Genomic DNA, 127,129 nt, shown 5'->3' with positions numbered 1-127,129 from the left:
CAAAGAGTAGCCCCAGCTCACCGCAACTAGGGAAAGCCTGCATATAGCAACAAAGACCCACCATGGCCAAAAAATAATAAAGATAAATAAATCTTATAAAAAATTAAGTTCATGTGGGAAAAGGGCAGTAGTTATACAGAAGAGTATTGAAGAAAGGACTAGCCCTTATCAGACATTAAATATACCATAAAGTGTCTATATTAAACAGTATGATATCAGCACATCAATAGACCGACACGAATTTCCAGAAATAAACCACTGCACCTGGGAACTGAGTGTTTGATACAGGTAGCATCTCAAGTCACTTAGGAAAAGATTAACTTTAAAAATATATACTGGGACAATTGGATAGTCATTCAGAAAAATACAAACTTGAGTCCATACCTCACCCTATACATAAGAATAAACTCCTAATGATAGTTTGGGATTAACATTTAAGGATGTCTGTATATAAAGCAGATGAGCAACAGGGACCTACTGTATAGCACAGGAAACTACATTTAATATCTTATAATGATCTATAATGGAAAAGAATCTGAAAAAGAATTATATATACTATATAATTTAATCACTTTGTTGTATACCCAAAACTAACAGAACATTGTAAAATAAACAGACTTCCACTTAAAAAATGGTTTTGATAAAAGAGAGCAAGAGAAAGACCATTTTTACTAGAAGAAAACACGTACTAAAAGAAAACATAGATGGAGTTCCTTTCCAGTCTGGGGATGGGGGTAAGGTGAGGGGTGCTTTCTGTTCCTCAAGATACAGATTCAATAAAAGATAGACTGATAAGTTTTACCCCAGAAATATTAAAGCAAAGACTTTTGTATTGTTAAAACTCATAGAAAATATAATATATAGAGCCCCTTGAACAACATGGGTTTGAACTGCGAGGGGCCGCTTATACTCGGATTGTTTCAACGGTAAATACACAGTACTACAATGTTCCTATCCCAGGAATGTGGATAAGGAGAAATCATGGATACACAGAGTCAACTATAAGTTATACCATTTTCCACTGTACAGAGGGTCAGTGCCCCTAACCACTGCCTTGTTCAATTAACTGTATATCAGAAGTAAAGGACTAATATCTCTAATTTATAAAGAATTCACAATCAAGGGATCATCAAGACCACCAAATCATTAGAAAATGAGTGTATTTCATATATTTACAGAGCTTCCCAGGTGGCACTAGTGGTAAAGAACCTGTCTGCCAATGCAGGAGACAAAAGAGACTTCCTGGGTGGGGAAATCCCCTGGATTTCTCTGAAGGGAAATCCCCTGGAGGAGAGCATAGCAACCCACTCCAGTATTCTTGCCTGGAGAATCCCATGGACAGAGGAGCCTGGCAGGCTACAGTCCATAGGGTAGCAAAGAGTCAGACAGGACTAAAGCAACCTAGCAGCAGCAGCATGTATATACATAAACACACAGTTCAAGTGCCCTGCAGAAGAAACTACCCAAATAACCTTGCACATGTAGAGCACACCTGAATGTGAAAAATAATGAGGAAGAGTTCTATAGGAACTTCCCTGGGAGTCCAGTAGTTAGGACTCCATGCTTTTCACTGCTAAGGGCCCGGGTTCAGTCTCTGGTCTGAGAACTAACATCCCACAAGCCGTACAGCATGGCCAAAATAGTTAAAGAATAAATTTATAAATAAACCACTTTCTTTTAAAAAATAAAAATAGAGATGCTTTTCAAAAAAGAGTTCTACAAACCAAAGTGCAGTTATTTTCAGTATGCCTCACAAAAGCACAGAAGAGTATATATAGTAAGCTGCCTCCTGTATAAGAAAGAAGTGCAAAGCATACACGCACACGCACACTTTTTTGGTAAAAAAAAAAGAAACACAGGAGGAGAAATCAGTCACAAATGAAATTGTTACTTGCAGGGATGAGTGAGAATGGGAGGGAAGGAATAGAAAAGAAGACAACTTTGTAAGTTCTGACTTTTAAATCATGTTATATTTCCCTTGTGGCTCAGCTGGTAAAGAATCTGCCTGCAATGCAGGAGACCTGGGCTCAATCCCTGGGTTGGGAAGATCCCCTGGAAAAGGGAAAGGCTATTCACTCCAGTATTCAGGCCTGGAGAATTCCATGGACTGTATAGTCCATGTGGTCGCAAAGAGTCAGACACAACTGAGTGACTTTTACTTTCACATTTTACATATTCAAAAGACAAAATTAGATCAAACACTGAAAAAAAATCTGAAATTGAAAACAAATAAAAACAAATGAACCTAACTATCTCACATTAATAACATAACCACAAAGAAAAAAAATTAATACAAGTGACTTTTGAACATTTTATTTATCTTGAGTGGGATGTGACCAAAGGACAAAAAGAACTGCAAAAATCTTGACCACTTCTTGGTAAGTTTGTTGATGACAGTGGTACGAGGGTAGCAGTTCCAAAACTGGTATTCACTGCAGGGCTGAACAGATGCATAAATATACTGGTGATGTTGGAGCAGAGTACATGTATATATATGTGTCTTTAAAAACATATGTCTTTATATATTTCCTTTTGTTTCTACTGAAAGGGCTTGGAGGCAAAACAAGCCAGGAGCAGTGAGCATACCAAGTACCTAGCTCTCTAAATACCAATTTCTACTAACAATCAGGGTTCCTTGGAAAATGATTGATTCCATGGCTGGAATCAGGGAAAGTATAAGGTGAACTTGGGCCAAGATTTTTGTGCCCCTACATCTTGTGCTTCTACATGTGGAGAGGAGCTTTCCTGGTGGCTCACTGATAAAGAATCTGCCTGCTAATGCAGGAGATATGGGTTTGACCCCTGGGTCGGGAAGATCCCCTGGAGAAGGAAATGGCAACCCACTCCAGTATTCTTGCTTGGCAAATCCTATGGACAGAGGAGTCTGGCAGGCTACAATCCATAGGATCACAAAAGAGTCGGACACGACTGAGTGACTAACAACAACATGTAGATAGGGAGAAACCATGGATACAGAGAGTCAACTGTAAGTTATACTATTCTCCCCTGGGTACATAAACACACACACACACACACACACAAATGTAAATAATGAAGAAGAGATTTAGAAATTGGAGAGATTTTCAGTATATCTTGTTAAGCAAAAATGCAAGGCATAAAAGTATGTATGTTGCATAAGGGAACAGGAAAAAAATTTTTTTGCAAAAAGCAGCACAGTAGAGTGTTTAAATGCTAATGTGGATAGATATGTCACAAGAACACAAGGGCCAGCTTGAATGAGCTCACATTTTGAGCATTAAAATGAGTAATAAGAGGAATCGATTAAAACACACTGAGCAACAAAAATTCATGAGTTTACATCAATACTAAACAAACGTAGATAAGATGGGGAGAGGAGAGAGATTTTTCTTCACAGAAGAATGCCAACCAATAAATGTAGACAGAATCACCATTTGAAAACTGTCATAGTAATAATTGATTCAATGAAGAATCATCAGTGGATGCTAAAATCATGGGTGAAAGATGCTGAGGAATAACATAAAAAGAAGCCTAACAGATACCACCTTGACCAAATGATCAAACATAGCACCACCAAACAAAGGGACAAACTGGTATCAGGAACCTCCCTATGTGATACACTGATAAAGGAGCAGCCACATCTATGCAGGATTCCTGCCCCCAAATTTAAAGTGAATATAATGAAAAAACAATCAGGCAAATCCAAAGTGAGGCACATACTGGGAAACAATTGGTCTAGACTTCTAAAACATCACTGTTTTGATGAAAAACATAAAAAACGACTGAGGGACTCAGCCAGATTAAAGGAAACTAAAGAAACATAATGAAATGCAATGCAACACATTGTTCTTGATCAGATCCTGGATCCGGAAGATAAAAACAATACAAGAATAATTGGGGGAATCTGAATATAGTCTGTATTGAGATAATCATGTTGTATTAATTGTCATTTTCTCGAGCAATAATTATGTGGTAATTATGGAGACAAATGCCCTTTGTTCTTAGGGAACACAGTAATTTGTGTCAAGTATCATATCTCCAATTACATTTCAAATGATTCAGGGGAAAAAAGAGATGAAGCAGATGTGGCAAAATGTTAATGACTGGTAATCTAGCGAAAAGCATATGGGGGTTCATTGTACTATTCTTGCAATTTTTCTGCAGATTTGAACGTTTTCAAAATAAAAGTGTGGGCAGATTTTACATCAAAAATATTTCTACAACTAAAGATTTATAAGCTTTAAAAGAAGCCTCTTTATTTTAAAAAATGTCGGTACATGTAAAAGATAAAAAACCAGAATCAAGCAAAAGACAAAAACCACACAAACACACACACAAAAAACTGATAGATCTGACTATGTAAAAAAGTGTAAATAAAATGTCTCTACATCAGAAACATAGAAATTAAAAATGATAAACCAGGGGAAAATATAGAATGGGAAAAAAGGGCTACCATCCTTGCTATAAATACTCCCTCTTATAAATTAGTAAGAAAAAATACCCTAAAAAAGAATGGGTGAATATGCCCAAAAGATATGAAGAAGCAATACAAAAAGATAAAAATATTCAGGAAGCAATAAAAATTTCTTCTAATGCAGGGGGGTGTGGGTTCAATCCTGGGTATGGGAACTAAAATCCCACATGCTGCAGAGTGCAGTAAAAAAAAAAAAAAAATATATATATATATATATATATATATTCAAAGGCAACCAGATATCTTTAAGCAGCCAATCTCCAAAGTAATGAAATATAAATTCACATTTCAATACCTTTTGTTTTTTCCTTTGCTGATTACTGAAGATTATAAAGAACAATGCTACCCAGTATTTTAAGGGTATGGGGGAAAAACCAATTTTACCCTCTATTTACAAACCTTTTTGGAGATACCAGTATGCATCAAAAAGCCTTAAAATTTTAGACATACTTTAACCCAGTGATTCCACTTTTGGAGGTTTATACTAATGAGAGTGTCAAATGTGTATATAAGGATATTCTATGCAGCATTTTAAGAAAAGCCATAATGTTGAAACTATAACATCTGATGACTAGGGTTAGAATAAAAAAATGATGGTCCATCCATTCCAAGGAATACTATACTGACATTAAAAATGATGAAGCAGAGAGCTTCCCTGGTGGCTCAGTGGTAAAGAATCCACCTGCAAATGCAGGAGACATGGGTATGATCCCTGGTCCAGGAAGAGTCCATGTCCCTCAGAGCAACTAAGCCCGTGGGCCATAACTACTGAGCCTGTGCTCTAGAGCCCAGAGCCGAAACTACTACGCCCACATGCCACAACTGAAGCCTGAGTGCCCTAGAGCTGGTGCTCTGCAACGAGAGAAGCCACCTCAGTGAGAAGCCTGCACACAGCAAAGAAGACCCAGCACAGCCATAAATAACTAAATAAGTAAATAAATAAAAGTTTAAATGATGAGGTAGGGACTTCCCTGGTGGTGCAGTAGATAAGAATTCACCTGCCAATGCAGGGGACACAGGTTCAACCCCTGGTCCAGGAAGATTCAACATGCCGTGGATGCAACTGGGCCCGTGGGCCACAACTACTGAGCCTGTGCTCTATAATCTGTGTTCTGCAAAAGGAGAGGCCACTAGAGTGAGAAGTTCATGCACCACAACAAAGAGTGGCCCCCACTCGCCACAACTAGAGAAAACCCATGCAAAGGAACCAAGACCCAGCACAGTCATAAATAAATAAATAAATAAAATTATGAGGTAAATAACATTAGTACAGAAAGGTGTTTGTAATTTTAAATAAAGAGAAGCAAGTTAAAAACACATGCCGAGTATGATACTGTTTTTATATAACTATTTTACAAATGCACTAAAAAATAGAGGGATATTCTCTAAAATTTGTCTGAGGGGTTTTCCTGGAAGAAGATGGATTATGGATGGTTTTTTTTCTCTTTGATTTCTGTATTTCTGAAAGTTTTGACAATAAAAAAATAAATTGCTATCATAGTTACAATATTCTTTAAAAATACAGTTCTTTAAAATATCACAGATTGTCATTCCCTATATCCCCTACCCCTGGGATAGTACCTGACGTGTGACAGGTACTCTAAAACTATTTGCTGAATGAATAAATAAAAGAATCTCCCACAACTCATGAACATGGTTGAAATTTATACCATATGGTGAAATAAACCACGGATTTAGAGTCACAAAACCTGGATTCAAACTGGGTTCAAATCCTGACTCTTGGACTTCCCTGATGGTGCAGTGGATAAGAATCCACCTGCCAATGTAGGGGACATGGGTTCGATCCCTGGTCCAGGAAGATTCCACATGCTGTGGAGCTTCTAAGCCCTCGCACCACGACGACTGAGCCTGCACTCTAGAGCCCACACGCTGCAACTACCAAGGCCTACAAGCCCAGATCCTGTGCTACACAACAAGAGAAGCCACAGCAATGAGAAAGCTGTATATCACAATGAAGAGTAGGCCCCACTCGCCACAACTAGAGAAAACCCACCTGCAGCAATGAAGACCCAGTGCAGCAAAAAATAGTAATAATTAATTTTTAAAAAGCCTGATTCCTGTCTTAGTTGTGTAGTCATGATTACAACCCCTTAATGTCTTCATTTCAGCTTTCTCATTTGGGAAATGGGGACATAAAACACACAATCCTTAGGAGATTGTTAAGAGAACTGAGATAACATACACGAAATATTTTGTAAAGTGCAAAGGCCTCTGTGTATGAGGTATTATGACTATGCAATGACTATGCAATGCAAAGTATATAACGTAAAAGGAAGGGGTCTAGACAAGGTGGGTGTAATTGGAAAAGACTTCTGAGAGATGTGAGAGCTCAAAGCAATAGTGAATGTGGAAAGCATGCCAAGAGAAATAGGGATATGATGAATGAACACCATTTAGAAGGAAAGACAAAGATACACTTTGAAAGGGGTGTGGATTCCCTGCTCAGAGAGGGACCTCCTTTGAGTTCTGAGGGCAGGTAAGGAGCACGCCAGTTGTCTGGTCAAGTTGGGAAGCTTCCTGGAGGAAGTGATTTGAATAATGGATGAGACCACATCTCTCCAGCACCACCCTTCAGGGGCCTGGTTCTGCCCCTTGGAGGATAAGGGATGTTGTGTGTGAAAACTGAGGACCAGAGATGTGTAAAACTGCTTTTTCTTTTGGGCCACAAAGCAGAGCTGAAGTGGCATCCAGACATCCTGGTGCTCACTCCAAACCCTAAACTGCAAAGTGCACCCAAAGTGATTACTATTTCTACAGTTATTACCAGTGCTTGTACTGATCATAATTTCATTAGTGAGCAGGAACTGTATCAGTGTATTGTTATCTGCAGTGAACTCATAAGACAACTTGCAAAAAAAATATGCCTCAAAGGCTTCTGCATAGTGTAGATGACTGTGGTATTGATAATTAACCTGTGAAAAAGGATAAAATAGTATCTGTCAGCTGATAGGTGGCCCATCCTGTATTTTTGCATTTTTCTCAAGAGAACTGAATGCAGCAGCCCATTGACTTGAAAACTCTGATTAGTGACCTGGTAACACAAGAACTTGCCCAGCTGGCTTCGTGGAAGTCAAACAACCCTTTCTACCCTCCAGCTCTGGGTTTTCCTTGTTTTTCTGGGTTTTGGGGGGTTTTTTGGCCATTCTACACAACATAAGTAATAAGTGTTAATGGCTCAGTCATGTCTGACTCTTTGCAACCCCATGAACCCACCAGGCTCTCCTGTCCATGGGATTCTCCAGGCAAGCATACTGGAGTGGATTTCCATGTCCCTCCCCAGAGGATCTGCCTAACCCAGAGGTCAAACCCACATATCTTACGTCTCCTATATTGGCAGGCGGGTTCTTTACCACTAGCACCACCTATACGGCATGTGGGATCTTAATTCCTCAACCAGGGATCGAACTTGTGCTCTTCAGTAGAAGAGCAGAGTCTTAGCCACTAGACCGCCAGGGAAGTCCTAGCACTGGGTTTTCTAATTCCTGGGATCCTTCCTTTTCTGTGTCCCTCACTGTAGACGTTACCTCTTCATCCCTCATACCTGGATGAAGTTCCCTTGATATTCGAAGAAAAGCAGTGGCCATGTGATGCTGATGATGGAGGGGAAGAGCTTCTTCAGAGGGATCTGGAGAGAGAGAGAGGAGCAGGAGCAGCGTCTCCAGGAAGACCTGGCTGTCACTGCTCCCCGGGGTCCCCTCCTCAAGGCTGGCCCCTCACTGACAGGGACTGCCCCACAGCGCTGTGTGCTAAGGCCTGGACGTTGGATGTTGGAGATCTTCTCTTTCACCTGCTCCACCAGTGTCTGCACCTCTGTGAGGTTGTCTAAGGAGAGGGAGAGGCCATCAGAGTGGAAGGGCTGGCTCTTTGGCAGTTCTTCCTCCTCCCCTGGGGCCCAGTCAGGATACATACTGCTGCCCCCACCTCTGAGCAGGCACCCTAAGACCTGGACAAATGATAGTTCCTCTGAGTCACTCTGCTGCCTCCAGCCCCTCACCCCACCATTCTCACCTTCCCTCTCACCATCCAGGGTGAAACTGAAGAGCACAGTGTCAGTTTCTGTGAGGGACGGCAGGATGGGAGTCAGGAAGTCTTCCAGGGAGAAGGAGAAATGGGGACCCTGGAGCAGAAAAAGAGGAGAGAATGCCTCCCATGAAAAATTCTGACACACAGACTTGGAGACCAAAGAGGCCCTTAGAGGACATTGAGTCCAGAGCTTTTATCTACAGATGTACAATAAAAAACCAAGACTCAAAGAAATAAAAAGTGTTTTGTCCAAGATGACGCAGCTGATGGAAGAGCTCTGGACTAGAGCCAAGTTGCTGCTACTGCTGCTAAGTCACTTCAGTCGTGTCTGACTCTGTGCGACCCCATAGATGGCAGCCCACCAAGTTGCCCCGTCCCTGGGATTCTCCAGGCAAGAACACTGGAGTGGGTTGCCATTTCCTTCTCCAGTGCATGAAAGTGAAAAATGAAAGTGAAGTTGCTCAGTGGTGTCCAACTCTTAGCGACCTCATGGACTGCAGCCTACCAGGCTCCTCTGTCCATGGGATTTTCCAGGCAAGAGTACTGAAGTGGGGTGCCATTGCCTTCTCCGTTAGAGCCAGGTTAGAGGGGTGAATTCAGAGCTTCCCACACTGTCCCTATGCTGCCCCAAGCCTCACGACCTTTAACCCATTTCCCCTTCTCTAGAAAGGAATCCCATAGTATTCCCCTATCTGTTTCTACCTTCCTCTTTTCTCCCACCCTCTGCACACTAGTTATCTTCCCAACTTCCCCACATCCCATCATCTTTCCACCTGGTTGATAAGCTCAACCTCCTGGTTAAACATGCTGCTGCGATCAGCAATGAGAAATCCATGGACAGCCCAGAAATGTAGGAAATCAGGGAGAGAGGAGTGAGAGGCTTCATAGGACAGGAAAGCTCTAGGCTTGGGAAGGTGTCAGTGGGACTGGAAGGAAAGTGGCAAGTAGGGTGCAGGGTGTGGAGTAACACACATGGGAGGCCATAGCTAAGCAAGGGATCAAGGACTGAGTAAAGGTTTAAAAGAAGGAGCATTGGACTGAATGCCTACCTAGATAGAGCAGGATGAAAACTGGATAAGGAGCTCCACCATGGGTTGGAGTAGGAAAGAATTTGGATAGCAGACCAATTGGTTTGGATCAGGAAGAATCAGGAGGAAAGTCTGGACAAGAGTCCCATCGGCACCAAAGGCATGCATGCACTCTACTCCATCCGTGATGGCAATGATGCCCAGGGTTTGCCAACCAACCAGGTACACTAGGCCTTTCTCGCCAGGCTGAGGGTGGGTCATAGGTCAGGACGTGAGAGGAGAGATCACAGTGAAAAAAGTCCAGAGATCAGAGAAAAATACACACGGAAGAGCACAGGAATAAATGAACCAAAAGCCTATCCTGACCCTCCAACACACAGGCCCCCATCCCCAGACCTTCCCATTTTAACATATCCCATAGATTCTCCCCTGCTCTCAGAACATTCTCTGCCCAGGCCACTTCCTCCCTCCAAATATACATCTACACACCTGGTGCTGGCCTGTTTCATCAGGGTGGTGATCTTGGGGCTTTGACCATAGGTCACCTGATAAGCCTGCTCAAATGTCTGCAGGATTTCCAAAAGGCACCTGGGAGAAAGGTGACCATCTCCCAGGGCAGTCCCAGTGCACCCTTCAGAAAACCAAGGTCCCTCCCACCCAATTCAAGGGATGTCACAATTCCCTTGAAATTAAGTTTTGCTGATCCCTGGTGGAGGTGCAGGAAGAAGGGCCAGATTGCATTCAAGAAGGGCAGAAAGGGCTTTGGTGGGAAGAAGACTAAAGAGCAGAGAGCGGGAGAGAGCATCCAGAGCGCTGAGAGGAGGATGGGATCAGAGAGTTGACAAGGAGGTAAGTGAACCATGTGGAAGCCAGGCAAGAGACCCTGGGGAGGGGAGCAGGCACACAGCAATATCACCTCTACCCCACATGGCCTGGACCATCCCCACAGCAAAGACTCTCAGAAGCCATGTTAGCTTTGGATGTCCCAGGTGGGCACAGGGATCAGGTCCACTGGGAACAAGCCAGGTGCCGTGACTGTGTCATGGGACCACCAGTGTCCCCAGCCAGCTCCCTTCTCCGGGAAGGACCAGCAGGGCCTCAGTCTTGCTGCTAAGCCCAGTCTCCAGGTCTGGATCTGCCATTGCTCTACCTGCACTGTCCCCCCAACTGCCCAACTCTGATCTCTCTCTGGTCCAAATCCTCCCTACCTTGGAGATGCTGCAATGCCCCATCTACAATGGTCCAATGGTCCTGACGCTACAATGGTCCACAGTCTTGTGGGCTGCTGGCAACAGGGCTTCCAGAAGGATGTTGGTGGTGCTTCGACCTTTCATCCAGAAGGAGTCACTGAAGTCCTCAGGTTGGGGAGTGATGATGACACCCAAGAGAATCTGGGAGTGGAAAGAGGGTCCTAGAGTTTATTAGTTAGTGACCACTGTGCATACAGTCTGGTTACAGTGGCTCTTGGACATGTGCTCTGGTTAGTGGCCACTGCACAGGTACTCATAGGACTAATGGCCCCCAGTGTGCTGTGAGGAGGAATGCTGGGTTGAGAGTTTAACTGAGAGAAGAGAAGAGAGAGAGAAAGAGCCCCCCTTTGGTCATTTCTATGGTACATTCAGGACTTTGGAGACAAAGACAGAATAATGGGTCTTCCGTTACTTGGGGATAAGGGTTTTAAGAGAGAGTTTTTCTTTTTCCCAAGAACTTTCTCCCTCCTACATCCTCCCCTTTTTAAATAGCAGTTTACTAATCCACATTTACTAACACACATTTACTAACCATTAGCATTTACTAACCACATTTCCTGTTCTTTGGACAGACCAATGAAGCAGCCATAACATGACATGTAACATGACACACCAAACAGATAAAGAGATGACAGCAAAGACAATGATAAAAAGCAGTGTTTGAGAACAGGAGATTAAAAGTAAATGATTGCAGAGAGGAGGAGAGATGAGTCCCTGGGAGATAAAAGATACAGAACTTGTGGGTGATATGGAATTCCTGCCTTCCAATCTCGCAGAAGGAAGGTCAAGGAAATGTCACAGATGTGCCCATCCCTGGCAGAGAGGATCAGGGATTTGGTTAAGATACTTTGTAAGGTGAAAAGAAGAGAAGATGATGCTAGTGAGATGCAGTCACAATCCAGAGACAAAAGGAACAGGAGCACAGAAGGCTTAGAAAGCCCAAGTCAACTTTGGAGACTTTTAGAAAGGCAGAAGAATGAAACTGCATCTCATTGTTTTTAAAATCCCATATTTGAAATTTAAACAGATAAAAGAGACATAAAGCAGTTCACCACTCTACTTGATACTTTCTATACGGTAAGATCCCCTGGAGAAGGAAATGGCCATTCAGTCCAGTATTTCTGTCTGGAGAATACCCACAGACAGAGGAACCTGGCAGGCTACAACCACAGGGTTGCAAAGAGTTGGACATGACTGAAGGAACTTAGCAAAACACACACAGACATACACACACACACACACACACACACACACACACAGATGCAAAAGAATGTCTTTAAATAGAAACTTCCCCTAGACCATTTAGGTATTTAACAATTACTGATTTAAGCAACAGGGCCACAATGGAAATAACACATCTTAAGATGAAAAACAAAATGAGAAAATAGGATGTGATTTACAACATTTCAGTAGACACACAATGCCAGGAATTCAGACAAGATGTAACGGAAACTAAAATCAGAGGCCCTCAATGGGAAACCAATGGGCAGTGGCAGATCTCACCCCAATTGCAGGATTGAGCACAAAAGCTTCCTGTTTCTCTTGCAGTTTCTGCATCTGCTCCACTATTTGTCAGAATGTTGAACTCTAGTCTTCAATAGGATCATTTCTAGGGCCCAAAGAGAGACAGAGGGGGGATTGTCTGTAAGAATCTAAAGGAAGGACCTTAGATGGGAGTTGAGATCAAAGACCACATTGGGATTGGGGTCAGAGGTCTACAATTTCCTAGAGAGATGTGCTTTGATGCCCACAGGAGCACTGTGTCCCTGAACCTCAAGGATGAGGGTTAATAAAACATTCAGCAATTGAAGCCCAGAGCAAAACCGACACTCAAATGTAAAGTTCCAGCCTGAGACCAGAACTTCCTCATGACCTGGTCCTTGAACAGGTCTTGTTGCCATGACCATACTAGCTACACCCTCTGCAGGTACCTAAGGGAATGCCTATCAACCAAATGTCAAAATCACCACCTATTCAGTTTTAGGGTCCGTCAGAAGCTTTTCGCATTCCTGGAAATATATTCTGGAAATTCTCCAAATAGTGAACACCTCACTAGCTGAAGTTCCTACTGAGAGAACCAAGCTATAAGGTCTGAAGTGTAGCACCTAACAGTTGGGAACCTCCCTTGAATAAGTTAATCAGGAACATGACAAAGTGTGGATGAGGAGAGCAACAGGTTTGTTATCTGCTTAGGTGCAACCACGGAATCTCAAAGAATGGGGATCTTCTGTAGTTGGCTCTCCAGGCTTTGAAAGGGGATAATTTGGGAATTACTCACCATGGCAAGAGCTCAAAAAGTTATTTCTGTCTATGGCTTCCCTAACTTCCTCTTATCATGGCATTCCTACAAAAGTTCCATCCCTTCTTGAACTATTTTAATGTTTTTCATCTGCATTACTTCTGGGTCAAACAAGTTTTATACTTTACATACCTACTGGGTAAAGTGTTTTCTATAACTTGTCCTCAAACTACTTCTGAAACTTTCTAGAGACCTCAGACAGAGGAGACCTAAGCAGAGAGAGGAGACAGTGTTTACTGTGTGGTTGAAAACTGAGATTCCCAGACTTGGCTGGTCATCAAAATCACCTGGGGAGCTTTGTTGTTTGTTTGTTTGTTTTAATAATTACCCATTTCTGGGTTCCATGCCCACTCTGAGAATCTGCTTCAGAAGTTCTGGAGTGGAGCCCCCAAATCTGTATTTTTAAAAAACTTCCCAGACGATGCTGAAGATCAGCCAAGTTTGGGAGCCACTGATTTAAGGAACAACTGGAAGATCTCCACGCCTACATTGTTTGAAATCCTTCATTTCACTTAGTCACAGTGCCTGAAATTAGCATCCACTGCAGCAGAAACATTTTTGGTAAAGGAAGGTCCTCCATTAAAAGAGATCATTTATACCTTCATATTAATTACACCACATGCCTGGAATCTGAGAGTTGAAAAAGTCTCTGAAAGAACTCAGCTGTCCCTCTCCCCAAGACCACCACTAGATACACAAAGCAGCTGTTGAGTAATCAACAAGCCTTTGCTGAAATACCTCCAGTGACAGGAAACCCTCCGCTTCTTCAAGAGGCCCACTCCAATGGTTTATTTAGCAGAGTTTCCCCAGCCTGGCTGTACATCAGAATCTCCAAGGATGCTTCCAAAATTTGGATATTTCAGGACCTTACCTCAAGCCTACATCAGACCTCTCCTACAAAAATCTTTCTTACTTTTTTTTAATACTCTCAAGGCAGTGCATCTACAGAATTACAATTAGCATTATTGGTTTAATATGCTGACCTTCTTGAGATCAAAGTGGCCATTTAGACAGAGAATAAGAGGGAGGTCATCTGGAGGCACAGCGATCTCAGGAAAGGGAAACAGGACGGGAATGTGAGTAGCCAGAGAGAGACCAAAGGGGCTTGTGGAATGAAGGAAAAAAGGGCTCTAAAATAAGAAAAACAGGCAAAGGAGAGAGAGTAGGAGGCCAGTCAGCACTCACTACTTCTTTGAAAAGAGGCTTGGGGCCCACAGCAGATGAAAGTACTGGTCTTTGTGGGATCATTTTCCTGAACTCATTCTGTCCTCTGACCTGTGTTTTTCTTGCCTCTTTCCTCTGCTTTCAATGTATGCTTTTGTATATTTTATCTATCCTTTGTAAGCTGCCTTCAATCCTTTCTGAAATAAGAGAACAAACCAACCAACCAACCAACAGCTTTCTAAGCTAGAAACACCCTTTATTTACTTTTTTATTCTGAGATTTGGTGAACAAGGCTATATTCGCCCTGCCTCTCTTTTGTGATCATCCTGTAATTTTCATAGGTTCCCTCCCAACCTCCCCCGGGGCTCTGGACATGACTTTTCACGACAGAAGGCTCACCTGGCCATGCTCAATGGGTTGAAACCAACCAGGACTGGCAAAAAAGACGTCTGGGTTATCCACGCAGTAGTCCATCTGGCCTGCCACAAAGGGAGCCTAGAGAGGCAGAAGGGCACAATAAGGGGGTTACTCTACTGCTGCCCAGGGCCCATGTGCATCAGAATACCCCCAAATGCTTATTTAAATGCAATTTCCTGGGCCCATTTAAAATCTACTGGATCTGAATTTGAAGGGGAGAACCCCATGAACCTACATTTTTTTGTCTTATTATTTTTATTTTTGGCTGCACTATGTAGCTTGCAGAATCTTAGTTCCCTAACCAAGGATTGAACTGTGGCCCCCAGCAGTGGAAGCACTGAGTCCTAACCACTGGACCACCAGGGAATGCCTTGGACCTACGTTTTTTAAATTTTCTTTTTCTTTTAAATTTTACTTATTTATTTTTGGCTGTGCTGGGTCTTTGTTGTGAGGGCTTTTCTCGAGCTGCAGCAAGCAGGGGCTACTCTCTAGTGGTGTGCAGGCCCCTTACCATGGTGGCTCCTCCCATTGGGGAGCACGGGCTCCAGGGCTCGCAGGCCTCAGTAATTGCAGCACATGAGTTCAGTAGCTGCGGCTCCCGGGCTCCAGAACACAGGTTCAATAGTTGTGGTGCACAAGCCCAGCCTCTCCGCTACACGTAGGATCCTCCCTGATCAGGGATCATACCCACGTCTCCTGCATTGGTAAGCGGATTCTTCACCACTGAGCCACCAGGGAAGCCCTGGACTTAACATTTTTAACAAATTCCCCTGAGAAATCTGGAGGAAAGTCTGAAAATACTGAACTGAAAGCTCCATGAGGTCAGTGTCCTGCTCTCCTCACATGCCTCATTTCACATCCAGCCCTTGCTGGGGCCCAGGCTCTGCTGAGTGAATGCTGAGTCAGAGTCAAAGCTGTGGAGCTGAGTGGAAACTTGGGGTCCTCTAGCCCACTGCTTCTCAAACTACCTGGGAATCTTGTTAAAATGCTGATTCAGGCTCAGGAAATCCCAGGTGGGGAGGACTGATATTCTGCATTTCTAACAAACCCCAGGTAATACTGATGCTGCTGGTGTAAGGACCACACTTTAAGTAGCAAGGGACTAATACTGGGTCAGTTTTTTCTGTAAAGAGCCAGAAGGCACATTTTTTAGGCTTTCTGGGCCCTATGACCTCTGTTGCACAACTCAGTCTTTAAAACATGAGAGTGGCCATGGACAATATGTAAACATAAATGGCTGTTTCAATAAAACTTTATTTACAAAAACAGGCAGCAGTTGGACTGACCTACCAACATAGTTGGCTGACCCCTGGACTTCTCTGTTTTGGTTGTGAAATGGATTGGTACACAGTTATTCTAAGATAGGATCCCTTTCCCTTGATCCACATTCATACAACTGGATCCTAATTAATCATAAAATCAAACTTCCTTACGCAAATCCTTTCTGTTTTTGAGCTAAATCTACATAAATCTTGTCAGCATCTCTTCCATGCTATTCCACTCCTATGCCTGCATTCCTGTAAAACTGATCCATATAACCCATTTTCATATTCACAGAGTCCCACCAAAACACCAATGACAATCACCCTCTTTTTCCCAGCAGCCACCTAGGAGGGGAGGCCACCAAGAGGATTCCAGATACAAACCTACTGTGAGGATGTCAGGGCAGGGGTTTGGGTGGGGGAGGGGTGGCAGAGGCGGGGGATGGGCTTTGGCTGGATGCTGGGGCTTTGATGTCCCCATGAGAAGAAAGGGACAGAGGTCTCTGGCTGAGTGTCAGTGGAAAACACAGACCTTCTTCAGTTCCTCAATCCTGTCCAGGGCACTATCTTCTGTCCCTAGAGGCCATCACAGACCTAAAAGGACACATGCAAGGTCAGTGGCACTGTTTGGGAAGCAGAAGCCTATGGTTTATTAAGGCTGCTCCTGAGAGGAGGAAATGAAGGGAAAACTATCACTGAGGAGCACCTACTATTTGTTGGGCACCATGATAAACACTCGGTAGGGCTGAAAAACTTGAAATACCTATGAGGGTTAGTCAGGCAACATAAGAATGCAAAGTGGAAAGCAAACTGACACAATCTCCGCCTAAAAGCATTCAAATTCAATTTCTAAAAGAAGTTATTCAGGTCAAGCACAGTAGTCATAGGCCAACTTAGCTTACCTGTCACCACCAGCAACGAGGTAGGTTTCTGTCCTAGACCTTTCATCAGTTGGTTAAAGGAGACCTGCCAAGGGGGAGAGAACATGAAGTAGTAAAGACAGGGAAGGAACAATTACCTTGGATTTTCAATACCTGGAAAGGAGAGGTTGTATAATGATTCTCTTAGGTTAGCCAGTTTAGCCAGTACTGCTTGGAATCTGACACTTAAAGACACTGCTTGGAGATGACTGACTGGGGGTGTGTGGGCCATAGAGACACTGGCAATAGACTGGTGGGGCTCAGATGGGCTTGGAAGAAATGGGGCTCCATAGTAAGATCTAGCTTTCAGAGAAGAGAGAGAGTCAGAGCTGGAGGGGGTCTGCCTGGGAGCTGAGCCATGATGAGTTTTATGGTCCTGAGGGTCACCCCAAGAAGGCAGAGAGAGCAAAACCAGGGACTGAAATACTCACAGACATGAGGAATGCCATCCTGCCAGAGGTGCCCCCTCCACTCAGCACCACTCAGCCTCCCACCCCACCCCAGGCTCCTGAGAAAAGAAAAATGCCTAGGTCTCCAGGCCCCAGCCCATTGGGGAAAGTATGCTTTCTTCTTTGTTGATAAGAGAACTCTCCTGAAAAAAAAAAAAATAAATAAATAAATAAAAATTAAAAAAAAAAGAGAACTCTCCTGTTATCACAAAAGTGAACAGAACACAGAGAGTGCAGTGCAGTAGAAAGAACCTCGGATTTGAGAAAATTAATTTTGACCCAAAACTCTCGCTTAGCTACTTATTCAAACCCTTACTTAATCCAAAAAAGGACTGAAAGCAGCTTTGTCCTGGATAGGTAGATAGATAGAAGTGCATTATCCAGCAATTATTAGTTGGGTGTATTTGGGCAAGCTACTATGGGCTTCCCTGGTAGCTCAGTTGGTAAAGAATCTGCCTGCAGTGCAGGAAACCTGGGTTCAATCCCTGGGTTGGGAAGATTCCCCTGGAGAAGGAAATGACGACCCACTCCAACATTCTTGCTTGGAAAACCCTATGGACAGAATCCTACGGACAGAGGAGCCTGGTGAGCTACAGTCCAAGGCGTCGATAGAGTTGGACATGACTTAGAGACTAAACCACCACCACTATGATTATCTTAAGTCTTCGTTTTCCCATCTGAAAAAAAAAATGGAGACAATAGCACCCATCTCACAGGTTTTTGTGAAGGTAATGGATGTGAAAGTGAAGTGCATGGTCAATCATAAAGTAGTATGCAATAATATTTATTATAATTACTATTGATTGATAAGATGACAATAAGGATCCAAGAGGGAGGACTGGAAGAAAGGAGGACTAAAGTCTATAAAAGTGAAACATAGAGACCAAGAAAAGAGAAATGTAGAGGGAAACACAGATTTAAGCAGGGAGGAGATGGAGAGCTGGTACTTTTAGCACTTTCTGAACTTTTTCAGCCACTTGTTCCATGGTGGTTAGAGTTGACTCATTATAGAGTTACTGGAGGCAACAGGTGGGCATCAGCAGCCAAGGAAAGGACAGTGGATTGGAGGTGGGGGTGGAGAGGCTCTCAGGGTTTCAAAAATAAGGAACCATGGCCTGAGAGGGCAGAGGCTGAGGTGGGATTGGGGTTGGCATCTGTATTTGCAGTGTCCAGGGGATGGGTCTGGGTCACCTGGTATGTGGGCATGACTTGCCCCTCCTCCTGGAAGATCTCAGCATCACATTGCCCCAGCAATCGAACAATTTGCTCAGCATCAGCTTTGTTCATATCTTGGTTCAATGATTTGACTTCGCTGTGATTGGCAGGGCTGCCTCATACCCAGACAAGGAGAGGGAAGCAGGGACAAGGATAAGGGCAGGGAGCCAAAGCTTCATTCACGCCTGCCGAACTGGAGGTGGGAGTGGCTGCAGGCACAGTGTTGAGACAAACATACACACATGCACACACACACACACACTCACACACACACACACACACACACACACACACACACACACACACACACAGCATTTAGCTTGCAGTTGGTACTCTGGGCCTATCCACGAAAGAAAATCAGGAAGGAAGATAGGAAGGAGGGCAGGAACAGCAGAAACTCAAGGGGAAGGGAAGCCTAGAACAGACAGGATTCTAGGAATCAGCACAGAAGGCCAACATGGAGAAAGTGTCTCACCTCCCACTTGCCAGGGTCCTGGGTCTCAATCACAAATTGAAACCGTTTTGTGCCTGGCATGGTCTGATGCTGTGGACACACGGTCTTGCATGCCTTTTCAGCCACACAACCCCTTGTGTCACACTGACTGTGCTTCCAGTTGGCAGGGCCTTACCTGAGGCACAGTCAGTTCAGTCGCTCAGTGGACTCCAGCTCTTTGCTATCGTATGGACTGCAGCATGCTAGGCTTCCCTGTCCATCACCAACTCCCAGAGCTTGCTCAAACTCAGGTCCATTGAGTCGGTGATGCCATCTGACCATCTCATCAGGCACAGTGTTAATGAGGCACAGTGATGATTAACCCAAGTACCCTGGCCTCTCTGAGCACCACCCCCTCTGAACACCTCTGCCCGCATCCTTTCCTGATCACTAGGCCCCCAGCCCTCTAGTCACCCCCAGGGACCTCCCCAGGTCCTTCTCTAGAGGCATCCAGAGTCCCCAGCCTCTGCTTTGCTCCTGAAGAGGAAGACCCAAGGTTCGTTACTCTTGCCCTTCAGACAATGGCCTCTTCTCTAGGAGGGCCTGGAGCCTGGAAGGACAATACTCAGGCCCAGGGCAGAGATAATCCCTGGGCACGAGTGCTCTGGAACTAGGATGCATCAGGAAGCCAGAGATCAGGGTCCTCAGGGTCAGCAAAGATCAAAAGACCAGGTCACACAGTCTTCCCTGATCACACAGTCCTCCCTGCCCCACATACACCATTTCACTCTCCTCTCAGAAAGAAGGCAACAGAAGCTTCAGAGCCCCAGGGGTGCACACACTGAACTGGATATTACAGGGGAAAGGGCCACAGAAATAGAAATGCTGCAGTGAGACTTAGAAACCAAAGTATCTGCCCTAAATACAAGTTTAGCCAACATTTATTTACACTGAACAATGTACTTTTCACATACAGCATCTCCTTTGATACATTAGAAGATGATATTAAAAAGAATGAAATAAAAAAAAAAGAATGAAATAATGTCATTTGCATCTAGAGATTATCTTACTAAGTGAAGTAAGTGAAGTAAGTCAGACAAAGACAGATATCATTAGATATCACTTATATGTGGAATCTAAAAAGAAAATGATACAAATGAACTTACAAAATGGAGAAAGACTCACAGATATAGAAAACAAACTTATGGTTACCAAACAGTAAAGGAGGGGAGGGACAAATTAGGAGTTTGGGATTAACAGACACACACTACTGTGTATAAAATAGATAAACAATAAAGACCTACTATATAGCACAGGGAACTATATTCAGTATCTTGTGATAACTTAGAAAGGAATATATATTAGTGTGACACACACAGTAAAGTAATGTGATACACACAGTGAAGTTGCTCAGTCCTGTCCGACTCTTTGTGACCCCATGGACTGTAGCCTGTCAGGCTCCTCTTTCCGTGGAATTTTCCAGGCAAGAGTACTGGAGTGGGTTGCCGTTTCCTTCTCCTGGCAACCCACTCTAATATTCTTGCTTGGGACAATTCCATGGAGAGAGGAGCCTGACAGGCTACAGTCCACAGGATCACAAAGAGTCGGATATGACTGGACTGAGTGACTGAGAACACTGGCACATATACATATGAATCACTTTGTTGTACACCTGAAACTAACACATTGTAAGTCAACTATAATTCAATTTTTAAAAAATGATGATTTTATTATATGTCAAGGCTGTATATTGTCACCCTGCTTATTTAAATTATATGCAGAGTTCATCATGTGAAATGCTGGGCTGGATGAAGCACAAGCTGGAATCAAGATTGCTGGGAGAAATATCAATAACCTCAGATGAGCAGACAACACCACCCTCATGGCAGAAAGCAAAGAACTAATGAGCCTCTTGACAAAGGTGAAAGAGAAGAGTGAAAAAGTTGGCTTAAAACTCAACATTCAGAAAACTAAGATCATGGCATCTGTTCCCATCACTTCACGGCAGATAGATGGGGAAACAATGGAAACAGTGACAGACTTTATTTTTACGGGCTCCAAAATCACTGTAGATGGTGACTGCAGCTATGAAATCAAGAAACACTTGCTCGTTGAAAGAAAAGTTATGACCAACCTAGACAGCATATTTAAAAGCAGAGACATTACTTTGCCAACAAAGGTCCATCCAGTCAAAGCCATGGATTTTCCAGTAGTCATGTATGGATGTGAGAGTCAGACTATAAAGAAAGCTGAGCACCAAAGAATTGATGCTTTTGAACTGTGGTATTGGAGAAGACTCTTGAGAGTTCCTTGGACTTTGAGGAGATCCAACCAGTCCATCCTAAAGGAAATCAGTCCTGAATATTCATTGAAAAACTGTTGAAGCTGAAACTTCAATACTTTGGCCACCAGATACAAAGAACTGACTCATTGGAAAAGACCCTGCTACTGGGAAAGATTGAAGGCAGTGGAGAAGGGGATGACAGAGGACGAGATGGGTGGATGGCATCACCTGCTAGATGGACATGAGTTTCAGCAAGCTCCGGGAGTTGGTGATGGACAGGGAAGCCTGGCGTGCTGCAGTCCATGGGGTTGAAAAGAGTAGGATACACTCAGCAATTGAACTGAACTGATAATTCAATTTAAAAAAAGGTGATATTGACACGCTCATTTTTCAGATGATGAAACTGAAGCTCAGAGAGGTTAAATTAGTTGCTAAAGATTACACAGCTGAGAGAACTGGGACTCACACCCAGGTTCTCACTCCAGGCCTCATGCTCAACCAAAGCATGAAATAACTTAAGAATTTACATGTTTATTGAATAAATGAAGTAACTAACAAACTTGTGCAAATTAAGAACAATCTCTCTTCACACAGTGTTATGAAATTTTTAAAGATCGTTCCCCAATATTGTGTCATTTGATCCTCACAGCAGCCCCATGAGGTTTTGTGTGCTCTGATTTACAGGTGGGAAACCTGAAACTTAGATTAACCTATTTGCCTAAGGCCACACAGTAAGTCACAGAGCTGAGACAGCTCGTCGCTCTTTAAATTTCCCCTATAAACCCAGAACCGTTCATAATCGTTGCATCTCCAGCTATTAACATGCCAGACACATAGAGAAAGCTCTATAAATATTTGCCTAATAAGTGGAAGAATGAATGAGAGAAGGAAGGGAATGAATATCAGATCATGAATGGGGAAGAGAGTTAAAAGCTGACGCAGTCTACAAGTAGGAGACTGTCAAAATAATTATTATCTCCATGACTCTGTCCCCTCGCGCACCGGAGGTGGAATTCCTCTTCCCAACTTGGCTAATTCCATGTGGGGAGGAGGGGCCTCCCAGATCCCGAGACCCTCGCACCTGCGCCTCTCCGGACGTCCCCTCCCCCCACCCCCCTGCGGGGGCTCAGCAGAAGGGAGCCGGGATCAGGAGGGATGGGGGGCCCTGGAGGCCGCCAATGAGAGGGTCGTGGGAGGAGCCCCGAAAGAACCGGGTTGGGGGGGCGGTGATGACGGCGGCGAGAACCCCAGCGGGGCGGGGCGGGCCCGCACGTCCCGGCCGGGCTGCGGCTGAGCGACCGAGGCCAGCTCTGCAGAAGGCGGCGGCTGGCGCGCCGGGACGGTCACATCGCGCTGCAGGGGCCGGCGGGGGCAGCCGCACTGCCTCGCGCCCCGGGGACCCAGGCCAGCCTCCAGGCCGCGCGGGCACCGCCCCCTGCTCCTGGACTGACTGCGCGGCGGGTCCGAGCTCTGGGGGCTCCGGGGCCCCGCGGCCCGCACCCGCTACGCCTCCACTCTCTGCCCGCAGCTCGGTCCCGCGCTGCCCGCCTGGCCGGGCCCGCGCCGGGATGGGGTAGGGACAGCGCCACGGAGTCGGCGATGGGCCGCCCTCTGGGCACCGAGCAGCCCCCCGAGGCCTGACCCACCGCGAGGACCGGCGGAGGTGGGTGTGGGCAGAGCAGAGGCGCGAACTGAGGGCTGCGGGGGTGGGCAAGGCAAGGGGAAAGGGGGGTTCTGGGGCTGCTGTGGGCTGTGGGGAGCAGGGAGAGCGGCTGCTGTGCTTTCTGGCAAGTCCTTGACCACCCCCCCCAACTCCTGCCACCTCCAGGAGCCCCGCCTGGATGTCAAACGGATGCCCCGGTGCCTCCCAGCGGACTCGGTGGGGACCATGGCTTCGCTAATGCCTCTCTCCCCATATCTAAGCCCCACGGTCCTTCTGCTGGTCAGTTGTGACCTGGGCTTTGTGCGAGCAGGTGAGTAAAAGGGGAGCGGGTGAGGAGTCACCAGAGCTAGTCTGGGGGTGGACCCTGGTAACCTGTTCACACACTGGCCCCCGCAGACCGGCCTCCATCTCCTGTGAATGTGACAGTCACTCACCTCAGAGCCAACTCGGCCACTGTGTCCTGGGACGTCCCAGAAGGCAACATCGTCATTGGCTACTCCATTTCCCAGCAAGTATGAATCACCCTTCTGCTGCCCCAACCTGTGTCCTTGGATCTCTGAACATTCCCTCTGGTAGCCGCCCCCCACCCCCACCAGCTCCCCTCCCTGCCCTGGGAGACAGGGAGCTGGGGTTCCCTGGCTCAAGCTACCCTTTCCACCCCAGTCCTCTGGAGTGCTTGGGTGTTCAAGAATCCTGGGCTAAGCCTTGTGGCTGGGACCAGGGTGAGGCTGTCTTCCTCTCTCATCATCTCCCTGCAGCGACAGAATGGCCCTGGGCAACGTGTGATCCGAGAGGTGAACACCACGACTCGGGCCTGTGCTCTCTGGGGCCTGGCTGAAGACAGTGACTACACAGTGCAGGTCAGGAGCATCGGCCTCCGGGGAGAAAGCCCCCCAGGGCCGCGGGTGCACTTCCGAACTCTCAAGGGGTCTGACCGGCTACCCTCCAACAGCTCAAGCCCAGGTGAGTGTCTCGATTATTTCTCAACCCCTAAAGCTTTGGATTCTCTGACTGTTTACCTGGTCTTTGGCCTCCTGTTTACTTCCTGAAAGCAAGCAGCAGCCTAGCTTAGATGAGTAGAAGGATGATATAATTCATTGTACTGCCAGGAAAGGAAGGAAAGCAGGTTGGCAGGAGACTGAGTATAGACAGGCTGGTAAGGAATTGTTTGGGGGGAAGGGCTTTAAAGCTTCCTTTTACCCAGCCTCAGTTCATAGCAGCTGCAGCCTGCTTGAGTGGGCACCTGCCCTGCAGCCCTCCTGCTGTTTGGTCTCTAACCACCTGTCCACCAATAGCTTCCCAGAGAGGGGCTACCAGCAACAGTGCTGCGACAGGTCTACATTGGCTTTAGTCCCCAGCATCTCCATCCTGAACTGTCTGCACAGGCATAGCTCTCTAGTTGCTCCCCAGAACCTGGGGTCTGTCTTCTTTTCCTTCTCAGGTGACATCACAGTGGAGGGTCTGGATGGAGAGCGACCACTGCAGACGGGGGAGGTGGTCATCATTGTGGTGGTGTTGCTCATGTGGGCTGGTGAGTAAGCAGCTGGACGGGGGACCGTGGATTGAGTGGGGCCGAGTGAAGGCAGGAGTTGGTGAAGGTTGTCGGGAGAAAACAGGGTGAGAACAATGGTGTGGGGAGATGTTCAGTTGTAGGAGATAAGCAGGAAAAGTTTGAAGAAAGGAAAAGGAGGCTGTTGGGAGCCCAGAGAGGATGATGAAGAATGTGACGTGCATGGGAAACAGGAATTCAAAGAGTTTCTTCTTTGATTTTCTAGAAACAGCAGGTATCTCACTGCCCTTCAGGGCTATGAGTGGGGAGGTCAAGATCAAGGCTCAGATTGTATGATTGTGTTTCAGCTGTAATTGGGCTATTCTGCCGTCAGTATGACATCATCAAGGACAATGACTCCAACAACAACCCCAAGGAGAAGGGGAAGGGACCGGAACAGAGTCCTCAGGGAAGGCCAGTGGGGACAAGACAGGTAATGTGGGGCCAGTGAGGGCAGGAAGGTGGGGGGTGGGGCTTGTGTCTAGAAGCATCAAGGGAAAGGGAGAAGGGTCACAGAGGGGCAGGAGAAGAGGGAGAATGGAAATTTGGAATGGAGGAAACTATCACTTTTCTGAAATTAGAGACTCAGGCCATCTTCTTTCACAGAAAAAGTCACCATCCATCAATACTATTGACGTATGAGTGAAGAAGCAGAACCAGAAGACGGATGCCCTAATAATCTGGGGCTGGGGCTGGGGTCAGGGAGAGCCCAAGATGGTGATCTGCCCAAGACTGAAGGATCCCACAGTCTCCCAGAGGGTAATGGCACTCCCACAATCTCAGGCCTGGTATCCATCCTCTTTCCACTGTGAGCAGGGCCAGAAGGTAGGTCTGTTAGGCTCTGAGCCCCTGGACCTGGGGAGTCAGATGGGATATATCCTTCCACCCCCCAGGTCCAGAGGAGGGTCAGTTGTTCAACCCTATCCCATTAGGTCCCAAATGGGGCCCCCATTTCACCTGCATCAGGACCCTTGGCATCCCCTGCTGCCCCCACATCTTGCCTCCGGGTCTCAGAGAGCAGTATTTCTGTGGGTACTCCCTCTCCCCCAGAAAATAAAAGGAACTGTCTGGGTCTGGAGGCAGACGCTGCACTGCACTACTCCAACGTCTTCCATGGAGCCTCAGGTGCTCCCCCTCTCACGGGCAGCCCCTCCAGCTGCTGGTGGTCTCACCCCTTGGACATTTTTCCAATAAAGGTTCTTGGACAAACTGCAGCTGACTGTATGCAATACTGTCTAGTATGCTGAAGACACTTCTCTACTGCCTCTCCCCTGACCACAAGGGCCTCTCACACCACCACTACCAACTTGACAGGAGCAGACTCTTATTGAAGGTGTTTGCTTTGATTCTTCATCTAGAATGGGTGGAGAGGGGCCAGAAAGGAGCATAGAAAACTAGGGCCCTCGATTCTTTTGTTCGGTAAAAAGGAGGAGCGGGGGAAAAAATGGAGGATATAAATTCTTTGTGCACCAGTGGAAAATAAAGTTATGTTACATGAGAGGGCCAGGAGCCTTTTTATCTTCACTGTCCACATTGGCAGCCCAGCTTTTCATCATTTATTCCACTGACTTCATCAACCCTGAGCTAGTAATCAGTAAAGGACTGAACAGGGTTTTGGAACAAATGAAATATTAATGGATGCCCGGGGGGCCAAGTGTTTCTCTCCTGTGTGTTTCTGTGCCTATTCTTCCCTGTCCTTGCTTTCCCTTTTGTCTGTCTGTATCTCTGTTCACTCAGTCATAGCCAATAATAATTATAAAGAATAAATGAGTTTATATTTACTTTCTGCCATTATATCCAGAGGACCATTCTGGAAATAAAACTGGGGTTGGGACTCTCCTGTCAAAAGAATTATAATTTGGCCTCTGGGGCCTACTTGTTTCCTGTGAAAATAGGGACTGTCCTCCACTTTTCCCCAAGTTCCAAGGGGAGGTTGGTGCCAGTGAAAGAAATACCTGTTGACATCTGTAACCACTAAGGGGGAAAGACTTCAGAACCCAGAATCTTTCTGGACAACACAAGCTACAACTGTCTGGAAGTAACAGTTTTAGTGTGATCAGTCAATGTATGACCCTCCCAGCGGAGGCTTATGAATAACTTCCCTTTTCTGCATCTTGATCACTCTACTTTATTATAAGAAATTACATAAATAACTCTGAAAGGGACCCCAATCCAAACAAAGTCAAGAAGTATCTTTGATACTTATCCAAGCTCCAACCCCGGTTATCACAAGACTAAATTTGTTAGGTGAGCCAAGCGTTGGTCTGCCCTCTGCCCTAAACCATAAAAGCATCCTGATCTAAGCAGCAGTCTTAAACCCACCGTTTTTCAGTTCAAAAGTAGGGTGCTTTACCTCCCTCTGACCACTGGTTCCAAAGCACATATCTCTCAGACTCTGGATACATCATTTCTGGGGATGAGAGTGTCACATGATATACAGTAGCATGGCACGGAGATAAGGAGCTAGACACTGAGAAAGAATCCAAGGATGTATAAACGTACCAGCTCTGGCTTGAATCCCAGTTCGTCCTTAACCCGCTATATTAGGTTAGACAAGTGAGCCCTCTAATCTTGAGTCTCCTGTTATGTAAAGTGGAACTAATAATGCTATCCCCGTCAAAACGTGGCTTTGAGATTAAGTGAGATATGTACAACACTACGCACGGTACCTGGCAGAAACATGCTGAGTATTCATTATCAGCCTTGTGATCCTGTGCAAGTTATATAACCTATTTGGGTTCAATTCTGTCAACTGTAAAAGGCCTATAAGAGCAACTGCCCTGCTTTCCTCCAGGGTTGTGAGGATTAAAAGAAAGCGCTCAACCGCGTTTACGTACATCAAACACCGAGAGAGACTACGATTGCGTAGGACCCCGGAGTTTGCGGAAGGCTTGTGGGCGTGGCTGGAGTTTGGGTTTGCATGCCGCGACGGGATTGGTCGAGAAGAGAATTCAGCAAACCCTCTTAGGGTCCCGCCCTAGATCTCAAGGCGCCTGCGCACGCTCTGTTTGTTAAGCTGCGAAACTGCGTGGTGACCTTGCGACGCGTGTCGCGCTCAGGTCGCTAGTGCGTCAGCGGCCGTCGCTGCGGCTGCGTGGCGGGTTGTCCAGGTAACCACGGGAGTTGTCGCTGTCTGTAGGCATCTGAGAGACAGGTGTTCGTCATGCAGTTGAAGCACCTGAGGACGCTGCTGAGCCCTCAGGTGAGGAGTCGCGTGCCTCTTCCCTCCCTCTCCAGCCTTAGTGTTCCACGGAAAGTGGGGGGTTGAAGTTTAAAAACGGTCAGCGCCTACTGTGTGCAGAAGACCGAAGGCTTTAGCGGTGATACGGACTCTGCTCCGTCGATAGAGTGTGAAGTAGGCGAGATGGGCTGTTGAGCACCATAGCTTTCGTTTCATTTCATTTAACGGATCAGTTGTGTACCAGGTCCCATGCTGGGGCTCCAGGGGGTCCAGAACTTCCTCAGTTGTTGCCTTTGCCTTCGAGAGGCTCGTACTAGAGAAAGAGGCGCGTGTGTAAACAACTAACAATAATCTACATCGCTTAAATGAGCGCTCAAGTTGCATGTCCCACCGAAGGGAGTGCAAGCGACCACACCGTTCGTTCTGATGGTGAAAAGCTCAGATTCAGAAGAGGCTGGGCACTAGGGATGTAACCCTAGAACATGTTGAAGAAAGGCTGGGTTTTGGGGTTGGGAGTCCAGAATTCAAGTCCTAGCGTCACCGCTACTTTAAACCAATGACCAGATACCCCTGACTTTAGCCTTTATCTCACAGGCTCTTTGAGCACTCACCCAAACTTTTACATTTGGAAAATGGGAATTAATAGTAATCGCAGCTTTAGGGGATTAGGGGAAAGAGTTAAAGGCAGTAGTATACACAAGAGAACCTTGTAAACTAAAAAGCAGCGTGAAAACTGTTAGACAAGAGAGAATGATATTCAAAATTCAAAGGACAAAAAAAAAATTTCAAAGGGCAAAATAATACAAAGCAAGAATATCTGTCATAACTGAATGTTTAATGTGTACCAGGGTGGCATAAATAAAGGGGTTGTGGATTATAGAATCAGATACACATGGAATTAAATCTTGATACTGCCACTTAAACTCTGTTTGTAAACTTGAGCAAATTACTTAGCCTTTCTCTGCCTCCATCTGGAAAAGATGCATAAGAGTAGCATCTACCTCAGTAATGAGATATAGTGAGATAGTGCATATCATACACTTAGCAAAGTGCCTAATCTGTAGTGCTCATTAAAATTTAGCTATTATCCTCTTCTCTACCCATTTAATCCTCACAACAGTCCTGTGAGGTACATATTGTAGAGAAAGGAGAATTGATTGATTATGGGAATCAGGAAGGCTTCACAGAGCATGTGGCTTTAGGAAACTAGAACGAAAGAGAGGTGTACTCATTGCTTTGAATCTGTATTTTGAAAACTTCTTTACACTAATGGAATAATTGGAAATGAAATCCCCCTTCAATCTTTCAAAATAAGATGATGTCAGATGCAGGAAAGGACTGAGTGCCCAGGATGGGGCAAAATGATGAAGGAAGATGATCAGCAACAATTGATGAGGAACCCTCAACACTCCTAACCTAATTTAGTCAAGAGTTGGAGAACGCTAAAGGTGGTTGGGGTGACTATTTTCTGATTCTGGTTTGAGGATTTTGATGGGAAAAAAGGCCCTTTTTACCTCTGATGTTGAAAGTGGGTAGGTTAGGAGTAAAAATTAACAATGTTTTAAACCAGGGGTCTACAGTCCAAGTAGTTAATCAAACGGAGCAGAAACTAGATTTTTTTATTTCTAGGAGGGAAATCCTTAGTGCAGAACCTGCTGCATAGACCACCAGGGCTGGTGGTGGAAGGGACAGACATGGCAAGAATAATTCACCAGGAGTTGATCGCTTCTAATTTGGACCTCTGTGAAGTGGATTGTTAAGGGAAAAAACAACAATGACAGAAATAAAAATAAAAAACAAAGGCATTTTTTGAATCCTAAGTCTCAACTGTGATGATTTTACTTCCCATTCCAGAACTTTTACTGTCTCTCCCTTTCCTCCCAAATAAGCCCAAACTCAGCCTGGCTTCAAAGAGCCTTCCTGAACTGGCCTCCATCTGTTTTTCCTGCCTTACCCCTGTTGTTCTGCTATTTACAATATAGTGTCAGCTAAATTAAATGACTGTTTATTCACCAGAACTTGTTATCATGCCATTTCTTTTACCTCAGAGAATTTCCCTACTTAACTATCCATTCTTCAAAGCTTAGTGTTGATCATTTAAATGGAGAATTATCTCAGGCTTTTCAAAACTATTATAGTGCTTTGTATGTGCCTCCCTTATGGGTCTTTTCCCATTTTTAGATCTTTGGGCAGGGACCACATTTTGCTCTTTGTCTCTACGTCTCAGCCCTTGGTCAAGAGCCTTTTTCAGTACGGTACTCAAAAACATTAATTGAATTAATGGCTAAAGACCAAAACTTATCAGCCCAGTTTCATTTATTTCAGTAGCAGAATGAAGGAATAAGAAGGCCACTGCAGGGACACACTGGTACTTACTTACTGTGTCACCTCCTAGTGCATTTGCATTATGGTTTCTAGAAGCAGTTTGTTCCCACTATCCAGGGCTCTGAGGCTTCAGAGACCTGGATAGATCATGGGCATCTCTTTGTTTAAAGGACTGTGCTAGAAGGAAAATTGAGCAAAGTCACAGTAGAAGTAATGGAACTAGAAATGCTAATGGCATTCTCCACCAGCATCTGGATTATTTTTGCCCCCTCTACCTCTGCAGGATGGAGCTGCAAAGGTCACCTGCATGGCATGGTCCCAGAACAATGCCAAATTTGCTGTCTGCACAGTGGACCGCGTGGTCTTACTGTATGATGAACATGGGGAGCGAAGAGATAAGTTCTCCACCAAACCAGCTGACATGAAGGTGAAGGGAATACTCACGGGTACCTTAATCTGTTGATGGGACCTTATAAACCTAGAAGGCTTCCTTACCTGCTTCCTAGCCACAGGCATAGGAAATGGCCTGCCCTTCCTTTTCTTAGTACAAAGCCCTCAAGCCCACTACCATCACATGCACCTTTTCTTCTTTTTTCAGTATACTCATTACTTCTTTTTTCTGTCCTTTTCTTTCTTTCTTATTTTTTTTTCTTCTTTTTTGACTCTTAGTATGGCAGGAAGAGCTATATGGTGAAGGGCATGGCTTTTTCTCCTGATTCCACTAAGATTGCCATAGGACAGACTGACAACATCATCTACGTCTACAAGATTGGAGAAGACTGGTGAGGATAGAGATTGGGAGATGGGGTGTCCCAGAGAAGAAGGGAAAGGCGAGAAGAAATGCCTCACTGGGAAGGGGGAATGGAGCAGATAAGGAGCCAAGCTGGGGCTTGGAAGGCAGGGGCCTTCTGGAGTCTGTTGCTGTTGCTGCCCTCCCTTTGTCTGCACTGTGTGTCTTGTGATCCCATCCCTAGAGGAATCAGTCTTAGATCAACAAGGAGGCCCTCTGAGATCCTGGGGAGCCAGGAGTGACATTCTGTTTTTATTATTCTTCCAAAGCTACTCTGGCTCCTTCTTACGCCTCCTCTGAGGGCTTCTATGGAGTGACAGGCAACACTGGTGGGCCAAGGATGGTGTCTGCAGCTCTTTCCCCTCCCCCAGTATCATTTGTGGCAACTATTCGTGGATGTGGTTTTTAGTATGCTTCTCTCCTTTATTTGGCAGGGGTGACAAGAAAGTCATTTGTAACAAGTTCATCCAGACGGTAATGTTCTAACCAGTCCCTGAGAGATTAGGAGGAACAAACATATCAGTATATCTGCTTATAAATACAGCCAGAAGTTGGCATTTGTTAATATTTGGCTCTGACTTTTCCTGCTGCATGAATGGTGCTGCCTGGCTGCTTACCCCCTATGCCTTCCTCCTTAGAGCCCAGTCTTGTCCTCTCCTCTCTTTCCCTATGGACAGTTGGGGTGATGGCATGTGATAGGCTGTTCAGATTTAGATTGTCTATCCGTGTGCTCATATACATAGACAGGCTTATCCTTTTCATTCTTGCTTTCTTCCAGAGTGCTGTTACTTGCCTGCAGTGGCCAGCAGAATACATCATTGTCTTTGGACTGGCTGAAGGAAAGGTAAAGGAGGGAGAGAAACCACGAGAGGTTGTGAATGGGGGTAATGGTTCTGGAAAGAGGTATATGGTTAATCTTCTCCCTGAGGGTCAAGTTATGTATTAGGGGGAGACCACACAGGGAACAGTTTTTGTGTTTTTATTTCTCGTTCCTTAGGTCCTGGGTCAAGTTGAAAGTAGCCTAACCTGACTTGTGTCCACTCTCCCATTTTCAGGTTCGTTTAGCAAATACCAAAACTAACAAATCATCTACCATCTATGGGACAGATTCTTATGTGGTGTCCTTGACAACAAAGTGAGTAAGGAAGAATGGTATCCCAGAAGCTTGGAAATGGTAGGAAAAGCTCTAGGGGAGTCTTGGCTTGGGGGACCATAGTGTGAACGATGGAGAGGGCTGGGAGCGGGAACCACAGGTAGGGTAGTGTCTGACGAGGAAGGGGACTTTCTTGGGGAGGCAGGATGTTCTAACTGCTTCCTTTATGTCTCTCCTTTCTTCCTTTTCCCCCCTTTTTAGTTGCTCTGGGAAAGGAATTCTCTCTGGTCATGCAGATGGCACCATTGTTAGGTATTTCTTTGATGACGAAGGCTCAGGAGAGTCACAGGTATGAATAAAGGGTGCTCTGGGAGAGGGGAGAAGGAAATCCCAAGCACTGTCCTAGGGGAGGTTGGACATCTCAGGAATTTAGATTATGGTGCTCAGGGAGGAGGCTGGAAGGGTGAGGCCTCAGGCAGAGAGACACCTGGATGTGGCCGCAGAAGAGGATTTGTTTTTAGGAGGCCAGAGCTTAATAGTTACAGGAAAGGATGAATCAAGTGGAAGGGACCTCGAGGCAAAGGGAAATAAAGACTCTGAGAGAAATGAAAATTATTCTCATTTATGTAAAATGTTTTACATAGGTATATAAATTCAAAGGAAAAAAGTTGTTTATGCTTGAAAGGGAAAATACAGAGGAATAAAGGAAGGTTCATATTTTAATCCTCTATTGTTTGAATAATTTACAATAAGAATTATTGGTGTAATAATTAAATGTGCCCTTCCTAAAATAAAGGAGTCGTATACTCCCTGTATATAGGCCTATATATACTTATATATAGCATACTATATACTATATACTCCCTGTATATAGGCCTATATATACTTATATATACTATATATAGCATACTATATATAAAATAATAAACAAAACAATAATAATTGAATAATTAATTAATAATAATAAATAATTATTAATAAGTAATTTATGTAATAAATAATTTAATAAAATAAATAATTTATATAATAAACTAAATAATTACTAATTAAATAATTTTTAAAAATAAATAATAAATAAATAAAAATAGAATAAATAATAATAATAAATAATAAATAAAATAAAGGAGTCATATACTCCCTGTATATAGGCCTATATATACTTATATATACTATATATAGCATACTATATACTATATACTCCCTGTATATAGGCCTACACAGTGTTGGTTGATGTATAGGTCAGCTTCCTTTGGGGCCCTTTTTAGGTGAATATTGAAGATCTCCAAACAAGTATTTTGAGGTTTCCTTTTAAACATAAGGGCTTCCCTTGTGGCTCCTCTGGTAAAGAATCCACCTGCAATGTGGGAGGCCTAGGTTTGACCCCTGGGTTCGGAAGATCCCCTGGAGATGGGAAAGGCTACCCACTCCAGTATTCTGGCCTGGAGAATTCCATGGTCTGCATAGTTCATGGGGTTGCAAAGAGTCAGACATGACTGAGCAACTTTCACTTTGAACATAAAATTGATAAGTGCATATATATTAAAATGTCATAGAAGATGTGTGTGTGAGTATAAGACAGATAATTTGTGAAGTCTTCAGATTAGGATGTGTTATGGCAGGAAAATGTTGGGGAAAAGATTTCCTCGAGTAGAATGGTCCAAGGGAGAGTGTCAGATGCTAGGAATGAGAAATTTCTGAGGTGGTGTCCTCAGAGTGACGGAAACCCTCTTCTACTCGCAGGGAAAGTTGGTGAACCATCCGTGCCCACCCTATGCCTTGGCTTGGGCAACCAACAGCATTGTGGCTGCAGGTTGTGACCGGAGGATTGTGGCCTATGGAAAGGAAGGCCATGTGCTACAAACTTTTGACTACAGCCGTGACCCTCTGGAGCGGGAGTTCACCACAGCTGCAGCAAGTCCTGGGGGCCAGTCGGTTGTGCTGGGAAGCTATGACAGGTAGGTCCCTGTCCAGCTGTGCCTTCTGCCTACTTTCCCTGTGTACACTCTTCTTTAGCTTAGTTTTGCTTCCCAACCAGAGTGGAAGACTGGTTGAGCATCAGAATCAAGTGATTCTCAAGTTTTATTTCATGCACATTTTCCTCTTCCTGCTCCCACCATCCATAGCATGCCAGCAGTTCCAAGATGCACCGTGCTCTGGTTGTGTGTCTCTGTCTCTCCCCAGGACTCCACAGCAGACTTCATCTCTACTTTCTTTGTATTCCCGTTGCGCCTTTTCAGACTACTGGCTTTGTGTTTATCACACTGTATTACCTTTGGTGTTTGTGTCTAACTGGGTAATTTGAAGAGCCCTTAAGAAGAGAGCCTCTATTACTTATTTTTTTAAGTCCCCAGAGCCTAGATTAGCATCTAGTATGTCATAGACGCTCAGATGTTTGTGCATGAATGCATGAATGCTGGGATGGTGCATAAACAGCTGGATTCTAGGTCCCGTCTCTTCCTGGAGTGCTTTTAACCTCAGCTTTGTCAGTGCTGTCTTTGACCCTTTCAGTCTCATGTATGTCTCTTCCTTTCTTTCTTCTCTGACTCCTAGCAATTCTCTTTTCTTTTTCTGTATTTCTCTATACTAACAGCTCGTTTTTCTAAATATTCACAATCTCTTTTTATTTTTTCACACCTATCTCTCTTACTCCATTTTACTTTTGACTTGATTTTCCAAGTTTACGTCCCTCGAACATTTTTGTCCTCTCTTACTAGACACCCACCCCCCGACCTTGTCTGTTCTTTTTTATTTCCTCTGTTCTCTGATGTAGCAAAACTCATTTCCTTCCATTACAAGCCCATTTTCTCTTTTTCTCAGCCTCCATCTCTTCTAAAAGCCACATACTTAATTTCAGACTTCGGGTGCTCAACTGGAGTCCTCGGAGAAACATCTGGGAAGAGGCAAAGCCCAAGGAGATTGCCAACTTATACACCATCACTGCCTTGGCCTGGAAGCGGGATGGCTCACGACTCTGTGCGGTATGTAACTAGTAACCCCTTTCTGCTTTGGTGACTTTCTTCAAATTAAGAAAAATCCCACCTATCCTAAAGCACTCTCTCCTGGCACTGGAGAATCTCCTCTTCCCTTTTGATCACAGTCCAAAACTCTGATGTTCCAGGCAGGAAAGAGAAATCCATACTTTATTGGAGGTCACATGGGTCAAGAGTTTTATAGGCAGGACTAGTTTCTCCCTCATATCCCATCACTAACTATGTGATGCTCTTGAGTCCTGCAAGTGCCACCTCTTTCCTGCTGGTACTTCTAAAAACTACCAGCCCTTTCACTGCCAACTCTTCTGTAGATTCTAGAACCTAGGGTTTGAGAGTATCTCTAAATACCCTCTTCACGCCTCTGTACTGTGTGTGTTACCCTTTATGCTGCCACTTTCCCTTCCAGGGCACACTTTGTGGTGGAGTGGAACAGTTTGACTGCTGCCTCCGAAGGAGCATTTACAAGAATAAGTTTGAATTGACGTATGTGGGACCTAGCCAGGTAAGCAGCTGATAGCCTACCACACTGAGGTCATGCCATGGCTCATTCATCCTTGTAGTACTACCCTGCGGTCTGGCCACAACATAGACTCAAATTTAACCTCTGGCAGAGCTGTTCCGAGGAACAGAATGTGTCTGACAACTTTCCCACTGTAGTTCTTCCAGCTTATTGTAAGAGAAGGATTAAATACCAGGTTTAAGGAATACAGAGATTGCCATTTACATCTTCCTGGTTTAAAACTTGACTGCCTATAGGATGTCAAGTGGGGAAGTTGATAAACAGGATTATAATTCTCAATTCATTTGTTTTAGGGCCTCTGAACTCACTGTATACGATGTTACAAGCTCATGCCTTAGTTCCTGAGCCCAGTTTTATCTTTTCTCTACCTCTACCCTCCTTTCCTTCATTTATTATTCATTGATTCCTTCAGTCTTTCTGTTTCTCCAGAAATATTTGTTTTTTCTTTATCTGTCAGCACTGTTAGGTGTTGAGAATTCAAAGATGGTTATCTGTAATACATTGTCCCTTAATCGAGAAGATCATTCAAGTGAAGGAGACACATGTATCAAAAAATAATATAACACACATGGTAAAATTATAAAAGTTTGTACAGAGAGCTACAGGAACATAGGGTGAGTGATTAGTTTAACCCAGTGGAACTTTCAGAATCATTTGTATTATAAGCATCAGAAGAGATAATAGATGAAAGCGTTTTATAAATAGTAAAAGCATTATAAATGTGAGATGTCCTTTTTACCAAGAATATCCCAGGCCAGGCAAGGAAACAAGATGAGCTTATGCTTAGCACTGTGGCAGAGGGCAAAGGGCACAGCCCATTCCCCCCACTTTCGGACTGGGGGAGCTGAGACTCATCTCCTACCAAGGTGATTGTGAAGAACCTCTCATCGGGGACCCGAGTGGTACTCAAGTCACACTACGGCTACGAGGTGGAAGAAGTGAAAATCCTGGGTAAGGAACGCTACCTGGTGGCCCACACGTCAGACACACTGCTGCTGGGGGACCTGAACACGAATCGCCTTAGTGAGGTAGGAACCAAACATAGAGAGGTGGGGAATGGGGCGTCCTGAGGTGCTGCCCAGGTGAGCCAGGGTCCCTGGGGAAGGTCTCCGTGGGATGCTCTAACATTCCTGTGTTGGGGACCTGGTTTCAGGGAATGAGACCCAGGAGGTTTAGGATCCTGGAATATGAATCACCGCTGTTGGACTTTTTTTTAACACCTTCTCCCAGAAGCAGAGGGACCAAGGCAAAATCTGACATAGCATCCCTCTTGTGCAATGTCAAACCTCCCCAGATCGATCTCTTTGCATCCCACCCTGTTGTTCTTGCAGCATTGCCTCAGGTGGTTATCCACGGGTTCCTTATGTCTTCTTCCCCCTTAACAGGTAGCTTGGCAGGGATCTGGTGGCAATGAGAAGTATTTCTTTGAAAATGAAAATGTGAGTAGAGCTTGATTCACCATAAACCTCCTTCTAGCTTCTGTGTCATAGGATGGCAAGCGGCAAGGGGTTGAAGAAACAGCAGATAAAATGGGAAGGTGAAATAGAGGAACAGAATAAAGAGAAAAGTGGACTTTGCTGTGAACTCACAATATATCTCCCTTGACTGTTTGTCTCTTTCTTTGTGCAATCTTTCCACCATATAACAATCCCATTCATCCCCAGGTGTGCATGATCTTCAATGCTGGAGAGCTCACCCTGGTGGAATATGGGAGTAATGATACCCTGGGTTCTGTACGTACTGAATTCATGAACCCCCATCTCATCAGGTAACCCCACTTAGTTCTCTAAATTTTTGAAACCCAAAAGAATTCCTTTTTGACTTCTAACTCCTGTATCCTTGAGTTAATCTAAAGTCTTCATCCCATGTCTTGTTTCAGAGCTCTTGTTAAACATCCTAGCTACCTAAGCCCATTTTGCCTTACCTGACCTTTCATATTTCAGTGTCCGTATTAATGAGAGGCGGCAGCGAGGAATGGAGGATAATAAGAAATTGGCTTATCTTGTTGATATCAAGACTATTGCTATAGGTGAGTAAGACTCCCTCATAATTGTAATAACAAAATTGATATTTATAAAGCACTTCCATATCACAGGATTGTGTGCAGTGGAGAATCCAAGAATCTGAGAGACAGCAGGTAAATGTGTGTCTTCATTCTTACAGTGGATATGTGAAATGTTTAAATTCACATGTGTGTCTGTGTCTAGAAGTCTAGATATAGATACCTTGATATGTATAGGCCTGCCCATATAATTATTCATGTTCTCTAGGCTTTTATCCTAGGGCTGGAAAATTGTGAATTGTAGAGAAGAACCATTAGCAAATTTAAGAATTTTCCTGTTTAGACTTCATAGGATCACAGATTCTTAGAACTGGTAAATCCCCTTAGGAAGGGGACTTACTTTCTGTATAGTTTGTCATTAATAAGTAGTGATGACAAATTTTCTGTACATTTCACAAGTGTTCACATTTATAATTCATACTTTATATATTAATAGTTAATTTTGTATCATGAAATGTTTCAAGAATAGGAAAAAAGTATAAAAAATAGCATGATATTCTCTAAAAAGCTTATTAGAGTATAACGTATCCAGGTAGTGTAGTTGTTAACAGCAGAGCTCTGGAGTCAAACCTCCCCACTTCTCTACTTACTACCTGTGTGATCTTCAGGTAAATTACTTACCCTTTCTGTATCTCAATTTCCTCATCTACAAAGTGGGGATAAAAATAGCACCTACTTCATATGAAAAGTACTTAAACTAGTGCCTGGTATATGATGAGTGCTTAATAAATGATAGCTATTCATAATAATAATATTATTATTACTTGTATACCTGTAATAATATTATGAGTAGCTAACATTTGTTACATGTTTATTAAATACCAAGCAGTAGTCTAAGTGCTTTTCTTATTATTATTACTTGTATACCCATGGGCTTCCCTGATGGCTGAGTGGGTAAAGAATTTGCCTGCAATGCAGGAGACATAGGAGACAGGGGTTCAATCCTGGGAAGATGCTGGGAAGATTCCCTGGAGAAGGAAATGGCAACCCACTCCAGTATTCTTGCCTGGAAAATCCAATGGACAGAGGATCCTGACAGGCTACAGTCCATAGGGTAGCAGAAGGGTCAGACATGACTTAGTGACAGGGAAGAGCTCTATACCTATACCAAATTCTGTCGAATCTTTAATGTTCTATTATATTTTCCTTGGATCTTTTCTCTCTTCTTTTATTGGTGGACATTTAAGTTGTTGGTTTTTCCTTGTTACAGTATTTCACTTCTCTAAGGTTCACACCCAACATGGAATTGCTGAATCATAAAAGAGATACATCCTCAATTTCACTAAATATTTCAAAATTGCTCTCTGAAGAGGTTGTACCAATTTACAGTCCCACCAGCAGTTACAGTTCCACATCCTCTCCAATGCTTGAAATTGCCTGACTTCAAAATTGGCTCAATCTGATGTATTCAATATATGAAAATATATTTAATTGTATTAAGTTTTTGTTCATTTGTTTATTGGCATTTTGGATTTCTTCTTCTGTGAATTGCCAGTTTATATCCATTGCCTCTTTTTAAAATTAGATTGTCTTTTCCTTGTTTGGGCTTCCCTTGTGGCTCAGCTGGAAAAGAATCCACCAGAAATACGGGAGACCTTAATTCGATCACTGGGTTGGGAAGATCATCTGGAGAAGGGAAAGGCTACCCACTCCAGTATTCTGGCCTGGATAATTCCATGGACTGTATAGTTTGTGGGGTTGCAAAGAGTCGGACATGACTGAGTGACTTTCACTCACTTCCTTGTTTACTTGAAGGAGTTCTGTGTGTGTGCAGGTATAGACTTTGATGGTTATTTGCATTGCAGTTATTTTGTCTCAGCCTGTGGCTTGTCTTTTCTCTCCTTTTCAGCATCTTTTAGTGTTTAGACATTTTTAAGTTTAATATAATTCATTTCATCACTTTTTTAAAATTGAAGTATAGTTGATTTACAGTGTTGTGTATCACTTTTAAATAAATAGTTTGTGGGTTTTGAGGTCTTTTTTAGGAAATCCCTTTCTACTCCCTCCTATATTTTGGCACTTAAAATTTTTGCCTTTTACCTGGAATTTATTTTTGTGCATAATATGAGTAGGAATCTAATTTTATTTTTCCATATGTGTAACCATTTAATGAAAATCCATTCTTCACCCAGTAATACACCTATGTCATCTCTCATAAATCGTTTCCATATACATATGGGTCTATCCTTAAGATATTTTTACATTTCAAGAATTTTATATTACATGTGAGGTTTCTGAGCTCAGAAATATAAGTATAATGCAAATGATAACACAGTCCACCGGCCTAAGTTCTAATAACAGTAGTGAGCCATATGACTTTGGACAAGTCACCTCACTCTGTAGGTCTCATCTTCAGTGTACATTGACAGAGTTTATCTCTTAACTTTTTTGGGTCACCAACCCCGTATTATGCACAAAAATAAATTCCAGGTAAAAGGCAAAAATTTTAAGTGCAAAATTATGTGTGTAGTTATTTTTGTTCCCAGAAAAATAACTACACACATAATTTTGCATGTAATTTCAGGGTGCTAATAGAAATAGGGTCCCCACAGCTTTAGCATTTTCTAATTGTACTTATAATTGAGGCATTAAAACGTGGATTTACTATTTTGCTTTCGAATTAAAGAAAAATTCATTTTTAAGTTGGTCTTCCCAGTTGTGGATATCAGCTGGCATTTGGTCTTTAGCTTAAGCATATATAACAAAAGCAGGCACATTGCTCATTGATAATGTATAAGATAACTGACAATGTATGCTACTGCTGTTGCTGAGTCACTTCAGTCGTGTCCAGCTGTGTGTGACCCTATAGATGGCAGCCCACCAGGCTCCCCCGTACCTGGGATTCTCCAGGCAAGAACCCAGGAGTGGGTGGCCGTTGCCTTCTCTGGAATTGACAGTGTATCAGTTCAGTTCAGTTCAGTTCAGTCGCTCAGTCCTGTTCTACTCTTTGCGACCCCATGAACCGCAGCACACAAGGCCTCCCTGTCCATCACCAACTCCCAGAGTCCACCCAAACCCACGTCTGTTGAGTCGGTGATGCCATCCAACCATCTCGTCCTCTTCTCCTCCTGCCCTCAATCTTTCCCAGCATCAGGGTCTTTTCAAATGAGTCAGATCTTCTCATCAGGTGGCCAAAGTATTGGAGTTTCACGTTCAACATCAGTCCTTCCAATGAACACCCAGGATTGATCTCCTTTAGGATGGACTGGTTGGATCTTCTTGCAGTCCAAGGGACTCTCAAGAGTCTTCTCCAACACCACAGTTCAAAAGCATCAGTTCTTTGGCGCTCAGCTTTCTTTATAGTCCAACTCTCAAATCCATACATGACCACTGGAAAAACCATAGCCTTGACTAGACGGACCTTTGTTGGCAAAGTAATGTCTCTGCTTTTTAATATGCTATCTAGGTTGGTCATAACTTTCCTTCCAAGGAGTAAGCGTCTTTTAATTTCATGGCTGCAGTCACCATCTGCAGTGATTTTGGAGCCTTCAAAAATAAAGTCAGCCACTGTTTCCACTGTTTCCCCATCTATTTCCCAAGAAGTGATGGGACCAGATGCCATGATCTTAGTTTTCTGAATGTTGAATGGCTTTAAGCCAGCTTTTTCACTCTTCTCTTTCACTTTCATCAAGAGGCTTTTTAGTTCCTCTTCGCTTTCTGCCATAAGGGTGGTGTCATCTGCATATCTGAGGTTATTGATATTTCTCCCGGCATCTTGATTCCAGCTTGTGCTTCCTCCAGCCCAGCATTTCTCATGATGTACTCTGCATATAAGTTAAATAAACAGGGTGATAATATACAGCCTTGACGTACTCCTTTTCCTATTCGAAACCAGTCTGTTGTTCCATGTCCAATTCTTAACTGTTGCTTCCTGACCTGCATACAGGTTTCTCAAGAGGCAGGTCAGGTGATCTGGTATTCCCATCTGTTTCAGAATTTTCCAGTTTATTATGATCCACCCAGTCAAAGGCTTTGGCATAGTCAATAAAGCAGAAATGATGCTGTGAAAGTGCTGCACTCAATATGTCAGCAAATTTGGAAAACTCAGCAGTGGCCACAGGACTGGAAAAAGTCAGTTTTCATTCCAGTCCCAAAGAAAGGCAATGCCAAAGAATGCTCAAACTACCACACGATTGCACTCATTTCACGCGCTAGTAAAGTGATGCTTAAAATTCTCCAAGCCAGGCTTCAGCAATACGTGAACCTCGAACTTCAGATGTTCAATCTGGTTTTAGAAAAGGCAGAGGAGCTGAAGATCAAATTGCCAACATCCGCTGGATCATCAAAAAAGCAAGAGAGTTCCAGAAAAACATCTATTTCTGCTTTATTGACTATGCCAAAGCCTTTGACTATGTGGATCACAATGTATAAGATAATATATAAGAACTGTGAATGAGCTTTTTTCAGGAGACTCCCTGAAAGCATCCTAGCCAACCCTGAGTGGTCTGTTCTAAACATGATTGTTTCTTAATGTCGTTCACAAAATTCAGACCCAGCTAATATTTATCCTCTGCACTGACCCGCCTAACTTTAGTCAGAAGTTCCTCCTATTGTGTCTGTGCTCCTTCTACACTGATGGACCCTCTATGTTTTCATGTCACCTGTACACTCAGGTGTACAGGTAACTCCTTGGAGCACCTGTGATCACTGAGGTCATTTTGTTCATCAGCTTTCTCTCATTGGTATGCTTGCTGTAACTGGGGTTTATCATGAGTAACAGAAGCCATAGTTCTGACCTGCTATGAGAGAAGTCCCAGAGTCCCAGAGAGGAATCAAATTTCTTGGTGGGTCTGGATCTTCTAACTTAACTGCGGAGTTAAATGAAATCTCTAAATTTAGAAGAAACACAGCATCTGAAGCAACTTGGCAAAATTATATTATACTGATATTATATATACTGATATTATAATATACTAATATTATATTATACCATTTGTGCTCCTGAGTGACATGCTGTAGACTAATGCAACATTCTTTTTTTTTTTTTTGCAACATTCTTAAAACTAAACTTTCATAAGCTACCTCATGCTTTGTATGTGATTATGTGGAATCTCTCTTTTTCACCCTGTTTCCTTTACTCTCTAGTGGACCTGATTGGCGGCTACAACATTGGCACCATCAGCCATGAGAGTCGTGTGGATTGGCTGGAACTTAATGAGACTGGGCATAAGCTTCTCTTCAGGGACCGGAAACTTCGTGTGAGAAGGGTTACTAAGGCGTTAACCACTGACTGGTCCATAAAGGATGTGGTACTAGCTGCCACTAGGGACAGTGGGAGGCAGAATGGGACATGATTTCTTGGGGCTGTGCCATAAGCATAGCGAACAGCACAGAAGGATCAACATTTTTTACGTCTAATATCACCACGCATCCCATTTTACCCTGAGAGATTGTATCATACAGGCACCAAAGTCACAAGGGGAATTTGGGAGTTGATGTGTCTCTCACTATTCACAAATCTGTGACTTCATGAACCATCCTCACCCCTGCGTTCCCCTTGCTCAGCACCCAGCTGACCTTTCCCACACCTACTGCTCCGGGGCTCTTGCCACACTTGCCTGACCTCACTGATGCTGGCCTGAGGACAATCTCCCCCAGCCCTGTATTCATTCTGATCTCTGTGGTATCGCCAGTGAGTTTGACCTCAGGGACTACCTGGTGATTTTTCATTTCATTTTCACTGTGATGTAAAAGCCACATTACATATTTCCAGGCCATTTAATTTGTCTCATGACCTTATTTTTGTAATCCAGACCGATAACTCTGGCCCAGAGTTCTTCTAGGAATGAAAGTCTGACCTGCACCTAACTTAAATTCCTAGGGTGTAGCCCTTTGTTCTTTTGGTCGTCTCTTATTTGGCCAGTGTCAGAATATACCAACTGAGCATGAACTTGAAGGGTTTATGGTTGAAGTTCAGTAAGCTTTGAAATTCAGCATGTACCTGACCAGTGGACTGACTCACCACATTTCCCCATTAGGAAATGGTCCAGATGGGAAGACACCCACATCTTTTCTTAATTGTGTATCTACTTCTTCCTCCAGTTGCATCTATATGATATTGAAAGCTGCTCTAAGACGATGATCCTCAACTTCTGCTCCTACGTACAGTGGGTCCCAGGAAGTGATGTGCTGGTAGCTCAGAACCGAAACAACTTGTGTGTGTGGTACAACATTGAGGCACCTGAGAGGGTCACCACGTCCTCTATCAGGGTATGTCAACATCAGGGCATCTCACACGTAGTGTCGAGCTGATTAATTAGAACCCAAGGAAACTCTGAAGGCTGCTTGGTTTCTCTGCCTGCCACCCATAACCTCTCTGATGGAGTTGGCAGGTGACACTTAGACTGCTTCCCACAGTGGTCTGCGCCCCAGAGCCATCCTCGTTCAGATTCCTGACATTATATTAGACCCTCAGAGTACTGGTCCCTATTATAGTGGGAATTCACCAAGTCGAATTGTGGAGTTCCCTTAGGCTGGAAGATCCCCAATTGAGGAGGAATTCCATATCACACCTCCTTATGTGCTGATTCTCTGTTATAAGCCATTCAGAGTTCTGTTTTTTTCAGACTGCTGATCACACCCTCTGTCCTACCCCATGACAACATCTCACATACAGTAATATCCCAAATCTGGGAGGAGCCTATGGAAACAGAAAAGAGGCCCCTGTGCTATGCTAGGATGACTGCTGCGGGTGTATGTAGAGCACTTGATGCTTTCTTTTTATTCTTTTCTCAATCTCTTTTTTTCCCTCCTGTTTTGCTTGATTTTAGACTGATTAAGGTTGGATTGGTGGGGTGGGGAGCTTGTCCTTTTCTAAATACCTTTTTTGGTTTGAAGATTATATATCCTGTTTCTATAGTAATTACCCTTAAAAGTTCACTATGTACTTAAATTAACAAAGTCTAAAGTTAAGCAGCATCCACCCACCCTCCACTGCACTGCAGACAAGGACCATGAAAGGCTTTAACTTTGATTCCCTCCCCTTTGCCATTGTTGTTTAGTGTTGTTTTTATTTTTAATATTTATTTTACTTACTTATTTGGCTACGCCAGGTCTTAGTTGCAGCATCTTTTAGTTGCAGCATGTGAACTATTAGTAATGGCATGTGGAATCTAGTTCCCTGACCAGGGATCAAACCCAGGCACTCTGCATTGGGAGTGTGGAGTCCTAGCCACTGGACTACCAGGGAAGACCCTGTTGTCTAGTATTCTGTTCCTTTCTGTCATCCCCAAAGCTAGACATTGTTATTTTATACAGACAGAATTTATTTAGCTTTACCATCATAGTGCCAGTTTCCCCATTCACCTTTTCCTTTAGCATTGCTGATCTTCCCTCGGAAGTTATTTTTCTTCCTCTTCTTGAAGAGTAACATTTAGAAGATTCTTTAAAGTCTTTTGATGATAAAATGCTCAGGTTTTGATTATCTGAAACTATTTACTTAGAGCTTTGCTATTGAAAGATACTTGGACTCACTACCCAATTCTAGATTGACAGTTAATTTTTCTTAGCCTTTTGCAAATGTTGTCCCATTGATTGACTTCTTTTGTTCTGGCAGGTTTACTAATAGCCCTTTCTTTATAGGTGGTCTGTCTTTTCTCTTTGGTTGCTTTTAAAATCTTTCTTTTTTAATCTTTTTTTTTTTTTTGATGTGTTGAAATTTCACTATAATATGTATAGATATAAGTTTCTTTTTATTTATCTTGCTTGGTATATATTGTGCTTCCTGTATTTGTAAGTATAGATATTTCCATTAGTCTTGGAAATTTGTCAACCATAATCTCTTTAAACATTGCTTCTTCTCTCATATTCTCTAGTCTCTCCATCAAAACTCTAATTAGGCATATGTTAGATTTCTTGTCCTGTCTTCTGTGCCTTTCTAACCTCTCTTTCATGCTAAGTTTTTTTTAGCTCCATGCTAAATTCTGGATAATTTCTTTTTAAAAAAAAATTTTACTTTATATTGGATTATAGCTGATGAACAATGTTGTGATTGTTTCAGGTGTAGCAAAGCCGTACATACATAAGTATACATTCTCCCCCAAACTCCCCTCCCATTTTGGATAATTTCTTAAGATACATCTTTCAGTTCATCAATTCACTTTCATCATTGTCTAATCTACTATTTAAACCATCTATTGTATTGTTATCCCACTTCAAAAATTAAAGGCTTTACTTGGTTCTTTCTCCAACCTGCGTGACTATTTTTTGATAGTCTCTTGTTCCTGGCTTAATATTTCATCTTTTGAGTCTCTAATGTTTCACACATAGTTATTTTATATTCCATAACTGTCTTTTTTCCTATTATTTTTTACATCCTAGATCCATGGAAGTCTGAAACTGTTGTCTGTAGTTATTGTTTACTCCCTGCTAGTGGTTTGTTAAGTGGTATTTTGGTAGTTTTTAATTATGAGCTCATGTTATGTTGAATGTCATCTTTTGGAATCCTGAGGGCCTTAGTTGGATGTGATTTCCTCCAGGGATGATCTGTATTTGCTTATGCAGGAATCAGGCATGTTAATGATCTGTATACTTCTTTGGTTTCCTTTATTGAATAGAGGATCCACGTTTAATGAGAAATCTTCAGATTTGGCCTCCCCATTCTGCTGAAGGACCCAAAGTTTACTCTGCTAATACTATGTTTACCTTAGGGAAACTATAGTTTTCCCGTTTGCTCACCTTCCATTTTTTCCTGCTCTTTTTTTTTTTTGGTTTTAACTTACTGACTTTTCTTTCTTTCTTTTTGTGGAGGGGAAGGGTGGGAGAGGGAGCAGGAAGCTTGCCTAGTGATTTCTTCAGTTGAACTCAGCAATACATTAAAAAGGATGTTCCAGGTTCAAATTGAACTTTAGCTGGAGAACCTTTACAAATACCGAGTCATGGTACTGCTGGCAGCAGAAGTGGATACCACACTTTGTCAACTTATCCCTAGCCACTAGTACTATCATAGCTATGGTGTACTTTCACCCAAGGATATTACCATAGATGGGGAATTTTTATCTGCCTGAGAGAAGTGTCAGAAAAACAGAGAGTACAGTCATTCCCTCAGGGTGTGAGCAGTAGGGTTGAATGAGGGTGGGTCTTTTCTGCAGTTGAGCCTGTGGCAACACTCACCTGGAATTCTGGTGGGGTGGGGGGATTGAATTTTTATAGGGTGATGTTGTAGGTCTCGAGCGAGGTGAGGGAAAGACAGAGGTGATGGTGACCGAAGGTGTGACTACAGTTGCCTACACCCTGGATGAGGGCCTTATTGAGTTTGGAACAGCCATTGATGATGGCAACTACACCCGGTGAGACATGAGGCTGATACCCAGCACGGTGGTGGGAAAGTCTGGGTCTGAGGACCTGCCTGAGGTGGGTAGTAAAACCAGTCATGTCTGAAAAGGACCTGGTGGTCCTGGGAGGAGATTAGACAAAAAGGGCAAATAATTGCCTCCCCCATCCTCTTCCTGCCCCATCACCAATATTCCTTAGTGTCTTCCTCATCTTGGACTCATTCCTTGTACTTTGCTTCCTTCCCTCTCCAGGGCCACAGCCTTCTTAGAAACTCTGGAAATGACCCCAGAAACAGAAGCAATGTGGAAAACGTTGAGTAAGCTGTCACTGGAAGCAAAGCAGCTTCACATTGCTGAGAGGTGAGCCGGGCTTTGGAACCTAGGTGCCAGGCAGCTTGGAGGGAGAGATGGCCACACAGTGTCTTCCCTATGGGCTGCTCCTCCCCAGGGTTAGGGCACCTCTTGCCTTCCCATGCCAACAGAGAACCCTTCCACAGTGCAGTTATTCCAAACATCCTCCCATCCTAGAATATTAGAGTATGGCTTTTATTTATTTAAAAAAAATTTTTTTTTTAATTTTTATTGGACTATAGTTGCTTTACAGTGTTGTGTTAGTTTCTTGCTGTACAGCAAAGTGAATCAGGTATTCATGTACATATACATAAATCCCCTCTTTTTTAGATTTCCTTCCCATTTAGGTCACCACGGAACACTGAGTAGAGTTCGCTGAACTACAGTGGGCTCTCATTAGTTATCTGTTAGATTAGATCCATTACTAGTGTATATATGTCAATCCCAATCTCCCAATTCATCCCATCCCCTCTTCTTCCTTTGGTAACCATAAATTTGTTCTCTACAACTGAGACTCTATTTCTGCTTTGCAAATAAGTTCATCTCTACCATTTTCTAGATTCTACATATAAGCGATATTATATGATATTTGTTTTTCTCTGACTTACTATAAGAGTATGTCTTTTATTGTTTTCACTCCCCCATCTTGTAACTAGGTGCCGCTTCCAAGTGTTTAACGCTCCTACCCTACAATCTATGTGTTGATGTGTATATTCCAGTAGTGGTATAGGAGTGTAATTAACAGGAAAAACATGGGACTCCAGACTCTCCTATTTCAAATCTTGATTCCATTTACCAACTGTGTAACTTTAGAGAGATTAACTTAACCTTCTCAAGCCTTGGCTTCTCCATCTTCTCTATGAAATGAGGATAATAACAGTATTCACCTTACAGGATGGTAAAGAAGAGTGGCAGAGTGGCGGTGATAGGGGAGACTTAGTGAAAGGATCTGTGCAAAGAGCACAGACTGGAAGTGCTCATTAAACTTCAGCTGCTGTGGCTTTGGCAAGGATTCATCCTTGGTCCCTTTTATCCCGTCCCCCAAGAGCTAGACTCACTGCAAGTCATAGGGACAGTGATCCAGGGTTTTTATAACATACCCCAAATCTCTTATTTGTTCAACCTTACTGTCTCCACCCTAGAACAGACCACCACCATCTCCTGCATACAGTGGTGCAAAAACCTCTTAATTCTTAATTAGAAACTGCTGCTTAGACTCCTACAATCCTTACAACCATAACAGCTGTGGTAGTTTTTTAAAAACATAAATTAGATTAATCATTTTCTTGCTTTTGTACTTTGTATAAAACACAAACTCCTAAGGCCCCACAAGATTTGACCCCGCTTCCTTCTCATATCAGGTGCTTGTCCATTAGTCTCCAGCCACAAAGGCATCCTTTGTCCCTTTGAGCACACCAGGCTCACTCCTGCCTTGGGCCCTTTATACTAACTTCTCCCTCTGTCTGGAGTAATTTTTCTCCATCTTGCCATGCTCTTGGATTCAGGTCTCAGCTCAGATGACAGCTCCTGGAACAAGCCTTCTCTGACAACCAACTTGAATAGTCCCCTTAGTTTCATTTTCCATTATTTCAATTAATCTTTGTTTATTTGTTTACTAATTATCTGTTTCCACTAGAAAGTAAGTTCCCTAAGAGCCAGGCCCTCATCTTTGTTTTTGTGTCCCCAGTGGACCCCTTTGTGTCCCCAGTGGCAAGAACAAGTGCCTGGCATATAATGATGCTCATCATATATCTGCTAAACCAATGAATTAATGATGATTCTATAATATTATTATTGTTATTGCTTCCATACTTTAGGTGCTTTTCTGCTTTGGGACATGTTGCAAAAGCTCGGTTCCTCCATGAAACCAATGAGATTGCAGATCAAGTGTCTCGGGAATATGCAAGTATTGTCCTCCTGATTCGTTCACTTTTTTGAGCTGAGATTTCTCTTGGCACTCAGACCCACGACTCTTAGCTTTCCAGCCATGGCTAATTTCCTCTACTCTGCCCTCCCCATCGCCACCTTCAAGTCAGGCCATTTTGGAGTTGTTTGCCAAACCTCAAGCCTCTAAGCCCCAAGTTTTCAGCTTCTTAAGCCTTTAGCCTCCACATCTCTCTGACCTTCCTGTCTCCTCTTACACAGACAGAATTGTTCCTGGGCACCAACAGAATAACCAGAACCTTGTTTTTTCCACAGGGTGGAGAAGGAACAGACTCTTATCAGGTCCGAGCACGACTAGCCATGCTGGAGAAGAACTACAAGCTGGCGGAAATGATCTTCTTAGAACAGGTAATAGGAGCAGAGTAGCTGGATGGAAGAGGGGATCAGAGGGGAGAAAAGTGAGGCAAACTCAGAGGAAGAATGAGCACTGATCAGCTGGGCTATCAGAGGCCTGGAGAGAAACTTTAAAAAGGTTTATACAGTGAATTTCACTGCTCCGTAATTTCCTCCTCTGGGTTCGTTCTGACAGTCACTTCTTTACTTCATAGAAAGTCTACCATCTCCCTCTGTTCTCCACAATTCTTGTGCATGGAGGTAGATCCCAATTTTGTGAGGCCCAAAGCTTATTCAGTTTGAGGAACCCTCTTGAAGAAAAGTTGCTTTGGAAGGAGCCTGTGCAAATAAGGTGCCCTGAAGTTTAAGCTTCTTTTAGTTTCATACTAAGGAGATGAAGCTTTCAACCCACACAGGCTGGCATCTCAGCCAGGCTGAGGAGAGCTTGCTCATTTCTGATCTTCATGTCTTCCTGGTGTCCCTTCTCCCTCTGCCTAGAATGCCGTTGAGGAGGCCATGGACATGTACCAGGAGCTACACCGCTGGGATGAATGTATCGCTGTGGCTGAGGCCAAGGTACCAGTTCTGTCTTCCCCACAGTTGTTCAGAACTAGGGCCCACCAGTATCAGAAACCCTTCTTGTCAAGGGGCTGCAGGAGCTGGAACAGTGTTGGGGTGGGACCTCTTAGTGCGGGGAGTTGGGCTGCTGGTGACTGGGAGGATTTCGGCTGTTACAGTTATGATGGGAAGCAGCAGGACAGGAAGGAGGGGCGTGACTCCTGGTTCTCTTCTGCTGCATGTCAGGGGCACCCGGCCCTAGAGAAGCTGCGCCGGGGTTACTACCAGTGGCTGATGGACACACAGCAAGAGGAGCGGGCAGGCGAACTTCAAGAGAGCCAAGGGGATGGGCTAGCAGCCATCAGCCTCTACCTCAAAGCTGGGCTCCCCGCCAAGGCTGCTCGGCTGGTGCTGAACCGAGAGGAACTGCTGGCTAACACGGAGCTGGTGGAGCACATCACCTCTGCCCTGATCAAGGGCGAGCTGTATGAACGGGTACCCTGGCTCCCAGTTCCCATCCCTTAGCCCCCAGAGCTCAGAGTCCTCTCCTACCCAGCGGCGTCTTGGAGTGCACAGCCCTCCCTGACCACTGGCTGAATCCCCCACCTTGGGGGGCTGACAGTTGATTTTTGTGTAGTAGGGGTATCTTTGAAGTAACATGGGATGTGTTAACAGGCAGGTGATCTCTTTGAGAAGATACGAAATCCACAGCGGGCCCTGGAGTGCTACTGTAAAGGCAGCGCATTCATGAAAGGTACTGGCCACTCCACAGTGTTGTGGACTCAGGCCCCAGCAGTACCCCGACACCTGGCTTCAGGGATCCCCCATCCTTCCACTCTTCCCTTTTACTCCACGCCTCACTTCTCTGCCTCTCTGTGCCTGGAGCCTGTGCTGAGTGCCCTCTCTGTCTCCGGCAGCGGTGGAGCTGGCTCGGGTGGCCTTCCCAGCAGAAGTGGTGAGACTAGAAGAGGCGTGGGGGGACCACTTGGTGCAGCAGAAGCAGCTCGATGCGGCCATTAATCACTACATCGAAGCCAGGTGTGGTGCTCCAGGGGTGCAGAGGGCATTTGGACATGAGGTGAGAGGTGATGGGACAGGCAAGGGCACCAAGGCCTTACTAAAACAAGGGAAATCTCCGAATGTGGGTTGGAGTATGCTTGAGGTGTCTCTACTTCCATCCATTTTCCTCTTTCCCCATATACATTTACCCCTTTTCCAACTACGCCAGGTGCTCCATTAAGGCAATTGAGGCTGCCCTGGGTGCCCGCCAGTGGAAGAAGGCAATTTATATATTAGATCTGCAGGACCGGAACACTGCGTCCAAATACTATCCTCGCGTGGCCCAACACTATGCATCTCTGCAGGAGTATGAGGTGAGGGACAGCCCCTTTCTGCAGCATGAAGCAGTACAGTACAGGAGGATGAGGAGAGAGCCCAGAAGAGGGAGTGGGGGCCACCTCACCAGATCCTTCTTACTGGGGCCCAACAGTGTTACCACCCTAAATGAAACACACCACCATTTCATTCTGACATGACACAGAACCCTCTCCCAGACATATAAAGCAGGTCTCTAGCATGAGAGATGCTTCAAGAGTAACTTCCAACATTAGCAGATGCAAACTATTATATATAGGATGGATAAATAAGGTCGTATTGTATAGTACAGGGAACTATATTCAATATCCTGTAATAAACCATAATGGAAAAGAATATATATATATAATATAAATATAATAACATAATATATTATAATAAAAAAATATATATATATAAAACTGAAGCAGAAATTAACATTGTAGATTAACTATACCTCAATAAAATTATTTAAAATTAAAAAAAAAAAGCGTATCGCCAACATATTTACAGTATAGAATCATCATGGACTGCAAAAACATGAAGCCATCTTAAGTTCAGTTCATCTGCACAGTCGTGTCCAACTCTTTGCAGCCCCATGGACTGCAGCACGCCAGGCCTCCCTGTCCATCACCAACTCCTGGAGTTTACTCAAACTCCTGTCCATTAAGTTGATGATGCCATTCAATCATCTCATCCCCTTCTCCTCCTGCCTTCAATCTTTCTCAGCATCAGGGTCTTTTTCAGTGAGTCAGTTCCTTGCATCAGGTGGCTAAAGTATTTGAGTTTCAGCTTCAGCATCAGTCCTTCCAATGAATATTCACCACTGATTTCCTTTAGGATTGACTGGTTGGATCTCCTTGCAGTCCAAGGGACTCTCAAGAGTCTTCTCCAACACCACAGTTCAAAAGCATCAATTCTTTGGTGCTCAGCTTTCTTTATAGTCCAACTCTCACATCCATATGTGATTACTGGAAAAACCATAGCTTTGACCAGACAGACCTTTGTTGGCAAAGTAATCTTAAACTCCCACTGTATTGTCCTCATACTGTTTGTGGCTGGTCTTTTATCGAAACAGAAGAAAGCCTGAGACACCTACAGTCACCTTGTCTTCTCTGACTGTACACTAATGGAGTCCCAGGCTCTGCTCCCTCCCAGCTGAGGTTTGTTCTTTCCTCCTCCAGGCTGCTTTCACTCTGTCACTGTCACCTTTTGCCTCTCCCTGTCTCATCCGCAGATTGCAGAAGAGCTCTACACCAAGGGAGACCGAACAAAAGACGCCATAGACATGTACACCCAGGCCGGCCGCTGGGAGCAAGCCCACAAGGTGGGCAACGGGTGACATTCATGAGAAGAGAATGTCTCCTTCATGGCCGTGTTGTCCCTTCCCCTAGTCGCCAATCTCCTCGCTTCACTGGACTCCCTGAAAGCCGAGGAAGAGTACCAAAGTACAGTCTGGGTAACTGATGCCTAGCCAAAAGGAAAGGCAAGGATCATGAGAGGCTCTAGTTCCCAAACCTGCAATTCTGAAGAAAGCAGATGGCCTTGGGAGCTGGGAATCTGAAATACCTCTGCTGGAGCTCTAGTCACATTGGTATCTGTTCTCGTTCGTGCTGCCAGAGCCCAGTGGGTGCAGTAGGAGTAAGTTAGTGGGATCGGGTGCCCCCACCCAGCACAGGGCATCTCTGACCCTCCTGCCTTAGCAGAATGTAGTTCTTACTCTGCTCCTTATGGACTTGGGATCCCTGAGCTGAGTAGGAGAGTGGCAGTACCCGAACTCCTGTGCTTATTGGGAAAGTTCAGAGTTCCTGTGAACACAGACTTCCTTGAAGAAATCCCACTTCCCTGTCCGCTCTGTGTTGCCCTCTGCTTCCCTTGGGAATTAGTGCCTGAGGCTACCCTGACCCTGTATGTCTGCACAGCTGGCCATGAAGTGCATGAGACCAGAAGACGTCTCAGTGCTGTACATCACTCAGGCTCAGGAGATGGAGACACAGGGCAAGTACCGAGAGGCTGAGAGGTGAGCCGTGGGCCCAGCGGAGGTGTAGCGGGAGACGGGGCTTGAGGGCTGGGGTCTGCAGATATGTGCCCTCTGCCCAGAAGGCAGGGACAGGATCCCTTAGGAACGACTCTCACAGCAGGAATCTGGGTCCAGGAGGCCACAGGTGTTTCTCCTGTCCCCAGGCTATATGTGACCGTGGAAGAGCCTGACCTTGCCATCACCATGTTCAAAAAGCACAAGTTGTATGATGATATGATCCGCTTAGTAGGGAAGCACCACCCAGATCTCCTCAGCGACACACACCTGCATCTGGGCAAGGTGAGCCCTTCTCCTGCTGCTGCCCATCTCTCCCCCAAAGCGGCTCCATCTGCCCCCTCCCCATCCTGACTTGCCTCTCCCTCCCCAGGAGCTGGAGGCTGAAGGCCGACTCCAGGAGGCTGAGTATCACTACCTTGAGGCCCAGGAGTGGAAGGCGACAGTGAACATGTACCGGTCCAATGGGCTTTGGGAAGAGGCTTACCGGGTAAGGAGGTCTTCCCCTTACTAGGTAAGGATGTACAAAGTCCATCCATCTTGCTTTCCCACGCTCAAGTAACTATCTAATTTTAAACTGGTCATGGGTATCTTTGAAAAAAGTCCACACCTACACACAAAATTTCACATACAATTTTAATGGTTTGTGAACGACCTGAAATCCATCCTTGGACCCTAATCAGGTGAATAGGGCTGAAATTTAGCCCTCTTCCTACTGCTCTGGGGGGTACCTGATCTTTTTCCAAGCTGAGGTCAAGTAAGCGATGATAAGGAGCAGCCATGTACCCCTGTATTGGAGGGTTGCCAAGGGGCTTTGCTTTTCAGGTGGCCAAGACTCATGGAGGAGCTAATGCCCACAAACACGTGGCCTATCTGTGGGCCAAGAGCCTCGGAGGAGAGGCTGCTGTTAGATTGCTCAACAAGCTGGGACTCCTGGAAGCTGCTGTCGACCATGCTGCTGACAACTGGTGAGGCCCCAAGCCTTCTCTCTGGGGGCCCCATTCCAGACAGCCTCTATATAGAGAAAGAAAACTGATGTATAACTGAAAAGCGTTCCTAGAGGCTAAAGCAAGAGTGAAGAAATGTGGTAAGGAGAGATCCTTGGAAGAGCTTGATAGAGAGGCAAGAATGAATTAGTAATTCTGCTCCTGTTCCCCCGGGGGCTCAGAAGGGTGTTTGATCTTTGGCTGTTCTAAGGAGAAAGAGGGAAAGAGAACAATTTTTAAAGCTAAAATGCTCTAAGCCAGTAATTTACTGCTGAGTAATGTGTGATATGAGTAAAGTGTGGGTCTCTCCAGTGGCTCAGACGGTAAAGAATCTACCTGCAATGCCAGAGACTTGGTTTTGATCCCTGAGTTGGGAAGATTCCCCTGGAGAAGAAAATGGCAACCTACTCCAGTATTCTTGCCTGGAGAATCTCATGGACAGAGAAGAGCCTGGTGGGCTTTAGTCTATAGGGTCAGAAAGAGTTGGACATGACTGAGCAACTAAGCACATACACACACAGTGGAAATGTGGTTCCATTAAATGCAAAATGAGCTTTTCTTTTTTTTTAATTAAGTTAAATTATTAATTTTCTGCAGTGTAGTTGATTTATAGTGTTAGTTTCAGGTGTCCAACATGGTGATTCAATATTTTTTATAGATTACACTCCATTTAAGGTTATTATAAAACATTGGCTGTATTCCCTGTGCTGTGTAATGTATCCTTGTAGTTTATTTATACCGAATAGTTTATACCTTTTAATCTCCTATCCCCGTCTTGCCCTTTCCCCTTTTCCTCTCCCCACTGGTAACTACTGGTTTGTTCTCTATATCTGTGAGTCTGTTTCTGTTTTTATTATATTCATGTTTGTTTCATTTTTTAGATTTCATATATAAGTAATAACCTATAGTATTTGTCTTTGTCTGACTTATTTTACTAAGCATAATACCCTCCTGGTCCATCCATGTTGTTGGAAATGGCAAAATTTCATTTTGTATTACTGAGTAATATTTATGTGTGTGTGACATCTTTATTAATTTATCTGTTGATGGACACTTGGTGGCTTCCATATTTTGGCTATTGTAAATAATGCTACTATGAACATTGGGGTTCCTGTATCTTTAGTGTTTTTGTTCTCTTCAGCTATATACCCAGGAGTATAATTGTTGGATCTTATGGTAGTTCTGTTTTTCAGTTTTTTGAGGAACCTCCAAACTGTTTCCCATAGTGGCTACAGCAAATTACATTCCCACCAACATTGCATAAGTGTTCCCTTCTCTCCACATCCTCACCAGCATTTGTTACTTGTAGATCTTTTTTGACGATAGCCATTCTGACAGATGTGAGTTGTTATCTCATTGTGGTTTTGACTTGTACTTCTCTGATGATTACTGCTGTTAAGCATCTCCATGTTTTCATGTTAGCCATCTGTGTATCCTCTTTTGGAAAACATCTACTCAAGACTTCTGCCCAAAAGTGAGGTTTTCTTAAGCAAATGTTAAGAACACCAGTAGGAATCCTGCAATGAGTCAAATTGCTATGGGTGATTTTACTTGTTTCGGGAAGATTATTTTCCTGCTAGTGCAGCTGTGGCTCTGGGAGGTGGTGGAAGCACCAGGGGTCCTTCCTGCCTGTTGGTATAGTGCTATGCTTCTCTTATCATTTCATTGATTTTTTAAAATCTGTCCCTTTTCTTCCCCTCAATCCTTGCCCTCTGTTTCTCTTCACTTATAAAAGGAAGTATAGTGTAGACAAACCTTGTTTGCACCTCCCATTTCAGCTCCTTTGAATTTGCTTTTGAACTCTCTCGGCTGGCCCTCAAGCACAAAACCCCTGAGATCCATCTCCGATATGCTATGTACCTGGAGGATGAGGTATGGATGTGGTTCTTCCCCTTTGCTTTTGACTCTGACCACAGAGCCCTCCTTCCCATGCCCTGGTCCACTGCTGCCAGGCATCCAGACCTTTTATCTCATGGCTGCCTGGGGTGCCAGTCTCCTTCTCGTCGTGTATGGCTGTTTCCCTCTCCCTCTAGGGAAAATTTGAAGAGGCTGAAGCTGAATTTATCAAGGCCGGTAAACCCAAGGAAGCAGTCCTCATGTGAGTTACCCCATAAATTCCCTAATCCTGTCCTCCCAGACTCAGCCCCAGGACCACTCATTGTCATTTTCACCTTCATCTAAACCTAGTACCAATAACTCTTATCCCCCCTCAGTGACACGGTGGTTTGCCTCTCATCACTGAGGCCTCAGTCCTATACTCAGTCTCCTCTCTGTCCTCATCTGGGAACAGGTTTGTCCACAACCATGACTGGGAGGCAGCTCAGCGTGTAGCCGAGGCCCATGACCCCGACAGTGTTGCCGAGGTGCTCGTGGGGCAGGCTCGGGGGGCCTTGGAGGAGAAGGACTTCCAGAAAGCAGAAGGGCTGCTGCTTCGGGCCCAGAGACCAGGCCTGGCCCTCAATTACTATAAGGTGGGGCAGCAGATTCAGGGGAAGAATCCCATGAGTGAGGGTGAGAGGTAGGAGAGCCCATAGAGCACTATACTGAACCCTGATTTTGAGAAGGTTAACCCTGGGGAAAGAGGAGGAGCAGAGAGAAGGAGGAAAAGAGGTCCAAGGACCCAGGGACCAGCAGGCTATAGTAGTGGGCCTGTGTGCAGTGGGAAGCTGTCATGCCATCCTAATACCTGGAAATCTGAGCAGGAGGCCGGACTATGGAGCGATGCCCTGCGGATTTGCAAGGACTACGTGCCCGGCCAGCTGGAGGCGCTGCAGGAAGAGTATGAACGGGAAGCTACCAAGAAGGGGGCCAGGTATGAAGCCAGGGCTCCAGGAAAGAAGGGGGCCAGGTATGAAGCCAGGGGACCAGGAAAGAAGGGAGCCAGATATGAAGCCAGAGTACCAGGAAATGTTGGCAAGATTGGGGGTGGGTCAGAACGTGCACACAGGCTCAGCCACGCTGCCCCTCCCCTGTCCTGGTCTCAAGGGCTCTCGTCCACACAGGGGCATGGAGGGTCTGGTGGAACAAGCTCGACAGTGGGAACAGGCTGGAGAGTACAGCCGTGCAGTCGACTGCTACCTCAAAGTGCGGGACGCAGGAAGCAGCAGCCTGGTGGAGAAGTGCTGGCTGAAGGTGAGGTGCCACACCTGCCGGACTCTGCTCCCTGCCTCCATTCACACCCAGCATTCCTTCTCAGACATTCAGCTTTGTCCTCCCGTGTCTTTGTTTTCAGTCAGGTAGCAGGTGTCTACTGAGTGCCTGATGGATGCTAAGACCAGAATCTATGAAGGCTATAAAAAGGGACATAAGACAGAACCCAGAGAGACAGAAATTGGGGGAAGGTAGACTAACACGTGGCTCAGTTGGTTAATATTGCAGCTTAGTGAAGACGGAAGTTCACTAGTGAAGTTCAAGTAGAGTTCAGAGAAGGGTGAGATCTCTGTGGCCTGGAGGGGTCAGGGAGGTCTTGTGAGGGAAGAATAGGCCTAGGGCCAGAGTTGGAAGGGCAAATCCAGATCCTGAAACTGGGCCAGATGGAGGCCGTGAAAAAGCAGAGGTCCCTCCTCCATTCAGCAGCTCCTAAAAAAAAGCTTCTGGCAGATTAAGCCAAGCTAGTATGTTTCATCAATTCTAAGATGGATTCTTAGGGTCTTTGTGATGGGGATACATGTATATTTTAGTCATGTGCCTCAGATGCAGGGAAATACGGTATTAGAAGTTATGAAGGGGTGAGACTGATCAGCCCCTGAATAAAATGTTGTTGTGCAGATGCCCCTGCAGAATTTCCCAAAGGTTTGTGAGGCCTTGTCATTGAATAGCCCCTTGAAGTTGGAGGGGAAGGAAGTAGAAAGGACTGAGGTTGGTTATGAGAGTTTTATCAGGTATTAAGCATCTGCAAGCTGGAATAAAGATTGCTGAGAGAAATAGCAATAACCTCAGATATACAGATGACACCACCCTTATGGCAGAAAGCGAAGAAGAACTAAAGAGCCTCTTGATGAAAGTAAAGAAGAGAGTGAAAAAGCTGGCTAAAACTCAACATTCAGAAAACTAAGATCATGGCATCCAGTCCCATCACTTCATAGCAAATAGATGGGGAAACAATGAAAACAGTGACAGACTTTATTTTTAGGGGCTCCAAAATCACTGCAGCCATGAAATTAAAAGATGCTTGCTCCTTGGAAGAAAAGCTATGACCAACCTAGACAGCATATTAAAAAGCAGAGACATTGCCATCAAAGGTCCATCTAGTCAAAGCTATGGTTTTTCCAGTAGTCATGTATGGATGTGAGAGTTGGACTATAAAGAAAGCTTTTGAACTTTCTTTGATGCTTTTGAACTGTGGTGTTGAAGAAGACTCTTGAGAGTCCCTTGGACTGCAAGGAGATCCAACCAGTCAATCCTAAAGGAAATCAGTGGTGAATATTCATTGGAAGGACTGATGCTGAAGCTGAAACTCAAATACTTTGGCCACCAGATGTGAAGAACTGACTCATTGGAAAATATCCTGATGCTGGGAAAGATTGAAGGCGGGAGGAGGAGGGGATGACAGAGGATGAGATGGTTGGATGGCATCACTGACATGATGCACATGAGTTTAAGCAAGCTCTGGGAGTTGGTGAAGGACAGGGAAGCTTGGTGTGCTACAGTCCATGGGGTTGCAAAGAGTCGGACTTGACTGAGCAACTGAACTGATCTGAAGCATCTGCTGTACCTTACTCTAGGGCATTGTTTACCCAGGTCTGTGCATGACTATACCTTCTTTAGGTTATTCAGAGAGTGGGCTTTCTGGATGGGAGCACTTTAAGCCTTGAAGGGTTTGGCAGGTAAACAAGAAAGGCAAGAACAGGTGGGGAAAGACCAGGAGGGTTCACATAGACTATAGCTGAAGTGGACTCTGTGGAAGTTAAAATCTGGTGAGGATGTCAGCATCACAGCAGAAACAGAGTGAGCTCATGGAACACTTGGATTTGTAGAATTACTGAGTTTTAGGGTTGAAACGGGTCTCCAAAATCATCTAGACCAACACTGTCCAGTAGATATATAATGCAGGTCACTAAGTCATATATGTAATTTTAAAATTTTCTAGTAGCCACACTCAAATAAGTGTAAAGAAAAGTGAAAATAATTATATTCTGCTTAACGTATTATACCAAAACTATTATCAATATTTCAAGGCAAAGCAATGTAAAAATCTTATCGAGATGGTCTACATTCCTTTTTTCATACTAAGTCTTTGAAATATATAAGGTTAGAGCACATCTCAGGACTAGCCACATGTGACTCTGACTGCTGTTCTGGACAGTACGAATCTAGACCAACCATCACTCTGATAGGTGAAGAAACTGAAACTCAGAAATGCCCAACACAAATAGTTGTAGAATGTCCTGGGCTTCTGCTTTAGGGGTTTTTTCTCTACACCATGCTACCAGGGTTCTGTTTGTGACAAAGACCTTGAGAAACCAGTTTGTCAAAGGTGACAGAACCAAATGCAGTGCTCTCAGGCAGCAGTGAGTGTCTGAAAGAGGAAGAGCTGAGAGGAACAGTTAGGTCCTCTGATGGTCATGTAAAAGCTCTGATGGACCATGAGGCAGAATTTGCCCCAGAGGGTGGAAGGTGAGGGAGAAGGCAAGAAAGTTGGCATCTGGAGGTAAAAATAGAGCATGTCAAGGACCTCTGGGCAGTATTTGTCTCTCTGCCCACTTTTATCTTCTCAACCACTCAGGCAGCTGAACTCTCCATCAAGTTTCTACCTCCCCCACGCAGTCTGGAAGTAGTTCGGGCTGTGGGACCCCAGCTGATCGGAATTGGAAAGCACAGTGCAGTAAGTAGGGCGCTGAGACTGAGCAGAAATAGATTCCACAGAGATGGGTAGAAGCCGTGTGAAGTCGGGGGCGGGGGGGGGTCTCCTGGCAGGCTCGGCATGCATTTGTTTCCCCAGAGTTCCCAGAGAGTTCCCAGGAGGGAGAGGGAGGAAGATGGGGAGAGAGACATCTCCAGTCTCGAGATTTTCCTCTGTGCAGGCTGCAGAGCTCTATCTGAACCTGGACCTTGTCAAGGAAGCAATCGATGCTTTCATTGAGGGTGAGGAATGGAACAAGGCCAAGCGTGTCGCTAAGGAGCTAGATCCCCGGTAAGCTCATGACGCCTTCTCACTAGAAATTCTTTTACTTCCTTTTGTAAAGGCTGGGAGGAAGTTCTCATGGGAAGGGTGTGTTTCTGGGGCTTTAATGTGCGAGCTTTCTGCGTGCCTTCACAGGTATGAAGACTATGTGGACCAGTGTTATAAAGAGTTCCTCAAGAGCCAGGGCAAAGTGGACTCGGTGAGACTGGCATAGGCAGCAGGAGGCGAGCACAGGGAGGCTCAGAGACTCTTTCCCTCTTCCCTCGTGTAACTCTGTCTTTTTAACTGGTCCATAGCTAGTGGGTGTGGACGTGGTGGCTGCTTTGGACCTCTATGTGGAGCAGGGCCAGTGGGACAAGTGCATTGAAACAGCCACCAAGCAGGTACTGGTCCCTTCCTCCCACGCCAGCCCCTCTGGGTATTTCCTCTGGCTCCCCACCTGTCCTGGAGAGTGTCTCTCTCTCTTCCTCCAAAGCCCAAACCCCAAAGATCCCTAATCAGCATCTGAGAGCTCAGTCTTCATGCTCTGACATCGGGTCAGAGGCCTAGCTGGGCCTGGCATGCACATGCCCTTCGCCTCCTAAACAAATCCATGGCCTCAAGTCATGACCCCACCCTCACAGCCTGGTTTGACTCCAACCTCCCCCTGCTTTTCCTGCACCCCTCAAACAGAACTACAAGATTCTGCACAAATACGTGGCATTATATGCAACTCACCTGATCCGGGAGGGTGGCTATGCCCAGGCACTGGCCCTGTACGTGCAGCACGGAGCCCCTGCTAACCCACAGGTACCAGCCTGCTCCTCAGGGTGAATGTTTCTCCAAAGAAATTCTTACCTTCTCCTCGACAACTGCTCACTCCACTCAGGATCTGTCTTCTCAAAGGATTCCTTAGTTAGAAAGCATCGTGCCCAGAGATTCCGCCTAGGCTCTTCTGAACTGTACAGCCTCTCTGAAGGATTTACCCTCTGAAGGCTAACACAAGGAACAGTCTTTCAGAGCAGAGCCCTGCACACACCTTGAGGACCTGACTAACTTCCTCCAGAGTGTGAACACCCCTCTCCTGTCTGAGCATTACAGCTCTCCGGGTGTTATGCCGTTAACACTGTGACTGTGCATTCACAGTCACACATCTGCCCACACCCACAGAGCACCAGTTAGGAAGAAATGGGTGTTTTCTTACCCTCCTTTCTCTTCCCTGAAAAATAGCACTTTCTCCAGCAGCGTCCCATAGCTCCTCCACATGCCATTTCCAGCCCAGTTTTCCTCTTTGGCCCCACTTCCCCTGACTTTCTCTTGTAGTTGTATTCCTCTTGCTCAGCTCCCCTTCCCCCTGCACCTCCAGAACTTCAACATCTACAAAAGGATCTTCACTGACATGGTGAGCTCTCCTGGGACCAACAGTGCTGAGGCCTATCACAACTGGGCTGACCTCCGGGACGTCCTCTTCAACCTGGTGAGGAAGCCGGGTGGACAGCAGAGCAGGAAGGCTGCTTGGTCCGCCTGGCCCTGCCCTCATCTCTCCTTTCACACCCAGAATCCTTCACCCTCGAGCTCTGCCTTCCTCTGGGCAACTGTCCATTGATCACTCTGGCCCTGCCTGGCACTCCTCTGACCCACCCTTGGGCTCTACCTTCCTCTGTCCAGACGGCTGACTATTGACCACTCTGTCCCTGGCACTCCTCTGATCCCCGACCCAGGCTGTGTGCTCTTCCTGCTCTAGTGTGAAAACCTGGTGAAGTCCAGTGAGGCCAACTCTCCAGCCCATGAGGAGTTTGAGACCATGCTGTTGATTGCTCATTACTACGCCACCCGCTCTGCAGCCCAGAGCGTCAAAGAGCTGGTGAGATGGAGCAGGGAGGGGCACTCAGCTTCAAATGGGTGAAGCTGAATGAATGCAAGTTCAGGACAGTCTCAAGCTTGGCCCACTTCTCTCCTAGTCTCTCTTCCATTTAAAGAAATCTTTAGCCCTTGTTGAGATGGTTTCCTTTCTGTATTCCTTTGACCGTCTTAGGGCTCTGTGCCCACACAGCTCCAGCCTCGTTATGCTCAAACATTCCAATTCGATGATTTCTGCATTGATCTCTTATAATAGATACATACTTTTAGCTTATTCATGATACTATATTGAGTTACTGTAGTTGGATGATGGAATTCTAGAGGTGGGAGGAAATAACCTAGGCCCAGTTCTCTTGTGCAGATGAAAAAAACTCTGAGCATGACCCAGAGCAATTTAATATTGATCGTTGATCTTCTGGTTCCATGGCTGCTTTAGTTATAAGATCATTGGTCTGGTAGCTCAGTCACTACAGTGCCAGAATCATAATGCTTTGACTTTAATTCACAGGAAACTGTAGCTGCCAGGCTTTCTGTTTCACTCTTGCGTCACACCCAACTACTACCTGCAGATAAGGCCTTCTATGAAGCAGGCATTGCTGCCAAGGTGAGCAATGGGGCCAACCAAGGGTGGGGCTGAGAGAAGGAAATAAAAGTTGGAAGGTGGACTGTCCAAGCTGCTCAAGTTAGAGCAGAGCTGAGTGTGGGCCTGATGTCGTGGAAGATACCATTTTCCTCCATCTTCCTGGATTCTGCCTCCTGCATCCTGGAGAAACAACAGCCAAGGCCAGCTGCTCACTCCTACTGGCAACATTTCTCTGTTGCAGGCAGTTGGCTGGGAGAACATGGCCTTCATCTTCCTCAACCGCTTTTTGGATCTGACTGATGTGAGTAGGGCAGTTGTGCCCAGAAGTTGCAAGGTTTGGCCTGTCACAAGCTGTGCCCATCTCATGGCTGCCCGCTCTGCCATAGGCAATTGAAGAAGGGACCCTGGACGCCCTTGACCACTCTGACTTTCAGGACACAGACATTCCCTTTGAGGTGCCACTCCCAGCCAAGCAGCACATCCCGGTAAGGGCACAGAAACAGGAGGCCTCACGAGCAGGAGTCCTCACTGGGAGGGAGACACTCTTAAGGATGGTCCTCCCAACACTCTAATGGTGTCAGTCAGCAATGTCTTTGGAAGGGCCCGAGCCCTCACTATTCCTTCAGTGAAAGTAGCAGCAGAGGAAAAAGCTAAGGCTGCAACCGGCTGCCAACGCAAGGAGTTTCATTTGTGGGTGAAAGATGGTACATGGGATGACAGCTTAGCAAACCCCTTTCTTACCACCCTCCACTTGCCCTGCCCTTTGTGAAGCTGCTCTGTCCTTTCCCAGGAGGCTCAGCGAGAAGAGGTTCGAGACTGGGTGCTCACGGTCTCAATGGACCAGCGGCTGGAGCAGGTTCTACCTCGGGATGAGCGTGGGGCCTACGAGGCTTCCCTGGTGGCGGCCAGCACTGGGGTTCGGGCCCTGCCCTGCCTCATTACAGGTATAGAATGCTAGAGCACCATATTCTGTGCTGGGTGGAAAGCAGAGGGAAACAGCAGGATCAAGAGACTGTTTTATTGTGATCAGTAAAGGATGCAGAAGACAAAAACATCCTACTTTCTATCCCTCACTTTGCTCTTTGTTATTCCCTCTCAAACTCCAATTCATCTTTTTCTCTCCCTCCAACCCCCAGGATACCCCATTCTGAGGAACAAAATTGAATTTAAGCGGCCAGGGAAGGCAGCTAACAAGAAGAACTGGAACAAGTTCCTTATGGCTATCAAGGTTAGAGAGGAAGGCTTGAGGGAAGAGGGCAGGGAGAACAACACTGAAGACCAACCAGCACCAACCACTGGGGTGGTGTTAGGAGGGGGGGTGGACTGTCAAGAAGGCAGGTGCAGGCCCCACAGCCTGCTCCCCACACTGAGATGGAGCTGGTTTTCCTTATATTGGGAATGTTCTTCCCAGTACTGCTGAGTCCCTCTCGTGCTCTTGTTTGCTCACAGACCTCCCACAGCCCCGTGTGCCAAGACGTGCTGAAGTTCATCAGTCAGTGGTGCGGGGGGCTGCCCAGCACCAGCTTCTCTTTCCAGTAACTGGGAGAGTCAGTAGGTTCCATCCTTCATTAAAGTCTTGCAAGTAACCGAGACTACTGTATTTTTTGAACAAGGTCACCCCCAACACTAGCCCAGCACCCCTTTCCCCCAAAAGGAAACATAATCAAGTAGAAGAGACATCCTTTTATTACAGTTGTTACTATATAAACATATCCTATGGGTCAGTGGAAAACCCTTGTGGACAGAGCCTTCGGACCTGCACCTGCTTGACAGAAGGGAGAGCCTGGTCAGAGGGTCAGCAGCATAGCAAAGGACTCAACCCAAAAGGGCGTGCTCCCTACCACTGCCCTTTCCCAGGCCACAGTCCTCCTGGCCCATTACCTGGCCCTAAACCCAACTTTTCTGTGAGGTCCGGATTTCTCGCGTTTGGTCCAGTAGCTGCACATTTTCCTGCCATTTACGTTTAGGAAATTCAAGCTCTGTCAGCTCCTCCAGCTACAGAAGAGGGCAGGGTTAGTGCTCCAGCCCTCAGCTGTACCATCCAGTCTCTTCCACACAGTCTGTGTTGAATGAACTTGCTATTCATCTTCCTTACCTGCTCCTGCAGCCCATCCTTCCTACAGGGCCCTACCCCACGCAGGGTGAGCGCAGCCACACAGCAGTAAGCAGAGAGAGCAGCCTCGGCTGCAGACATGAACACAGAAGGGATCCAGAGAGCCAAGGCTGTGTCCTAAAAGGTGAAGGAAGGGCGGGAGACAAGAGGAAGCCGGGCAGGAGTGGCAAATGCTGGCGATTAAAGGGCAATACCTAGGCTCTGTGGACTGCAAAAAGGCTGGGGAGAGAACTGAACTCACATAGATTTTCGTGGGGTCAAAGGGGCAGTCAGCATGTCCAGACCCCTGGTCCAGCGGTACCAAAGGATCCAGCAGTCCTGGGTGGCAGTCAGCAATAAGACGGCGGCCGCCATTGGCCACAGTGAGGGACACAGCGAGGAGGAGGCCCAGGGAGCAGGCAGCAGACAAGAGAAGGTTCACCAGCGCTAGCGCCAGCAGGGCCCAGTGCTGGCAGGGGCAGGAGGTCAGGGTGAGCAGCTTGGGGGCTGGCTGCCTCGCCCACTGACCAGACACCTCGGTTACTCTTTTTTTTTTATTATTATTTTTTATTCGGTTACTCTTATTTGGGGCTCCCTCTCCCACTAAAGACGAAGCTGAATCAGCGCCCCCCCCCCCATCCCTCCCCGCTTCCCTGCCACCAGGCCTCCTCCTCTAAGCTCCAGAAATCTCACCAGTCGTGGGCGAAAAAGATTCCTGGACGCCAGAAGGGCCACAAGTCCCAAAGAAACGCTCTGGAAGAAACGAAACCTGAGGCCCGCGCCGCTAGGCGGCCCCCACCGCCCGCGCCCCGGCCCCGGCTCGCCCCGCCCTGCCCCGCCGCGCTCACCAGCAGCCCTGAGCCCACGGAGATGATATTGGCGGTGGTGTACTCCGGGGTGACGGCGCCGCGGGGGTTGGCCACGTGCCGCAGGACGGTGCCGTGCAGCACGGCCCCCAGCAGCAGGTTCACGTGGCCCACCAGGATCAGCGCCAGGCCCACCCGCATGAGCCGCCGGGGGCCCCGGGCCGCGTCTGCAAGGTACAGGCGAGGGGCAGGCTGAGCCGGCTGAGGAGCCGGAGGCCCCGCACGACTGCCCCAGGTCGGCCACAGGCCCGAAGGCGGGTCCAGGGTGGGCCCTCGGGGATAAACAAGACCGGAGGGGCCGGAAAATTACCGAAAGCGCAGAGGCGGCGGCACTTCATCCGGTTCATTGGCGCTTGCCGCGGGGCAGCTCTTACCTGCCTGCCCCGGCTCCGCCCCCGCGCCCAGGCTGGCTCCGCCCGCCCGGCACACCTGCGGTCCGGCCTCCGCGCCCCCTGGTGGACAGCGGGACACACAACACACACACACACACAACGCGCGTAGCAAAAAGTAGACTTTTATTACAGCAGCAACTGAGGCGAATCGAATGGCCCCCCGGGGCCACCCCTGCAGCACCACCCTTCTCTCCCGCCCCGTCCGCCCCAGCGGGATGGTAGAACTCAGCTCCCCGCGCCCGTGCGCCTCCTTCCACACAGGCTGGGCGGGAGCGGCATTTCGGCTACTAGCCCCCGACTAGAAGGCGGCTGCTGAGAAGGCCAAGGCCCAGGCCCACGTCTGTGCAAAACAAGTAAACAAAGTGCAGAGGGATGGAAGAGAAGGGGAGGGCTGGGGAGGGCGATGCTCAGAACCAGGGAGCCCAGAGCTCTCCTGAATAACAGAGGAGAGCGGGGCTTCACGGGGTAATACTGACTGGGGGGGCGGGGCGGGAGCCGCAGCCTCTCCAGAGGCCACAGCACGGAGGAGGGGCCGGGTCGAGTGGCTCTAAGAGGAGACGGTGACAGCGGCTGAGTTGAGGGTGCTGTTCCTGGCGAAATTGAACTTGTTCAGGGTCTCCTCCAGCAGAGAAGTCAGTCGGCTCTGGTCAGCCTGGAAGGGAAGGGCTCAGTGAGATCCGGCCGAGACGACAGAGCGGAGGGGCTGCCCTACCCCGGGCGGCGGAAGGCAGAGGCCTCACCTCACTAATGAAGCCCAGCTGCACCAGCTCAGCCGCCAGCTCCGGGATGTTCTCATCTGACAGAGAAACAGGAGAAGGTGAGCACAGTGCGCGAGTGAGGGGCACGGGAGCCCTTCCAACAGCCCCGGCCAGGTGACCCTGGCTGGGACACAAGCAAAACTGTCAAATCAGATCCACCCTCCAGATTTACGGGCGAAGATACTCATTCTAAGTGAGTCCGCGTGTTGCTGCCAGGTCACCTTCCCCACCCCTGAAGGTGTCCCTCACAGGTGAGGCTCACAGACTCTCCATCCTCTGAGGGACAGGAGAGACTCACTTGGCATCAGGTCACAGCTCAGGTGCCGGTTCAGTTTGTCCTCCAGCTTCAGCAGAAGCGTCAGCTGGAGAATAGGACAGTCAGAAAATGAGGCTCCCCTTCCCCACCCTCGGGCCACCCAGTGCTACACAGCCCTGGGCTCTGAGCCTTACATGGTGTTTGACTCCCTCCTCCACCGACTCAATGTTGCACTGCATCAGCACTACCTAGGGAGAGGAGGCAGAAAGGGTCATTAGATCAGATACCAGTGAGCAAAAAGCCCCCAAGAGCTGGGGTTTCCAGCCCACAGGACACGGGTGCCAGGGAGCAGACACACATTCCTGTCTTTACAGGACAAAGCCTTATTTGAGATGTCCCTCTCTACTACTCCCAAACAACCATACCTTGCGGGTCTCCACCTCAGCCGGCTCAGGTGTTGGAGTCTTGACAGAGGGGGGCACCACAGGTGATGTCACCTCCTCCTGTTGTGGCTGCTGGGGCCGAGGCAGCCCAAAGGCTGTCAGGGGGTAGATCCCATTCCTAAATGGAGATCAGACAGGTCAGATGGGCTTTGGACACCTTCAGACACCCATCCCTACCTCCTAAAGAAGTTTTTTTTCTTATTCTTCTCTCACCTGACATCTTCAAGGAATTTATCCAGTTCCAGAGCTGGAGACTGAGAGTACCTGGAGAAAAAAAAAAGAAGATGGAAGGAAAGAAGCAAAACAGCAGGTTCAACCATTCCCAGAGAAAGGACAGTTGACAGAAACCTCCAGATGGGAGTGACCGATCTGTCCCTTTCAGAACCTCTCAGTTAGTTACTCACAGAGTCTGAACTGGTTCTCTTCCTGGTCCTGCAGGGATTTCAGCCAGTACAGCACTGGTATCCATGTTTTTGGTGATCTCCTCCAGAGCATTCTCTGGGATCATGTCTGGAGGGCAAGATGGAATGGGAAGTTATGGAAGAATAGTTCAGATTAATATTATAGAGGGCACAGGGGTCCGGGGGGAGAGTGGGAAAGAATCCTTTTGGAAGTAGAAGAGGAAAGAGAACATGCGAGTGAGAGTTACAAGGCTCCAGACTGGAAAAAAATTCCTACGAGGGTTAAGAGAACTCACGCTGGTGTCCCACAATGCAGTGGGCAGCAAGGAGTTTGAGCGAGGGCACTTCGAACAGTGCTGGGTGAAACAGAAGTTCTCTGGCTGTTGGTCTGCGAGCAGGTTCAGACTGCAGGCACTTTTGAATGAACTCCTAGAAAAGCGAACAAGGGAGTGGAGCAGGCATCTGGTAAGCAGCCCACTGTGTTTGTCTTATCTCTCTCACTATATCTAGCACAAGACTTTGTTCATACTAGGTGCTCAGCACGGGCTAAGGCAACAAATTGCTAAATATATTTGAAAAGACTTTGAAAACTATAATGTATTATATATGAAATATCATTCACTGTCTTTCTGGTTTAAATTATTTTTTTTGCTTCCTAGCCACAAGCTTTCTCTTTCCTTTGCTGTTCAAACTTATGATACCTTTTTTCCTTATTTTCTCTCTGCTTTATTAGCCCACTCACTGCCTACCTTCTTCTCCAACTCTCGCCAAATTTACCTCTCTCTTTCCAAACTCATCCACTGTGGACAGTAATATTCACCATCTTTTTATTTCCCAAGCCTACTATCACAATTTTCTTTGTCTACTACATCATTTATTCACTGGATTTCCCCATGTTTCTCTAACCCCTACTTATTTACCTCTCCTGGGTCCCATGACAATTAACCTGCTTTCCTCCTTTCCCTGTGAAAGGCCAAAAAGCCATATACCTAATCTTTTACTTGAACATCACACCCTGAAACTGAACTAGAAACTTATTCCACACTGGCCTCAAGATTCCCACTACTTTTCCTTCTTTTCTCTTTGGTCCCTTTTAAATGCATATAATGACTTACAAATTAACCTCCTCTTTGGACCTTTCTTTACAGACTCTACTCACCATATCTATTACCTGATTCAAAACCCTTATATCCTTCCAATTTTAACTCATTTATTTCAGGGCACTTTCCCTAACTAAAACTATATAAATATACAACCTCAAATGACTGGTTTGAGAAACTCACACCAATTAATTTGTTTAAAAATATCAAGATGGTTGTTTAAGAGTATGTATCAATTACTTGAGGTAACCATCAAATCAGTTTGCCTTCATGTAGAGACATCTAAGTTAACATAGAACCTTAAGATTCAACCTTATTATCCATCTTAAACCCCTGACCTGAGAGAGAATGTGTGTGGGTATCAAAAACACCTAGGGAAATGCTCACTACTTTGCCTTTCTGCTTTATATTCTCTTGCTCTTAGAAGAGAGCATATTCCCAGTGGGTGAAGTGAAATTCACTGTGTCTGACTCTCTGCGACCCCATGGACTATACAGTCCAAGGAATTCTCCAGGCCAGAATACTGGAGTGGGTAGCCTTTCACTTCTCCAGGAGATCTTCCCAACGGAGGGACTGAACCCAGGTCTTCCGCATTACAGGAGGATTCTTTATCAGCTGAGCCACAAGGGAAGCCCACCCAGTGGCTACAAGGAATAAGAACCTAAAAACATTTCAAAGTCTGTTGAGGAGAAGTGATCCTAAAGATCCTCACCCTCTGTAATGGGTCTTCTAGAAGCTGAATGGCACTGCTGATGGCTTCTTGTGGCACATATGAGGACTCTCCATTGCCCTGAATCTCCAACACTGCCATCTGCAGAGACGGGGAATAAAGAGAAAAGGAGACCTAAGAAACCTCAGTGTTTCCACAGTCACTCCCCCAGACCAGTCACCTCCCTGTCAACCCTCCATCCCCCCTGCTATCTTCTGATGTGACCCCTTTCCACTACCCACCCTCCTGGTCTCCTCACCTCCAGTGCACACATGCCGAAGGAGTAGATGTCCACTGCCGTTGTCACGTTAGTGACTTCTAGGGAAAACAGAGCAGCTTTGGTGAATCAGAGATTTGGGGCAGGGCATGGCAGAGATGTCTTAAAACTTTGCACATGCCAGTAGAGAAGGACAGCAGTTTCAGGTATGTTACCGCTGACCCTCAGGGATGGGCACAGGGCAGAAAAACTGGGATGCCTTACCTCCATATTCTGGTGCGAAGAAGTGGAGGTTCTTCTGCTCTTCCCGACAAGTCTTCACATGATTGTTGATAGTGTCAGGAGCCACTGGGAGTAGGGGAGATACCCACAATCTGACCACCGTCAACAAAGCACAGCTTTGCTCCAGAGAGGCCCCCAAAAGACAAATTCTCTCCTGAAGTCTCTAACCCTCAACAGGCATAAACTGAGCCCTGAAATCCAGACTAAACATGACCACCACCTGCCTCCCCTTTCTCAAGCTACCACTTCTTATCTAAGGTCTCTAACTCAGTAGCAGCAAAGGCTCTGCACTAAACTAGCAGGTACCTAGGGGCTTTGGGCTGGCAACGTATAACACAGCCTAAGGAGAAACTTTCACTTGTGACCTGCTTACCTGCCCCAAAGCCCAGGTACATCTAACCCCTAATCTCATGAAAATGTTTGCTATAGTTCTTTCATCCACCCTGCATACAGCATAAAAACACTGGCAGCCTTTCCTGGAACAATCTGGAACAATTAAGAGACCTTAGAAACTTGGATGAAGATGGGTAGGAAGGATTAACATACAACCATAAGAAGGACAGCCTCCTTCTTATCCACCTTAACTGACTGAAACTTAAAACGAGCTCAAAATTGAACCAATACCCTTAAATTAGTTTCACTTGGAATCCACCAAAAACTTCAGACCCCTGCTCTACCCTCTCATTCCTCAACACTGCCTGCCACAGGGCTGAATGAGGAACCAGGGCCGGGCCCAGTTTGGACTCACTCGGATCATAAACAATGACTACAAGTCACAGAGGGTCTGGGAGCACAGTATGACTTAAGGAACCAGCCTGATGATGAGGGGGGAGTAAGAATCCAGGACATAAGTGGCCAGCCAGGCAGAATCCACAGGAAACAAGCGGGTTATGGAAGGGCAAGCAGGAGAAGGGTTGGTAGGGCAGAAGCCAAGCAGGCATCATTACGCAGGGGGACAGGGTTTGCTCCCACGACTGCATGCACTGGGCAGCCGCAAAGGGGAGCAGAGGAAGCACAAACAGCGCCCCACATAGGGCAGAGGGGGCTCTCACCATTAGCAAAAATCCTATGAAAGACTGTTGGGAACAGAGCAGCCCGTAAGCGGGAGGGAGGAAAACAGAGAAAAGTTGTGAGCAATGGAGCAGCCAAGCCCCAGACAAATGGACACACAACAACACACAGACACAGCACACAGAAATGTTAAACACTGCACACGTGTACACAGCAAATGAAAGCACTCACAGCAGGCACAGCCTGGAACCTCCGTTGGTAGGTCTAGCCCCAGGGGCTCAAGTCAGACCTTACACCCAACTCTTGCCCTTTCCCAACCTTCTATTGAGATCTCTGTATTAACCCCAAATTCCCTACAGAAAGGTTCAAGATTAGGCCCTACCCCTTTTTCCACTACTTAACTGGCCTCTCTATAAATTGCCCCTAGTAAGGTCCTTTCTCTTATCACCAGCCCACACCTCAGAATTTTCCTCTTTTCCCCCATTCCTTTCATCTTACCCCCATGGTTCCCAAATTCCCGAGGCTCCCCTGCCCAGAACCTCTCCCTCCCCTCACCAGAGCCAATCTTGATGAGTCCGTTGTGCTGGATGAAGATGGTGTCACAGGTCAGGTTCCCATGGATGATGGGGGGGTCACAGGAGTGCAGGTAGCTGTGGGGGCACTGGGCTGTTAGAGGGGCCAGTGGGAAATTACGGCAGGGGGAACCCAAGGGTTAAGAAGAGCAAGGGCCTGGTCTCCTGCTGGTCATCACAAAGGTAATACCCACACTCTGAATCTCCATTATGCCTGATGAGTTAAATAGCTGGATAGGAACTAGGAGAAAGAGGTGGGAGACAGTATCATGGTCAAGGCATTGGGATGACCGCTTTAAAAGACCCATAGGGGCCTAATCTTGAGAACATGGTTCAAAGAAAGTGGGGAAGAAAAGAAGTGGGGCAGAAAAGAACGGCAGAGTAGTGCCCTGAAATTTGTTTGGAGAAACTAATCAGGAATAAATATGGGAAAGACACTACCAGATCTTGCTTACCTTAGGGCAGAGAGGATTTGTGTGCACCAACGCTTCCAAGCCTGGAACAGAGTTTGATCCAAGGGTCAGCAGTTATCCACTCTCTTCGCCCTCCACAGTTCCCTCCATCCCTTTCCTGATCAGATTCCTAATCTTTTTTTAAACTTCCAAACCAGCCTAAAGCTTTGTCTGTTCTCTCTGTACCTTTTCATTCATAGTCTTGTGGTTTTTTTTGGTCTTCTTCAGAAATTGCTTAAGACTCCCAGATGACATGTATTCTGTGATAAAAATGACCTGGAGAGGCAAAACACACAAATAAAGCCTTACAACAGAAATTATCCCTTATCTGGGTAACTTTTATATGACATGCCCATAAAATTTGGAAGCCTGGTGTTTTTCTTTTTTCCATCACCCAGCCCGTCCCACTCCTCTAGGTTGTCACAGAGCACCAGGTTGGGCTCCCCGTGTCATACAGCAAATTCCCACTGGCTATCTATTTTATATATGGTAATGTATATGTTTCCATGCTACTCTACTGTGTCCCCACGTCTGTTCTCTGTGTCTGCATGGAAGTCTTGTATTTTTAATAAAGTTTCTCTCTTTTGCTCTTAGTATTACTTCCTTAGATTTAATAGGGCAATGAAAATTACTGAGCAATATGAGCTATGGCAAGGAAGAAACAAAAATTCACTCATTTCTGCCCCAACTATAACCAGACAAAAGGCACAGGTAATAGTCATAGGTATACCCTTGGACTGCAAGGAGATGAAACCAGTCAATCCTAAAGGAAATCAACCCTGAATATTCACTGGAAGGATTGGTGCTGAAGCTGAAGCTCCAATACTTCTGCCACCTGATGCGAAGAGCTGACTTACTGGAAAAGACCCTGATGCTGGGAAAGACTGACGCCAAGAAAAGGAGGTGACAGAGGATGAGATAGTTGGACGGCATCACTGACTCAATGGACATGAGTCTGAGAAAATGTGGAGATAGAGAAGGACAGGGAAGCCTGGTGTGCTGCAGTTCATGAGGTCGCAAAGAGTTGGACATGACTTAGTGACCAAACCACAACATCTCAAGACCAGCTGATTCCACCTGTTTCAATATTACCTTTTTCTGAATGTAAAAAGAACAATAAATGTAGCTAGTCTGTTTCCAGTAAGCTCAGGAAAAAGTTCTTACCCTGGCCTTGTTCTCTTTAATGTCAGCCCAATACTTATGAAACTTGACAATGTTGAGATGTTCCAACTGAATCAGATTATCAAACACAGCACGGACCTTTTCCTGGAAGCAGGGGAGATGTTGGGATTACAATGTTCAGAAAGCATTATCATCCTAAAAAGCCATTTCCTATCCCCACTAGCAATGATCTAACCCCAACATACTCTTCTCCTAGTAGCTTCCCAACATCAATTCCTCTTTAACACCAGCATTCTAACAACCCACAGGCTGCATCCTTTCACCATTACTTACCTCCTGCAGCTTGTAGTTCTTGCGCTCTGAGAACTGTACTTCATTCCACACAACCTCTACACCTTCCTCTGTATCCATGGCCAGGTATGCGCTGTCAATACCTGGTACATTCCGCTGATTCACCTGAGAAGAAATTCAAATAAAAGGGAATTAAAATTACCACATGAACTATCTGTTGTAATGCTCCATACAGTCATCTTCTCCCTGCCTCTGACCCGTTCAAGTTTGGTCTGCCCCTTTGAGACTCTGTCCCTCCACGTCTCACCTCTTAGAATTCACTGTGAAGTCACACTCCCACTGTGCTGTGCTTAGTTGCTCAGTCATGTCCCATTCTTTGTGACCCCATGGACTGTAGCCCATCAGGCTTCTCTGTCCATGGGGATTCTCCAGGAAAGAATACTGGAGTGGGTTGCCATGCCCTCCTCCAGGGGATCTTCCCAACCCAGGAAGCAAACCCAGGTCTCCCGCATTGCAGGTGGATTCTTTACCATCTGAGCCAGCAGGGAAGCCCAAGAATACTGGAATGGGTAGCCTATCCCTTCTCCAGGGGATCTTCCTGACCCAGGAATCGAACTGGGGTCTCCTACCTTGTAGGCGGATTCTTTACCAGCTAAGCTACCAGGGAAACAACACTCCCATTAAACACTCCCACTGCCTTACCTCTTCTCGCCTCTTCTGCCAGCGCCCACAGGGTGACTCTTCCAAGATCTCAGACTCATCTTCACTTTCTTCTTCTTCCTCTGGGGAAGCAGCCGAGGTTGTGGAGGTCACAGGAGGTGACACTGACGTCAGGCCAGGAGCTGAGGATGAGGATTCTACCTTTGGGTCCGAACCACTGCTGAGTACTGTCTGGGGCTCGCCTTCCGACATGCTGGAACAAACACTCAGGCCTGCATTGGTTGGAGCAAGGGTGAAGGGAGAAGGTGGAGAGGGTTAGAATAGATTCTATAAAGATTCCATCCTAATAACATAATCTGGGGTTTAAAAGTAAATAAAACATATACCTCCCCTGTTTCCTTTAAGTCCAAAATCAGAATTAGTCCTGTATGGACCCTAAACATTAACTACTCTCCTAGTCTGGAGAAGGGTAGCTATCTCGACTGAAGATGACTCACCCAGATCAGTGACTAACTGAAGTATACATCAAGCTTAAAGAATATGCTGCTATGCATAAACATGTTAATAAACATATTTTGTCATGTAAAAAGATGATTCACCCAAGAGTGGCAAACAAAAGATTTATGGTTGTACAACTCATGTTTAGTAAGGTCCAAATAGAACAGCAAATCAGGGGCCTCATTCCTTTCCATCAGCAAATATCTACCCAATAGCCTTTCCTTTGAATTCTCATCTACCTCTTGCACTATGCTCAAGAACCAAGCTACATGGGCACTATGCAGGGCAGATAACTCCAGATCCCCAAATGTTCCAATGAACCAGCTCTAGAGTTAGAGCTGTAGTATTCTCAACCAATCTGTCCAACTGAAACCCTAAGATGATTTATTCCACTTGGACTAACCCTGGCACCCACTCTCCATTCCTCCTATGCACAGAATAAGCCTGCCAGTCCATGATGAGACTACCCTTGGGCCAGGTAACTGGCAGTGGTTAGTGACTTCATTCCTGATGACCTCACCTTCCCTGTGATGTGAGTGTGGTAAATGGGTGGGTACTGGTTAGCAACATTTTTTTTCTATTCACTCATTCAACAAATGTTTATTAAGCACCTATTATGGGCCAAGCATTGAGTTAGGTGCTTGAGATACCATAGTGAACAATATAAATAAGATGCCGATACTCAAAGCCTAAATTTAAGGCACAGCTAAGATTTTAATCTTCCCATTTTCATTTCATTCACATGGCTCAAAGGCTCCATCCTCTGAGGCACTGGATCTGACACAGGTATCCCTTTTAAGCACAAATAATTCAAGACCAAGCCATTACAGGAAAAGTACTATATTACACTAGTGTATAGTAGTATATCCATGAACATGGCTTCTTGGAAAAAATTCTCAAAAGCTAAATATCATGAACTTCAGAGAGTCATAGGACAACCGCTGAATGTTATTTCATATCTCTTAAGAATGAAGGCTGTAAAGAAGTTGGAACCTGTGTGTGCTAGGCTCAAGGGGATGCTCCCCAGGATGAAAATATACTGTAGATTTGCTCCTGTAAGTCAGTTCAAAATACAGAAGCTCCTGATCAGGATCTTTTGAAAAGCCCTCATTTCGTTTTAGAACTCTCAGATGCCCTCTTCTGCCCATCTCTGCCACGAACCTACACCATGTTGAACTCAAGTCAGGAGATTTCCTTGGTCTTTTTAAAAACATTTTTTCATCTTGGAGATTTTTATTAGATGACACTCCAGTAAATATCAGAGAGCAACAAAGCACTACAGAGAAAATCTGGCAAGATGCTTTTTCACCTGGTTTTTCTCTTGCCTATCATGGATTTCAATCAACAGTTTTAGTAATTTACCAGAAAATTCAAGTTACAGATCATTTTCCTTCTCCCCCTGAAAAGTAGCTAAAAGCTCACAGGGATTACTTTCTAGAGTAACTTTATTTATAGAATGTATCCTGAATCTGAACAGCTAAGGAAAGTTCCCAGCTACATTATAAGAAATATCAGTGGAATTGTAATACAGGAAGCCTGTGGCCAGTGAGCTCTAAAGAAACTTCTGGACCGAGGGCACAGACAATTAATCCACAGTATGGCACGAGATGCCAAACTTTCATCGTCATAGGCGCTCTTCGAATGTGCTTGTCTTCTCTGTCCCCAATCTCTCCCCAGTGGGCAAGATGATGGCAATGCCCAAGAATCCCCAGGACCCCTGCTGCTGATGAAGAAATCTTTGCAACACTGGCAGTTTTTGTCTCAGGGTCAGTCGTTCAGAAATTTAAATGAGACCACAGACGGAAAAAGGGAATCTCCTCGCCGCCTCCAGCCACCCCAACATGCACACTCATGTTGTGTGCATGCACACACAACATGCACAGCTCAGAAGTGTTCACTTCTGAGCTGTGCAGGTAAAACATTGCAAAGTTTTTCCTGCAAAGTTTTTCATTTTTTGGACTGCAACTTCTCAGCATCTCAGCTTCTCAGCATCTCAACTCCTCGGCAACAGCTTGCAGGCCACAGGCCTCTCGCCCGCTCTCATCCTGAGCGGACCTGAAGAGGACCTGAGACCTGCAGGACTGACCAGTCAGACAGATATAAACTCGAGGAAGAATTTAACACTCCAACAGGTCGCCTAGCCCGCTGACTGCGAGTGAGCGTCGGGGCCCCAGGCAGGCCCTGCAGCCAGCGGCGGCCACCTCACCAGAGGCCGGCCCCGCGGCGCCGTCAGGGGCGCAGGCCACGCCCCCGCGCAGTCGGCGCGCCGGCCCCGCGAGCAGGCGCGGCCCCGATGCTGCGCTTCCGCAGGCCTCCGGGCCTACGACCGCCGCCCCCGCCCCCGCCCCCGCCGCCGGCCCCGCCTCTCGGCAGGCCGAGTTCGACACGAACGCCGGGGCCTCGCGCCCCGCGCCCGCAGAATTCCGGGCGCCCTGCCACCACTCGGGGGCAGTCGGGGAGGGCCGGGTGAGAAATGTGGGGCTGACGCGGCCCCCCGGCTCCGGCGGGCCGGGCCTTGCCCACCGAGTGAGCAGGGCCGCCTACAGACACTCGCCTGCTGGCGTCCCAGATCCGGACCCTAGAGGCCGATCCGTCGGTCCTCTCGCTGAAACCTTCCCTCTCCTAGGCGCTCACCTCCTGACTCCGTTCCCCGCAGCCTGCGCTTCAGTTCCAGCTCGGGTTCCGGGGCCCCGGATCAGAAAGACTCGCTCACAGCTGCGCTCCGCGGCGCAACCGAACTGCGGGCCCCGCCCTCGCGGCGTCCTGACTAACAGTGGGCGGTGCCGCACTGCCGTTGGGTTTCCATTGGACAGGGCGGCCAGGGTGGGCGGTGCCCCGAGTGTACTGTAGCTCGTAGAGGTAGCCTTCAACTCGGTCTCCTCCCGCTGCGCCTGTCCGGCTGAGACCTCTCGGAGGGTTCGGTATTTTCGGTCTCAATGAGGCTCGTCTCTCTGTCTACCCCTCGGTCCGGTCCTGGTGCCCCGGATGATTCTGCTGGGCGAAAGGAAGGCCTTGCCCCTCTTGAAGGCGCCATGACAGTTCTAGTACGACTGAAAGACAAAAGGAGCGAAAGATGTAGCCACAATCCGAGAGGAGCGCCCACCCGCTTTCAGTATTTGGGGGTGACACTGTGCAGGACACCTATTCAGAAAACTTTCTTTAAATTACTGTTACATTGAAACTGAAAATTAATAGTTAACGCTTCGTTAGTGGATAATACTGACGTTGGCCAAAACTTCCTAAGAGGTTTTCACAGATGTTATCTCTCTTGATCCTCATAAGAAATTGAAATTTTCTTTCAGCAGTAGTTGTCAAATGGAAAAATACTGAATCAGAGGCATTAAGCTATTCACCGAAAGTTGGTAAGAACTAAATTAGGATCCGAAACAGTAAGATTTATCACAGATTTCCTTGAAAAGAGTTTGGAAAAAATTTAGATTGAAGAGAACCCAAAGGAAAGAAATGATCTCGGCTCTTAGACACGTATTGTGGAGGGAGGAGGGTGAATCAATCAGTACTTGGGAATGTCATAATCACCAAATTTCACTATCCTTAAAGGGCGTCTGTAGTCCTGTTTAAAGTGATAGAAGACTGGCAAAAGTCTTCTCATTTTCCATCTCTTCACCTCAAAATTTTTAAAATCAAACTTTCTTTGTTCCTTGATGCTCTTTCATCTTTGAAAGAGAGGGCTCCAACACGCTTAGAAATCTGGACCTTGTTTTAGATATTTTAAGAAAGCATTTGCCCACCAAATTTAGCATATAATTTCAGGGAGTTGAGGTTAAGAATCTGTTCTCATCTCAAAGAATGTTCCTCCTCCTATCCAGATTAATCTCTTCACTTTGTAAATTCCAAAGCACTGAATACCTGGCCCACAGTAAACATTAAATATCAGTTGATACTACTATTGCAGTTTCCCATTATCTCCTGTCTGGGTCTTAGTATCATTGACCTTTACCTTTCAACTAGCTCCTTTCGAATCTGCATAAAGGACCTATTGGCATTCTTAAGCTCCTATTTGTTTTTAACCTTTCATTCATGGCTTTTTGTTGTTTTTTGCCCAGCTGCATTCCCAGCTGCCCTTGCAGTGGAAGTTGAAGTCTTAACCACTGGATTGCCAGGAAAGTCCATTTTCATTCATATTTAAAATGCCCAAGGGGGCTTCTCTGCCAGACCAGGGGTTAAAACTGCCCTTCCAATGCAGGGGGCATGTGTTCCAATACTGGTCAGGGAATTAAGTTTCCCATCATGTTGCAGCCATGCTGCCAAAATAAAAATGGTCAAATGTTGCCCGTGTTTATACCACATTATTTTTTATTATCTCTTTTTCTGCTTAAAGAAATAATATGTACTTATTGTAATAAACTATTTCAAAAATAATAGTGTAAAGTAACTATAATAGCTTGTATGTGCTATATCCCACTGTTTTAATTCCTTCTGACATATTAAATCATTTAATACAACTATCCTATGAATATTGTGAATTAATTGCTATAGAAACTGAAAACCTCTTATCTTCACCAAAGTAATTAAAAAAGACTTTGATGTATATTTATCCATATTTATTTTCCTGTGTATATATTAATACATATAGTTTAAAATAAAAGCAAGCTTATGCCACATAATCTTTTTCAGTTTACTCTTTTTACTTTTCCCCCCACAGCAGCACATATAGCATTACTTTAATTTTTCAACCATTGTAGAGTATTCCATTATCCAAATATGCCATGTTTGATTAATAACTTACCAGGGAAGTTTCAGATTATTTCCAACATTACTTATTTTAGATAAAGCTGTAATGAACATTCTGCTACATACACATTTGCCTACTTGTGAAAATGATTTCACTCATTCTTAAAAGGAGAAGGAAATGGCAACCCACTCCAGTATTCTTGCCTGAAGAGTCCTGTGGACAGAGGAGACTGGTGGACTGCCGTCCATGGGTTCGCACAGAGTCGGACACGACTGAAGCGACTTAGCAGCAGCAGCATTCTTAAAAATGGAATTGCTAAATCAAAGACTAAGAACATTTTGAATAGATATTGCCAAGTTGCCCTTCAAAAAGATATCAAATGATAATACCACCAAGAGTATGTTAGGGTTCCTGCTTCCCACCATCCTTACCAACATTGGGTATTACCGATCTTTTCAACTTTGTGATATATTAAGGGATAAACAGATATCTTACTGTTTTGATTCACATATACTTAATTAGTAGTGAAGTTAAACATTCTTCTAGCAAAACTTTTTAGAACAATTTTACAACAAAATTGAGAAGAAGGTACAGAGGTTGCCCACATACCCCCAATTCCACATTTGCACAGCTTCCCCATTATCAAATCACCAGAGTGGTATATGTTGTATCAAGTATGAATCCATCATAATCACACAAGCCCATAGAACCTTAAGGTTCTTGGTGGTGTACATTCTGTGGGCTTGGACAAGTGTGTAAGGGCATACAGAATGTTTTTACTGCCCTAAAAGAACTCTGTGCTCTGCCTACCCATTCCTGGCAACCACTAATCTTGTCTCCATAGTTTTGCCTTTTCCAAAATGTCATAGAGTTGGAATCATACAGTATGCAATCTTTTCAGAATAGCTTCTTTCTGTTAGTAAAACACCTTTAAGTTTCCTCCATGTCTTTTCATGGCTTGATAGAACATTCCCTTTTAGTGCTAGATAATATTCTATTGTCTGGACGAGCCACAGTTTGTTTATCCATGTACCTATTGAAAGACATCTTCGTTGCTTCTTTCAAGTTCTGGCCATTATGAATAAAGCTCCTATACACATCTGTATACAGGGTTTTGTGTGGGCATAAGTTTTCATCTACCTTGGGTAGATACCAAGGAGTGCAATTTCTGGATCATACATTAAGAGTGTGTTTAGTTTTATAAGAAACCACCAGTCTTTCAAAGTGGTTGCACCATTTTACACTTCCACCAGGAATGTATGAGAGTTCCCATTGCTCCACATTCTCACCAGCATTTGTCTTTTGTTCTGTTTTTGGCCATTCCAGTAGGTATGTAGTAGTATCGCCTTGGTTTTTGTTGTGTTGTTGTTTGGTGGTATCTCTTTGCTTTAATTTTCATTTCCCTGGTGACATATGATGTGGAGTATCATTTCATATGCTTAATTGGCATCTGTATATTTTCTTTGATAAGGTGTCTCTTAAGATCTTTGGCCCATTTTTCAGTTGAGTTGTTTTCTTATTGTTGAGTTCCAAAGGTTCTTTGTGTATTTTGGATAACAGTCCTTTATCATATGTGTTTTTACCGAGTAATATCTTCTCCTAGTTTGTGTTGTCTTCTTACTCTCTTGACACTGTCTTTCACAGAAAAGGAATTTTTAACTTTACTGACGTTCAGCTTATCAATTCATCTAAAAAAGGCCTCATCACACCCAAGATCATCTAGATTTTCTCCTGTGTTATCTTCTAGGAGTTTTATAGTTTTACAATTGACATTTAGGACTGTCATCCATTGTGAGCTAATTTTTGTAACATGTATAGACCCTGGGTCTAAATTCAATTTTTTGCATGTACATGTGTATGTGGATGTCCAGTTGCTCCAATACCATTGTTTTCATTTGTTTACTGCCCCAAAGCATTTCATTTTCAGTTTCTTGCCTGTATATGTTCTTTGCATAGTATTTTTAACTGGGTTGATCATTTTTTTCTTATTGGCTTTTAAGAGCTCTTTGTATATTAGGAAAATCCTATTGTTTTCTCAATCTTCTACAATGTGAATCCTATCCTTTCTCTATCTCTACTGAAACTTTGCACTCAGTTTATTATAAACCTCTGTTCGAAAAGCCCTTTCTTATTTCCCATTCTCCATGACCTCTTTGGGCTTCCCTTGTGGCTCAGCTGGTAAAGAATCCACCTGCAATGTGGAAGACCCGAGTTCAGTCCCTGGGTTGGGAAGATCGCCTGGAGAAGGGAAAGGCTATCCACACCAGTATTCTATCCTGGAGAATTTCAGTCAGACAGGACTGAGTGACTTTCACTCACATGACCTCTTTAGCATATGGGACCACTGAACAGCACATTCTTAAAATGCCTCTCTTTTTTTTAAAATGCCTCTCTTTTCATAATACTAATTTATTTCTCTCTCAACTTCTATTTTTCTCTCCTTTACTTTCTGTTCTTCCCGCTTTATTTATTTCACACCATGTGGCTTGGGGGATCTTAGTTCCCTGATCAGGGATCAAACCTGGCGTCCTGGCAGTGAGCACACCAAGTGCTAACTACTGGATTGCCAGGAAATTCCCCTTCATAACTATTAATGTGCCTATCTATCAGTGTGTCCAAAGTTATATTCTTTGTTCTCTCTACACCATCCTTTAGCAACTACGTCCACTGATGAGCTTCAGATATATCACCAGGATGACAGTTATCACACCCAACCTCCAAGATAATATTGGATGCTCCATTGTCCCTTAAGTTAAAGACTTGACTTGCCTAAAGGTTTTTATTTCAGGTTAGTAATCCACCTCAAGAACTAATTTATTAGGAACAGAAACCAGATGGCTGGGTGACAGAGTGGGAGGGAAACTTCTTGTATGGCCATTTATGCCTTTGAACTTTGCAGTATATGTATTTTTTTTTTTTTTTTTAGTTTATTTATTTTTGGCTGCACTGGGTCTTTGTTGCTGTGTGTGGGCTCCTCACTGTGGTGACTTCTCTTGTTGCAGAACATGGGCTTTAGGACACAAGGACTTCAGTAGTTGGGGTGCACACGGTTAGCTGCCCTGCGGCATGTAGAATCTTCCTGGACCAGGGATTGAACCCATGTCCCCTATATTGGTAAATGGATTCTTAACCACTGGACCACCAAGGAAGTCCCCATATGTATGTCTTTTTTATTCAAAAAAGAATATGTAACAAATAATTTATTAAATAATTGTGGGACAAAGAAAGATAATGCTTCTTAGACTATCCATATCTAAGCTTCCCAAATGACCTACTGACCTCATCTCCTAAGTGTACTATAGGTTGGATTGTGACACAATGGTTGCAAAACTCTGTACATTTATTTTAAAAAAATCACTGAGTTAACAAGTGAATCTTAAAAATGTGAAAATCGTAACTCAATAAAACTGTCCAGAATCTTTCAGATCTTGGTTTCCATAGATCAGGGCAATTAGAAAATCAATTGGGTTTCTGCTCAAAGCTTTTCTTCCTCAGTGTGAAACTCACCGGTCACACTTCCAATCTGGTCATTCTTCTGGGAATGTGATGTGGATTCTTTCTTCCAAAAGAGCCTCTTTCAGAATGAAGGCATAATCAAAGGTATAGAAATGTTCCTTTGCCTCAATGTTGGCACTTACACTTCTGTCAGTTCAGTTCAGTTCATTCGCTCAGCTATGTCCGACTCTTTGTGACCCCATGAATTGCAGCACACCAGGCCTCCTTGTCCATCACCAGCTGCCGGAGTTTACTCAAACTCATGTCCATCAAGTTGGTGATGCCATCCAGCCATCTCATCCTCTGTCGTCCCCTTCTCCTCCTGCCCCCAACCCCTCCCAGCATCAGGTTCTTTTCCAATGAGTCAACTCTTCGCATGAGGTGGCCAAAATATTGGAGTTTCAGCTTGAGCATCAGTCCTTCCAACGAACACCCAGAAATGATCTCCTGTAGGATGGACTGGCTGGATCTCTTTGCAGTCCAAGGGACTCTCAAGAGTCTTCTCCAACACCACAGTTCAAAAGCATCAATTCTTTGGCACTCAGCTTTCTTCACCGTCCAACTCTCACATCCACACAAGACTACTGGAAAAACCATAGCCTTGACTAGACGGACCTTTGTTGGCAAAGTAATGTCTCTGCTTTTAAATATGCTGTCTAGGTTGGTCATAACTTTCCTTCCAAGGAGTAAGCTTCTTTTAATTTCATGACTGCAATCACCATCTGCAGTGATTTTGGAGCCCCCAAAAATAAAGTCTGACACTGTTTCCACTGTTTTCCCATCTGTTTCCCACTAAGTGATGGGACCAGATGCCATGATCTTAGTTTTCTGAATGTTGAGCTTTAAGCCAACTTTTTCACTCTGTAGGACCTCTTAACTATAAACCTAGATTTTGTAATAATTGTGAATTACCTAAGGTGGTTTAAGCAGGACTTCCCAGGTGGCTCAGCAGGTAAAGAATCCACCTGCAATGCAGGAGACGCAGGAGATACGGGATCGATCCCTGGGTAGGGAAGATCCCCTGGAGAAGAGAATTGCCATTCTCTTCAGTCCAGTATGCTTGCCTGGAGAATCCCATGGACAGAGTAGCCTGGTGGATTATAGTCCATAGGGTCACAAAGAGTTGGACACAACTGAAGAGACTGAGCACACACAAGGTTGTTTAAAACACCTTCCCAGGACCCTACCTAAATCAACTGAATCTGAATCCAGAGGACAGGGAGGATTTGCGTATCTATATGCCTAAGAATCTGCCCAGGTGATTCTGATGTAGGTAGCCTGGCTCATCACTAGGCTGAAGGGTGGTAACCATCATTCCAGGTCATGTTTATTCCTGTCCAGGAATGATTCCTGGAGACATTGCCTCATAACTTAGGCCTCTGAGCTTCATCATTTAAGTTATGAAATGGAAACATGATTTAGCTCTACACCTTCATGTCATGTCATAAGAAATTGAGTCAACTTCTAAAATAAACATAGGGCCCTGGGAAATTAAGAAAAAAAAAAAAAAACAGCTCATCTAAATTAAGAATTCATCTGTGACTATTAGATGTCTGCAACTATATTCAATTATGTTCAAATCAAGTTTCTTTATTATTTATTTTGCTCTATGTTTTACTGGCTGAAAGGTAATACCTATTTTATCTCACAGGGATGTTGTGAGTTTAAAATAATTATCAATGTAAAGTAATTAGCCTCCAACTAATAAAAATAAATGGAAAAAAAATTATCAAGTCATTCCACAGCTTTTTCTGGGCTAAAACTCCTAATGTAAACCTTTTGTTTATTTTCATATACTTAATTTACCTTTGTTGTAGCAATAGAGAGAACTTTTCTAAATCTAAAATTATTTCCTGAAAAAACAGATTCAGACTTTTAAGGAAAGACCTTTGGAGATCCCTTTTAGCACTAGTAAACTAGATTTCATTATTTCACAGCTCACAACTTGGCTGGAATCAGAGAACAAAATTCAATTTAACTAAGCAAATATCTATTGACTTGTAAGAGTACATGCCAGGTGCCATCCTAGGCAGACAAATGAATAAGACAAAGTTCCTATCCTTAAAGAGCTCAGATGTATTTAGGAAGATATCTGTGTAAACAAAAAAAGTGACTACTTAACAGATACAACAGCAGTATATATAAAGTTCCGTAGGCTGAATAGAGAAGACCTGCTTGACTTCACGGAAGGAAAATACAGGGGAAGTTGTGGAAGGCTGAATAATGGCCCCAAAGATACCAAGGTCCTAATTCTTGGAATTTGTGAATGTCACCTCATATGGCAAAAGTTACTTTAGATGCAATTAAATGAAACATTTTGAGATGGAGAGATTATCCTGGATTATCAGGACAGGCCCTTAAATATAATCACGAGTGCCCATTAAAGAGAGTGGCAGGGGGAAATCTGACTACAGAAAAGAAAAAAATGTAACCACAAAAGCAAGAGATTGTTATTATGCCAAGGAATACAAGCAGCCTCCAAAAACTAGGAAAGGAGAGGAAATAGATTCTTCCCTAGAGTTCTTAGAAGGAACCAGGACTGCTGACACCTTAACTTTAAACTAGTGAAACCAGTTTCACCATCTGACCTCCAAAACTGTAAGAGAATAAATTTGTGGGGTTTCAAGCCACCAAGTTAGTGGTGGTAACTTGTTTTAGCTGTCATAGGAAACTAGTACATAAGTTTTCCCAGAGAACAAGAGTGATATCTGCCTGACCTGTGTTTTAAAGGATGAACAGAAATGTTAAAAGAAGAAAGAGACTTCCCTGGTGGCGCAGTGGATAAGAATCCACCTGCCAATGCAGGCTCCTGGTCTGGGTAGATTCCACATGCCAAGGAGCAACTAAGCCTGTGTGCCACAATACTAAGCGTACATGCTACAACTACTGAAGCCTGAGCGCCTAGAGCTTTTGCTGCACAAGAGAAATACAGAAATATTGCTCTCCGCAATAGAGAAAGCCCATGCAAGACAACAAAGACCCAGTACAGCCATGAATTTTTTAAAAAAGAGAGAGAAGGACAAACAGTCCGAAGAAGACTGAACCCTCCTTTTCTCTGACTCTCCAGTCTCAGAAGATAGGAAGTTGGACCGTAAGATTTACGATTCTCCACCCCAAGTTTGGTGACATATGCCTCATTTTTTAGCAGTAAGAAGAATGAAAGATTTCCAACATAGGTGTTATTTTTCTTCCCTTCACATCAACCTCTGGCTTTTCAGTTTGAATTTTAATCTTTGTTTTTACAAAATTTCTTACATCTCAGACAGAAGAGACTTTAGGAGAAACATTCTTCAGAGAGCAAATGAAAAGACTAGAGAATCTGATAAGGACACTTGTTTATTATTGGAGAAAGTTTGAAAAGAAAGTGACAATACACTCTCCAAAAGTAAGCAAAGAAAGAGACTCCTTGCTTGATTTGTTTGGGACTAAGAGAAACAAGATAGTGAAAATAAAAAGTTAGCAAAAGCTCTAAACTGGGTATAATTGAATAGAGAGAATAAGTTACCCAGAATATAGCACAGACACAAGGATATATAGTTAAGAGAGAAGTCAGATAAATGGAAAGCCCTAACATGTATGTTGAGAGTTCTAGAAGAAAATAGCAGAATGATGGTGAAATAGTGGTTGAAAATGTAAGAGATAAAATTTTTAAGTGTTGATGAAAGACATCAGTCACCAAATTTTAAGAATAAGCTTTTAGTATTAATAAAACAAACACATGCTGTGGCACATTATAGGAATATTTATACAACATTAAAGATAAACAGAAAATTATAAAAAGCAACCAGAGAAGACAGGGGAAAAAACAAAACAAAATAGATTACTTATGAAACAACAGTGATGACTGATAAAGGACTTCCCTATAAACTTAGAATTTTATCCCCAAACAAGATATCATTAAAGAGTGGGGGCAAAGTACATTTTGATATACCAGAAAGAATTAAGGAAATTTTTTAAAACCACCCATGCAATATCACTGAAAAACATAAATGACAATTTATAAAACTGCTTGGGGGACTTCCCTGGTGGCCAATGATTGGGACTCTGTGCTGCCAGTGCACGGGGTGTGGGTTCAATCCCTGGTCGGGGAACTAAGATCCTACATGCGGGCAGCACAGCCCAAAGATTTTAAACAGAAGTTTAAAACTGCTTGGGAAACTCTCATCTCTGGCCGTGATGGTATTACAGGGACTACATTTACCCTCCTGCCTTAATCATCTAGGAAACTGGACAAAATATACGAAGCAACAGTTTTCAGACATCAGACAACAGGCAGCACAGGACACTGATCCCTAAGAGAAGGGAAACAAATGAAGTGAATCTTATTGGTAACCCCACTTCAGGTCACTCTGTAGAAAGAGGAAACCCAAGCAGAGCCTGACAATCTCACTGCATTGGGAAGACAGTTTGGAGTTCAGGGAAGCCAAGGTGGCTAACATTTTCAGGGAAGTACTTGTGTCTAAAAGCATGGAGATAAACACGGAGAGAACGACAGAGCTCTGCAGGAGCCTCTCAAGATCTCGGCTAAACATATTCATGATGAAACTATCAAGGCTGAGGAAAGAACCATTTGAAAGGAGGAGTTGGAACAGTCTTCCAGTGGTGCGAAAGCCATTTTGGTGGAGAGGGTAGCAGGATTCCAGCTGGCAGGTTTCCTATTACTACTGGGTGTATATGTGTTAATGTGCTCAGTCATGTCCTACTCTGCGACCCCATGGACTGTAGCCCACACCAGGCTTCCCTGTCCATGGAATATTCCAGGCAAGAATACTGAAGTGGGTTGCCATTTCCTACTTCAGGGATCTTCCTGACCCCCAGGGATCAGACCCACATCTCTTGCATCATTGGCATGTGAATTCTTTACCACTGTGCTACCTGGGAAGCCTCTTAGCAAATCATAGAACCAAGAGATTACAAATGTGAGGTCATTTGTTACTTTGCATGTGAGTCTCAGTTAAGAACTTCTGTCCTCATGGTGACTACAAGAACCAGCAGGACTTTTCTTTTTTTTTTTCAGCAGGACTTTTCTAAGTAACACTCTAGTTCTCTTGGGCCAATCTGTCAGACTCAGCTTGTAAGTCGTCAGTTCTCAGTAGCCAACAGAGCAAAGGAGTTCTTTAAAGGATACTGAGGAATCTCTAAGGAATGTTTAAGTGTGACACAGATCCTCCCTGGAAATTACTACCACTTTTGCCAGCTGTCCCTGCCCCAAACCACTGTGGCTCTTGAACTTTACTACCACCTCTTCAGTCTCCCCACATGGCCCCATCCCAATGAATACATATCTTCTCATTTGATTCCTCAAAGCTCAGTTTAGTCCAGACACAGAGGCACAGATACGAAACACAAGTAGTAGTCCATTGACTGCCAATCAGTTCAGTTCAGTCGCTCAGTCATGTCCGACTCTTTGCAACCCCATGAACCGAAGCATGCCAGGCCTCCCTGTTCATCACCAACTTGTGGAGTCCACCCAAACTCACGTCCATTGAGTCGGTGATGCCACCCAGCCATCTCATCCTCTGTCATCCTCTTCTCCTCCTGCCCTCAATCTTTCCCAGCATCAGTGTCTTTTCAAATGAGTCAGCTCTTCGCATCAGGTGGCCAAAGTACTGGAGTTTCAGCTTCAACATCAGTCCTACCAATGAATACCCAGGACTGATCTCCTTTAGGATGGACTGGTTGGATCTCTTTGCAGTCCACGGGACTCTCAAGAGTCTTCTCTAACACAACAGTTCAAAAGCATCATGTTGCTGCAAATGGCATTATTTCATCCTTTTTAAAGGCTGAGTAATATTCCATTGCATATGTACCACATCTTCTTTATTCATTCCTCTCAATGAATATTTAGGTTGCTTCTGTATCTTGACTATTGTGAACAGTGCTTCAGTGAACATTGGGGTGCATATAACCTTTCAGATTGTGGTTTTCTCTGGATATATGTCCAGGAGTGGGATTACTGCATCAGTATAGGTACTGTTGAAGCAAGCACTTCTACAAGAATTTTAACACATTGTGCTTTAAGTTTACAATAAAAGCTTCTTAGCATATTTTGGATCATCTGGATTAACATGTGACATTTTTGAGTGATCCTGAATTAATGTTTAAGTTTACAGTTTAACTAGTGTCACATTATACTCTGAAATTAGCATTTAACTTTTAAGGCAATGTTGCCCAACCTTGGCATTGTGTCTGTGGGGTCCTTTAAATCCCTCAAAATCTGCAGATATGTCTCAGTGGTAGACAATTACTCATGCCTGAAAAACTGGCTTAAACTACTTTCTTCTCTTTCCTTATAAGAGATAACTGGAAAGAAGCTCATGAGAGGCTAACAGAAACAAACAAAAGTTTTTAAAATGACAAGTATTTGTCAGTTTATTTTCAATGTTTGACCAATTTGAGGGACAAGAAAATATAAGCAATCTAATTTTAAATATAAAAGTTGAGAATTCCCAGGCAGTTCAGTGGTTAGGCACCCCATTCCAGTACTCTTGCCTGGAAAATCGCATGGATGGAGGAGCCTGGTAGGCTGCAGTCCATGGGGTCGCTAAGAGTCGGACATGATTGAGCGTTTCATTTTCACTTTTCACTTTCTTGCACCGGAGAAGGGAATGGCAACCTGCTCCAGTGTTCTTGCCTGGAGAGCCCCAGGGATGGGAGAGCCTGGTGGGCCGCCGTCTATGGGGTCACACAGGGTTGAACACGACTGAAGTGACTTAGCAGCAGCAGCAGCCATTGGTTAAGTGCTCAGTGCTTTCAGTGCTGTGGCCAGGTTTCAATCCATCCCTGGTCGGGGAACTAAGATCACACAGGCAGTGAAGTGAAAAACAAACAAAACCCCAATAAACTATTATTTTAAAAAATAAGTCAAATTGCAATACTGTGATACTGTGAATGTATAAAGAAATTGCCAAATTCTTAGAATTAGTTATTTTCTACCAACAAAAAACTAATTCCATGCCTTTATCCCTTTTTATTGAGTGAACTTGGTATATATTTTAGAGATATTTTTTACATTCAGGCCAGCCCCTAAAGTACATATTCAGAAGCTGCTTCTGCTACCATGTGTGATTGGCCAGATTTTTGAGGCTCACAGTTTACAAACTCAGGTAAATCAATTTGGAAATACAGTGTTTTGGAGTATTTTTAGTAAAAAAAAATTTTTTTTGCTCCCTATCAAAGCATGAAACCTTTGTGTCCTCAGAATTGTAATGTGGTGGTTTGGGGGGAAATGGAGGTGAAGAAGGGAGAAGAAAATCTTTCTATTCATTGCCTCTTCCCTATCTCCTTCCATGAGCCACTTAAGTCTCCCCCATTTCTCCTCCCAGGGTGACCACTACCCTCCCAGTGCCTTACTTTTTCTTTTATTCACATTTTCTTTCCCACATTTTTCATTATCTGTTTTTCTCCCATTTTGTTTCAGGCTGTCTTCTATTTTTGTAAACATAATTTAATGTTATTTCCATTCTATATTTAACTTGTATATATGTATACTTAATAAATGGTAGATTTTTGGTTGACTAATAATACAACATTTATGCAAACTTGGCATTTTATATTTAGCTCCTCTTAGTCTTAAAGCAATCTGGAAAAGTAAATACTGTATTTCTTTTACAGATGAGGAACTGAGTCTGAGACAGAATAAGTAACTTGTGAAAGACCACATAGGCAGGCATTATCTATCAAAACTGCTTTTTTTTTTCTTTTCACTACGTCATATTCCATTCTTAGAAGAAAAAAAAGAGGTTGAATAATTTTACATTCCCTTAACACTGCCTTGGTAAATAAGAGATCTCATCCAGATTCATGATGACCAACCGGCCTAATTAACATCTTCTACCCTCATAGCTTAACTTCAAGCCAAGGTTTCCAATGTTTGCGTATCTAGTTGTCTCCCCAAATTAGCGCTACCCCACTTCCCCATCACACCATTTTCTGTTAATGGCTGCACCAATTTTTGTCATCCAGGGTCAAAACCTTGGTTATATTCATTCGTTCAACAAGTATTTAAATGCTATTGAGCACAGATAAGAAGTGTGCTAGGGATGCTGGGGTATAGAATGTCAAAAGTTTGACATGAGCTTCTGCCTTCCTGAAAGGTTTATAGTCTATCAGGAAAATACAAGTGGGGATCCAAACCAATGTAGGGATATTAGAAAAGAATTCTGAAAGGAAGTAAAGATGGGGGTGGGTGGGGAGGTGTATTCCATGGGTGAAAGCACAGGAAGATGAAGCATGAAGAAACCCAAAGACATATTGCTGGAGCACGGGGTGGCAGAAAGGAGAGCAAGTGGGAGAGACATGCAATAATTGAATCAAGTGTGAAAGGTCTGGTTAACTATGTTAAGGCATTAGAACTTTCTGAAGAGCAGGAGGAAGCCATTAGTTTTGTATTTTAAAATAATATGTTTATCCTGAGAATTTTTCCTTTCTCTACCATCCCCTGAATCCAATCTATTACTAAATCCTGTCCATTTTTTTTTTGTCTAATTTGCTCTTTTATCTGTTCCCATTGCCACCAATTTAGTTCCAGCCTTTCTCTCTCACGCTTAGATTAAGAGCCCTTTAACCAGTTAGTCTCCAGGCTTTCTCTCTCCAAACCACACTGCACACAAGACTAAACCAATAATCTCCAAAGGCTCCACCAGGATAACACTGAAGTCCAAGCCACCCATTTTGGCACTTGCGACCATTCTCTATCCTTTCTAATGTTACTACTTAAAATCACTCTCCAACGAGGCAAGCAACTTCCTCAAAAACCCTCCCCAAAGCAGTTCACTTTCTTCACCCCTGCAACCCCGTAACATTTTTCCCTTCTCCCGGGGTATAATGCATGTCTGGGCATCCTGAGGACCTCAAGCAATAGCTCTTCCACTCCCTTTTCATTTCTTCTCCACCCGCACAGACTGGGTCACAGAGAGAGGTCTTCATTTTCTTTGGTCAGAAAGACTTATCTCACATCTTACTCGCATAGGCCTCACAAAGGTACTTCATGCGCTCAGAACAAATTATTAATACTAGTCAACTCTAATTGAACCGCATCGGGAGGAGGTGTGGGAGTCCGAGGGCGCGGCGGAGAGAGAGCTGACACTTTAGAGGATGAACCGGAAGTACCCAGTTCCCCACAAAAGAGCCTCAGACAAAACGCGAGAGGCCAGGCTAGGGGAGCGGAGGTGGGGGACAGCGGGGGGACAGTTAGTGAGAGGTACTGGTTAAGAGAAACCTACCAGGCCGCCCCAGGCAGGCCGCGGCCGTTGGTGGGCGTGACTCCGCCAATCTCGCGGGAGCGGCGGTTGGGCGGGCCGTTGTCCCCGCGGGCGGGGCGAGTTGCTAAGGAAATGACTGCCCGCAGCGCCGCGCCGCGCCGCGCCGCGCCGGCCGGGCGGGGTCTGAAGCGGCGCCGTTTCCGCTTCCGCTCCCTCTCTGCTCCCGTCCCGTTACCGCCTCCTGGACCGCCTCGCGCCTTTCACCGGCACCTTGCGTCGGCCGCGCAGTTCAGCTAGCTCTTGCCGCGCGCGCACCCGGGGCTCCGGCTCCGGCGCCGGCACGGGTCGCGCTTCGTTCGCCTGCCCCTGAGGCCGCCGGTCAGCCGCCGCCATGGGTGCCTACCTCTCTCAGCCCAACACGGTGAAGTGCTCTGGGGACGGGGTCGGCGCCTCGCGCCTGCCGCTGCCCTACGGTTTCTCCGCCATGCAAGGCTGGCGCGTCTCCATGGAGGTGAGGCGGGAGGGGCCCATAGGCTGGCGGCTGCAGGGCGGGAACCCGACGGAGAAGGGGAGCGGGGGGATGGGGTCATCCCCGGGGGAGGGTCCTAAACGAGAGGCTGTGGCCGCAGCGGCAGTTTGTGAGGCGACAGCGAGAGCGGGGTCGGGGCCAAGAGCGACTTGCTGGTGCTCGGGGACCGTGTGACGGTGGCCAGCTTGGCGGCGAGTGCTCAGCCATGTGGGGAGAGGCACCTTCCGCCAACTGACCGACCTCCCCGTGCCTTCGCGCCATCCTCTCATGCCAGCCCAGCTTTCCAGGCTCGTAAACGGTGTGAGGTTTAGTGTAGGGGTAAAGAAGAGAGGGACTATTTATCCACTGACTTTTGCCCGGGAGAGGCGGATCGATGTGAATGACTGTACTTTAAGAAAAAATGTGGTATGAGAGCTTTTTCTGGACGAGGAGTTTGACAGTGAAAGGAAGCCAGGCAAATAGTCTGTTTCAAATTCACATTACCTAGTTGCCTGGTTCTGGGCACCACATGTTAATTTGAGAGGTTTGACTTGACATCCAAGAATTGTCACTCGTTTGTTTTTTCCCTCAGGGCATTTCCTAGCCTTTGGAAAACTTGAATAGTGTCAGTCACTCTAATTTCTTTTAGAATTATGCCTAATTATTTTTTTCTTACTCGGAATTCCTCTACAACTTAGTTGTCATTTGCCTGTGCTTGTTGTAGTTTATAATTTCCTTGATTTTCATTCAAAAACTTTTTTAAATCTTAATCTACAGGAAACTTATTATCCTTTTATAGAAAATTGTAGTTGATAAAATGGAAAAATTCTGGATTAGAAGGAATAGTGTTGGGCAAATGGATATGAAACTGCAAAGGAGAATAGAGAAAACTATGGTAGGAAGGAAAGGGAGAAAGACATGTGTAAAACCTGTTTTTGTGAAGAGTATTGTGAGGTCTAGGCAGAGGAGCCAGGGAAATGCTCTAATTATGTCTGGGATGGAGGGTTTATCCACTTAAACTAGGTGGGCTTCGTGTAGCAGCCAAATACTGTCTCCCTTGGGAATTTCTTCAAATCCCTCGCTCCTCCCTGTGGTTAGCTGTGGAATGACAGTATAAACTTAAATGGTTTGTTCTCAGACTCAAATTTTATACCTCTAGCAGACTTTATCATTAGACATAAAATCTTGGAAAACAGAGAGGATCCTATAGTTCGTCTCACACATATATAGTTTGGCTCCCACATTTTACAGCTTAGAAATTGAGGCCCAAAGAGATTAGGATAGCTGTGCCTTGGTGGAAAGAATCTGTAGGATGGAAGTTGTTCGAGACACTGTTCTCATTTGTGTCGACCTGAAATGAAGCATTTATGTTTCTTTATGGTGCATTGTATGGAGCTTACCAATTCAGCTGGGTGCTTGGAAGATGTAATTATCTGGCTGGTGAAAATATCTTGATGGAGCTTTGAAAGGAAAGGCTTAATGTCAGTCTTGTTTTTGGGTTAGTTGGTAATTTGGAGGTTCCAGTTCTATGGCATTTTTTGTTAATATTGGAAGATTTGAGGTGACTATCTCAGAGTAAGGCTTCTCCTTTAAGTTTCTCATTCTGTATCTTCCACTTTTCCTCTCTGCTGTGGTTTTTTTTCCTTCTGATATTCTTTCTAGTTTTCTTTATAAATTGAGTTGCTTGGATATTCAATTTTCCAAGTCATTTGCCCAGTGATTCTGTACTGTTTGCTTCTCTGTAGGGCATTTCCTTTTATTTTTGGTTTCTCCTCTGGTAATTGGAATATAAGTGTTTCATGAGAGGCTGTTTGGTTTGTAGAAATCTTGCTAGACTATTCCTTAAATCCTAATCTTCCTCCTGAGAGATAATCACTTAGGGTTTTAAAATCTTATTATACTGTTTCTGAATTTCCCTTTGTTTGAATAGTTAAATATACCTAATCAAATCCTCTTGAAGTCCTGTTTGGGATCCTGTTCTGCTGCATCCATAACATTTGCTTCTGGCTTTGTTTCCTTTCTCCCTAAAGTATAATAGTTTCTTTGCTATGGCAAGAAAAGAACTTTGACTTCAGCCTCTTAGCTTTTCAGAAAGTATACTCCTGTTCCTTTTAACCTTTGGGGCTTAATTCCACCAGTTTATTAATTCTACTGACCTTATTTGCTTAGTCCTAATGATTTAGTTGAGGTAAGTTTATCATAGCGGCACACATAATAAAGGTTACTGAAATCCTGATTGATGCATAGATTCAGCCTTAGAGAGTACTGTTTATCCCTTTCCTTGAGGCAAGATGGTAACTGCCAGTAGCTGGCATTTTATACTTTCTGCCTCTTTCTAGCCCATCTTGCTGTGGAACCAGGGAGTTTTGAGGAAGGGTAATCAGATTACTACAGTTGATGTTCCCTTCCCTTCTTCCTTCTCCATGATTTGGAGGGACCCTTAAGCTGCTGGTGGTGGTGCTTGTTCAGTTGTGTCCAACTCTTTGCGACTGCATGGACTGCAGCACTCCAGGCTTCCCTGTCCTTCATCATCTCCCAGAGTTTGCTCACACTAACTTCCATCGAGTCAGTGATGCCATCCAACCATCTCATCATCTGTCATCCCCTTCTCTTCTGCCTTCAGTCTTTCCCAGCATCAGAATCTTTTCCAGTGAGTTGGTCATTTGCATCATGTGGCTAAAGTATTGGAGCATCAGCTTCAGTATCATTCCTTCCAGTTAATATTCGGAAGTTGATTTCCTTTAGGATTGACTGTTTTGATCTTCTTGCTGTTCAGGGGACTCTCAAGAGTCTTTGGCACTCAGCCTTTTTTGTTGTCCAGCTCTCACATCTGTACATGACTACTGGAAAAATCATAGCTTTGACTATACGAACCTTTGTGACAAAGTAATATCTCTGCTTTTCAATATACTGTCTAGGTTTGTCCTTGGTTTTCTTCCAAGGAGCAAGCGTCTTTTAATTTCATGGCTGTAGTCACTGTCCGCAGTGATTTTGGAGCCCAAGAAAAGAGTCTGTCACTGTCTTCGTTGTTTCCCCATCTTTTTGCCATGAAGTGATGGGACCAGATGCCATGATCTTAGTTTTTTGAATGTTGAGTTTTTGGGGTTTTTTTTTCCTTAGTTCTACCAGTTTATTGCTACCAACCCATTTCCCTCCACCCTCATGCATGCATGTTCAGTCTTGTAATCCCATGGACTGTAGCCCGCCAGGCTCCTCAGTCCCTTGACTTTTCCAGGCAAGAATACTGGGAGTGGGTTACCATTTCCTTCTCCAGGGTGAATGAGTTTTAAGCCAGCTTTTTCACGCTCTTCTTTCACCTTCTTCACGAGGCTCTTTAATTCCTCTTTGCTTTCTGCCATAAGGGTAGTGTCATCTGCATATCTGAGGTTATTGATATTACTCCCTGCAACCTTGATTCCAGCTTGTATTTTGGGAGTTAACAGGTATGTTGTGGAAGGGTGCCTGAGAAATATTTATGGAAAGGCTCTTGAGTTTCATGTGTCAAAGAGACTAGGGTAATTTTAGTTTTTGGTAATCAGGGTCTCTGAAGTGACAAGATTGTTTCCTATTAGGAAGTTAAGATGTATATGTTTATATGTGTGTGTATGCGTATATTATAAACACTTATATTTACCCTCTTTTAAAGGCAACATCAATGCATAATGTATAATTCTGAGTGGAATAGCTGTTGCCATATAGAAGCTGGCTTATTAATGGTCAGAGTGGGTCATCTAGAATTGAATGTACATAATGTTGAGCAGAAAGTTCTTAAGATACATGCATGACAGTTTCAATCATTATATTAGTGGGGGAATATAAAGTGAAATATCACAGGCATGCTGTGGGGTTCCACTGGAGAGCGGGCATCTGAAGCTGAGGAACATTTATTGTTTGATCCTCAGATTAGCGTCTCATCTCTGTGACTTAAAGCACTTTTTACTTATTGAACCAGATCAGAATTCCTTTGTCTAGGAGATGGTTAAGCAACTTTCATAAAAGGGCATTCTTTTCATTTGATCAGCGTGCAGTGCCTTTTCTTCACAAGTCAAAGATAGTATGAAATGATATCAAATGTATGCCCTTGAGTACATAGAAGTTGTTTTCTACTATTCCTTTATAAGTTTTCAAACAATTGTAAGTTACAGTCAATGTATTTCTCAAGATTTCAATAATATTTTACATAAATTATTTCTATTGCCCAGTCCTCTAGCAATTAATATTACTCTCAACCCCTAACCACCCTCTATTGGGTTATCTACTTAGAATTGTACGGCTTGTATTTGAGTGTAGAAATTATATCAGATCAGTAGTTCTTGCCATTATTAGCTACCATTAAATTTGTGCTGTCTGGAAGCACAGATCTTTCGAACTGAACTAATAGCATCTCTGATGTTTAATGACACATTGTCATCTCAGTACCAGTTACAGTGGAGTTTTCTGTTTCCCTCTAGATCTAGTTCAAAGATGGAGTATATCAGTATATCAGTAGCCCCTGAAAATGTATATTCAGGTTCTTTTTAAACAACTTTATTGTGCCGTGTCCATTTAAAGTATACATTTCAAGGGTCATCCAGGTTGTGCATGAATCAATCACTACTTCATTCCTTTTTATGGCTGAATCACCTTCCATTGTACGCATATTTTGTTTATCTATTCATCAGTTGATGGATGTTGGGATTTCCACATTTTTACTTTTTTGAATAATGATGCTATGAACAATCATGTTCAAACTTTTGTGTGGAAATAGGTTTTATTTCTTTTGAGTGTATACCTAGGAGTTGAATTGCTGGGTCATATAGTAACTCCCATGTTTAACATTTTGAGGAACTGCCTAACTATTTTCCAAAGTGGTGGTTCTGTTTACATTTCTACCAGCTGTATATGAGGGTGTTAGTTTCTCTACCTCCTCCTTTTACCTGTTGCCCTTTTCCCCCCTGATTATAGTCATTCTTATGGGTGTGAAATGATATTCCATTGTGATTTTGATTGTATTTCTCTGATGGCTAATGATGTTTGACATCTTTCCTTGAGCTTATTAGCCATTTAGGTATTCTTGGAGAAATGTCTATTCATATCCTTTGTTTTTTTTTTTTTTGCTTTTTTTTGCCATGCTTAGTGGCATGCGGGCATTCAGGATCTTAGTTCCCTGACCAGGGATCAAACCTGTGCCTCATGGAAGCATGCAGAGTCTTAACCACTGGACCACCAGGGAAGCCCGTGTTGGTGGCCTTTTAGGCACCAGAGTTTTTAATTTTGATGAAGTCCATTTAGGTGATCCATTTTGAGTTAATTTTTGTGTGTGGTGTAAAGAAGGGGTCTGACTTCATATTTTTTGCATCTGGATATGTGTTTGTCCCAGCATCATTTATTTAGGATCCTATTCTTTTCTCCCTTTGAATTATCTTGGTCTCATTGTTTAAAATCAGTTGACTATAAATATGAGGGTTTATTTCTGGACTCTTCATTCCATTCCATTGATCTGTGTACCACACTGTCTTGGTTACTACAGCTTTTTTTTTTTTTTTTTTTTTCATTTCTTCTTTTTGAGTCCCTTGCATATCTGTATGAACTTTAGGATCAGTTTGTCAGTTTCACTGCAAAAGGCGCCAGGGATTTTGATAGGATTTATTATGAATTTGTAGATCAGTTAATGAGTATTGCTATCTAAAGAGCCTCTTGATGAAAGTGAAAGAGGAGAGAAAAAGCTGGCTTAAAATTCAATATTCAGAAAACTTAAGATCATGACATCCGGTCTCATCACTTCATGGCAAATAGATGGGGAAACAATGGAAACAGAGACAGACTTTATTTTCTTGGGCTCCAAAATCACTGCAGATGGTGACTGCAGCCATGAAATTAAAAAACGCTTGCTCTTTGGAAGAAAAACTATGACAAACCTAGACAGTATATTAAAAGCAGAGAAATTATTTGACTGACAAAGGTCTGTATAGTCAAAGCTACGATTTTTCCAGCAGTCATCTATGGATGTGAGAGTTGGAGCGTAAAGAAGGTTGAGCGCCAAAGAATTGATGTTTTTGAACTGTGGTGTTGGAGAAGACTCTCGAGAGTCCCTTGGACTGCAAGGAGATCCAACCAGTCAATCTTAAAGGAAGTCAGTCTGGAATATTCAGTGGAAGGACTGATGCTGAAGCTCCGGTACTTTGGCCACCTGATGCAAAGAACTGACTCATGAGTAAAGACCCTCATGCTGGGAAAGATTGAAGGCAGGAGGAGAAGGGGATGACAGAGGACAAGATGGTTGGATGGCATCACCAACTCGATGGACATGAGTTTGAGCAAGATCCGGGAGTTGGTAATGGACAGGGAAGTACAGTCCATGGGGTTGCAAAGAGTCGGATATGACTGAGTGACTGAACTGAACTATCTTAATGATATTAAGCCTGTAGTTTTCTTGTGATGTCTGTCTGGTTTGGGTATCAGAATAATATTGGCCTCACAGAATTGAGTTGGGAAATGTTATCCCCTGTTCTTTATTTGGGAAGAGTTTGTGAAGAATTCATACCAATTTTTTAAATATTTGGTAGAGCTCACTGGTGATGCCATCTGAGCATGGGCTTTTGGTAGGAAGTTTGTCTGGTAAAATACACATAAGATGAAATTTGCCATCTTAACCATTTAAAATGTACAGATCAGTAGTGTTAAGTAAATTCACTTTGTTGTGCAACCAATCTCCAGAACTCTTTTCATCTTGCAAAACTGAAACTCTATACCCACTAAACTACTCCCCATCCCCCTCCCGTCCTGTACCCGGCCCCTGGCAACCACTACTATTTTACTTTCTGTCTATGAATTTGACTGCTCTGGATAGCAAAGTACTGGCTGGCTTACTTCACTTAGCATTGTGTCCTCAAGGTTCATCCATGTTGTATCATGTGTCAGAATTTCCTTTTTAAACCTGAATGATATTCCTTGGCCCATATATACCACGTTTTTTAAAATTCATTCATCTGTTGGTGAACACGTGAGTTTTTCTAGTTTTGGGCTATTGTGAACAAAGCTGCTATGAACATAGGTGTGTCAATACCTCTTTGAGACCCTAATGGGAAGATTAAGATCAAGTTGTCTGGAGAAGGCCCTCTTGGTGCTAGTTCACAGTGGCTGTGTTTAGCTGTGTCCTCACAAGGCAAAGGACTCCGCTGGTGTCTCTAATCTCATTCATGAGAGCTTCTTCCTCATGACTTAATTGCCTCTCAAAGCCTGCACCTCTAAATACCATCACATTGGCAATGAAGTTTCAATATATGAATGTCAGGGGGACATAAAACATTCAGTCTGTAACACAGTGGTAATACGTCCATATGATTTTTAAAATCAGACGGTAACACATGACTTTTTAAAATAAATAATATAGTTCTCTTTCCAACCACTTTCAAAATTTTTTCCTTGAATTGCAAAGATTTAGATAAAGTTAAGTATCAGAAATCTAAATGGTTGATCTAGTAACAAAGGAGCATTTATGGATGTATTTGTAACCTTAGGAGATTAACATCAGGAAAAATGAAAGTGAAAATTGCTCAGTCGTGTCCGACTCTATGCAACCACGTGGACTGTAGCCTGCCAGGCTCCTTTGTCCATGAAATTCTCCAGGCAGTTCTGCCAGGCAGTTCTGAGTGGGTAGTCATTCCCTTCTCCAGGGGATCTTTCCAACCCAGGGATCGAACCCAGCTCTCCCACATGCAGGTGGATTCTTTACTGTCTGAGCCACTAGGGAAGCCCACAGGAAAGGTAAGCAGTTTATTAATAGCAGATCCATTGTTTGTCTAGATGGTCAGAAGGGGCTATGTGATAAATGATCTAATAAGGCAAGACCTGAGAGTCCTGAATCAGATGACCTGTGTATTCTACATCATTTCTTTCGGATCATTTCGGTTATTGTGTTATGACCCATCTCTAGGTTTAGAGTAGTAAACAAAGGAGGAGTTATCCCTAAGATATTTGTAAAACAGCCTTTTTTCATGATGTTTTGGACCTACAACACTTTTCCCCTGTGGGATTTGGATAACAATACAAGATAATATATGCTGAATGTCAAATTACTGGTACGGACAGTCAATATTAAGAGAGTTCAGAAGGGGAATGATCACACAGTATTGGTGTGATTGAGAAAGATATTTTGGAGGTGGTGAGACTAACTGGACCTTTAGGAAACAGTATAAGTGGTAACAAATGGGGAGGAGAAAAGTGAGAGAAGGAAAAATATTAGAAGGGATAGGAGGAAAGACTGAGGTAGGCGTGCTTACTATGCCAGGGTAGAGTGTTCAAGTATCAAGAGTGCCAAGAGTAGTTTCTTTTGAGTTAAAGAGATTAGGTTATGGAGATGGATAGGAATGATTAGAGTGCCTTTAATTGCCAGTAAGTTGTATGGAATTAATCTAATGTAGTAGGGTTCACTGAAGGGCCTGACAGTGGGGAGATAATCTGGCAACTGGATGTATGTGGGCTGGATTACAGGAGATAGAGAGTAGAGACAGGAGAGGAGTTAAAATATTGAGTAAAGTAATCCAGGATCATAGTTATGAGGGAAAAGTTAGCAGGACTCAGTGATAGATGTTGATGGATGGAAGTTAGGGAGGATCGATACTAGCTGTTGCCTAGGAGAGCTAAGATTGCATCCACAGAATAAGACAGGTAGGAGAAGCTGTGATTTTTTTTTGGGGGGGGGGATGGGGGAGACTGCTAAGTTCCTGTTTACCTATGTTAAGTTTGAGGTAGAGAAGGGACGTCCGGTGGAAACAGACAATTGGAGGTATAGAATTACAGTTCTTCACAGAACCCAAGAGAACTTTTGAGAAAGCTGACATGGTTTGCACTATTTAATTTCATACAGTGGTTGGGGAGAATGAACCCTGCAAAATGGCTGTTTGGGTTGCTGTTACGGTTATTGCCTGCTCTGTGATGTATGATCTTGAGGGAGAAGGGTTTGTGTTTGAGAAGAGATGTTAATCTAGAAAGAGAAAAATACTGCTTCTGAGGAAGACGTGAAGGAGAGGTTAGACACTGCTATGGAGAAATTAGAAATCTTCCTAGGGAAGATGAGGTATATCTTGAAATAAGACCTCAATCTAAGTAAAGTAAGAGGTTAGCTCATCTCCTAAGTTGTTGTTTAGTCGCTAAGTCCTGTCTGATTCTTTGCAACCTCATAGACTGTATCCCACCCACTAGGCTCCTCTCTCCATGGAATTTCCCAGGCAAGAATACTGTAGTGGGTTGCCATTTCCTTCTCCAAAGGATCTTCCCCACCCAGAGATCAAACCTGTGTCTCCTGCATGGGCAGGTGGATTCTTTACTGCTGAGCCCCCAGGGAAGCCTTTTTTCTGCTAAGAGTGAACAGAAAATATCCGTGAGAACTTGAGTAGTGTGGAAAAGTTTTGTGACTAACTGTGGTTCATGTATTTAAGAGCCAGTGCAGAATAGAGGAAAAAATTCTAAATGGAAGTAGTCACTGCAATCAACATAATTTCATGACATTTTTATGATTAGCAATACTTAGTGGCTCAGATTCAAGGGTAAAGAAAGCAGTTGGTCGGGTTACACAAGGATGGATGACTTTTTCCAGATTGCTAAGAGACAGTGTTGAAATGCTTAGCTCCGACTCAAAGGGACAGAAAGACAAGGGTAAATAAAGGTAGGGAGACTATGGTTGAAGATACAAGTGGGGAATTGAAGTGCTTAGAGCAGGTAGAACAGTTCCAAGTGACATAGATCCAAAGCCTTACCAAAAAGTGGAGGTGAACATAATGTGGAGAGTTCTAGGAACTGAAACCTCAAGGCAGACAATGAGTCTTTATTGTGGGCATTCCTTTTTGAGAAAAAGGATAGAGAAGACAAATATGAACCGGGTACATCATTTCAGAGCAGAATATATGTATATACCTATGTACTACATCCCAATTTCCAAAGAATTTTTATGCATTTTACATCATCTTCATGATTGCCCTGTGAGGATATGAATAATGCAGATACTGTCATTCCATATTGTAAAAATAATTATCATCCAAATCTCACCTTCCACTGATTGGTATGCAATCTTATAGATTTCTTACATACAGATAATTTATGTTTTGCTTTTTATCACTTAATATGTTGTGAACTCATTTCTAAATGAACACATATTCATCATTTCTAACAACTGCATATATTCCGTTGGAGAGATGTACTGTTTGTGATCTATTCATGGAAATTTATTTATTTTTTTAATATTTATTCATTTATTTGGCTGCACCAGGTCTTAGTTGCAGCATGTGGGATCTAGTTCCCTGACCAGGGATCAAACCTGGGCCCCCTGCATTGGGAGCTCAGAGTCTTAACCACTGGGCCAGCAGGGAAGTCCCCTATTCATGGAAATTTAGATGGTTATAATTTTTTTATTGTAAGTAATGCTATAATGAGCATTCTTTGTATCTTTTTATCCTTGTGTTAGTACTCCCATAAGATAAATCTAGAAGTCAAATTTCTAGATCAAAAGACATGCACATTTTAATACATATTACCAAATTGCCTTCCAGGAAAACTGCTAATTTATATTCCTGTTGATCAGAGTATGAGAATCTGTTTTTATCTTCACTCTTATTACTACTGGATACTGTTCATCTTTTTCATCATTTTAATTTGCATAAAAAGATAATTCCTTGTTTTTTTTTTCATTTATTTTTATTAGTTGGAGGCTAATTACTTTACTATATTGTAGTGGTTTTTGCCATACATTGGCATGAATCAGCCTTGGATTTACATGTGTTCCCCATCCTGAACCCCCCTCCCACCTCCCTCCCTCCTTGTTTTTTTTAATATCCATTTGATTACTGTAGAGAGTAATTATTTTTCCAGTGTTCACTGATGGCTAGATCTTCTGCTTCAAAATCACATGATCTTGTGAAGAGCAATGAGAAGTCAAAGAGATTTTTTTAAATAGAGGTGTGGGTTCAAAAGAGGTGTGAGGAGCAATGAGAAGTCAAAGAGATTTTTTTAAATAGAGGTGTGGGTTCATTACGGCTGTGATTTAGAGTGGTGGTGTAGGACAGAGAAAGACCAGCTGATTCTCTTGTCCACTGGGAAGTAGTGGACAGGAAGAGTGCTAAGCTCCTCTACTAAAAAGGTGTAATTAAAAGACATTTAATTTACTTTCGAAAAGCTAAACATTCCCATGGTTCCCTCTTGCTTCCATTCATCTGTTGGCACCCTCATGCCCTCCCACAGTATTTTTATTAGTTTTCTGTGTGTCCTTGTAGTATTAAAGTATGAGAAGACAAATGTCTATTCCTGTACTCCCTCTTACACAAAAAGTGGCTTACTAAATAAATATATTATTTTGCGCTTTGCTTGCTTTATTTAACAAAATATCTTGGAGATCGCCCATGGATTTTTTTTTTTTTTTTTAAGAAAAGCAATATTTGTGGGTCTCTAGTATTTACTAACATGACTTTAATTTACTGTTACTTCAATGTGTACAAACATAGACCTGGACATAAATTCCATGCCAACAAACCAAGCTGCAAAATCAACAGAACTAAAATCGACATTAATGTGACACAGCTGTTTTGCTGAAACTAATCAGCCAGCACATCTTGGCACAGAATGGATACTCAAATATTTGAATGAATGAACGAATGAATGAATTCTTAGGCACGTTAAAGTCTGAGAGTCACTGTAGAGACAATCATAAAAGGCAAGAAAGATGTTGGTGAAAGGAGAGGAGGGGGCAGTATGATAAACCCTGGCTTAGAGGGATGGTAGGTCAGCATGGCTGGTGGTAGAGTCATTGGTAAAGTGGGGGAGAGGAGGAAGATGACTGGTGTGGGTTTCTCTAGATCTCTAGGGATTTCTGGGGATCTCTAGCCTCTAGGGATGAGGCTAAGAGGCAGTTGTGTTGATGGCACACAGGCCATCAAAGGCCTTCTGTGCATGCCCATTAGCTTCTGGGGCCCTTTCTCCTGGAGACAATCAGAGGGAAATAAAAGAGTACTTTCTTTTCAGTGCTCTTTGCCTATCTTAAAACCCTAAGTTTAATTTTCTAGCAGACTTGTATAATGACAGCATAGTCTTATTTTAGGGACAGCAGAACTTATACACTCCAATTTCCTCTATCAATATAATTTAAAAAATGTAAATACTAAATACCTGAAAGACAAAGGAGAACTATTAACTTTACTAATTAATCAGAATAAATAGATAGTTATATCCTTTCTGTCTGTAGAGAATATACCTATAAGATGATTGGAAATTTCTTTTCAGATGTGCTGTGCCTTCCAAATTAAATGGTGTCTCAGTTCCAGCTGGAGGTGGGAGGTGGGATGACTCTTTGCAACCCCATGGACTATAGCCCTCCATGCTCCTCTGTCCATGGGATTATCTAGGCAAGAATACTGGAGTGGGTTGCTATTTCCTTCTCCATGGGATCTTCCCGACCCAGGGATCTAGCCCATGTCTCCTTCATCAGCAGGCGGATTCTTTATCACTGAGCCACCTGGGAAGTGGCTGATTTAATTGTAAATTCCAGTTAACAAGTACTGCACACAGTGTAGTTTAATAACTGTTTGTTGGAAATATTTTCTTCTGTAACTGTATCCTCCACCTAGCCTGGTGGGTTAATCTGTTTTGGTGGTGCTTTTCTGGGGGTGGGAGGTGGGGTGGGGATGCTTCCACTCAGGCTGTCTTAGGATTCTCCTAGAAATTTTGCAGGTAGGTAAGGCTCTTGGGTCGCTTTGTCACTTTTTGCTATCCTCCCTAACATTTTCTTCCTTGAAGTTCACTGATTCATAGAAGGGATCTGGAAGTGACTTTAAAGATCCTTTATTCTGGTTCTTCCCATAGTTGCCACAAATCCAAAAGGGTCAGGTCTAGAGTTCCAACAGCCAAACATTCTGCCATCTGGACTGAGATCTCCTAGGCTGAGGCTGCTAGACTGCAGAGGTAGTGACCTGATTCATCTCTTCCCTTCTTCCCTCCTGCCTTCCTTTCCTTTTGCTCTCTCCCTCCCTTCCCTCCTTCCTCCCCGCTTCCTTTCTCCCACCCTTGTGCTGTTCTTATCATCCCATCTTCCTTTCTTATTTCTAGGCCATGTAGGTCAGCCAGGGAAGGGTTTAGTGAGATTAAGATGTGAAGGCGATCCTTCTGACCTGAAATGCACAAGGAAGAATATCCTTTGACCTTAAGAAATGCTAATTATGCTCTTTTTTGTAGGATGCTCACAACTGTATTCCTGAGCTGGACAGTGAGACAGCCATGTTTTCTGTCTATGATGGACATGGAGGTAACTTTAGCAGATCATATTGGTAACATTCTGGGAACCCCAATTTCAGGTCCTTTGTTCTTTTCTTTTCCAGAGTTCTGGTCCTCAGGTACCATTTCCTGCCTAGTCCTGTTTTTCTCTATTCTGCCATTCCTTCTTCCCAGTAGGATATTTGATTTGTTCTTAATCTTACCAGGCCTTGTTTTAATACAAGAAGCCTTTCCCTATATTTGTCTCTTTTTCACTGAAAACTAAGTATACAGGTGAGAAAACATATGGGCAGTATTAACATAGCCCCAAGAGAGGTGATGGTGAAATCCATTTTCTTGGTCAGAACTTCCCAAAACATTGTCATTCAGATAGGTTTCAGATGTGCTAAGATATTCATCTCCTCAAGCTTTGGGATTCACTGGTGTGTTGATATTATATCACTTTCTGTGTGTGCAAAGCTGTGCACTTTACCTTTCTTCTAGGGGAGGAAGTTGCCTTGTACTGTGCCAAATATCTTCCTGATATCATCAAAGATCAGAAGGCCTACAAAGAAGGCAAGCTACAGAAGGTCTGTCTTCCCACACTGTTCGTTCTCCACTTCTGCAGACTTTCCCTTTTTCTCTCCCCCCACCAATCCTTGGCTTTTCTGATTGCCACCCAGCTGCTTCTTACTGTATTTCTTAAAGAATTCTGTACCTAATTTCTTAAAAGAATTCTGTACCTAAAATGAGCTTATTCCCACTTGGTCGTTTTTAGAGTGTCTTATTGATCCCCAAGTCTCTGAACTGTTTGTCTCTGAGTTATCTTACAGCTTGGTGGATCACTCTGATTTGCATCCCATCCTTGTGCCCAGGATTGTGCATAGGCAATTCATTTTGTACCTGCATAGTTTTTCCTACATTTGCTTTATACTATTTTGCTTATATTTAGGCTTTGGAAGATGCCTTCTTGGCTATTGACGCCAAACTAACCACTGAGGAAGTCATTAAGGAACTGGCACAGATTGCAGGGCGACCCACTGAAGATGAGGATGAAAAAGAAAAGGTTGCTGATGAAGATGATGGTGAGTGTGGCACCTTTTGTTTGAGAGGAAATCAGCATATTAAAGAACCTATTCTTGAATATGCATATAAATTACGTGTCAACTCTGAGAGAAGATGGCTTCCTCGGGCCCTGGGAAATCCCCTGTATGTTAAAGAATCCCCTGTACTACAGGTGGTAATGAACAGGAGAGAGAGGATTAACCTTTGTTGAGTCCATAGTGTTGTAGTTGTAAGCTGTACTTTTGTATACATTATCTTTTGTTATTGTGAAGGGGTCTTTCTGGTTCCTTGTTAATGTTTATGTGATCTTTTTTTTAAAGATTGGAACTGCTGTTAGCCATACCAGCCAGTCATTAAGCCTGGGCCCTAGGCCTGGACTGGCATTGTAGACTTCCTGGGTCCTCAGTCAGAAGAGGGTTTCCAACTTACCCATAAAACATGAGAGGTGATAGGCGACACATACAGGACTACTATTCCTTTGACTAAGAAGGGAGTGAAACACAAAGACCAAAGGAAATATATGGAGGCTGATGTTGCTTGAGGAAAAGAAAGCAAAGGGCAATTTTTCTGAGTTGTGATAAGAGACAGGAGCTACTTGAGAAGGGGGGGTGGTGGGCAAGTAAGTCGGAACTCAGGTCACAAGGGCTGTGGAGGTAGTAAGGGACTGCTTCCTGGAGGAGTCTGGCATGGGGCGCTGATGTAGCATCTCCCCTGCAGTGGACAATGAGGAGGCTGCACTGCTGCATGAAGAGGCTACCATGACTATTGAAGAGCTGCTGACACGCTACGGGCAGAACTGTCACAAGGGTGCTCCCCACAGCAAATCTGGAGCTGGGACAGGCGAGGAACCAGGGTCCCAGGGCCTCAATGGGGAGGCAGGACCTGAGGACCCATCTAGGGAAACTTCTACAGAGGAAAATGGCCCCACAGCCAAGGCTCACACAGGCCTTTCCTCCAACTCGGAATGTGGGACTGAGGCAGGCCAAGGTGGGGAGCCTGGCACTCCCACTGGTGAGGCTGGGCCTTCCTGCTCTTCAGCCTCCGACAAGCTGCCTCGAGTTGCTAAGTCCAAGTTCTTTGAGGACAGTGAGGATGAGTCAGATGAGGCGGAGGAGGAAGAGGAAGACAGCGAGGTAAGGGCCCATGGGGTCAGACAGATGCTGAAGTTGTAGAGAGGGCCTGGTTGATCGCTGTGCATAATTGCTTTCTACTCTTTTCTGTCTCCTATTTTGACAGCATCCCTCAAATATAGTTTAAGCTTTTTGAAAATTATTACCTCTGCTAACACAGGTACCATTAGTGCCCACTTACCTCTTTTGTTGACATTGTAACAAATACATCTAGTTCTAGCCTTTCAGAGTCTGTCTCCTAGAGAGATAACAAGATGGTGTTCCTTTTGGATAGTTGGGTGTTTCTTTTTTCTGGGCAGCTTATTCTCTGGTCATGTTGCTGGAAGGTGTATTTGGCTAGCAGCCCTGGCCTTCCCCAAGGTTTCCTGCTAGCGACCACTGAACCTAGTTCAGGAAACCAGTATATCCAAGCTAGCCCTCTCTCCCTTCCGCCACATTTTTCCATCAGGATATTATATATGTGCATCTACCAGTGTTTTGAGAATCTGTGTTCAGTAAAGGCCTCTTGGTTCTGAGTGTAAGTTAGGGGGAGGGGCAAGGGGGTCACCCCAGCCTCAGTAGCCTGGGGTTGTCCCTCTGGCAGGAATGCAGTGAGGAAGAAGATGGCTACAGCAGTGAAGAGGCAGAGAATGAGGAAGACGAGGATGACACTGAGGAGGCTGAAGAGGATGAGGAAGAAGAAGAGATGATGGTGCCTGGGATGGAAGGCAAAGAGGAGGTGTGTGGGGAAAGGGGGGCAATGAGTCTGAGAAAGCCAAGAAGCTAGGTGTGGTGAATTCTCTGATTGTGATTTTGGGAGAAGGGTCCCCTTTCTATCTTCACACTGAAGTCAGTGGTCATGGGGGGATTTACTCTACAAGGGGAACTAGGTCTTTTGGGTAGAATTGTCTCAGAAAAGGGGGAGAGCATGCTGTAATTTCCGGAAAGATTAAATCTTTGACCCTCCTGTCTGTTAAAGCCCTCTTGGTAGTCCTAGTGAGAGGAGGAAATATAGGAGAATGATGAGAACTGTTACCCAGGAGCTCCTGTGATACTCCCTTTCTTCCTTTTAAGCCTGGCTCTGACAGTGGTACAACAGCGGTGGTGGCTCTGATACGAGGGAAGCAGTTGATTGTAGCCAATGCAGGAGACTCCCGCTGTGTGGTGTCTGAGGCCGGCAAAGCTTTAGACATGTCCTATGACCACAAACCGGAGGATGAAGTGGAGCTAGCACGCATCAAGAATGCTGGAGGCAAGGTTACCATGGATGGGCGAGTCAACGGTGGCCTCAACCTCTCCAGAGCCATTGGTAAGGGCGAAGAAACTATGGGAAAGACTTCTGGGGTCTTGGTCTCTCTTCAGATGCCTATAGCAAACTTTAATCTTCATAGCCCTTTTATTTTTCAAACTAGTTTTGTATCTACTACCTCTGTCCCTTAAACATCTCTGTGAAATAGGTGAGATAGGTATTGAAAAAGACAGGTTAGTGACTGACTGAAAGTTCAGCAACCCAAAGACAGGGCTAAAACCAGAAAAATTAGAACTCACTTCATCCCACGAGATAATGGAACTTTGTAAAGAAGAGAAATGAATGGCAGGGTTTGATTGGCCTCAAGCACAAATCTGTGGGAGGTGCTCAGACTACTTGTTCATCAGCCAACCATTCCTTTACTTCAGGAGACCACTTTTACAAGAGAAACAAGAACTTGCCACCAGAGGAACAAATGATTTCGGCCCTTCCTGACATCAAGGTGCTGACTCTCACAGACGATCATGAGTTCATGGTCATTGCCTGTGATGGCATATGGTGAGCACTGGCAGAACATCCTAAAATTCCCTTTTTCCCCTGCAGCGTTACTTCTCATGTGGGGCTCTGAGCTTCTTTATCTTCTTACTAATGACTGTAGTCAGCGCCTCTTCTCTGGTTGCTCTAAGATTAGAGCCTATATAGGTAACTTGGTGTCAAGATCCCCAAGGGGAAGGCAGAGCTGACAACAGTCTCTGTGGGTGTTTACATTGGCCTGGGGCATCTGTCAGGCTTCCCAGGTGGTGCAGTGGTCAAGAATACACCTGTCAGTGCAGGAGACAGGTTCAATCCCTTGTTTGGGAAGATCCCCCTGGAAGAGATAATGGCAATCCACTCTAGTATTCTTGCCTGGAGAATGCCATGGACAGAGGAGCCTGGTGGGTCCATTGAGTTGGACACACTTGAGCAACTGAGCATGCACACACGGGGCATTTGTCATCTCTATCCATGTTCTTCTACTCTGCCTTGGTGGGACTAAAAAAGATTCTTACTGTTGTTTATGACCCCAGGAATGTGATGAGCAGCCAGGAAGTTATAGACTTTATTCAATCGAAGATCAGCCAGCGCGATGAAAATGGGGAGCTTCGGTTACTGTCATCCATTGTGGAAGAGGTAAGTCCCAGGGTGGAAAGAGGGTGTCTGGTTTGTGTATCCAAAATTTTCTCTTTGAGCCTGAGTTAAAATCAGAGCCTGAGAATACTGACATACTAAACTCTGACTAGAAAGATCGACTTCCCCTCATTTCCCTGACTTATCCTTTTGCCTTATGGACTAGCATGTAGCCTGTTTTGTGTCACCTGTTGCCTGTTCCCTTGCTTCTGCCACCCTGTCTCAGCAAGGCCAGCCCTCTAAGACTTTAGGTTCCCAGCAAGTTTTCAAACCCTGCAGCTGAGCTGCCCCTTCCCTTTTGTAGCTGCTGGATCAATGCCTGGCACCAGACACTTCTGGGGACGGTACAGGGTGTGACAACATGACCTGCATCATCATTTGCTTCAAGCCCCGAAACACAGCAGCGCCTCAGCTAGAGAGTGGCAAGCGGAAACTGGAGGAGGTGCTGTCTACCGAGGGGGGTGAAGAAAATGGCAACAGCGACAAGAAGAAGGCCAAGCGGGACTAGCGGTTGTCCAGATCTCTGCCCACCTAGACTGTTTTCTGAGCCCTCCAGACTGAGACTGAGTTTTGTCTTTTTCCTTTAGCCTTAGCAGTGGTTATCAGGTGTGCAGGGGGAGCTGGGTGGCTTGGCTCAGCCCATTCCAAAGAGGGCTCTTCCTCCACACAGCAGCCTGGGAGCCTCTGCTGTCCTCCCCAGCCTCCTCCTTGCTCCTTGGGGCTCATCACCGGTTCTGTGCCAGTGCTCTGTTGTGTTGGAGGGAAGGACTGGTGGTTCTGGTTTTTACTCTGTGAACTTTATTTAAGGACATTCTTTTTTATTGGCGGCTCCATGGCCCCTAGCCGCTTGCACCTGCTCTCTGTTGTACACTTTCAATCAACACTTTTTCAGACTAAAGGCCAAAACCTAATCGTGCCCATGGTGTCCTTTTTTCTCTACTGCCATCTTCACTCACCCAGGGTGCCCTGGCTCCGTACTTAATCCCACCAGAGTAGTATCTATGTAGCCCTTTTTCTGCGCGCACACGCGCGCGTGCGTGCGTGTGTGTGTGTGTGTGTGTGCGCGCGCGCGCGCGCCTGTAGTAGTGTAAGTTTGGGAGAAGGGGCCTGGGTATTTTAACTCCCTGAGCTGCTGACAGTCTGGCCTGCCGTCGCAGCTCATTCTCACCCCCTCCTAGAGTTAGAAATGATTTCCTTGTTCCTCCTGCGAGGAGTCAGGATCGGGCTGGTGGCCTTTAAGTTTAAAGCCAGGGACAGGGTTCGACCTGCCCTCCTTGCCGGCCAGGTTCCACCTGATTCTTGATTGGCTCTTCCGCTTGCCTTCGTCACAATCACTTCCTGGTCACACTGTGGACGCCTTGGCTGCTTCTACTTTTCACAGACTACGCGTCCCGTGTGGCTCTGCGGCAGCGGAAGCGGAAGCGAGTACGGAGGTACCAGCTGGTCTCCGTAGGGGGGTAGGGGGCTCCATGAATGGACGCGGCGGCGGCGGCGGGAGCGGCCTGAGCTGGGCGCCGGGGCCAGGGCCGGGGGCTGCCCGGGGCCCGCGCCGCTGTATGGGGGCTGCCTGCGGGCCCTGAGAGGAAAGGCGGGCGGGCCGAATTGGGAGGGGCGGGGTCGGGCGGCCGCAGGCCGGAGGCGCGTCGGGCTGGAGCCGGTCACGATGCCCCGAAGGAAGCAAAGCCACCCGCAGCCCGTGAAATGCGAGGGGGTCAAAGGTCAGGGGTCAGGGGCCGTGGGGTGGGGAGGAGCGGGGGTGGGGTCAGTGGCGAGGGTTCAGGTTTGGGTGGAGGGCGACTCCTGAGGGATGGGGTGGGCGATCTGGACTCCTAGCTTCCCATCAAGGTACCCGAGAGGGTCTGCGAGTGCGGGAAGTACGGTCTGCGAGGGTTGGCTCCCCGGGTGCGGATGATGGGCACGGTTCCTGAGGGAGAATCTACAAGCCCCCTCCTCTCTTCAGTGGATACCGAAGACTCCCTCGACGAAGGACCCGGGGCCCTGGTATTGGAGAGTGATTTGCTACTAGGCCAGGATCTGGAGTTTGAAGAGGAGGAGGAAGAGGAAGAGGAGGAAGGTGACCGCAACAGCGACCAGCTCATGGGCTTCGAGAGAGACTCTGAAGGTGGGTTTGAGGGCACTTACTTAAGAAAGTGACCACTGGAACCCCAGCCTTTAGGACGCGGGTTAGATTTAGTGCTTCTGAGCAAAACATGCTTTACTGCCAGTGCGACTGGTTTAGTATAAGTTTAGATTTGAGCTAGATTTCATTTGTTTGATGGTCCTTCACTTTGTTGAGGTGAAGTTTTAGGGCCTGGTTCAAAGATGTTATGAATAGTACAGTGGAGGAATCACAGAAAGCAACTGATTACAAGTAAATGCCCTTTTAATAACCTTGTCTTGCTCCCTAGCCCATTCATTAAGAGTTTAAGAGGTTTAGGGAAGCAACCTCATTCATGCTGGTACTTCTAACTCCGTTTCACCTGCAACATAAACTCCTTTTGCACTGAGGTTTTAATTTCTACCCTCAAATATCCTTCCACAGTCTTCCCTGTGATCTTAGCATCACCCCATCCTAAGTTGCTGCACTACCTATCCACTTAATGCCACTTCTGGAAGATGCTTTTGAAAGTCATTGAAGGGATCCACACAAAAGGGAATCCATCCTTTAGGCTTAGAAGTAGTATTACATGCATTACTTTGTTTCTTCTTCCCTCCAAATTTTGTCTCCTGAGATAGTATGGAGCTGATTATAAATTAAAAACTGAGTCCTCACCGACGGAGGAATTAGAAAAAGGTCTCCGGCCTCTGCTTGTGTATTTTTGCTTATCCCAAGAATTACTTAATTGTTGATTGATTTCCATCTGTGGTCCACTGTAAACCACACATTTTTTCCCATTCCATGGACCTATGTACAACTCTATCATCACTGGGTTAGTCCAGGCTCAGAGGTAGCTAATTCATGTTGAATGTTTAGCTGAATTGAAGTTGAATGTTAGCTGAATTGAATGTTAGTTGTTAGTTGAATGTTAGCTGAATGTTAGCTGAATTGAAGAGAAGGGTGGAGCCCAGCAAGTGGTGAGGCCACAAGTGAGAAAAAGGGAGTTTTGAGTCTGGTTCTGCCCTGTGTTGATGTCTCTTCTCATGTCTGTCTCACCAGGAGACTCTCTGGGGGCCAGGCCTGGGCTTCCCTACGGGCTGAGTGACGACGAGTCTGGGGGCGGCCGGGCACTAAGTGCGGAGAGTGAAGTTGAGGAGCCAGCCAGGGGTCCAGGGGAGGCCAGGGGTGAGAGGCCAGGCCCAGCCTGCCAGCTGTGTGGGGGGCCCACAGGTGAGGGGCCGTGTTGTGGGGCAGGAGGACCGGGTGGGGGGCCCCCGCTGCCCCCACGGCTACTGTACTCATGCCGCCTCTGCGCCTTCGTGTCCCACTACTCGAGCCACCTGAAGCGGCACATGCAGACACACAGCGGGGAGAAGCCGTTCCGCTGTGGCCGCTGCCCCTACGCCTCAGCCCAGCTCGTCAACCTGACACGACACACCCGCACCCACACTGGCGAGAAGCCCTACCGCTGTCCCCACTGCCCCTTTGCCTGCAGCAGCCTGGGCAACCTGAGGCGGCATCAGCGCACCCATGGGGGGCCCCCCACTCCTCCCTGCCCGACCTGTGGCTTCCGCTGCTGTGCTCCACGTCCTGCCCGGCCTCCCAGTCCCACAGAGCAGGAGGGGGCAGTGCCTCGGCGACCCGAAGGTAAAAAGCCAGGCCTAAAGAACCTGGGACGTGGGTGGGTGGCCTTAGCGGGTACCTGCATTCATAGCCCAGGTCTCACTGTCCCCACAGATGCCCTGCTGCTTCCAGATCTGAGCCTCCATGTGTCACCAGGCGGTGCCAGCTTCCTGCCGGACTGTGGGCAGCTGCGGGGTGAAGGGGAAGGCCTGTGTGGGACTGGGTCAGAACCACTGCCAGAGCTGCTGTTCCCTTGGACCTGCCGGAACTGTGGGCAAGAGCTGGAGGAGGGGGAGGGCAGTCGGCTGGGAGCAGCCACGTGTGGGCGCTGCATGCGTGGAGAGACTGGAGGTGGTGCCAGTGGGGGACCCCAGGGCCCCAGTGACAAAGGCTTCGCCTGCAGCCTCTGCCCCTTTGCCACTCATTATCCCAACCACTTGGCTCGGCACATGAAGACGCACAGCGGTGAGAAGCCCTTCCGCTGTGCCCGTTGTCCCTACGCCTCTGCTCACCTGGACAACCTGAAACGGCACCAGCGCGTCCACACAGGAGAGAAACCCTACAAGTGCCCCCTCTGCCCCTATGCCTGTGGTAACCTGGCCAACCTCAAACGTCATGGTCGGATCCACTCTGGGGACAAACCTTTTCGGTGTAGCCTTTGCAACTACAGCTGCAATCAGAGTATGAACCTCAAACGCCACATGCTGCGGCATACAGGCGAGAAGCCCTTCCGCTGTGCCACCTGCGCCTATACCACGGGCCACTGGGACAACTACAAGCGCCACCAAAAGGTGCATGGCCATGGGGGGGCGGGAGGGCCTGGCCTCTCTGCCTCTGAGGGCTGGGCCCCACCTCACAGTCCTCCCCCTGTTTTGAGCTCTCGGGGCCCAACAGCCCTGGGTGCCACCAGTAGCCGAGCTCTCCATTCAGACTCACCCTGAACTAGGTCCTTCTGTCCCAGGGCTCCATGCAGTAGTCCTGACCCTCCTGTGTTTTATACAGACGGACCAGAAGCCACCTTCTCCTTCCTCCCCCGCTGGCCAGGGGGCTCCACACTGACTCACCTAGGCACTGTATGGACCGGCCCAAACCCCATGGGCAGGGGACCCACATGGACCAGGGGGCCTTGCCTTGACTGATGCACTTCATAAGCTCAGTGAGAAGGGCCCTGTATTCATCTCCACTGCTCCCAGGGGCAGTGGAGGAACTGGCTGGGGGACTGTCCAGCCTTGCACCTGTTTATTTAACTTATTTCAGTGCTTTATAATAAAGGAAACACTAACAAAGCCATGTCTATGCTGAGTTGGCAGCAACAAGCACGGCTCAGGCTCACCCTTAGCACAGCAGTGCGTGCTGTGATGGGGGGAGCAGGGGCAGAGAGGGAACCAGAGGTAGGCAGCAATCAGGCTGAGTTTAATGATGGGGAGCTGGGCCAGACCGTACACAGACCTCTGCCCATCCCCTTGGCTCATGGCCCTGAGAAGCCAGAAGCAGCCTGGAGGGAACTGTGGTTCCTCCCCAAGCAGGTAGCCATGGTCCCGTGGACTTTGTGCAAAATACTAAATGCTAATTTGGCATTGAGGGCCAGCTCTGGGTGATCCTTTGTGTAGCCAGCCCCAGGATGGGGGGGAGGTGGAGGGAGAGGTGGGTTAGGAGGCCCCGGGCTGAGAGGAGAAAAGGGGACAAGAGAAAGGAAAATGCCCCCCGTTTGGGGGTCAGGACGGGATACAGGCACAGGGCAAATTTCTGAACATTCTCCCAGGGCAGAGGGCAGACATCCGAGTGCTAGAGATCACAGGTCCTCGTCTCCAATGCCCTCGAAGGCAAAATTGCCGTGGACGTCACTGGCACTGGCATCTGTACCAGAAGTGCCAATCCCCCGCAGGCTCACAGCACTCAGCTTGCTCTGGAATAAAGGCAGGGTTGGGGGTCAGAGTGCTTGAGCCTCCCTGAGATCCCCTAAGAACACCAACCTCACCAAGCCTTGTGGGAAACTCACTGAGAGTTTGACCATGGACTCCCGGCTGGCGTCTGGTGACTCCTGGGGAAGATGAGGCAGCGGCATCAGAGACCTTGTGGGGAGGTGAGGCAAGGGTGGGGTGGGCTGGGGGCTGGGGCACTGATCAGGGAGCAGTACTTACAAGCAATGGTGGTGACTTCACGGCTTGCTGGCTGTCTGAGCGTCTCAGGGTGCCCCCAACCCGCCGGCGCAGCATCTGGGGATGGAGACGTGAGGCGCCGGTAAGGGCAGGATCACTCCCATAGGAATCCTGAGCCTTTCCCCTCCCTCTCAGAAGCACCAGCCCTAGGACAAAAGGCAGGGAGAGCACAGCCACCACGTACCTTCCTGAGACTGCCGCCCGATTTCTTCACCATCAGTTCATCTACCATGGACTGCAAGCAGATACTCATCATGATAGCCTGAGGGCAAGGGGAGAGCTCAGCCTGACTAGAGTGGTCACCCTGAGCCCAGCACCCCTAGGACAAGGGCTCCCACTCACATGGAGTCCTGGAAGCCCTAGACTTGGGTATCTAAGAGAGACGGTGCAATGGGCTCCAGAGGAGGCCTGAGGGTGGGCTCACACCTGGGGGCTGGTGATGGTGACCCACTGTAGCCGGTCCTTGCTCATGAGGTATTCAAAAGCCAGTTCCAGGCGCACCTCACCCCGGCCCCGGCCGGGGCTGCTTGTGCCTCCACTGGGCAGCGGCACCTGGAGAGGAAGGGGAATCAGGCTGAGTTCATCCTCAGCCCGAGAGGCTGTGCCTCGTGTCTTGACCTACTCCAGCCCATTCCCGAAGCTCAAGGCTTGCCAGGCCTCCATCCCAAAGACCTCCCCTTCCTACCCCAACTCACAGAGGAGGTGACCCGCCAGCACCGCATGCGGGTGACCCGGAAGGAGCCTTCACGGAGCTGCTGGCCAGGCAGGCGGAGCTGGAGGCTGAGCTCACTGTTGCCTGCGCTCACCACCACTGGACAGTCCTTCTCGGGGAAGTCAGCCACACAGGCATCGAAGCGCAGGTAGCCGTAGTGCCGCAGCGTCTGGGCCAGCCGCAGGAACTGAAACCCAGTCACCATGTGGGCGAGTCACGAGGGGAAGCAGGACAGTCCAGAGGAAGCAACCCCTTAGAGGGAAACGGGGAGGCAAGGCTCACCTCCTTCTTGGAGACCTTCTCCTGCAGTGATTTGAGCTGCCGGTGCTGCTCCTTGGTGACCAGGATCCATCCACGCTCAATGTCTGCTACCGTCTACAGTGGAGACATGGTGTGAGGGGCTGCTCCCAGTCAGAGGTCCAAAGAAAGTGTCCAGTTACCTCTGTCCAGCCTGACCCCTAGCCCCACATCTGAGCCAGCTCTTGGCAGTGAGTCTTCTTGACCAATCAGCTTACAAGGCAGGGAGAGTACAGGTTGTGCCAGATGCCCTCAGAGCATGCTAGGAACTTCCCCGTGAACCGGCAGTAAAGACACGAAAGGAGTTTTCTCGGCAGAGTGGGACACCAGAGCCATTTTCAGGGGAAGGGTTCTGAGGCAGCTCCAAGCTCACCTGAGCATAAAGCAGGTTCAGGCCAACCCGGTTCTCCATGACATCGTCGTCATAGGCAGAATCCCAATAACTGTGAGGCCAAGGGGTGGAAAGGGGTAATGGGGCTAAGCTGGGGGAAGGCAAGAGGTAGAAAGGAAAGGGGGGCAAAACGGGAGCAATCTGGAACTGTGGGGTGAAGGGTGATACAGTCGGAGGAAGCTTGGGAGGCCTGGTAGAAAAACCCAGCACTACCCCCTTGCCCAGGTCACTCTGTCTCAACATATGGCCCCATAATCCAACCCAGCACTCTCTCCCTCCTCACAGCCCAGCCCTGACCTCTTCCTCAGCACAATCTTATATTCTTGACTCCGAAGACTGGTAACAGACACATAAGGCAGTTCAAACTCTTGCAACTTTCGTACAACTATGGGTTTAAAAAAAAAATGAAAATGTCAGACTCAGGGGAGGGAAAGCAAGAGGGAAGCCCTGGGGAAATGCCTGCCACATTCTTGGGGGAGACAGGGAGACAAATTCACTACTCGAAACAGAGGGAAGTTGTAGAGTCCAGAGAAACTCACATGAAAAGGCTCCATCCTCTTTTTCTCGAACTAGAAATAGACTGAAGTAGCCAATCAAGTCATCTGGAAGATCCAGCTTTGCAGCCACAGCCTGGGGACAAGGAAGGAAGTACAACTCATCAAATGGGGTGGTTCCAATCACCTCAAGCCCGGGAAGAAGTGCAGGGGGCACGGGGGAAGGAACGCCAGTGCAGAACAAGTGCCTCACCTCCAGGACATCCTCAGTCTGATCTGAAGTTAGCACGTTGACCAGAACTTTCTGCCCATTGCTGAGCAGCACTTCCAAAGAGACCTCTTCTGTGGGGACCTGCTGTGTCTCCTGGTTGTGAACAAACATGGGAATGGAATGGGAGCACCTCCTTGTTAACCACATGCCCGGTGTCCAGCTCTGACCCCTTCCCAACTATGTATTTCTAGGTCCCTCCAGTGCCTTTATTTGCAGCGGCTTAATTATAAGCTGTGTTTCCTTGATTTCACTGGTACAGCAGAAGCCCCCTTCCATGAAGAAAGATGCCAGAACAACTCCTCTGTACCCACCTGATTAAAATGATGTGGCCCTACAGGAAGGTGCTTCAACCTTAAATCTTGGTCCCCCAAAGCCTCACCTGCTGTGCCCGACGAAGGAAACTATTGAAGGTCTCACTGCTCCCAAGCAATGGGTCTTGCCGAACTGTGGGGACAAGAGAATGATGTTCTAGAAACTTACAGTTCCTTCTTGGCTCCCTCCAGTTCTCTTCTTGGTAGGCTCCCTTTCCTTGGCTGATGGTGGCCTGTCACATCTCCCAGCTGGCCTCACCCCACTCACTGTTTGCATAATTTCTTTTTTAACTTAATTTTTATTTTTTGGCTGATCTTGGGGTCCCGATCAGGGATCAAACCGGCACCCCCAGCCTTGGAAGTGCAGTCTTAACAACTGGATTGCCAGGGGAGTCTCCTGCATAAACTCCTCACCTGCCCTACCCTAGCTACCATCTAGTTAAGTACCGTCTACAGAACTTAATGTTCATCTAAAGCACATTGGACACAAATGAAGTATGAAGTTCTCCCCACTAACTGAAAATGCTTTAAGACTGTTTAGTGCCCTATTAGTATTTCTTATAGATGTCAGGGTCAAAACTGCTTTTCTGGTACCTAGATGCTAGAGCATCCTTGCATGTTATTTACTTTTGCTCATTAAATAACAGATCAAACAAGAGGCTTCCCAGCAGGGCCTTCTACAGAATCAGCTGTTTTGATTCTCTCCCCATAATCCTCAACAGTCAGTCTCTGTTCCCTCAAGCCACTCACCAGCTTGCATGTACTTCTCTAACTGTTCTCTCCTCTGTTCCACCTCAGCAGGTGTCAGAGAGAAAAGCTTCTTTGGGGGAAATGCAGGAAGTACATTCGCCCCATATTCCTTCCGAAGCTATTTGGAGAAAGAGATACAACTCTTTACATAAACATCGTAAGTGACAAGAGGCAATCCACATTCATAATGTTCTCTTGGGCTCCCCTTCCTTTTCCTCAATCCCTGCTCCCCTACCGACCCTGGTCACCCAGGAAATGATTCCTTTGGCAAGGGCAGCCATTCCTCTATTCTAGATATATGCCCTTTACAATCTTACAGTGTGCGAGTCAGCCCCTTCACAGGGTGGGAAGGGTCTATATAGGGCCAGGGCCTAGTGAGCCCCTTCATTATCTAGCAAGGCTGTATTCATTGAACCCCTACAGGAAGCAAAGGGCTTTGTAATGAGAGTTTATGTGCACAGTCAAGTAATAGCTAAGTATATTCACGAAGCATCTTAGGACTTAAAAGGGACACTGCAGATCAATGAATCCATTTTTCAGCTGGAGTAGCTGAGGCCCAAAGAAATCAGGCAGCTTGCTCACGGTTGCACAACTAGTAATCAGTAGAATCAAGGCTCTACTGAATTAAATACAGAGCTCACTATCTGGTGAGAACAGAAACATTACATCACAGACACAAGATAACTGGAACAGCTATACCCACTCAGGTGCGTCAAGGAACACAGACCCAAACTGATGAATAGTTTGTATGAACCGGGAAAAGAATTTCAAGTTGCAGCTCAGCTGACAGAAAGAAAGTGCTCTGGCAGCGGAGGGGGAAGGGAGGGCGATCTATCCATGCACAGGCACAGGCAGTGTACAGGCTGTGTAAGAGGGGGGCAGAGAAGCAGGAAGGAGAACGAGAGTATAGACTGGGGTGGTTAAGAGTGGCAGACATTAAGCTTCCTAGGGAGTTCCCCGGAAATGTCACACGACCAGATAAAGCACTAAATCCTCCCCTGCGGCTGTGATTAAAAGGGAACTACAGCCTACGGATAAGCGACGAGGCGGGAAATGGAGACGCTGGTGCCCAGGTAGAGAAAAGGGCTTGACGCTGCCACAAGGCAGGGGTGCCAGTCCCACCTGCTCGTGCAGCCCCAGGAGCTGGCTGTAGCGCACCCGACAGTGCAGGACTCCATTCACGTGAATGTTATAGGCCTGAGGACACAAAAGCAGGCAAGCATTTTAGGGTTGCGGTCTGGGCGGTCCCCTTGCGAACCCTGGCCGGAAGTGGCCTGGCACAGCTGCGCTGAGAAACGCGCCGAGATCTTCCGAGGATTGCCAGTCTATCTCCCCCAGAGCCAGGTCCAAAGCAGAAGGACCAGTCGGGGCAAACTCGGGCGCTCGGGCTGCAGTCTTCTTCCCCCAGAGGCCAGTGACGCCCACCAGAGTAGCCGCGGCCCAGCCGAGGGAGGCGATGCGGCCGAACAAAGGACCTACAGGAGCTGGGGCGACCGCTGGACGAATCTCAGACGTAATATAAACTCCCAGCGAGGCCGTGGGGAGTCGGCGGCCTGTGACCAGGCCTGAATGGTGGCAGCCAGACCTCGGAGGCCGCTCGGAGAGGCTCCGGCCCGTTATCCCCGCCCCTGCCCGATTGGGCTCTGGCCGCTCCTCACCACGTAGGCGGAGCCGCCGCTGTCCCCGCTGCGGGACTCGGTTTCAGGAATGGAAAAGTGCATATTCCCTGCAGCAGGGCCCGGCCGGGCTCCGGACTATGAGGGCCGCAGCGGCTTTGCACGCTCGCCTCCGCTTCTCAGCGCGTCCCCGTAGTCTCGCTCGCCATTTTCGGGGGTGGGGTGGGCGCGAGATCGGCGGTGGGAAGGGCTGGGAACGTCCGCTCTGGGACGCAGCGCCGCCTGGCATCCTGGGAACTGTAGTCTAAGGAGTTAGGAGCCTAAAATTAAGATGGCCCTTATCGCGACCCGTAGCCCGGGGCGGGGCCCCAGAGCACGCAGGGGCTTGTAGTCGGCCTGGGGCTGCGCCCCGCGGCTGTCGACCCAGGGGGCGCTATAGTCGCGGTGACCCCGGCGGGCGGAGCCTAGAACGGAGGGTGATGGCTACCGTGGCTGTGGTTGTTCGCGAGGGTGAGTGAAGGGCCGGGCGCACAAATAAGTACGTGAGCCAGCGGGCTCCAGACGGCTATTGCTGGGCCCTGGGTCCCTCTGGGCCCCGTCATTTGGTTCCCGCGCCACGACGGACTCTGGCCGCGGTGCCTCGGACGCACTCCGCGCTGCGCACCGGCTTGTTTCTCCGGGAAGAGTGCGTGCTCACTTCTTTCCCCCGCCCGGCTTCCCTTTGATCCGGCCGCGCACTGCGTCCCCACGCGGATCCCAGGCTCACCTCCCGCCTGGTGGCGGAGCCGAGCTCTGGTCATGCCGAGCCAGCAACCAGCTGTGCCGAGTACGAGTCCCCCCAAACCCTCCCGCAGCCTCTCTAGTTCACTTTGTGCCCTGTTTTCTGATGCAGACTCGGGATCTGGGATGAAGGCGGAGCTTGCTCCTCGGTCTGGGGTAAGTGAGGGTGCCCGCACAAGCTACCCTGTCAGGCGGTACGCAGGAGCCTGTATCAACTTCATTCCGCCCCAGCTTCCATCCTCGTTCCACTTTGTTTTTCGGTAAAGCCATATTTTTACAGAGTTTTGTCAGCCTTAATGGTAGTGTGACTTTGACTTGAAGGAGAAACTTCAAGTTTGTGGGCTCTTAGCTTGTAACAAGGAGCTGCTGAGACTCAGGAAGGATTATGGACCGTGTGGGGGTCTGATAAGTATCCAGTAGTGTTTATTCATTTTTGGAATTATTGGGGAAGAGAAGTATTGTGTGTCTGTGTCTTAGGCAGGGGGGAGGGAGATGACCCAAGAAGAAAAGCTGCAGCTTCGGAAGGAAAAGAAACAGCAGAAGAAGAAACGGAAGGAGGAAAAGGGGGCAGAAGCAGAAACTGGCTCCGCTGTATCTGCAGCCCAGTGTCAAGGTGCGGGGGCTTTTCAAAGGGCTGGGGTGTGAAGCTGGTAAAGGGATGTGGTGGGAGAAAAGAGGGGGAGACAGGATAAAGTTGATTTGAATAAGTGAAAAGGAGAAGAGGCTTTGGTTGGGGCATAGCTATTACTTACCTGCCCAAGAGGCTTGGGCACCTCCTCCTTCTACCTTTAGGAGGCCCAGCCAAACACCTGACAGGACCGAACAGTCAGTTGGGCACTACCAAGGAGAAAGTTCCAGCAGGTAGGAGTAAAGCTGAACTTCGAGCTGAACGGCGGGCCAAGCAGGAGGCTGAGCGGGCCCTGAAGCAGGCGAGAAAAGGGGACCAAGGAGGGCCACCTCCTCAAGCCTGCCCCAGCACAGCTGGAGAAACCCCCTCAGGTATTGTCCCTTCATTTCAAGATCTCCGTTGATTCAAAGGCCTGCCTTTATTAGCTCAGGCTTTCCCACCAGAGAACAGCTGCCAGTTTTTACCTTGGTTCCCAGAGTTCACAGTTCTCCCCTCAGCCTCTTCCTACCCCTGTTTCTTCATCTACGTTTTTTCTCTGATTTTCTACCCCGCCTCAGATTTCTCTTGATGTCCCTTATGCCCTGAAAACATATTTTTTTTTTATCACCTACAGTGTCTTGAAGATATGATTGTTTTCTTCTAGGAGTAAAGCGTCTACCTGAGCATAGTCAGGTTGATGACCCCACTCTTCTGAGAAGGCTTGTGAAAAAACCAGACCGACAGCAGGTAAGAAGTGGGTTTGGAGTATGGCCAGAAAGAGCCTAGGGAGATGGAATAGAGGGAGGAAAGTTGCTTGGGGCAAAGTGAGACCTTGGAAAAGGATGAGAATTTGGGTCAAAGCGGGCTCACTGTCCTCTTCTTTCCCAGCATCATCCCACAGTTTTAAACTCTGGGCCCTTGGTCCTGTCCTTTTGTTTTGTCAAGGTTCCTACACGAAAGGATTATGGATCCAAAGTCAGTCTCTTCTCCCACCTACCCCAGTACAGCAGACAAAACTCTTTGACCCAGTTTATGAGGTAGGATTTTATGAAACTGTCATATCTTTTAAGTCTGGGGAGTTTTAGTAGTTCTGTTTTCAAAATGACTGGAAACTGGGGGTTGGAACTGTGGAAAGAAGTATGAACACAAGGCAGAACTCTTGAGGAAATGGGGGTGTCTGTGCTAGTGAAGGAGGTTCATTTTCATCAGGGGCAGGTGGGCGGTAGGTGCTCAAGTTCCCTTGCAAAGTGTGTGACACCGCCATCCCATCAGCATCCCATCCTCTGTGATCCACCCAGCCATGGTGCGGCTCGGCCTGCAGTACTCCCAGGGCCTGGTCAGCGGCTCCAATGCCCGGTGCATCGCCCTGCTTCGTGCCTTGCAGCAGGTATGTCCAATCCTACTCCATTTTGTGACCTAGCCTCACCTTCCCCAACACTACCCCAGCTTCTCTCAGCCAGAGTCATCTCAAGGGGAAGATGAAATGATGCCATCCTAGCAGACTCTCCTCAGAGAAGCTTACCCTATCCCCCTTTCAGAGACTTGTCAGGGGGCATTTTGCCAATCAACTTGTGTACCATATAGGTGATTCAGGACTACACAACACCTCCCAATGAAGAATTGTCAAGGGACCTGGTGAATAAACTAAAGCCCTACTTCAGGTGAGGGTGACCACTCCACATCTGCTCCCACTCTTTACCTTGCTCCGTCCTTTTCTTGAACCCTTTTTCTTGCTCTTCTATGTCTGTTTTTAATTTTTCTGTCTTCTCTTTCAAAAGATGTTTTTAAATATAAAAGCTTTGTGAGCTGTGAAGCGTTGCGCGGATGCAAGATGTTGTTGTTGTTGTTGTAGCTTCCTGACTCAGTGCCGCCCCCTGTCAGCAAGCATGTACAACGCCATCAAGTTCCTTAACAAGGAGATCACGGGTGTGAGCAGCTCCAAGCGGGAAGAGGAGGTGATGAGTATGAGGCATGAGCAAGGCATGCATGGGAGGATGGAGTTGGAAACATATTTGGGACTCCCAGGAAGGGCAACTCTCTGGTCTGCCTGGGCAGGGGTTAAGGAGGTGGTTGGACTGTCTGATCTGGGCCCCCTTTAGTCCCATTGTTATACACATGTTCAAGTATCCGGCATGATAATCAAAGGAAAAAATGTCCATTTCTTGTTCCTTAAGTGTCTTACTCCATTAGGCCAAGTCAGAACTACAAGCAGCTATTGACAGATATATAAAAGAGAAGATTGTGCTTGCAGCTCAGGCAATCTCACGCTTTGCTTATAAGAAGATCAGTAATGGAGATGTGATCCTGGTATACGGATGGTATGGGCCAGACCCTACAACTGAGAAAACTGGGAAGTGAAATGATCTGAAGAAGGGACTGCCCCTTTGCCCTTTATGAATGAGCTGACCATCAGTCAGTGACATTTATAACTGAATCCTCCTCTCCCTTCGCTCCAGCTCATCTCTGGTATCACAAATTCTTCAGGAGGCTTGGGCTAAGGGCCGGCAATTTCGCGTGGTAGTGGTGGACAGCCGGCCACGGCTGGAGGGAAAGCACACGCTACGTTCTCTGGTCCGTGCTGGGGTCCCTGCCTCCTACCTGCTGATTCCTGCAGCTTCCTATGTGCTCCCAGAGGTGAGGGCAGAGTAAAGGGACTCAAAAGTGGAGTAAAAGGGTACAGTAGTATAGACATAATCTTACTTTCCCAACATTGCAGTTACCTAGAAATCCTAAAACTCTATAATCTTGTTGATAGCTAATAGGAAGAACATCTCCAGCACATTACACAGCATGTCTACCTATGACAGGAACCTTGTATTAAACTAGCAGCCACCAGGAGGGAACCAGACAAAAGTAACTTCAGAGTGTATAGTCTTCCTGTGGGTGGTGCAGTGAATCAGTGGTCAGGTGTTTTCTAAGGGCCATTATTACGATTTGTTACTCATTGTCTTAATGTTGCTATCCTGGGTAGGAGTTGGAAACCTTATTCTGCATTGGTCACACATGATGTTTTTTTCCTTCTTTCTACTCTTCAAAATAGGTTTCTAAGGTGCTATTGGGAGCTCATGCTCTCCTGGCGAATGGATCTGTGATGTCCCGGGTAGGGACGGCACAGCTGGCCCTGGTGGCACGGGCCCATAATGTACCCGTGCTGGTCTGCTGTGAAACATACAAGTTCTGTGAGCGTGTACAGACTGATGCCTTTGTTTCTAATGAGCTAGGTAAGGAGGCCCAGGTGGGCAGAAGAGGAAGTTCCCGGGACCTGAGAAGATTTGGGAGGGAGAAGGGAGGTTGAACTAGAACTTATTTTTTAAAAGTACATAAAAGGGTGCCCTCCCATTGCAGATGACCCTGATGATCTGCTGTGTGAGCGAGGAGAACATGTGGCCCTGGCTAACTGGCAGAACCACTCGTCCCTGCGGTTGTTGAATCTGGTCTATGATGTGACCCCCCCAGAACTGGTGGACCTGGTGATCACAGAGCTGGGGATGATCCCTTGCAGTTCTGTACCTGTTGTCCTACGAGTCAAGAGTAGTGACCAGTGAGTGGCGGAACAGAGGGTCAATAAATGACATACTCCCTACACTCAGCGACTCTGCTGCCTGTTATCTCTTTTAGCATCACCACCACTTAGGAGTCCAAACTCCCCAGTCCCTCTTAGCACCTGCTGCGAACCTCAGACAAACCTTTATGGAAATGCTCTCAAATGATTAGGTCCATGCCAGTGCTTTGGGGCCAAAGTGAAGGTCAGTATGGAGACCAAAAATTATCCCAAGTCATCAACCATTTATTGAGCATCTATGTGCCAGACACTGAGCTAGATATGAGGAGCAGTATAATAAGGACAAGTAAGAATCCTATTCTTAGTATTTAGTGTTATTATTATATTAATATTAAATGAATACATTGATATTTGTATTAAATAATGTTACACATTAATATATTAATATTTTATATTCTTAGTACTCAGTACTTAACATGTGTTGGAAACTGTTGGCCCTTTCTTATCATTTAGGAGATTAATACCATCCTATGAAGTAAGATTTTACAGATGAGAAAACGGAGGGACAGAGAAGTGAAGTTACTTGCCCAATGTAATGCTAAGTAAACTGGCATGTGATCTCAGGCATCCTGGATCTAGAGTCTATGCCTTTAATTTTTATGCTATGTGCTGTTAGGCAGTACTCATCATGATGGAGGAAGACAGACTGTATCTACAGTATGAGATAAATTCTACTAGTAGTAATGAACAGAGTTCATTGGAAGCAACTCAGGAGATCTAGTGAGGCTGGGCAAGACTTCACAGCTAACATCTGAGCTAAGCCTTGAAGGAGAAGAAATTTCCCAGTTGAAAAAAGGATGAGAAGGCAGATCAGCAGAGGAAATAACTTAGACTACAGAATAGGCCTTAAAATGATCAGCCAG

At 45.7% G+C, this 127,129-nt stretch overlaps 8 protein-coding genes across 17 annotated transcripts; 5 read left to right on the top strand and 3 right to left on the bottom strand.

The window, feature by feature from the left end:
- Positions 1-22,503: 22,503 nt before the first annotated feature.
- Positions 22,504-25,714, top strand: FNDC4 (fibronectin type III domain containing 4). The gene is made up of 7 exons (XM_065927226.1): positions 22,504-22,881; positions 23,047-23,191; positions 23,278-23,393; positions 23,640-23,844; positions 24,323-24,412; positions 24,739-24,863; positions 25,037-25,714. The coding sequence occupies exons 2-7, from the start codon at positions 23,071-23,073 to the stop codon at positions 25,070-25,072; spliced, it is 693 nt and encodes a 230-aa protein (XP_065783298.1). The 5' UTR covers positions 22,504-22,881; positions 23,047-23,070; the 3' UTR covers positions 25,073-25,714.
- A 1,749-nt stretch (positions 25,715-27,463) lies between these two features.
- IFT172 (intraflagellar transport 172) lies at positions 27,464-64,350 on the top strand. The gene is made up of 48 exons (XM_065928832.1): positions 27,464-27,632; positions 30,220-30,363; positions 30,606-30,718; positions 31,161-31,200; positions 31,505-31,570; positions 31,782-31,861; positions 32,081-32,168; positions 33,560-33,774; positions 34,674-34,797; positions 35,216-35,311; positions 36,196-36,357; positions 36,715-36,768; positions 36,994-37,097; positions 37,273-37,358; positions 42,477-42,589; positions 43,434-43,601; positions 46,542-46,678; positions 46,916-47,023; positions 48,832-48,916; positions 49,214-49,306; positions 49,790-49,867; positions 50,096-50,344; positions 50,525-50,603; positions 50,767-50,887; positions 51,078-51,222; positions 52,440-52,529; positions 53,125-53,222; positions 53,387-53,522; positions 53,611-53,727; positions 54,063-54,205; positions 56,002-56,095; positions 56,257-56,321; positions 56,514-56,694; positions 56,926-57,035; positions 57,226-57,355; positions 59,949-60,047; positions 60,247-60,356; positions 60,483-60,546; positions 60,644-60,730; positions 61,020-61,136; positions 61,693-61,803; positions 62,071-62,190; positions 62,695-62,790; positions 63,011-63,070; positions 63,156-63,254; positions 63,560-63,713; positions 63,906-63,997; positions 64,219-64,350. Exons 1-48 carry the CDS (start codon positions 27,594-27,596, stop codon positions 64,306-64,308), a joined length of 5,250 nt encoding a protein of 1,749 aa, XP_065784904.1. The 5' UTR covers positions 27,464-27,593; the 3' UTR covers positions 64,309-64,350.
- A 92-nt stretch (positions 64,351-64,442) lies between these two features.
- KRTCAP3 (keratinocyte associated protein 3) lies at positions 64,443-66,209 on the bottom strand. Of its 2 annotated transcripts, none has more exons than XM_065928827.1 (7): positions 66,038-66,209; positions 65,710-65,894; positions 65,555-65,614; positions 65,124-65,330; positions 64,865-64,999; positions 64,651-64,764; positions 64,443-64,531 (listed from the first exon to the last, which is right to left on the bottom strand). In XM_065928827.1, exons 1-6 carry the CDS (start codon positions 66,072-66,074, stop codon positions 64,657-64,659), a joined length of 732 nt encoding a protein of 243 aa, XP_065784899.1. In that variant the 5' UTR covers positions 66,075-66,209; the 3' UTR covers positions 64,443-64,531; positions 64,651-64,656. The 2 variants fall into 2 exon arrangements, with proteins under 2 accessions (XP_065784899.1, XP_065784900.1); XM_065928828.1 differs by having other exon boundaries at positions 64,461-64,534.
- A 16-nt stretch (positions 66,210-66,225) lies between these two features.
- NRBP1 (nuclear receptor binding protein 1) lies at positions 66,226-77,649 on the bottom strand. 2 transcript variants are annotated; one of them, XM_065928825.1, is made up of 18 exons: positions 77,526-77,649; positions 74,436-74,665; positions 73,776-73,898; positions 73,485-73,586; positions 72,507-72,596; positions 72,324-72,364; positions 71,852-71,946; positions 70,268-70,351; positions 70,046-70,104; positions 69,790-69,888; positions 68,274-68,406; positions 67,981-68,086; positions 67,790-67,840; positions 67,559-67,694; positions 67,328-67,381; positions 67,176-67,239; positions 66,860-66,915; positions 66,226-66,771 (listed from the first exon to the last, which is right to left on the bottom strand). In XM_065928825.1, exons 2-18 carry the CDS (start codon positions 74,643-74,645, stop codon positions 66,667-66,669), a joined length of 1,608 nt encoding a protein of 535 aa, XP_065784897.1. In that variant the 5' UTR covers positions 74,646-74,665; positions 77,526-77,649; the 3' UTR covers positions 66,226-66,666. The 2 variants fall into 2 exon arrangements, with proteins under 2 accessions (XP_065784897.1, XP_065784898.1); XM_065928826.1 differs by lacking the exon at positions 67,176-67,239.
- Positions 77,650-92,445: 14,796 nt separating this feature from the next.
- Positions 92,446-111,506, top strand: PPM1G (protein phosphatase, Mg2+/Mn2+ dependent 1G). Of its 2 annotated transcripts, none has more exons than XM_065928822.1 (10): positions 92,446-92,793; positions 105,988-106,057; positions 106,510-106,595; positions 106,958-107,090; positions 107,788-108,203; positions 108,784-108,918; positions 109,254-109,488; positions 109,857-109,986; positions 110,496-110,598; positions 110,900-111,506. In XM_065928822.1, exons 1-10 carry the CDS (start codon positions 92,674-92,676, stop codon positions 111,101-111,103), a joined length of 1,632 nt encoding a protein of 543 aa, XP_065784894.1. In that variant the 5' UTR covers positions 92,446-92,673; the 3' UTR covers positions 111,104-111,506. The 2 variants fall into 2 exon arrangements, with proteins under 2 accessions (XP_065784894.1, XP_065784895.1); XM_065928823.1 differs by lacking the exon at positions 92,446-92,793 and adding an exon at positions 105,532-105,717.
- A 560-nt stretch (positions 111,507-112,066) lies between these two features.
- ZNF513 (zinc finger protein 513) lies at positions 112,067-115,602 on the top strand. 3 transcript variants are annotated; one of them, XM_065928818.1, is made up of 5 exons: positions 112,067-112,313; positions 112,556-112,717; positions 113,753-114,340; positions 114,431-115,107; positions 115,319-115,602. In XM_065928818.1, exons 1-5 carry the CDS (start codon positions 112,259-112,261, stop codon positions 115,373-115,375), a joined length of 1,539 nt encoding a protein of 512 aa, XP_065784890.1. In that variant the 5' UTR covers positions 112,067-112,258; the 3' UTR covers positions 115,376-115,602. The 3 variants fall into 3 exon arrangements, with proteins under 3 accessions (XP_065784890.1, XP_065784889.1, XP_065784891.1); XM_065928817.1 differs by having other exon boundaries at positions 114,431-115,602; XM_065928819.1 differs by lacking the exon at positions 112,067-112,313 and adding an exon at positions 112,379-112,440 and having other exon boundaries at positions 114,431-115,602.
- Positions 115,603-115,708: 106 nt separating this feature from the next.
- On the bottom strand, positions 115,709-121,563 carry SNX17 (sorting nexin 17). 2 transcript variants are annotated; one of them, XM_065928820.1, is made up of 15 exons: positions 121,360-121,563; positions 120,824-120,898; positions 119,702-119,819; positions 119,020-119,084; positions 118,623-118,733; positions 118,415-118,505; positions 118,173-118,260; positions 117,858-117,927; positions 117,470-117,562; positions 117,171-117,374; positions 116,902-117,027; positions 116,660-116,737; positions 116,458-116,532; positions 116,316-116,357; positions 115,709-116,222 (listed from the first exon to the last, which is right to left on the bottom strand). In XM_065928820.1, exons 1-15 carry the CDS (start codon positions 121,420-121,422, stop codon positions 116,109-116,111), a joined length of 1,413 nt encoding a protein of 470 aa, XP_065784892.1. In that variant the 5' UTR covers positions 121,423-121,563; the 3' UTR covers positions 115,709-116,108. The 2 variants fall into 2 exon arrangements, with proteins under 2 accessions (XP_065784892.1, XP_065784893.1); XM_065928821.1 differs by lacking the exon at positions 120,824-120,898.
- A 187-nt stretch (positions 121,564-121,750) lies between these two features.
- EIF2B4 (eukaryotic translation initiation factor 2B subunit delta) lies at positions 121,751-126,289 on the top strand. 4 transcript variants are annotated; one of them, XM_065928814.1, is made up of 13 exons: positions 121,751-121,827; positions 122,210-122,253; positions 122,575-122,710; positions 122,890-123,096; positions 123,369-123,451; positions 123,650-123,741; positions 123,977-124,091; positions 124,289-124,365; positions 124,557-124,659; positions 124,895-125,022; positions 125,161-125,338; positions 125,745-125,925; positions 126,050-126,289. In XM_065928814.1, exons 1-13 carry the CDS (start codon positions 121,797-121,799, stop codon positions 126,247-126,249), a joined length of 1,575 nt encoding a protein of 524 aa, XP_065784886.1. In that variant the 5' UTR covers positions 121,751-121,796; the 3' UTR covers positions 126,250-126,289. The 4 variants fall into 4 exon arrangements, with proteins under 4 accessions (XP_065784886.1, XP_065784887.1, XP_065784885.1 ...); XM_065928813.1 differs by lacking the exon at positions 121,751-121,827 and having other exon boundaries at positions 121,857-122,253; XM_065928815.1 differs by lacking the exons at positions 121,751-121,827; positions 124,895-125,022; positions 125,161-125,338 and having other exon boundaries at positions 121,854-122,253.
- Positions 126,290-127,129: the final 840 nt, after the last annotated feature.

This window comes from Muntiacus reevesi, chromosome 3 (genome assembly GCF_963930625.1).
Source record: "Muntiacus reevesi chromosome 3, mMunRee1.1, whole genome shotgun sequence".
Taxonomy (NCBI): Eukaryota; Metazoa; Chordata; class Mammalia; order Artiodactyla; family Cervidae; genus Muntiacus; species Muntiacus reevesi.
The sequence above is the reverse complement of the archived record's forward strand: the minus strand, read 5'-3'. Positions and strand labels throughout refer to the sequence as shown.

Excerpts from the sequence above, each read along its gene's own strand:
- ZNF513 (XM_065928817.1), top strand. The coding sequence starts at position 112,259 with ATGCCCCGAAGGAAGCAAAGCCACCCGCAGCCCGTGAAATGCGAGGGG. Across the intron at positions 112,718-113,752 it reads CTTCGAGAGAGACTCTGAAG|GAGACTCTCTGGGGGCCAGG; the intron begins GTGGGTTTGAGG and ends CTGTCTCACCAG. Across the intron at positions 114,341-114,430 it reads AGTGCCTCGGCGACCCGAAG|ATGCCCTGCTGCTTCCAGAT; the intron begins GTAAAAAGCCAG and ends CTGTCCCCACAG.
- PPM1G (XM_065928822.1), top strand. The coding sequence starts at position 92,674 with ATGGGTGCCTACCTCTCTCAGCCCAACACGGTGAAGTGCTCTGGGGAC. Across the intron at positions 106,596-106,957 it reads AAGAAGGCAAGCTACAGAAG|GCTTTGGAAGATGCCTTCTT; the intron begins GTCTGTCTTCCC and ends GCTTATATTTAG. Across the intron at positions 110,599-110,899 it reads TGTCATCCATTGTGGAAGAG|CTGCTGGATCAATGCCTGGC; the intron begins GTAAGTCCCAGG and ends TCCCTTTTGTAG.
- SNX17 (XM_065928820.1), bottom strand. The coding sequence starts at position 121,422 with ATGCACTTTTCCATTCCTGAAACCGAGTCCCGCAGCGGGGACAGCGGC. Across the intron at positions 117,563-117,857 it reads TGAACCTGCTTTATGCTCAG|ACGGTAGCAGACATTGAGCG; the intron begins GTGAGCTTGGAG and ends TCTCCACTGTAG. Across the intron at positions 116,533-116,659 it reads CGGGCGGCAGTCTCAGGAAG|ATGCTGCGCCGGCGGGTTGG; the intron begins GTACGTGGTGGC and ends CTCCATCCCCAG.
- NRBP1 (XM_065928825.1), bottom strand. The coding sequence starts at position 74,645 with ATGTCGGAAGGCGAGCCCCAGACAGTACTCAGCAGTGGTTCGGACCCA. Across the intron at positions 70,105-70,267 it reads CTTCGCACCAGAATATGGAG|AAGTCACTAACGTGACAACG; the intron begins GTAAGGCATCCC and ends TGTTTTCCCTAG. Across the intron at positions 68,087-68,273 it reads CTGCATTGTGGGACACCAGC|ACATGATCCCAGAGAATGCT; the intron begins GTGAGTTCTCTT and ends CTTGCCCTCCAG.
- KRTCAP3 (XM_065928827.1), bottom strand. The coding sequence starts at position 66,074 with ATGAACCGGATGAAGTGCCGCCGCCTCTGCGCTTTCG. Across the intron at positions 65,615-65,709 it reads CCGTGGGCTCAGGGCTGCTG|AGCGTTTCTTTGGGACTTGT; the intron begins GTGAGCGCGGCG and ends CGTTTCTTCCAG. Across the intron at positions 65,000-65,123 it reads TTGACCCCACGAAAATCTAT|GACACAGCCTTGGCTCTCTG; the intron begins GTGAGTTCAGTT and ends TTCACCTTTTAG.
- EIF2B4 (XM_065928813.1), top strand. The coding sequence starts at position 122,116 with ATGCCGAGCCAGCAACCAGCTGTGCCGAGTACGAGTCCCCCCAAACCC. Across the intron at positions 122,254-122,574 it reads AGCTTGCTCCTCGGTCTGGG|GCAGGGGGGAGGGAGATGAC; the intron begins GTAAGTGAGGGT and ends TCTGTGTCTTAG. Across the intron at positions 124,092-124,288 it reads TGCTTCGTGCCTTGCAGCAG|GTGATTCAGGACTACACAAC; the intron begins GTATGTCCAATC and ends TGTACCATATAG.
- IFT172 (XM_065928832.1), top strand. The coding sequence starts at position 27,594 with ATGCAGTTGAAGCACCTGAGGACGCTGCTGAGCCCTCAG. Across the intron at positions 53,523-53,610 it reads CACACCTGCATCTGGGCAAG|GAGCTGGAGGCTGAAGGCCG; the intron begins GTGAGCCCTTCT and ends CTCCCTCCCCAG. Across the intron at positions 54,206-56,001 it reads GACCATGCTGCTGACAACTG|CTCCTTTGAATTTGCTTTTG; the intron begins GTGAGGCCCCAA and ends CTCCCATTTCAG.
- FNDC4 (XM_065927226.1), top strand. The coding sequence starts at position 23,071 with ATGCCCCGGTGCCTCCCAGCGGACTCGGTGGGGACCATGGCTTCGCTA. Across the intron at positions 23,845-24,322 it reads CTCCAACAGCTCAAGCCCAG|GTGACATCACAGTGGAGGGT; the intron begins GTGAGTGTCTCG and ends TTTCCTTCTCAG. Across the intron at positions 24,413-24,738 it reads GGTGTTGCTCATGTGGGCTG|CTGTAATTGGGCTATTCTGC; the intron begins GTGAGTAAGCAG and ends ATTGTGTTTCAG.